General features: G+C 46.3%; 1 protein-coding gene and 1 pseudogene across 1 annotated transcript; both read left to right on the forward strand.

The window, feature by feature from the left end:
* Window positions 1-38,405: 38,405 nt before the first annotated feature.
* On the forward strand, window positions 38,406-118,909 carry THRB (thyroid hormone receptor beta; the record flags this gene model as incomplete). Its single annotated transcript, NM_001190391.1, is given in 7 exon segments — window positions 38,406-38,663; window positions 88,636-88,736; window positions 94,221-94,368; window positions 97,327-97,532; window positions 107,296-107,442; window positions 113,749-114,007; window positions 118,668-118,909. Coding segments are annotated over 7 exon segments (1,361 nt in total), but the record flags the coding sequence as incomplete, so codon positions are not given.
* Window positions 118,910-134,039: 15,130 nt separating this feature from the next.
* LOC101103293 (uracil-DNA glycosylase-like) lies at window positions 134,040-138,256 on the forward strand (annotated as a pseudogene).
* The last annotated feature ends 5,923 nt before the right edge of the window (window positions 138,257-144,179 follow it).

Here is a 144,179-nt window from a genome sequence, read left to right on the forward strand (position 1 = left end):
TCCCAACAGTATGACAGGTACCTCTTTTCTTTTCTTTTATTTGTGTGCTTCCATTTTGTTCCACCCGAAGAGACATATAGGCTTTCTGAAAGGCCAGCCTAAGTCTTAGCAATAATTATGTCCAAGTCAACAAATGTTATTAAATGCAAATATATCCATACTTGCCAGGGTCCAGCCCCGGTGGATCCAGGGTGATTCGAAGGGGAGACGGAGTAGGCGAGGAAAAAACTTATTTATTTAGAAATATAAAAAGAGATTAGGAAGAAATAGTATAGTAGGAAAATTTAGTGGAGAAAAGAGGCTGAATAACTTGGTTTACGTGGAAAGCCAGTAAAATTCCAGACAAGGAGCTTGCACCATCTACGTTAGGCCACTGGCGTCCTCTTGAATACTGGGGGGCCCCCACCTTGGGCTCCCTCTCTCGTGGATCTTAGAAGCTGGGGCAAGTAAGTAGAGATGGTGAGCCTCCACGCCCCAGATGGGAATTCAGCCAGAAAAGGAGTAAAGAGGAGACACAGGGAAACCAGTCCAGTGACTGGCCCCGCCTCTATTGTCCGGAAAGGCCTTATATACCTTTTGATTTCACATAGAGATCAATGGATAATACAAAATTATGCAGCATCAGCAGCCCTGACTCTTATCGAGACCAGGCTTTCTCTCTGCATACTTAGTTGTATACACAAGTCTTAGGTGATTTACATCATCTTCCGACCAAAGGGCCAATTAACATTTTACAGCCCTTTTCTGATGAGGGTTTGTCAACCAGAAGACTTATTTGTGGTGTTCTTCTTAAAGTCTGGTGCCACTCTCAGAAAGCACTAAATAAAGTTACATTCTTACACAGCAAAGATACAGCAAAGTATAACAAGTAAAAGGAGTACAGTGATTTATAACAAAAGAAAAGTAATTAACTCAAAAGTCTGGTGTTGCTAACATCAAAACTACTATATTCCTATTTCTGCATCCCGATTACATTGATTAACATCCTCCCAGGCGCCTAAAAGATAAAGAATATGGAGGCCTGGCAGCAATCATTGAGTCAACAGTGAATTCCGTCACCCATATGATTTTTAGCTCTTTAAAAAAGGCTCTGTATCTTTAAGGTGTTTTAAGCTTTGTGCCTCTCGCAGTTGGGGGGCTGTAAACAATTCACAAGTTGTAAAGTCCAGGCAGATAAGTGAGAAAGCCATCAAAGGCGTTAAGCGAGACCTTCTGTTTATATGCAGGAGACTGGTAACTGAGCCCTAAGTTAACTCTTTCCAGAGAAGAGGTGGTGATGTCGGAAGAGCATAGTGTAGCAGAGAGTAAACAGACAGGTTTTGGTTTCGGGACAGATGCTCAGACAGAGGACCCCTCTACACCTGACTCGCCTTGCCCGTCAGGACTCTCCGCACTACCTTGTCATGGGTGGGGTCTCCCGTGCTGGCTCCCGGCACAAACTCTAGTTTCTTTTGAGACTGTATAAATCTTTCACCTTATACTGAAGATTTTCATGAGCGGGGCGGGGGGGGGGGCGGGAGGGAAGAAAAACACCCAAATATATCCCGTGACTATGTCCCAACAAACGTACTTCTGGGTTTCTCAGAAGCTATGGGGTGCAGCGTCACCAGATACATGATGAGAGGAAGTGGTAATTCCCAGCGAAAACCTCGTTTTCCTCCTTCTCAGGGTCACCCTCTCATACCCACTATGTTTCCCTTCACATTATACAAGAAGTGGCTCTATGTACTCAGTGACCGGTGAGTTCAGGCCTCCTCCTAAATGGAAGACCCAGCAGCAGAATAAGGATGGAATATGTTCAGAGCACGCAAGGCAAAGTGAGCCAGAAACTCTTAGCAAGGGGCAGAGGAGAGAAAGAATGCCTCCCCAACCCTAGGAACAGAAGCTTGCAATAACACGGATTCTCTGTGCAACCCACAGAGCTGAGATTGCAAGCTCAGAGGCCCCAGCGGCCAGGCAGGAAACACCCAGGCCTGAAACAGCTGGGTGTCGGGAAAAGCAAACGCCCAGGACAGGAGAGCCAGGTTCTCTCCGAAGAGAAAACGCTCCTCCACCCCAGACCATCACCGACAGCAGGGAGGGTGCCCAGTGTGTCCAGAGATTTCAAATTTTCAAGGGAAGCTGAAAATCCAGATTTAGACTGAAATATCCCCATTTCTAAATATAAGCGGTTAACATATATAAAGAAAATCAAGGATCCACGGGCCAGTCAAAATACATCTGCTGACTGGACTCGGCCATGGGCTCCGTTTATAACACACCTTCCAGCCCCAACCCTCGGACGGTCGTTTGGTTTCCATGGCAGCGGGCAGGTCCCCACAGACCTCGTTCCTCTGCAAGCTTACACGCTCATGCCTGCAGCGTACGTCTCCAACAGCATTCCCCGCCTCTCTGCCCATCCATGCTCGAGTTCCTGGAGCAGCAAAAAGACAGAGCACCTGGGCACGCCAGGGCGACTCACACCTGTAGGAAGTGAGCACCTGGGAACCCATCTCATCTTCCCAGCTTAGTTCTCAGCCACAGGGACCAAAACACACCCAGCCCCATTTCTATGCCACTGGCAACTCTACCACCATAGCATGAAAAGCCATGGGCGGTATGTAAATAGGCTTGGCTGTGTCTCAATAAAACTTTATTTTCAAAACAGGCAGCAGGCTAGCGTTGGCCTGAGGACTATCATTTGCTGACGCCTGGTCTAGAAGTCAGGATAGTCTTATTGAGCAGAATCCCCAGGCCGAGCCAGCTCATCTCCAGGGCTGAGCTGGGAATCCGGGCTCAGCGTAGGATGGTTCTAGATTAAGCCAGCTTTCAGCCAATCTGTGGATACGGGATGCCGTCCCTGCAGGCTGGGCTGGAACCTGTTACCTCCCTGTGGAGGAGGAAGTTTTTGCTTCCCAGCATTTGCTTCCAGGCACAGAAACTAACGACAGTTCTATTTTCTAAAGAAATCAATCCACACACACATATGCTCAGTCTATGCTAATAGGCTCAGCAGAGAAAATCATTGCTTTAGATGCCCCGTTTGTGGATGAAATAAAAGTGTCCTTTTTCCTCTGTCTTTTCCTATGGTCTCGAGCTGTGTGTTTATTTTAAGAAATCTAAAAGGAGACCATAATAAACCTGTAAGTCATCAGAACTAAGTGCTGGCTTTAGAAGCATAACTTAAAGGGCAAATATGCATATTTTCTGTCTGAAACAAATAATGGGTAATATCGCTGTTATGCAATACAGGAAATCAATTAACCTTTATGAAAAGAAAACCAATTTTTAAATTGAACAGGAGTAAGAACATTGAATCTGTTTTGCCAAAACAGCAGACCAGCATTTCTAGACTGGGGGAAAAAAAGCATTCAGCCACAGCACTTATAAAATTTCTGTATTTTGCATTAACCCAAAAGAAGAATGGTTTATTTTCTGGAGCTACTTAATATCAGCTGCAGAGGAGTCATGTCTTGCTGCACTGTTCTCATTGCTCTGCCTTAACCTACTTAATATTAGGACCATATGAAATCTCCGAAAATACAGATTCTTAGAGGGGAGGAAGGAAGTGCCCTGATACCATATTTTCTTGCAACGGTTCCCAACCTTTTTGGCATCAGGGACTGGTTTCATGCAAGACAGTTTTTCCACAGACTAGGGTGGGAGAAGGATGGTTTCAGGATGGTTCAAGCACGGTAGCGCTCATGCTTTTACGATCCTGCATATGCTGCGTGCTAAATCACTTCTGTCGTGTCCAACTCTGCAACCCCATGGACTGTGGCCCGCCAGGCTCCTCTGCCCATGGGATGCTCCAGGCTAGAATACTGGAGTGGGTTGCCACGCCCTCCTCCAGGGGATCTTCCCGACCCAGGGATCAAACCCACATCTCTTAACATCCCCTGCACTGGCAGGTGGGTTCTTTCCATTCGGGCCACCTGGGAGGGCCTGTGAGCCTAAAGGAGATCATATATGATCCTGAGTCGGATCGTGCTGAGCTGACAGGAGGCAGACCTCGGGCGGTAACACAAGCAACGGGGGCAGCTGTGAATACAGACAAAGCTCTGCCCTCACCCCCGCTCGCCTCCTGGTGCCTAACAGGCCGTGGACCAGCACTGGCCTGTGGCCCTGGGGGTTGGGAACCCCCTATTACTGGTCTGGTATTAGGCACAGCTTCCTAGGCAATCTGAGGGGACTCTGCTAACGTTTATGTCATTGTAATGAGCTCCACTTTGCATAAAATCATGATTTGCGCCATAGGAGAGTTGGTTCTAAGATATGAATGTCTGTAATTTTAAATACCCAAGTGAGAGGCTTTGAGCCTTGATGAGAAGGGAACTAAGGACTGGGACTCCTGGAAACGTGCCTGGAGAGGCAGAAACGGGGCTGTTGCGTGTGCTCCGAGCTGGTTCAGGGAGTCAGGGTGGGACAGGAGGTCAGCCCGCGATGAAGCTGCCCCGTGAATCACAGGCCTCCCAGCGGAGGGACCCGTGCCTCTTCTGGGTGGCCCACTTGTGCGTCCAGCTGACCCGCAGCGACCTTGGCCCTCTCCTTTCTCTCACTCGAGGAATCCTGTTCCGTGTGTCCTGGGGCGAGGGGAGGAGGGCGGGATGGGACAGACCAGAGCCCCCAGTCATGGGCCCAGGGTGTTCACCGTGAGATCCTCAGAGCGTTTCCATGCTTGTGTTTGTGTGTGTTTGCTTTTTCAAAGAGGAGAACAAGCATATTTGTTGTTGGTGGCAGGAGGGCGTGAAGGGGAGGGTTCCCTGGCATCTTGTGTAGGGGGGAGGTTGGGGGCAACAGAAGAGGCAGTAGGTGGGGGCGCAAGCCCTGTTCTGCACTACGGAGAAGACTCTGATCTGATACCTTACATCACAGCCCCTTGTCCTCGGTCGTTAAATAGGATGAAAATTCACATTTCTTACTACTCCTGCGGTTGAACGCTTTTGCGTATCTGTTGGCCACTTGTGTGTCTTCATCCATAACTTGCTGGCCAGTATGCATTGTCTGGTTGCCCACTGCGGATTTTGTATTCTCATTACTTGAACAAGCATTTATTATATTCAAGATAATAACCAAGCAAGTCACCTAATCTCCCTAGAGCTTGAATTCCTTATCAATTAAATGAGAAAGTGAGACTGGTTCTAATTCTGCCTCCACTCTTAAGATTAGGTTGCACTTAGATTTGAACATCTATAAATCACATTTTTATAAAATCAGGCATGACTACATTGACGGTTGAGTGTAGAGAAAAAAGGTGCTCTGGAGAAAGGTATTTTGTGTTTTGTAATGGATAGGTTTTTATGAGTCAAACAATACATCTAAGTTGGGAAAGGTCAGTGTTTTATCATGAAAGAAAGTAAAGTGCTAGCACTCAGTCATGTCCGACTCTTTGTGACCCCATGGACTGTAGCCCGCCAGGCTCCTCTGTCTATGGAATTCTCCAGGCAAGAATACTGGGGTGGGTTGCCATTCCCTTCTCCAGGGGATCTTTCCGACCCAGGGATCGAACCTGGGTCTCCTGCATGGCAGGCAGACTCTCTACTGTCTAAGCCACTAGGGTTTTATTGTGAAGCCCATGTCATTTGCCAAGGTGGCCGTCTTAGTGTAGCGTCTCCCTGATGACCACTCCATCCCTTCAGAGATGGAGCCACAGCTGAGCTCCTGTCCTGTGCCCTCTGTGACCTCTGTAGATTACCCCCTCACAGGGCCAGAGGTTGTTCACAGCCAGATAAGGACACCACTCAGAGAGAGCAAATGCTAACAGCTTGCATGTTGTTAGCATTTCCCATCAATATAAATGCTCTTCTAAAATAAGATTCTGTTCACAGCTACTTAGTGACCCATCAAACGGTGATACAGACCCTGCATGTCTGGCTTTTAATATAATATTATTATAAATAATGTTATAATGAACCACAGTATAAATAATTTGACATCTCTCATTATTTTCACAGGATAGATTTGCCTAAGTCAAAAAGAAAAAAAAAAAAGAAAAAGAAAATTCTGGGTCAAAGGAAATGAACATCTTTAAAAACCTTTTCTATTGACAAATTGTAGCCAGGTTACTGGACCAAACAGCAGTGCAGTGTCCATTTAATCATATACCCTATAACTTTGGAGATTTTCAGTAGTTTACTTTTGAGAAAGGCAATTAATTAGGCAAAGTTTTATCATAGTTTGTATCAAAGTTTTTCAAAACTTTGTATGTTTGTTATTAATAATAGATTTGACTACACAGACACACACACACACAGTTGCCCACTTAAATGTCTTCTTTGGTAACTTACCTGTACAGTGACCTTTTCTATTGTACTATTAGTTTTTTTCTTATAATTTAATATTAAGGATTTAATTTATCATGTCATGAATGTTACAAAACTTTTTCCCATATCAGTATCCATCTCTCCTTTTTGTTTATGGGAATATTTGACCTTTTAAAAATGTGTCTTCTTCTGAAGTGATTTCATACTAACAGAAAGTTTGTGAGATGAGTTCAGAGAATACCCAAAGTCCTCAAATGTTAACCTTTTACCACGTTTGCTTAATTCTTTTCTCTCTCCTTCTTGATGTGTGCAATTTCTATTTTGTACCGTTTACAGGTGAGCTGTGACATTCCTGACAAACAGAAGTTCCCAGTTCAGACACAGGGAGCTCTAGAGAGGTGGCATTTTAGGACTTCCGTCTCTGTTCTCCAGCTAAGAAATCTCTTCTGGTGAATTCTGCAGGGCAGGACTCAGTGGGTCCCTGGGATGTGTTAGTACTTCTACGCCAACACACAGTTCTTCCCACTTAGACACGGGCATGACTGGTTAAGGGGGAAGGTTGTCTCAACAGGCACCCTTTATGCAGCAACCACACCCCCACGGTACCCTGGCCCTAGCCTCAGAGGGCAGGGCGGGGAAACCCAGCAGTGCTGGCCGTCCGTCTGTCCCTCCTGCCAAAGTCAGGATGGCCATGCCCAGGTCTGCACACTGGTCTCCCAGCAAGGGCCGTACACAGAGGCCAGACGTGGCTTCGCTTCCTTCCCCACATTGCTCCGTGAACCAGGACTTTGAATTGTCGGGTTAAGCACTCCTGGCGTAATTACTTGGAAGGGGCATCTGAAGCCTTAGTGTACTTTCTTCTGAATTCCTTTTTCCCCAGTCGTGGCCAAAAATAAAACGTGGCCTCGGATTTCAGAGAGCCAGCTACGCACATGACAATGTGGCCACAGATAGCTTTGGAGAAAGAAAAATACCAGTTTGCCGAGATAGCCAGCTCTGCTCTCGGAGGTGGTGGTTGTCTGTATGCGCTCAGTCGCGTCTGACTCTGTGACCCCACGGACTGCAGCCCACCACGCTCCTCTGTCCACGGGGTTCTCCAGGCAAGAATACTGGAGTGGGTTGCTGTTTCCTCCTCCAGGGGATCTTCCTGACCCAGGAATTGAACCCGTGTCTCTTATGTCTCCTGGTGCCAATCACAAATGGAAACCTGGCTTTTATTCTTGGGTATTTAGCCCAGGAAGCAATGGGGCCTCTTTGTCCCCTCCCCAGCATGGTGCTGATTGTTGCTGCTTTTGTTGTTCAGCCCCTAAGCCCTGTCTGACACGTCGCCACCCCATGGCCTGTGGCGTGCCAGGTTCCATGGGGTTCTCCAGGCAGGAATACGGGAGCGGGTTGCTATTTCTTTCTCCAGGGGGGATCTTTCCTACCCAGGGATCGAACGTGGGTCTCCTGCGTTAGCAGGTGGATTCTTTACCACTGATCACCAAGGAAGCATGGGTCCCCGCCTCAAAGCAACCAAAATCTCACCACAAGTCAGCAAGAAAGGAAACGCCAGGCTTCCCCAAAACGTTGAGGGCAAGGAGGAGGCTGCAGCAGACTAATCACACAGAGACCTTTTAAATTAAAACCCTCCCCGTCCATCTCTTCTCTTCACTCACGTAGCTGCGGAAGCCCCAAGGGAGTGGGGGCGCTACAGACCCAGCCCCAAGCCGGGAGCCACGCCCCAACGCTGGGAGCCCCGCCCCCAGCCAGGAGCCCCGCCCCCACACCGCCCCTTCTCCGCACTGTACACACACACACACACACAAACAGACACACACGCGCGCGCTTCTGGACCACTTTCCAAATTTGAGCTGCAGCCGGGCGGTAGTGGGGTGGGGGGGCGGGGTCAGAAAGGTGACATGTGGAAAAAAAAAGGCCTTTATAAAGTGAAAGGTGGGAACATGAGAATAAAGGAAAAATGTATTTCCTGTTCAGCAACGCTTGTACTTCCGCCCAGCCGCCCCCTTTACAATATTTGTCTTCTAGACACTCCAGCACTCTTGCCTGGAGAATCCCATGGGCGGAGGAGCCTGGTGGGCTGCAGTCCATGGGGTGGCTAAGAGTCGGGCACGACTGAGCAACTTCACTTTCATTTTTTACCTTCATGCACTGGAGAAGGAAATGGCAACCCACTCCAGTATTCTTGCCTGGAGAATCCCAGGGACAGAGGAGCCTAATGGGCTGCCAGGTATAGGGTCGCACAGAGTCAGACACGACTGAAACAACTTAGCAGCAGCAGCAGCAGACCTGGACACCTGGCCCTCTCTCCCCACCCCACCCCACTGTCGCCAGCATCACCATCTCCCCTCAGCATCCACCATCCTGACAAACTCATCTCTGCTCCCTCAAGCCCCCCGTAACCAGGAACTGCCCACAGCCCTCGACTCAGCTTCTGCTGATGGTCACAAATATCAACCCTAACCTGACAGTCCGGACGGATCTTCCTGCCTGTTCTCCCAAAGTCCTTCAAAGGACTGAAAGTCGTCTTTTCCCAGCAGTAATTTAGCCCGTAATGAACACATGGTGTATTTCTGTTTGAAATGAGCCGAGTCGCTCTTCTGGGCCGCCCCCAGCTGACAGCCCCAGGCTCGTGCTTTATCCCTCTCGGCTTTTAAGTCATGGCCATCTCGGCACTCTTGCTCTGGAATTCTCTGTGCTGCGGAGGGGAAGTTCGTGCGGCGGTCCAGCTCTCCAGCCTGCGGGATGCAGGCGCATCTGCCGCGGTGCATGTGCAGAGCTGAGAGCCACCCCTCCAGCCCTCACACTCCGTACCTCAGCAGGCAAGGGCGAGCGCGCTGAGGTCACCCGCTCAAGGTCACTACGGCAGACAGTTGAGTGTCTGGACACTGCTTCCAAATCGTGGTAAACTGTGGGTTAAATGACTTTAGTTATCAAGTCTCGTTTTGCTTTTTTTTTTCTTTTCAATTTATTTCCATTACATTTCCATCACCATTGCCTTCTTTCTTTCTTTCTTTTTACTTTTTGCCTGTGCCATGCCACATGTGGAATCTCAATTCCCTGACCAGGGATAGAACCTGACCACTCTGCAGTGCAAGCACAGAGTCTTTAAAAAAAAAATACATACATATATATATATATATATATTTTTAATTGGAGGCTAGTTACTTTACAGTATGTAGTGGTTTTGGCCACACATTGACATGAGTGAGCCATGGGTGTACATGTGTCCCCCCGTCCTGAACCCCCTCCCACCTCCCTCCCCACCCCATCCCTCTGGGTAGTCCCAGAGCACCGGCTTTGTGGGCCCTGCTTCGTGCCCTGAACTTGGACTGTAGTCTGTTTCACAGGTGCTAATATACATGTTTCAATGCTATTCTCTCCAACCATCCCACCCTCGCCTTCTCCCACAGAGTCCAAAAGGCTGTTCTTTACATCTGTGTCTCTTTTGTTGTCTTGCATATAGGGTCGTCATTACCATCTTTCTAAATTCCATAGATATGTGTTAATACACTGTATTGGTGGTTTTCTTTCTGACTTACTTCATGGCATATAATAGGCTCCAGTTTCATCCAAGTCATTCAGTTTAGTTCAGTCACTCAGTCGTGTTTGACTGTTTGCGACCCCATGAACCGCAGCACGCCAGGCCTCCCTGTCCATCACCAACTCCTGGAGTCCACCCAAACCCATGTGCACTGAGTCGGTGATGCCATCCAACCATCTCGTCCTCTGTCGTCCCCTTCTCCTCCTGCCCTCATTCTTTCCCAGCGTCAGGGTCTTTTCAGATGAGTCAGCTCTTCGCATGTGGTGGCCAAAGTATTGGAGTTTCAGCTTCAACATCAGTCCTTCCAATGATCTCCCTTAGGATGGACTGGTTGGATCTCCTTGCAGTCCAAGGGACTCTCAAGAGTCTTCTCCAACACTGAAGTTCAAAAGCATCAATTCTTCGGCGCTCAGCTTTCTTTTTAGTCCAACTCTCACATCCATACATGACCACAGGAAAAACCATAACCTTGAGTAGATGGAGTTGTTGGCAAAGTAATGTCTCTGCTTTTGAATATGCTGTCTAGGTTGGTCATAACTTTCTTCCAAGGAGTAAGCGTCTTTTAATTTCATGGCTGCAGTCACCATCTGCAGTGATTTTGGAGCCCCAAAATAAAGTCAGCCACTGTTTCCACTGTTTCCACATCTATTTGCCATGAAGTGATGGAACCGGATGCCATGATCTTCGTTTTCTGAATGTTGAACTTTAAGCCAACTTTTTCACTCCTCTTTCACCTTCATCAAGAGGCTTTTTAGTTCTTCTTCACTTTCTGCCATAAGGGTGGTGTCATTTGCATATGTGAGGTTATTGATATTTCTCCCAGCAATCCTGATTCCAGCCTGTGCTTCCTCCAGCCCAGCATTTCTCATGATGCACTCTGCATATAAGTTAAATAAGCAGGGTGACAACATACAGCCTTGATGTACTCCTTTTCGTATTTGAAACAAGTCTGTTGTTCCATGTCCATTTCTAACTGTTGCTTCCTGACCTGCATACAGATTTCTCAAGAGGCAGGTCAGGTGGTCTGATATGCCTATCTCTTTCAGAATTTTCCACAGCTTATTGTGATCCACAAAGTCAAAGGCTTTGGCATAGTCAATAAAGCAGAAATAGATGTTTTTCTGGAACTTTCTTGCTTTTTTGATGATCCAGCGGATGTTGGCAATTTGATCTCTGGTTCCTCTGCCTTTTCTAAAACCAGCTTAAACATCTGGAAGTTCACAGTTCACATATTGCTGAAGCCTGGCTTGGAGAATTTTAAGCATTACTTTACTAGCATGTGAGATGAGTGCAATTGTGTGGTAGTTTGAGATTCTTTGGCACTGCCTTTCTTTGGGATTGGAATGAAAACTGACCTTTTCCAGTCCTGTGGCCACTGCTGAGTTTTCCAAATTTGCTGGCATATTGAGTGCAGCACTTTCACAGCACCATCTTTCAGGATTTGAAATAGCTAAACTGGAATTCCATCACCTCTACAAGCTTTGTTTGTAGTGATGCTTTCTAAGGCCCACTTGACTTCACATTCCAGGATATCTGGCTCTAGGTGAGTGATCACACCATCATGATTATCCAGGTGGTGAAAAACTTTTTTGTACAGTTTTTCTGAGTATTGTTGCCACCTCTTATTAATATTTTCTGCTTCTGTTAGGTCCATACCATTTCTGTCCTTTATCGAGCCCATCTTTGCATGAAATGTTCCCTTGGTATCTCTAATTTTCTTGAAGAGATCTCTAGTCTTTCCCATTCTGTTGTTTTCCTCTATTTCTTTTCATTGATCGCTGAGGAAGGCTTTCTTATCTCTCCTTTCTATTCTTTGAAACTCTGCATTCAGATGCTTATATCTTTCCTTTTCTCCTTTGCTTTTCACTTCCCTTCTTTTCACAGCTATTTGTAAGGCCTCCTCAGACAGTCATTTTGCTTTTTTGCATTTCTTTTTCTTGGGGATGGTCTTGATTCCTGTCTCCTGTACAGTGTCACGAACCTCCATCCATAGTTCATCAGGCACTCTGTCCAACTCATTAGAATGGACTCAAATGGGTTCTTTTTATGGCTGAGTAATATTCCATTGTGTATATGTACCACAACTTCCTTATCCATTCGTCTGTCAATGGACATCTAGGTTGCTTCCGTGTGCTAGCTGTTGCAAACAGTGCTGGGATGAACACTGGAGTACGTGTGTCTCGAAACACAGTCTTAACCACTGGACTGCCTTGGAAGTCCCACCATTGCTTTCTAAGTATATCTTTAAAATGCTGCCATGCAGAGTTACTATAAAAGACATTTTTCTCACCATATAACCTTTTAGGAGTCCAATCTTACAGAGCTTTTGATTGCCCACTATTTTCTTTTTGGAATTAAAGACTATAATTAATTTGTGGAGAAACAAAAAAGAAGGTAATAGTGGGGTTTACATCACACTGGAGTGAAGCAAAAGTGTTAGTCGCTCAGTCGTGTCCAACTCTGTGAGCCCCCTGGACTGTAGCCCACCAGGCTCCTCTGTCCATGGGATTCTCCAGGCAAGAGTATTGGAGTGGGTTGCCATGCCCTCCTCCAGGAGATTTCCCGACCCGGGGATCGAACCTGGGTCTCCTGCACTGCAGGTGGATTCTTTGCCATCTGAACCCCCAGGGTTGCTGAGGTCTCATTTTCTTTTTCTTAACGGAAGTTCTTACTCTTTTTCATGCTAAGATGTGTGTATATAATGAGTTTCCATGGAAGCTGGATTAAGTAGTTTGCCCTCAGCTTATCGAAGCAGAGGCCCCTCTTTGGTGGAAGACAGACAGCCTTGTTATGCTCAGATCTGTACACACATTCCAGTCCCCCTAGGAGCTTTGTAAGATCTCGATGCTCATGGCACCCCCAGACCAAGCTGATCAGACTGTCTAGGTGTGGACCTGAGATCCAGTTTCTTTTAAAACTGTCTGGGTGCTTCTGAAGCATAACTCAGCCTGAGAACCTCGATCTGGACGCAGTGGCTCTCAGCCCAGGCTGCCCACCCAAGTCACCTGTTTGAAGATACCAATGCCCACACTCTGCCTGAGAGAGTCCAGCCCACTGGGTCTAGAGTGGAGCCTCTGGCATCTTTGTGTGTGTTTTTTTTTTAACTCCTCTAGTGATTCTAATGCACATCTAAGTGTTGAGAAAAGAACGGGTGTTCTCAAACTTGGTGGTGGGGTATCAGAATCATTAGAAATTTTGGTTATAAAAAAAGGCAAAACCAGCTCCATTCCTGCGGCTTAGGTAATGACAAGGACCTGGGCCTCTGGGTTCCTTACTGGCTCTTCAAGTGATTCTGATATACACAGAAGCTTAGCAACCACCCATCTAGCAGGGTGTGTTCTTTTTCCATATCAGATGTCTTTGGGGAAATGTTTTCTAACATTAATTCTAACATTTATAACATTCTGGCGTTTCCTCTGAGGACCTACAAAAGACATCTAAAATATCACCATTAATCTAGGGTTCCAGGCTTCCCAGGTGGCTCAGTGGTAAAGAATCCTCCTGTCAATGCAGGAGACACGAGTTGAGTCCCTGGGTCAGGAAGATACCCTGGAGAAGGAAGTGGCAACCCACTCCAGTATTCTGGCCTGGGAAATCCCACGGACAGAGGAGCCTGGTGGGCTATAGTCCGTGGGGTCACAAAAGAATCAGACACGACTTAGCAACTAAACAGCAACGTAGGGTGAACAGGGACAAACTGAGTCGTGATCAGTGGTGCTCTGCTTTCGTTGGTGACTCGTCACGCTCACCCAGGAACGACAGGCCCCTGCGTCTGCAGTCACATCTGACCGATGGACTGCAGCGTCTCATTCCCCTCAAAGGCCTATCGGGGCAGGAGCCCCTCCAGATCACATGGTCATCAAGTCCTTCAGGAATGGACTTCAAGGGCAGTGTTTTTCATTTCAGGAATGGAGCAGCCACAAGGAAACTTTCTCCTCTGTCCTACAAATTCTTGCAAATGATCGGCTCAAGCACTGAGCTCCGAAGGCCACCCCATGCTTCTTTAGTGAGTAGCTTGAGTTGTTTGAAACTTTTAGTTATGGAGTTTCCCAACCCCCCCCCAGGAGTTTTTTCATAGACTTTTTGCAACCCCCTGGACTGTTCCTCAGAACCTGCCAGGTTCCTCTGTCCATGGAATTCTCCAGAAACCAGAATACAGCAGTGGGGTGCCTTTCCCTTCTCCAGGATGTATAGTAAATGACTACCATGTTAGGCCTCAAGAGAATGTGGCTGTGTGGGGGCAGTCCCCACGGCAGTATGGCTCTGGACTGCACCTTGGACTCACTTGTTATTGTTGCTATTTAGTCTTTAAGTCGTGTCCAACTCTTCTGTGACCCCATGGACTGTAGTCCGCCAGGCTACAAGGATTTCCCAGGCAAGAATAATGGAGTGGGTTGCCATTTCCTTCCTTTCTGCCAAGACCCTCTTGTTAATCCTTAACCTTCTACCTTCCTTAAACCCTGTGCCTTTAAGCATTTTATCTGCCAAATGCATTTTCCTTTGATCTCAACCCAGGGATTGAACCTGGGTCTCCTCCACTGGTAGATGGATTCTTTACCACTCAGCCATTAGGGAGCCCTAAGGAGCTTTTAAAACTCCTGATGATTTTTCTAGTAGTCAAGTATGGATATAAGAGTTGGACTATAAAGAAAGCTGAGTGCTGAAGAGCTGATGTTTTTGAACTGTGGTGTCGGAGAAAACTCTTGAGAGTCCCTTGGACTGCAAGGAGATCCAACCAGTCTATCCTAAAGGAGATCAATCCTGAGTATTCATTGGAAGGATTGATGCTGAAGCTGAAACTCTAATACTTTGGCCACTGGATGTGAACTGACTCATTGGAAAAGACCCTGATGCTGGAAAGATTGAAGGTGGGAGGAGAAGGGGATGACAGAGGATGAGATGGTTGGATGGCATCACCGACGTGATGGACATGAGTTTGAGTAAGCTCCAGGAGTTGGTGAAGGATAGGGAGGCCTGGCGTGCTGCAGTCCATGGGGTCACAAATAGTTGGACACAACTGGGCAACTGAGCTGACAGCCTGATGCTGAAAATGCTGAACTTTTCTCACAAAAGGTGATGAGGATGGCAGATGGAGGTAAATCCTCTAACACAGGGTGAGGACCCTTGGGCTCAGCTGAGACTAGTCATCCTCAGGCTATACCTGGCCCAGGTAGGCTCTAGACATTAGAGACAGTCAGTTTAATGGTGAGAAGTGGCCCATAGAATTACTGCACCACAGTGGGACAAGACAGACGTAAATGAATGTTTGTAGGTTTTTAAATGCAGGTGAGCTTACATTTTCCCAGCTTTGCTTGGCTCAGTCCCATAATTCCTGCCTTCTCTTTAGGATCCCATTCAAATTCCACTTCCTGTTTAGGATTTCCTGAAGGAACTTTCTGTACCAAGTGAGAGCCAAGAAATACTTTGTTAGTCTTTATTATTTTATGGAAAGATATATTGAATGGAGGAGTCACCTAAACATAACATATGAAGCAAACAATTCATGCAAAAGGAAGTAGATAATTTTTAATACAATCTCTTCCTTTCTGCAATCCCTGATAAAAATAAGCATCTAAAAACACTGGTTGGCAGTATCAATATTTCATTTTCAATGGGCAGGAGTTCCTATGCCAGCAAGACAAAGGGTCTGTACCGCTCGCACGTCCCTGGACAGCTGCACTCCCTAGGAGATGGGACAGAGCAGGACGTAATCACACAGAGGGGCAGAAAATGGAAGGAGACGCACATCCCCCTACAGCAGCTGCTGCTGCTAAGTCGCTTCAGTCGTGTCCGACTCTGTGCGACCCCATAGACGGCAGCCCACCAGGGTCCCCCGCCCCTGGGATTCTCCAGGCAAGAACACTGGAGTGGGGTGCCATTTCCTTCTCCCATCCCCCTGCTGCTGCCAGTGAGTCTAACAATGCACTGGTTTCCCATTGTTAGATTGCATTCTGTCTGTGCAGTGTCAAATCGTGGTTCCCACCTTTCTGCCAAGACTCCCTTGTTAACCCTTAACCTTCTACCTCCCTTGAACTCTGTGCTTTAAAGCATTTTTATGCACCAAATTGCATTTTCTTTTTTGGGGGTGGGAGGGCAGGGAGGCAGCGAATGGGATAGTAGTTCCCTGACTGGGGATTGAACCCACAGCCCCTACATTGGGAACACGAAGTCTTAACCACTGAGCCCCCAGAGAAGTCCCGAACTGCACGTTCTAAGTAACAGGATCCATTGCCTATTTTTAGTCACTGAAAACATATATAATCCGATAATCTTGATGAGCAGGATGAAATGACCAACATTTCCATATAACATATAGAAAAAAATTTATTTTTCCAAAACCAGATGACTTAAGGGTTTTCATGAAAGTGGCATTAGCTTCCTCATATTATTCTATAGTTTCCCTTGGGCCTTATTCAAACTTTTTAAATTGCTCTTAGTTTGCCCAATACTACTTTTATGAACCTCAGGTTAAGGGCCATTCAGAATGATAAAATTCTGAATGCTCTGTACTCCCAATTTTCTCAACTCTAAGTAGGAATTATGGCTCTGTATTATTCAACTAAATAGAACTGTAAATGAAGCCATCAGAATACCAATTACTGCTGGCACCACCTTTAATCAAAAAAGTCTTTCAGCTTTATTATAAAATCATTCTTCAAAGATTACGTCTATACAAATGAATATAAAATAGCCTATCATACTCAGTAATGCACAATGAAAATATTCATGAGAATTTCAATCATTTGAGGCTGTGCTCCAAATTAGATCAAGAAATCATTGGCATAAATCAGAACATTCATAAATTCCTTGAGTTTTTTTCCAACAAAAAAATTCTAATTAAATTTAACCTTAGAGCATCTAAGAGATTAGATTCTAGGCATATAAATGTAACTAAGAAATAATCCGTACCTTTGAAGGGTTCACAGTATCAAGAGATAACTGTCTGAACACCTGTGCCAATACATATTTGTCAGCATCAAAAAAGGCTTACAGAGGTTTAGATTCAGAAGGAAGCTAGAGACCATCTGACGTAACACCCTGAAAGTACAGGTGCAGAAACTAAGCCCCTGAACCTAACCGGATGGGCTTCTGCCCAGGCAGCAAGGTACCCCTCAGATGCTTTGATGGTTCCCACACACGATTCTTCACAACTCTCTCTAAGCTTCCATTGACTTGTTGCATTTGTCAAGAACTGAATGATATCATAGGCCAGAAAGCTATTTACAATCCTAAAAGGCCTATTAGTAAAACAGGGCTCTCAACTGTAGCCGGGCGAACCGTAAAATCTCAGTGACTTCATACAAGAGAATTTCATACCTGACTCGTGTTAAATCCGGGGCCTCCCCAGGTGGTGCTAGTGGTAAAGAATGGGCCTGCCAATGCCAGCGATCCCTGGGTCAGGAGGATCCCCTGGAGGAGGGCCTGGCAGCCCACTCCAGTGTTCTTGCCTGGAGAATCCCGTGGACAGAGGAGCCTGGTGGGCTGCAGTCCCTGGGGCCACAGAGAGTCGGACACGCCTGAGCGACTAAGCACAGCACACATGCTTAACCTAGCGCCATGCGTTCTTGGCTGGCAGGTGATGTCGGTGTCGTCCTCTGGGGGACCCAGACGCCTTTCCTCCAGCCATGCTGCCCTCTAGGACGTCAGAATTTTCTCTTTTCAACTGGAGAAGGGAGAAAAGAAAGTGGAAAGGTACATGGAGTTGTTTCAAACGCCCAGCTGGGTGGCCAGTGTGTTCATTCATCCCATTGCCTAGAAAGCAGCCGCACGGAAGTGCAGTTCAGCTGTTCACCCAGGAAGCAGGGAGGCGCAGATTCGGATACGCATCTGTGTCGCAAAGGGCTGTGCACATGCGTGGAAATATTCTGAAAGTCAGGGAGGTCAGCAAGGACTTGGTCTTTATATGGAAGTCATCTTTTTCTTCAGCAGTGTGTTAGAGTCCTCTGCACTTAGCCTAGTAGTGTCAGCCTCTCCAGACAGGGCTAGGGTGATCTGTCTTGCCCACCTGTTCTAGTTACTTCTGGAGGTGGCATAGTATGGTGAAGAGAACATTGGAGTCATATGTCCTTGGGTCCAAATCCCCAGTTTGCCACTTACTGAAAGTGAAAGTCACTCAGTCATGTCTGACTCTTTACAACCCCATGGACTATATAGTCCATGGAATTCTCCAGGCCCGAATACTGGAGTGGGGAGCCTTTCCCTTCTCCCAGGGATCTTCTCAACCCAGGGATCGAACCCAGGTCACCGGCATTGCAGGTGGATTCTTTACCAGCTGAGTCACCAGGGAAGCCCATTGCCACTTATTGCCTGTGAATTTGAGCAAGCTGCTTAAGCTCTTGGAGTCTTGCTTTCCTTATTGTCAAATAGGGGCGGAAAGAACCTAGATAAATCAGCCAGCGTTAATGGAGGTGGTGCCCTGTGACAGGTTCTGTGGTCCATAGCAAAACAGCAGAGATCTAAAAAATAAAAACAAAGGAAGGCACGCAGCGATGTGCAGACAGCCACTGTCCTGGCGGCCACTCGGCACGCACGTTGACTGCCCTCCCTCACCACGCTCCACTGCACGCTCTACAGATTTGATATGACTTTTTATTTCCTTCTGTCCCTACGCATCTAAGCCAGGAAAACAGGTTTGTCCCTAGAAATTCCAGAATGAACAAGTCAGTGACTAACGATGCATCTGAGAGATGAAAAGGTCCCATGGAAGATGTTTTCCTGTGGTTTGGAACTGAATTGATGAGGTGACGATTCTAGGAGGCATGTTGAAGGTACAAGGGCTTAAAACAGAATGATTTGAGCTACCAAGTCCTTGTTCAAATGCAACAAGAGTAAACAAAACCAGGAAAGCAGCAAGCCCTCCTCAAGGCTAGCAGTCTTTGCTTCACATGGCATCCTTTACAAACCAGAGAAGGAGCGTCTTAGAGGCGGTGAGTGGGTCCCTCCTACTTGCTAACAGATCAGGAAGAGCATCAGAGACCCCCAGGCGCCCAAGAGGGGGGGTTGCAGCTCTTTTCTGAGACACGCCCGCCCCGGGGAACACTTGCTTCTGGTCCTCCTTGATCTCCTCTCTCTCGCTCCTGTCTTATCGCTTTCAATGATTTCTACAAAGGACAGAAGAGCTCTCTGTTGTTTGCTGGAAAACCTGCCTGATTTTTCACTCCCTCTCTTCATTCATGAATCTCTGTTTTGTTCCTCTTTGTTTGCTTTTATGTTTTTCTTTTAAATGCAGAAGAGGCTCAAAGGGAGGAAGGGGGCAGGTGAACAATGGAGACACTGTCTCCAGACCAAAAACGTCTATACCATTAACTCCAATTAGCTCTGCACCCCCCCTTCCTAATGCCCCAAACCACAGGGACACTGCTGACCCCATACAAGGCAGTGGGGGCATTGAGGGCACCTCTGGTTGTGGCCCTGGGGATCCAGTGTGGCTCTTCAGCTGTGACATTGAGCACGTGGCCTTCCCTTTCTTAATACTCACTTTCCTCATCTGTGAAATGGGCATGACTATTATTTATCTCAATACCAAGGTAAAGGTTGAAACAAACAGCGTGAAAGGTTGAAAAGGTTGAAGGAAACAGTCTTAGCATCAAGACTGGAGCACCGGAAGCACAAGCGCTAAACAATAAATGCCATCATCGGGACATCCCTGGTGGTCCAGGGGCCAAGACTCCGAGCTCCCAACGCAGGAGGCCCGAGTCCCACCCCTGGCCAGGGGATTGGATCCCACATGCCACAGCTAAGAGTCCGAATGCCACGATTAAAGAACCCGGATGTACAATGAAGATCGGAGGCCCCATGTGCTGCAGCTGAGACCCAGTTCAGCCAAGTAAATAAACAGATATTATTAAGATAAATGCCATCAGCACCACCGTCCCCCTCATATCTACAGTCCATGGGGTTTTAAAGAGCTGGACACGACTGAAGCTTTTTAGCATGCATGTATGCATGCCTCCATAACACACCCGACTCTTATGTTCCCTCTTCTCCAGACAAGGGTTTCTTACCCAGTTCTGTCTCTTGGAAGAACTCGTAGGAGGCTGCTTCATCGGGGTGAGGGCTCCCTGCCTTCACCCAGCTTCACCCTAGGTGGTCTTGGTGCTGCCTGTGTCTCGTGGGAGGCTGCAGGCAGAACTTGGTGTCGGAAGTCAGCACACTCGTGGAAGGGCAGGCTTGGCTGTGCTTGTCAATGTCCAGATGACCCTGATTGTGCGACTTCCCTGCTGGCCCAGTGGTTAGCATTCCATGCTTCCAATTCAGGGGCACAGGTTCAATCCTTGGTCATGGAACTAGGATCCCACATGCCCTGGTAGGGCAAAAAACAAAACAAAAAACTCTGATCCTGACCAACCTAGGCCACCTTCTCGGACTCCCATTTCCCTTTCTATATATGATGAGGTGTTTGAACTAGTGTGAGCCCAAAGGACACTTTACCCACCGCTGTTCCTTGAATTTTATTATTCAGAGCCCATAGCTGAGAACCAGTTGAGCTAATTTGCCTCTGAAATTCGGCATGGAATAGTGCTACCCACCAACCTACCGTATATGGCCCCTTGATGATGGTCAGAGGGACAAAGAATCCAGAGAGTAGAGTGGAATGACGAGGGAAGCCGCCCTCACAGAGGTTTGCCCAGGGAGAAGCGCTTCTGTCTGGCACCGTCACATGCTTTGCAGACAGAAGGGCAAAACTTTCCATTTCTGAGCCTCAAAATGAGAAGAGATGACTCTGAGACTCCTTCCCACTGCTAATTATTTTACTCAGGCTGCGTCTGCTTTGCTGGCTTTAAATAAAAACCCACACAGCCTGCTATCCAAATATAGACCCACGGTGTCTAGAGGAGACAGCGGGGGACTGATGGTAGCAAAGGCCCCTCAAATAACCAACAAATGGGCCTTAATCGTATCAAACCCGCAAGTCAACATTAGAAATAAAGAGAAAGCAAAGGAGTTTTGTTTGGGGCACAGGAAGGTTTTTAATAGGGTTTCTTCTCTTGATGAAAAGCAATTGTGATCAATACCAAGAACGAATAATTGCTTGTAATAAAAAGTACTCGGGGAATTCCCTGGCGGTCCAGTGGGTGGGACTTCACACCTCCTTTCACTGCCAGGGTCTTGCATTTGAACCCTGGTCAGAGAACTAAGATCCCACAAGCTGTGTGGCACGGCCAAAAAAAAAAAAAAAAGAGTATTCATGGCTATATCCCAGTGGAACCACATCACAGATTTGTTTATGACTTTAAAAGGTGAGCAGTGCTTTGTAAATTTCGTCATCTCACCCATCTACTAAAAATAAGTGCCTCCGTTATTAAGGCCTCCTGGCTAACATTGCCCAGACTGGAGCTGACTTTACACTAAATCCATGAGTCACTCAAAATACAGCTGTTCCTGCTCCTGCTGGCTCCATCAGTCACTCATACCTTAGTGCGGGTTAATCCTGTCGGACCCTTCCCCTGGGAGTCGCTCACACTGCCTGGGGGAGCAGACGGAAGGAGGGGTGGAGGAGAACTCCAGGGCCCTGCTCGGGCCAGAGGAAGAGCATTTTGAACCAGAGGCCGTGAGAGCCTCCTCACCTGACAGATTAGCAGGCAGGTCTCTCGATCTCGGCACCAGTAACTCGAGGGTATGGATGATCCTTTGCTGTGGAAGGCTAACCTGGGCACTGTAAAATGTTCAGCAGCATCCCTGGCCTGTCTCCAAACATTACCAGCTGTCTCCAGGGAGACAAAATCCCGGGTGCAGCCCGCCAGCCTAGGGGCAGCCCTGTAGGTGCTCACGGCCCCTTCAGTCCGTGTCTGTGTGTGAGTCAGTGTACGGATCCACTGAGTGACTCTCACGTGGAGGTACCTGCAGAACCGGATGTTTCCGCCGGAGCATCTTCCTCACTGGGGCGGTTTCTTCCTCCCCCGCTTTCCTTATCTTTCCAGGCAAATGGACCCCTAGAGGTGCGGCAGTTGTAGGCAAGGCAGCCCCAGGAAGTGAGCTGCCCCTCTGGCTTGGGGGAGCAAGTCTGGTCATTTTTGATACCTTCCACTTCACTTGCCATCTTGTCTCGAGTAAATCCACGAGAAGACTCGGGGGAGCACGCCCTCTGGTCGGAGAGCACGCCAGCTCAGCCATCTTGGTGACTCAGCTTCTGCGCAGAAGCTGTCAGCGGTGGACGTGTGCCCGACACACGCGGTGATTCCCAACAGCACAATGGTGCTTCTTTCGGTTACTATTCGGTCAGAAGATATCTCAGGCCAGACTTTCAGAGAGCCAGAAATGTTCGCATCTCAAATATTTATTATTCCATGGCCAAAATCGGACAAGTGTGTTCATTTGGACATCTTGTCCTTTCTACATTTCTAAAGAAATACCCTCTTGAATTCCATTTTTTAAACATTTTTGTTGGAGCCCCGTTGCTTTACCATGTTGGGTTAGTTTGTGCTGTACAGCAGAGGGAATCAGCCGTACGTATATGTACATCCCCTCTTTTCTTGGATTCCCTTCCCATTTAGGTCCCCACAGAGCATCGAGTAGAGGCCCCTTGCTGCATGGCCGGTCCTCACTAGTTGTGTGTCTTATAGATAGTATCTACGGTGTACCTGTGTCCATCCCAATAAGGAGAGACTCGGCTTCCTGAAGCCAGGTTTCCTGAGCAAATAGAGGAACCTCCCTCCAAGCACTGTTTCTGCTAAGAGATGGTCCACGGGCATTCCCTAGGACTTTTCCACTTGTCATCACCCCAAACTTGGCCCATCAGAGGAAGATTCCAGGCACAGCACTGCCCTTGAACTAGTTGTGTGACTGGGCAAATGTTTTTCTTCTCTACGCTACCATTTCATCACCTGCAGAAAGTAGCCTCGGTCATAGGGGAGATGAGAGGAGCTCCCCATTTACCGTCGGTGACTTTTGACAGTATCTTCAGTTCTCAGGGCCAGAGTTTCCTCACCTAGGAAATGGAGCAAATGACAGCCATCTCGTTCGTGGCATCGTTCTAATGAGCAATGCGAAATGCTCTAATGAGCATCTGGCAAAACACTAGATGTACCAGGCCTGGCATGCAAGAGACCTTCCATAAGGGCTACCGCTCAATATCCTAAACTCCAACTCAGTCATCCTGTGGCCAGTTCTAAACTATTAGGCGCCTTTGCGATGGCGGCTGGGATGAACGTCAGTGCTCCTCACCTCACTTGGCTGCTCTTGTCCTCCGCATTTTCTGGCCGCCCGGTACGAGCATAAGCGTCTGCCCTTTGAAAGCTCACTGGCAGTGGTGTGGGAGGTAGAATCAGTCCCTGCACAGCTGTGTCGTGTTTGGTAGCTTTACTGGAAGACGATAGTTTTAATTAGAGAAACTGCTGATTTTGAGGCATCGCCTGGAAATGTCAGAATTTGAAACAGTGTTTGACATTGAGCAACACGTCCTTGTTGTATACCACAATATGAATGTTTTCAATTTAGATCATGGGATGAAAAATCAGAAGACCCACCCCAGCACTTCCCTCGTCTGGGTGACGTTGAGCAGGGTCGTGACCTCTCTGCGCTTTAGTTTCTTTATTTCAAACCTATAATTTGGTATTTCAGTCCACAGAATTCCGTTCTCCAGCCTGAGGTGGTCACCTACGTCATTTGGTGGTGGTTTCCCGCAACAGGTAGAGGTGTGGCGGGGTCAGCTAGACCTCTCTGGGTTTCGTTCCTGACTCTGTTACTTATTCACTGTGACCTTGAGCTTGTTGCTAAACCGCTCTGTGCTCCTGTTCCCTCATCTGAAAACTGAGGGTAATATTTCTGCCTCATAGAATTATTGTGAAGATTAAATTTTACATTTAATCGCAGAATGGGTGCTTGGCATCTAGTAAGCCTACATTCAATGTTACCTATTGCTTTTATTATCTTGTTGGCTGTCTCTAGAGAGGAAGTCCTACAAAAGATGAAATTATAATCAGAAATCTTTGTGTTTGGATTTTTCCACCTCATGAACAAAACTGACCAACTCACCATTTAGGAAACAGAGACATTAAAGGTTTGTCCCTTTACTTTCCCTGACCTTCGGTTGCTGTTCAGTTGCTCAGTCGTGTCCAACTCTTTGCCACCCCACGGACTGCGGCACGCCAGGCCCCTCTGTCTTCCACTCTCTCCCAGAGTTTGCTCAAATTCATGTCCATTGAGTTGGTCATGCTATCTAACCATCTTATTCTCTGCTGCACCCTTCTCCTCCCGCCCCCAACCTCTCCCAGCATCAGGGTCTTTTCCAATGAGTCATCTCTTCACATCAGGTGGCCAAAGTATTGGAGCTTCAGCATCAGCCCTTCCAATGAATATTCAGGGTTGATTTCCTTTAGGATGGACTGGTTTGATCTCCTTGCAGTTCAAGGAACTCTCAAGAGTCTTCTCCAACACCACAATTCAAAAGTATCATTCTTTGGTGCTCAGTCTTACACACACACACACGCACGCACGCACACATGCACACAGGCACACACGCACGCACACATGCACACAGGCACACACGCACGCACACACACGCACACACACACACACGCACGCACACATGCACACAGGCACACACGCACACACACACGCACACACACACACGCACGCACACATGCACACAGGCACACACGCACGCACACACGCACGCACACACACGCACGCACGCACGCACACGCACGCTTCCCTGGTAGCTGAGTGCTAGAGAATCTACCTGCCAGTGCGGCAGATGCGGGAGACGCAGATTCCATCCCTGGGTCGGGAAGATCCCCTGGAGGATGTAATGACAACCCACTCCAGTATTCTTGCCTGGAAGATTCCATGGAGAGAGGAGCCTGGTGGGCTACAGTCCATGGGGTTTCAAAGAGTCAGACACCGCTGACTGTGCGGTGTGCGTGTGTGTATTCCTTGACCTGCAATTCATCAAATACTACTTTCCTCTCTGATTCCCAGATAGGAAAATCATCCCTCTCTGTAGTAAATATTAAATCCTACCCAGGTTTAAATGGGGTGACTACATATCTAACCAATCCTATCTGCTCTCCATGGAGACCATGCCCTCAAGCAGGCTGTCTCAAACCTCAGTGCGCGTGAATCACACGCGGATCTGGTTAAAATGCAGATTCTGCTTCTTCAGTTCTGAGGCCAGCATCCCATGTTTCTAACAAGCTCTGGGTGAGGCTGATACTGTGAGTCCTCAGACCAGGTGAGAGTAACAAGGGCTTAGATGTATGTTTACAAGCCATCTGTGGACGGAGGAGGCGGGGGACAGCCTGGCCCTGGCGAGGGGCACACAGGTTGGAGACCGGCAGACCTGCAGGGACCGATGGTCAGGCACCACCCCAGCCCCAGCTTTGCCAGCTCTGTTTCGGGTTTTGTTTGGCTCCCGGCTCTTAGCAGCAGTACACCGTAGCTTTCCTCGTGGTAGGCACACTCTCAGTTTAGTCCTGGATTCCGTCCCCCCATCAGGGCTTTAACCCGGCCCCCTGCGTAGGGCAGTGTAGAGTCTTAGCCCCGGGACCACCAGGGGGCCCCCTCGCCAGCTCTGTTTTGAGTAATTACAGGGAAAAGCCAGAAGGTATGAAAAAGACGGTAGAAATCACACCACCTCTTGATTTTCCTGAACTCTTGAAACACCGTAGAGCAGGCTGAACCAGATTGTCATCCAGAAGACAGGCAGGTCGAAAACAGTTTAATTCTCCCTCAATGTCTGCTGTTAGACCAGAGCTGAGAGCGGCTGACGCTAAGCCAGGTTCTCCAGAGGAGACATGAGAGGCCACCCGAGGCAATGTGGTTTTGATGTGGTTAGTGGTGTCCCCAGGGCCTGGAAACACCCCCAAGTGCCCGCCTTCTCCGCTTCCCTGAGGAAGCTTGCCTGCCGTCATAACCGAGGGTAAGGAAGATGTGGGGGACTTCCCAGCCCACTATTCCTGAACAAAAGGGAAAACCCAGCTTCTCCAGACTGAAACGTCTCCTCCGTCAATGAAGCGACTGTCCACACTGACCTTGATCCTCCTTACTTATGTGCACAGAGCAATATCTGGAAAATGGTTGTGAGATTCTATGAACACCCAGAGGAGGGGACCTCTGTCGGCCTGTATGACTGTGTTCCACCCATACCCAGGTATATATCTGTCCAGCTTGTTCATCTGAGTGTAATTCGTTAATAGAATGTATACGTCTTGCTGCCGTGTGATGGCTCCTTTGAAGTGTGATATATAAAGTTGTTCAGATTTACCCGAGTCTTATTTTGTCTTTTTACTTGGTAAATCTCAAAATGTCTTCTTTACCCACAAATCATGCCCCCGTCCTAATTTCCAAAGTTAGAAAAGGTGCGCATGCGTTTCCTCCTTTTGAAAGACGTATTTCAAGTTTGGGAACCAAAAAACGAGGCTGGAGTTACAAATGACCTAATGTTTTTTTCAAAACTGTGGGTTCAGACTGGCAACAAGGATCAACGTTATGATCTGAACTTTCACACAGGAGAAGCTTAATCCTGACAACAAACGCCTGTTTCCTTTTCTGTGCTTTTGTGGCTCTTTAATGGGAATGTTTCTGCCACAGCTGTAGCCTCTTTCATATCCTAAATGGAATCTCTGTGGGCTTTAAAATAATTACCTCAACGTCAGGAGTCATCTGACCTGAGGATTCTCTGATTAAATCCAGTATGAATTATGGAAAGCCAGTGACCCTTCCCAGGGAAAGATCCCATTGTGCTCTCTGGAAAGCCCTCTTCCAGCCTTTGGGGCCTGTGGTCTGTGCTCTAGTAATCGGCTTGCCCCCGCGTGGGTCATTCTTGGACGCAGCTCGTGATCCTGCTCACTGCCTCGTTTCCATGCAGCGACTCTCCAAGTGGAGTTTCCACCAGGCTCTTTGAACACACGTTATTTTGTTGTTTGGTCTTTAACTTTGTTTCAGGCTAAAACTTTAAAAGACATGAATGTGCATTTCGTTTAAATGTTCTAAATACACGCTTGCAGAAAACGTTAATGGTTTTAACTTACCAGGAGGTGAGCGCTGGAGTTCTGTTTCAGAATAATTATTGCGATCTCCACAGCTACGCTGGTTGTTTTCCATGGAGATAGTGACTTCCTAATGGAATAGGCAGGAAAAGTGGAGAAGTGAGACCAGCCAGGTGAGGAAAAGGTTTGTTTCTCTCTTAGCAGTTCCCAGCTCTCACTCCCTTAATGGACTGAGAACCGCTGCCAGAGAAACGAGAGAAAAACCTGAGATAGCAAACCTGAATTCACCTGCACGCGCGGGCAGAGAGGCTGGGCTCAACAAGAGGGAAAATTAATAGGGCGGGAAAAGGAGGCCAAAACCACAGCGATGGAAGGCAGCCTATCTGAACACGGAGGCTGATTTTGCAAGACTTGGCCCACAGGACAACATTTCTGAGGACGCGTTTCAAATAACTGGAGGATGGCCGAGCAGGGTCCTTCGGCGATCTTGTTTATAAAGTTCCCAGGAGTAAGCCCTAATGGGAAAGTTTGAGCACAATTTCCCCCATCTCAATATTTCATTCATTCATTCATTCTGTATGTATATCAATTCAATCTAAGAAAAGGTTTTCTCTCTAAATGTTCAAATAAAATGTTACTATTTGTTTCTCACACTGTGAGAGCCAGATGCTAGGGCCCTCCCAGTGCCCAGTTTCTTTGGAGACCTCTGCTCAGATCTTGAAATAACCATAGATACATGTTGTTGTTCAGTTGCTCAGTCATGTCCAACTCTTTGTGACCCCATGGACTGCAGCACACCAGGCCTCCCTGTCCATCACCAACTTCTGGGGCTTGCTCAAAGTCATGTCCATCGAGTCGGTGATGCCATCCAACCATCTCATCCTCTGTCGCCCCCTTCTCCGGTCTTCAATCTTTCCCAGCATCAGGGTCTTTTCCAATGAGTCACTTCTTCACATTAGGTGGCCAAAAGATTGGAGTTTCAGCTTCAGCATTAGTCCTTCCAATGAATATTCAGGGCTGATCTCCTTTAGGATGGACTGGTTGGATCTCCTTGCAGTCCAAGGGACTCTCAAGAGTCTTCTCCAGCACCCCAGTTCAAAGGGATCAATTCTTTGGTGCTCAGCCTTTTTTATTGTCCAGTTCTCAGAAACCATAGCTTTGTCTATACACATAGCACAGACACACCGCACTGGGAAAGAGAAGGAAGTACAGGAAGAAAAGTTCAGGGGAAAGAGCGTGGGGACCACAGGAAGGGATCCTGAGCTGCGCCGAGGGAAACCAAAACAAGGGCAAAGGGAAGAAAGATGTGCTTACTGGTCCCAGTTCCCACTGGGCTGTGCAGGGGAAATGGGGGGCGGGGGAGGGGGAAGAGCTGCCCTGCAGTGCAGTGGACCAGGCCCCACGCTGCATGCTGGGCATGCAGCTGAACAAGCCACGGTCCCAAAGGTTAAGGGACTCACAAATGTAAATGTTGAATGAATATTTACAGCACATTGTGAAAGTGAAAGTGTTAGCCATTCAGTCCTGTCTGACCACTGGTGACCCCGTGGACTGCAGCCCGCCAGGCTCCTCTGTCCATGGGATTCTCCAGGCAAGAATACTGCAGTGGGTTGCCATGCCTCCTCCAGGGGATCTTCCCCACCCAGGGATCGAACCCAGATCTCTTGAATTGCAGGCAGATTGTTTACCATCTGAGCCACCAGGGAAGCCCAAGAGCAGGTTGTAGCCCATTCTAAATAGAAACATAGGAGTGAGTTGACTTAACCCCCCCCCCCACCCTTATTTCCACATCAGTTAAAATGACAGAAACAACACCTACTTCTTGATTATTATTGTATGATGTAAATGAGATAATGTGTGGGAAACACTTAGGATGCTGCCTGGCACACAGTAGCTGCTCAGTTAATTGTAATTTATATTTGTGGTGCCCAGTCTGGCTTAGAGTAAGTCCTCAGTATATTTTTAGTGTTACTGAACTTAGGTCTGGCTGCTCACAGCTCAGAAACCAACATTTGAGAGGCAAGTGTTGGTAGAATCAAAAACATTGCCTTTAATCAGAAAGCCAGAAATCTGGGGAGAAGGTGGATTCATGTCCCAAGACCAACGCCAAAGATCCTTCTTGGCCGTGAAAGTGTTTTTAAAGAGAAAAGGGGAAGTAATCTCAGTCACTGAGATGAGGAGTCAGGCTGGTAGCCATCCCCAGCTGTGTGCAGGCTGGTAGATCCACCTAGACAGAAGCCTCCCCTCCCCGGGCACCAGGAGACAAGCCTGCACCCCCATCCCAGCTGCTGCCAGGCCGGGGCTGGGGACTGTGCCAGGCCAAGGGGCCCGAGAGGATGGCCCAGAGATGCCCCAGCCACACGATGGCACCTTCATGGAGCTCTGCCATTCACATCATCTGGGCGGCAAACTGGGCTGCACACCTGTGGCTTGGGCAGGAAAAAGGGAGCTCACCCAGCCGGGGACTGGGAGGAACAGTCCCTTTCTGCCCTTTCTGTCTTCTCTGAGCACAGAGCTCCCTTCAGCCTGCACCCCACATCTCTCCCTAGTGGGGTTACCCTTGCTACTGATGCTGAGCCGGCTAGCCAGCTTGTCTCACACAGAACACACTATTGCTCTGTAGGTCGAAAGTCCTGGATAGACGAGAGTCTATGTTCTGTTCAGCTTCAGGGGTAATTTGACCTGTCTAGATTACATTCAATTACTTCCAAATAATACTTATTGAGGTCCTGTCATGTTAAGACTGTGCTTAGAGCTGTGGGATGTGAGAGATGGATAAGTTGATCAGAGGCCAGTAAAGAAGGAAAACCTGGGGATACCACTGACTCACGAGGAGGCCGTGCTAAGTCCTTGCCTTACGGAAGAGACAGAGCAAGTAAGACAGATATTCCAGGGACAAATCCAATCTTCCCAGAGTCACACAGCTGATAAGTGGAAGAGGTAGAATTTGAACTTTTTTTTTCGTGTTTATTTTAGTTCATTTTTGGCTGTGCTAGGTCCTCGCTGCCTCGTGGGCTTTCTCTAGCTGCCGTGAGCAGGGGCTGCTCTCTAGCTGCCGTCCGCGGGCCGCTCACTGCACTGGCTTCGCTTGTTGCGAAGCGTAGACCGCAGGGCGCTCACTCTTCCGCAGCTGTGGGTTCTGGGCTCTAGGGCGCAGGTTCAGTAGCTTTGGCACTCAGGCTTTGTTGCCCCATGGTGTGTGGGATCTTCCCGGACCAGGGATTGAACCAGTGTCCCCTGCATTGGCAAGCAAATTCTTAACTGCTAAGCCCCCCATGGAAGCCCCAGAATTTGAACCTTGACTAGCTGAGCCCATAGTCTTATCCACTAACCTATCCCTGCCTCTAAAAAGCAGAACAGTGTTCATTTTCACCAGCAGTTTGGGGAAGATAATACTATTGGTGATAGAAAATCTGCATTGAATTGCTTTTAATAGAAATGAATCCACCTTGTGATCAACCAATGGCTTCTGGATAAGAAAATAGGCAGAGTCTGTGCTTAGGAAGCAGTTTTCTCTTTGCAAGTATCAGACTATTGGGGAACAAAGTATATTAATTGTTACAATTGAATTGTGCTAGGCAATGTAAATGTAACCAAAAAAAAGAAAATCATCCATGTAAGTAAATGATTGTATCATGAGGTAAGCAGTAGCATGCAGGGCAAGGGAGGTCCATTTTGGAACTATGGAAGTCTGAGGGTGGATGGATTGGTTCAGGAAAGTTTAAACAGTAAGCTAGGTCTTGAAAGTTGAATAGGGGTCAAAGCTGTGTCTTCACCATTGTGTTGTTTGACTGACCAAGCAAGCTAAGCAAGCTGGGTATGATGACAGGCCAGCCTTCACAGGAATGCCTGTTTCATCAAAATGTCTCTCCCATCCGCCTTGCACAACCATCAGGAATCCAACATTAGACATTCATTCCCGGGCTGTGGACTTACACTCCTCAACCATCCTCTTTAAATCACAACTTCAGCTGAGAGGGGTGACTGATCCCAGATTCTAAGCCGTTAACATAGTGGTGCGAAGTCCTTTGGGCTTCCCAGGTGGCGCTAGTGGTAAAGAGCCCACCTGCCAAACCCACCTGCCAGTGCAGGAGACATGAGAGATGAGGGTTCAATCCCTGGGTCAGGAAGATCCCCTGGAGGAGGGCATGACAGCCCACTCCAGTATTCTGGCCTGGAGAATCCCATGGACAGAGGAGCCTGGCGGGCTACAGTCCATAGGGTAGCAAAGAGTTAGATACGACTGAAGCAGCTACGCATGCCTGTGAAGTCATCTGTCAAACTTATTTTTCCTGGAGATGTTTTTGAAAATCTTGTTTAGAGAAGACTTGCGCTGGAGGGTGGGGCAAGGAAAAGAGATCGTTGAGCGCCTGAATGAAGAGCTAACACTTACTGAGTGTTTAAAGTGTGCCACGCACTGGTCCAAGACCTTTTTATGTACGAACGTATTTAACCATCACAGCGTTAGAATGTTCCCATCGTACGGACAAGGAAACTGAAGTGCAGAGCAGAGACGTGACTTGCCCAAGGTCACTAAGAGCTCTGTGAGTAGGTGACCTGCCCGCAGTGGGGACCGAGGACCCAGAGGACGCAGGAGGAGGGAGAGAGACGGCGAAAAGGCAGCCAGAAGTAGGGAGCCATCAAAAGCAGCCTCACCTGCACACACGTTCTGTTGAGGACGAGGGGTGACGGCAGGAGTGTCGATGGCGGCCGTGGTGTTGAGGATAAAAGGTGAGGTACCTGTGTCCACTGAACATAGTACAAGTAACATGAAAAGTGAGAATGAAAGTGTTAGTCACTCCGTCATGTCAGACTCCTTGCAACCCCATGGACTGTAACCCACCAGGCTCCTCCATCCATGGGATCCTCCAGGCAATAATACTGGAGTCAGTTGCTATTTCCTACTCCAAGGGATCTTCCTGACCCAAGGATTGAACCTGGGTCTCCTGCACTGCAGGCAGATTCTTTACTGTCTGAGCCACTGGATGCTCGAAAGAAACATATTATTTTATTAATAGTATTGTTCCCTTTCGAGAGAAGGCAATACATATGGTCAGGTACAAGACACACATTAGGTGGCTACACGCTGTGCTCACCTGAAGAGCACTTAGTTGCTAAATACATCCACATACATTATTTCATTTGAGTCTTAGAAAAATCCCATGAGCAGCATCTTGTTGCCCTTTTGCAAATGGCGAAACTAACGCGTAGAGTCAGGAAGCGATATTCCCAAGAGTAAGACCCTTCAGGCCTCTCAGAAGACTTGGGACTCCAGTCTTCCAACCTCATCCCATCTCCCTCCACCAAGGTGGACACCGGTCCAGCCCTTTTGGTTTCTCATTTCAGTTATCTTCTTGGAGAAATGCAACTCAATATGTTCTTCAAAGGGGGAAATCTAACCTTCCTATAAAAGGGAGAGGGAGGTGGATCCTGGCGGTTTTCTTGGGAAAACAGGAGGTGGTTGTATAAGGACTGGGGAAGGGCACCCCGGCCATAGGAAAGAGTCTCTGCAAAGATTCTGTGTTGGGAATGAGCTTCCCAGGTTTGATGTCCACGTGTCCAGAGGACAGAGAGCTGGAGGCGGAGGCACAGGATCAAGGCTCAGCGGACAGGCTGATAAACGCCGCAGAGCCTGCGAGCTGCGGCAAGACCTGAGCACGTCATTCCAGTACTGATGGGAGGTCACCGGAAGATTCTCAGCAGCAGGGAAATCTACTCTGATACACATTTTTCAGAGGTCACTCTGGCTGCTGCGTGGACCATGGACTGTAGATGGCAGAGAGGGAAAGGTGGGAGACGGATTGTGGACATCAACAAGTGACTGGGAGGACTGAACAAGACAGTAAACACAGTGTGTAAAGAACTTTCAAGGTCATCATCTAATGCTGGCTATTAATAGGTCAATGGCGACTCATCAAACGAAGGCAACGATGAGACCGTATCAGTTCACAGAACAAAAGATATGAAGCAGCAGATGAAGTGCTTCTCTGGATTTTAGTTTCCCCGTCAATCAGGAGGCAGAATGGTGTGTGCTTCTGGGATGTTCAGGAAGGTAAATCAAAGTGGCTAGTGCTATATACCTGGTCCATAGTCAACGCTCAGCCAAACATGAGTCTCCTATGTGACTCCACAAATAAAAGTCAGTGGATGTGAAGATAGTTGAGAATTCCATAAGGCTAAAACTTAGGGTTGGAATAAAAAATGTGAGCAGAAATCAGAGACCTCAGTGGCCTCATGCTTTACAGTGATAATTCTACACACTTGCTGGTGTGCAAAGCATATTATATATATACATCCCCTGAATACAGGATACGGTTGGGGGTCTCAGGGCCTTGTGTTGATGGCCTTTTAATGCAAACTCAACACTCATGATTGGTGCCATGAAACTCCAGCCTGCTCAGCAGCCCCTTCCTGAGCACTCTGGCATAATCCTGTTTCCCTTGCCTTAGCACTTTTCTGTGATATCAGCTTGCTTTTGTGTCCTGAAATACTTGCATATTTTCATGTAATTCTTTTTTTGGATGGACACATTTATTTTCTATTATCTTTAATGAAATTTCCAGAGATAGGATGTAGGTAGTTCTGTGGGATTTATGTTTTTTTTCTTTTGGGGAAAGAACCCTTTAAGGGCAGTTCTAGGTCATTTGAGCCCTTAGAATTATGGCCATCTAACACAAATGCAATCATTCAAATCTAAATGCCCTGAGACACACAGGTCAAGGTGTGTCTCGTTATTTTCGTAGCAGTTCACATGCCCCCTCTAGTTTTTTTTCTTTGATTCTACTTATTCATCAATTCGCCTCATAACTGCCCTATTAAATTAATTATCTTGATGCCTAGAGTATGAAATATTAAAAGCCAGATGTTAACTGAGATCCATTTAGGAGCTCATACTTTATTTTTTTTTTTTTAAATTTTAAAATCTTTAATTCTTACATGCATTCCCAAACATGAACCCCCCTCCCACCTCCCTCCCTATAACATCTTTCTGGGTCATCCCCATGCACCAGCCCCAAGCATGCTGCATCCTGCGTCAGACATAGACTGGCGATTCAATTCACATGATAGTATACATGTTAGAATGTCATTCTCCCAAATCATCCCACCCTCTCCCTCTCCCTCTGAGTCCAAAAGTCCGTTATACACATCTGTGTCTCTTTCCCTGTCTTGCATACAGGGTCGTCATTGCCATCTTCTTAAATTCCATATATATGTGTTAGTATACTGTATTGGTGTTTTTCTTTCTGGCTTACTTCACTCTGTATAATCGGCTCCAGTTTCATCCATCTCATCAGAACTGATTCAAATGAATTCTTTTTAATGGCTGAGTAATACTCCATTGTGTATATGTACCACAGCTTTCTTATCCATTCATCTGCTGATGGACATCTAGGTTGTTTCCATGTCCTGGCTATTATAAACAGTGCTGCGATGAACATTGGGGTACATGTGTCTCTTTCCATTCTGGTTTCCTCGGTGTGTATGCCCAGCAGTGGGATTGCTGGGTCATAGGTAGTTCTATTTGCAATTTTTTAAGGAATCTCCACACTGTTCTCCATAGTGGCTGTACTAGTTTGCATTCCCACCAGCAGTGTAGGAGGGTTCCCTTTTCTCCACACCCTCTCCAGCATTTATTGCTTGCAGTTTTTTGGATCGCAGCCATTCTGACTGGTGTGAAGTGGTACCTCATTGTGGTTTTGATTTGCATTTCTCTAATAATGAGTGATGTTGAGCATCTTTTCATGTGTTTGTTAGCCATCCGTATGTTTTCTTTGGAGAGATGTCTATTTAGTTCTTTGGCCCATTTTTGATTGGGTCGTTTATTTTTCTGGAGTTGAGCTGCATAAGTTGCTTGTATATTTTTGAGATTAGTTGTTTGTCAGTTGCTTCATTTGCTATTATTTTCTCCCATTCAGAAGGCTGTCTTTTCACCTTGCTTATATTTTCCTTTGTTGTGCAGAAGCTTTTAATTTTAATTAGATCCCATTTGTTTATTTTTGCTTTGATTTCCAGAATTCTGGGAGGTGGATCATAGAGGATCCTGCTGTGATTTATGTCTGAGAGTGTTTTGCCTATGTTCTAGGAGCTCATACTTTAGGAACTATAAGATATTATCATTGCCAGAGTCTCCCTTTTAGAAATGTATTTCCACTACTGCGCACATCTGTATCCCAGGTAATCCTCAGAAGGACAGGTTTTTGAGTGAATGTGCATTTACAGCCATTCCTGCAATCTACAAGACAACAGCCAGTTAACATCTGACTTTTAATGCTTCGAGCAGTAGATCCCAAAACAGTTGATGAGTATTTTAATACAAGTTTAGTCCAAGGCGTGTAAAACATTCGAATCTGAGAAGGAAACTGTACCTTTATCTGAAATCTGCCAATAATTTGTTTTCTTACCTTAGATTTTCTTAACCCCGTGGATCTCAAACTCTGCTGGGTATCAGAACCTTCTGCAGAACTTAGTAAATATCCAAATTCCCAGGCCCCATCCTATCTCAGTGAGCCTGGTCTCATTGGTTTGAGTTTAGGGGGAACCAAAGGATATGAGTTGGCACAGAAATAGCAGGAACCCTCATTGCTAAGCAAACATGGAGTAACGCAGGGCACAGCTCCCACAGTCAGCTGAAGTGAAGGGGCCTGGAGTGGTGTCTCATCCCTCCTTGGGAATGGAATAGGAATTATATTTGCCCTTTTCATCTTGGGAACTAAAATCCCACATGCTGCCTGGCACAGCCAAAAAATTCTGGGCTTCCCCGGTGGCGCAGTGGCAAAGAACCTGCCTGCCAGTGCAGGAGGCGTGAGAGACACAGATTAGATTCCTGGGTCAGGAGGATTTCCTGCAGGAAAGAATGGCAACCCTCTCCAGTATCCTTGCCTGGAGAATCCCAAGGACGAAGGAGCCTGGCGGACTACAGTCCATGGGGTTGCAAAGAGTCGGACACGACTGAGTGGCTAACACTTTCTGTTCATCTTGGGAAGGTAACCGAGATCCCTCCTTAAATAAATCCTTCTTGTGGGAGGGGTGTTCATGTTTGGGAACGCATGTAAGAATTAAAGATTTTAAATTTTAAAAAATAAAAAACTAAAAAATTAATTAATTAATTAATTAATTTAAATAAATAAATAAATAAATAAATCCTTCTTGAGCTTTTCTGAAGGACCTCTAGTCCCAGCAGTGCCCCAGCCAAAAAACCTGCCAACTGAGCAACGGAATATCACTATCACGAGTATAACTGCAGATCGGAATTACGAGCTTGGACATGGCTCCAGTGAATGGAACACTTTTCCCAGACCACCTTGGCTTCTTTTCATAGGAAAATGGAAGGCAATCTTATTCCTTGTCTCAGCCTCCAAGTAACATCTCTTGCTTGTAAGAAATCCCCACTCTTGCTGGCCCAGGGGATGTGCTGAGCAAGCTTTAATGGGCCATGCTATAAAGAAGAACATCCCCTTGGTGAGATCTCTTCCAGAGTCTCTCATCAACGCGTGTTGACTAGCTCCCTTCACTGGGGAGCACTCTCTACCCATTAGGCTGTATTTCTTAATTTCTGTGTGGTCAAGGGAATTAATACCACATTTTAAGAATTTCTGCAGAAAAATCAAATGTTGGAGGCTCTATAAAAACACTGTGACAACTTTAACATTACTTATAAAGGAACATTGCACAATGTAATTTACTGAGGATTTAGAGTCCATGACGATTGAGTAGACATCATAGAAACACGCATGGGTGAGAACGTGTCTCACATCAGTCGAAACAATGAAACAACTTTTGCAGAGTTAATCCTCACATTCAGTGACTTTATATTCAGCTCATGAAAATGTCACACCCTCATGGATACTAGGTCCTTGAAAGAATTCTGCAGAGCTATGTTTCATCTGAAATGCCATACAATCTCCCAAGATCCTAATCTTTTGTTTTCTTTTCATGGGAAGTGAGAATAAGTGCCCATAACTGCACCAGTAGCTGGCAGGGTGGGGTCCTGACCTTTAGGATTCACCATGCATTGAATAATGCCACCTAAACTAAGGAGAAAGACCCCCGGGCTATTTCACACCCCGCACACAATGCCAAGCACAGATCTGAGCACAGAGTGAATTTTCAGGGCTCTTCTCTGAATAAGATCAAACGTTACATCCCAAGCATTGTATGATTTTTTTCTTACGGGGATCATTTCTTACTGGCCAAGTGAGGGTATTTCAAGCTGCAGGATTTCCGCTTACTGTGACAGAGAAATTGAGTGTTGGCTATTACTGCCTTGCTGTGATTTTGTTCCAGTCTTCTCCTATACTAGAACTGAAGTGGACGGGAGTGAGGACTTCCACAAGGTAGTCCCAAGACCAGGAATGGTAAACGCAGCTTCCAAAGGGGGCTGGGAGCAGATGACGCCTTTAGACAAACCACCCTAACCAACGTCTCTGAAGACATCTAGCAGCTTGACAGAGGGGGCTGGTGAAAACCGAAAGCAGGTTTAACTCTTGCATTCAACAGTTTAAAATTTACCTTAAACGTCTGAAAAGCAGCTTTCAATTCCCAGTACTGCGCATAGATCAGGGTGGGCCTTGTCCGATATGCTATCTACAGTCCTTGGGTCATTTCAGCATAAAAGAAAATTCACCTGTCAGTTAATCTTTCCATCACTGTCTCTAATCACTTAAAAGTAGAATTCTATTTGTGTTTTTTTCCTATTTTGACAGACAGAATTTCTGGAAGTATGGGTGACCAGATGGATTATGCTTTTTAACGTGAATGCGTCTACAAATCATCTATATTAGCTTACTCTTTTCACTCTCTTCCTTGCATCCGTGTTCAGAAAAGATGTTCAAGGAGGTAAAATTTGCCCCCAGGGAAAGCTGGTGTGAGAACGTTTTCATTATCTTATCCAGTTGTTTCCCACTCTCTAGAGGGCAGACCTTCAAGCCCCTTGAGATTGAGTAGAGGAAAGAGCATCACACACAGAAAGCGTTAACTGCCTGTATCTCAGCGCAAGAGAGCGGGGCTTTTCCTTCTGTCCTAAGAGCTCTTAATTTGCCCCGCAACTAAAGCGCAGTCTGCTGACCTCCTCTCATCTCATCTCGCCTGTTCGGGAGGACATGGAAACCACTGACACAGTGTCCCTTGGAAGACCCAGCCCCTTATGCCAGCCTGTTGGGAGTGGAAGGTGCCAAAGGAGCCCGAGTTGTCACGCTCATGTAGCCACGTGGCACGGCCCTCTCAGGGAACAGGGTGCCCCTCAGGTCAGCCGGTGATAACACCCAAGTCAAACAAGGCCGCATCCCGGACGTTGTACGTCCCGAGGATCTGAAAAGTGTCCACGGCCAGCCCTGACCCTCGAGACCTCACATGGTCATCTAAGCAGTATCATAAATTGGTGCCCACTTGCTCCCGAGCCATTGCCATCGGGAGCGGGGCTGGCGAGAGGGTGGCCCTCCCGTGGAGGAGCCGATGTCTTCCTAGGAGCTAAAATCGGGGGAAACGCGCTAACTCCTCCGCAGGCAGCGCAGCGCCGGGGGACTCGGAGCCCGAGGCCGCTCCCCGAGCGTCTTATCGCCGCCGTGGGGTGGAAGGGCCCGGGAGCGCGGCCAGCCCCCACGAGCCCGGGAAGCGCTTGCCTCCCGGACCTCTTCCTCTCGGCCCCGTCTTGACCATGCCAACAGCCCCGTCATGTCGTGTTTTTCAACCCTCCAGAAAATGGCCTTCCAGCCTGGGACAAGCCGAAGCCTTGTCCCGACGGCGAGCCGGAGTGGAAGCTCGTGGGAATGTCTGAAGCCTGCCTGCATCGGAAGAGCCACCCGGAGCGGCGCGGGCCCCTGAAACATGAGCAGTCGCCCCTCATCCAGGCCTCCTGGACGAGCTCCATATTCCATCTGGACCACGACGACGTGAGCGATCAGAGCGCGCCCAGCGCCCAGGCCTTCCAGACGGAGGAGAAGAAGTGCAAAGGTAACCAGCTGTGTGTGCGAGCCGGGTGGCCGCAAGGAAAAGGACTCTGGGTGACCGTGTGCGGGGTCCCCCTTGAGCCCAGGTATGCTGTCCGCGTGGCTGTCCGGCAGCTCTCTTCCGAGCGCCTTTGCCCCCAGACCTTCTGTGGAGCGTGAAAGCAGTGGGTTTCTGAGAGCAGTTGATTTCAGCTTCCTGTTGGGGCCACTTGGGGAAGAAGACATTTTTCTTTCTCTAATGAGCAGGAGGGTTGTTAGTTTTGGCTTCGGTCCTGTTTTTGAGGCTGAGTAGAAACAGACACTGCTAGCATTACGTAACTACTTGCTTTGAAGTGTGTGTGCGTGTGTGCGTGCGTGTGTGTGTGCATGACTTTTCCCAGTTGTGCCAGTAGCTAATAGGATCTCCAAATCTACCTTTAACCTAAATAGACAATGCATGTTCAAAAGAGAGGTTTGAAGTTGTTTTCTTTGACTCATTAAGTCCTGTGTCATCAACCTGAAAGGCGAGATTATGGTGTTAGGGGGTTGTCACCTCATAAAAAATGTCAAACGGGCCTAAGTTTCTGATTGCATCAGATTTAACTGGCCTTGACCTCGGGTCGCCTCCGCCCTGGCAGATGTCTTTTGTGTTGATCGCTTTATGGTCTTAGGGCTTCCCAAAATCTTTGCTTCTTAAATCAGTTAGTGTCTTTAAATGTCCAAGTTCATGTTGACCCTCCACCCTTTCTCAAGTTAACATTTTTTAAAAATAAAGTCCTTTTCCATTTTCTTTGAGGGCTTTGATTCATGATCAAGTTTTTATGGGAGTGTATGTTGATTTACAATATTGTGTTAGCGTGATAAACTTTCAAATGGTGTGTTTGAAAATCTGCCAACCACATATCAAAATATATTAATGAAAGTTTGTAAAGAGACCTATATATGAGCCATATAGGACCTTTGCAAACTGTTCTAAATTGAGCATAAGCATGTGATTCTGACATCCTTCTCAAAAAACTGCTGATTTTAACTTTTTTGAAAACTTGAAAAGCTGCTTGGAAGCACCAGTTGACCTGGGAAGCTGGGTGTGCAGATTGCGTCAAATGAAAACAGGATTATCTAAACAAATTATAAAATAATGGTATAAGCTCTCATTCGAATGCAGTCAAAACCATCCATGTTCTCTTGGGGAGGATCTGTGTTTGAACTGTCTAGGAGACTGAGAAATTGAAAGGGATATTTAGAAAAAGAGCAAAGTAAGTTTTTCCAAAGGAGTTGGGATATAGAACAGGGATGTGTGTGTGTGCACATTTGTTTGAAATACAATCGAGAGTTAATCTTAAAATCCATAACCACATCGTAGCTTCAAATTTTAGGAGCTGGCATCAGAAACACATCAGGCCTTGGTTTACAGGGCACTGCAGTGTCCTCATGACCTAAGGACCCAAAACTAAACTTGATTTATTCCTGACTGGTACCTGTGTTCGTTCGTTCATGGATCCATCTCTGTCGTTTGTGGGAAAACTTGGCCTTGCATATCTAGAGTTTTTGACAACTGTACACTTTCCGGTTTGTTGGTAAACCTTGAAAGCAAAAGGAAAGAGTTTCTATTTGGTTTCCATGACCCTACTGCTTGTAACTACAGAGATTAAGGTCGCGGATTTTTGAGTCTACCATATTTGGGCTAGAATCTCACCCTTTCCACTATCCATCCTTGAGCAAAGCTATGTGATTGCTGACAGAATTGAATTAGATAATGTATCGCTATTGAAGCTCTTAGCACAACACCCCTCATCGTGGTCTCTGAACATCAGCGTCATCCTTGCTGTGATCATTCTTAGTGTCTCAGCATCATTAAATCACACAGATCCCCTGGGCCGCGCTCTGGTGAGGGAAGGAGGAGACCAGGACATTTGGGTGTGGTGTGGGGTGGGAAGTTTCAGGGAGGTTAGACTCGGGCTTGACTATCTGTTCTGGATTCATTCGGCTCTCTTTTGCTGCAAGGGAGAGAATTATTTCATAGAAAAATGTAATTAAACTCTTGAATGAAAGCCCTTCCTCCGGATTCTAGTTGTAAAAGGAACACAACAAAGGTAAATGTTCCTGCAGTTTCCAGAGCAACCGCCAGGATTCTCGTCGGCATGGACACGAGGCAGTGCCTTGGTTCAGCATGGAGAGTCTGGGGACGCCCACACGGTCATGGCTGAAACCTTGTAACTTCACTCCTTCCCAGTGGACACCCGTGTTTGATGAGGCGGTGGAGGGGCCGGGGAAACATCTGGATTAGATGCTTTTCTTTTCAGAGTTGGGTGCTCTTCGTGTACTCAGCTTGCCAGCTGCCTCTTCACAGGCGCTGTGAGAAGAGCTCTCTTACCCAGGCTGGGCCCTGATCTCCTAGCTCTCTCTGTATAGCCCGCAGGCGCGCTTGATATCTCTTTCCTGGGCTGCCATTCCATGCATCCCATCTGTGTTTATTAAGTGGCTACTAAGTGCAGGACATTGTCCTTCATAGCCTTGAAAAAAAATAGCAGCAGACCCCAAAATCCATCCAAGTTCCCCCATTTCCAGGACCCCAAGTGGAATTGAGGAGAACCAAGTTAACCCTTTGGCCACCTGATGTGAAGAGCCGACTCATTGGAAGAGACCCTGATGCTGGGAAAGATTGAAGGAGGAAGAGGAGGGGACGACAGAGGATGAGATGGTTGGATCGCATCACGGACTCGATGGAGATGAGTTTGACCAAACTCTGGGAGATGGTGTAGAACAGGGAAGCCTGGTGTGCTGCAGTCCATGGTATTGCAAAGAGTCAGGCATACCTGAATAACAATAACAACTAACCCTTAAAGGATACAAAATGTCAAGGGTCTGCAGTGGAGAAGCCAAAAGAACAAATAGACGGCTTCAAGTTGTACTAAAACTCTTCTCCCAAATCAGTGATCTAGCCAGTCTAGACAAGGCGCCTCTGAGTATCGTTCATGGTTGGATTGTTGTTTAGCTGCTAAATCGTGTCCAACTCTTTTTGACCCCAGGGACTGTAGCCCACAAGGCTCCTCTGTCCATGGGATTTCCCGCCAAAAATACTGGGATGGGTTGCCATTTCTTTCTCCAGGGGATCTTTCAACCCAGGGACGGAACTCATGTTTCCTACAGGCTAATTCTTTACCTCTGAGCCGCTGAGGGAGCCCTTGTGGTTGGGGGCCCTGCTACAAACTCTTACTTCCTGCCTGTCTCTGCTGATGCAAGTACAGAAACTGAGAGGAAGCTTTACAAACTGTCATTGTCAAAAAGCACTGCCACTGGCGTTCAGAGGTGTGCTCAGTGGATCCGTCTCACTGGACAGTGTAGACTCTAGCTGGATGTTCTCAAACTCACCAGTCAATCATGCAGTCCAGAGCCCACGTTTAAGTCTGCTGCAGCAGAACCAAGGATTGGGCCGTCTCGGACTGGCTGTTGTGTAAATTGTGTGAGATTTACTGATTTATGCTTTGCAGCGTTCTTAACGTTTTTCTTTAGGCTTATTTTTGGTAGGTACCAAATGTCTTCTTTGTCGGGTTGATCTCAATACTGTTTTTATTTCAGTCTAGGCGTATGTGTGCTCCTATGTGTTACAGTTATTCTAAGGAAACTAACTGGTAACATCTTTCAATAAAAAGAGCGCCCTGGAGCCCGGACATTCTGCTACCGATCCCACAGTTGAAATCTGCTCTAGTGCCAGAGACTCTTTCCAACCCGAAGCAAGCGTCCCCGTTCCCTCGCCCCAGCCACGCTCCACCTTCGCAGAGTTTTTTGCCACCTCCTCGTGCCCACCTACTCCCCTCCCAGAGTCTGAGATGGTGCAGCACCTGGACCTTCTTAGAAATGCATAATCTCAGGCCGCAGAGAACTGGACTGGAAGTTCTGGAAAGGGGCCCAGGAATCTGTATTTCAATCACTCATAAGAGATCCTTAAGGCGTGAGCATCAGGAGGTGCCTGCGATTACGCACAAGCTCTTAGCACCAGTAAAGGAAAGGGTCTGCCACCTAGTGGACACCGGGGAATGTGCCTCCACAGTCATGTACGGATGTGAGAGCTGGACCGTGAAGAGGGCTGAGAGCTGGATGAAGAATTGATGCTTTTGAACTGTGGTGTTGGAGAAGACTCTTGAGAGTCCCTTGGACTGCAAGGAGATCCAACCAGTCCATCCTAAAGGAAATCAGTCCTGAATATTCATTGGAAGGACTGATGCTGAAGCTGAAGCTCCAATACTTTGGCCACCTGATGCGAAGAGCTGACTCGTTGGAAGAGACCCTGATGTTAGGAAAGACTGAAAGCAAAAGGAGAAGAGGGCAGCAGAGGATGAGGTGGTTAGATAGCACCACTGACTAACAGACATGACTCTGGGCTAAATCTCGGAGACAGTGAAGGACAGGGGAGCCTGGTGTGCTGCAGTCCATGGGGCTGCAAAGAGTCGGACACGACTTAGCGACTGAACGACGATTCCCTTCCTTGAGTGCAGCGAGGGCGCCCCCGAGTCTCCTTCTTGGTCTGTCCTTCCCTTGGGCGTGGCTTAATTGCCAGCTGGGTGTGCTGCTTGCACACTCCGGCCAGTGACATCCTTCTGGGACGTGAGCCCTTCTTGAGAATCCCACTTTGTCTGACTGGAGCCCTGCTCCTCTTTAAGCTCTTGCAAGGCTTCTCCTTTCAACCCTCTATGCCCCTCCAGGGCTTCTCTTTGGGGACCACATTCCCACTAGCCCCACGGGGATGGGTCCTGGACAGGTGGAGGCACCCGTGGAGCTGGGTCTTGCCAGCCCTGTGGAAGCCAGCCAGCCAGCCCTCCATCCCTGGATATCTGGCCTTGGTTTCCGCCAGGGAACTTCCTGAAACTCTCGAACCTGGGAAAAAGCAGGCAGAGAATGACCCATTTTTTTCCTGGAATTAGGGAAAAAGCAGCAATCTGGGGAGCTCACTGCATTTTCTCTGTAGGTCTGTCTGCTCTGTGCTGGACAGCAAGAAAATCAAATCTCAGAGACCCGGGAAGCCAAGAAGAGAACAGTCAAAATAACCTTCCCGACAAGGTGCTTTCCAAAAGCCTCTCATGTACGAGGAGTGAAGATGTCCCGAAAGTTCCCCAGAAATGAGTTTTAAAAATCATTTGTAATTCCATCCTCAAAGGAGATGAAGAACTTGATTATATTTCAGTCTTTCTCCTGTGTGTATCTATTTTTTTACAAACTTGGAATCACTTTTAACCAACTGTTCAGGCTTAACTACCATCCACATGTTCCTTTGTCATTAAATATCCTTCTGAATCCTGACTTTTATTGGCTATAGATGATCCTTGCTCCTAGGTATCATTTGTTAAATGAGGTCCCAAGATTTAGACAAGTTAAAGTAATTTTCAAAACTATTTCTTATGTTCACAAAGGACAGACTATTAACTCATGCTCTTTAGAAGGAGGCGGGAGAGGGAAATGACTCAAACCAGTGACGACCATTTTAAATGATGTATAAGTCTCATCCACCAAAATAACAACGTGGCCTAAAACTAAGAGACGTGAAGTCAAGTGATTGCACTTAATAACCCTTCAAGTTAGACATTCGGCTTCTCAGCACATGACCGCTCTCTCTGTTCTTAAGTGAAATGCAAGGACATCTTCAGGTTGGCGAGTGTTTGAGAAGGTGGGGGATTAAAAGGCTTGAGCCCTTCCACCAGGAGACCATCTGCTCGCGCATCTCCGCTCTCCTCTCTGCCCTGGCTCCCCATCCATCAGGAGGCGCGGTTCCACAAGAGCACCAGGACTCATACGCCTCAAGGGCACCGGGGAGGCTCGGCCATCAGCAGCAGAGTAAGTGCTCTCCACCGGCTTCTGGCGCTCGGAGAGCTCTGAGATCCCATACTTCAAAGGCAGGGAAGCACACCCATCAGTGGCCCAGGGCAGGCAGAAATAGGAGGGCTAGTGGAGAAATAAAAGCCCTCAGCTCGATTGGAGGGGAGGGAAACGGAGAAGAGCAGTGGCAATGTCGACCGCAAGCAGACCTCAGAAATTCAAAGCTCTGGTCCACCCGGCCGCAGTTTCACCGAGATGCAGCCTCGGGCAGTGGGGGCACCGTGGGCTTTCTGAGGCCAGTGAAGCAGCATCTGCTGAGCTTCCCTGGTGGTTCAGACGGTAAAGAATCTGCCTGCAATGCAGATCGACCTGGGCTCAATCCCTGGGTCGGGGAGATCCTCTGAAGGAGGGCATGGCAACCCGATCCAGTATTCTTGCCTGGAGAATCCCCATGGACAGAGGAGCCTGACAGGCTACAGTCCACGGGGTTGCAAAGAGCTGGACACAGCCGAGTGACTAAGCACAGCACAGCAGCGTCTGTTACAACGTAAGATGCTGGTGTGCTTTGACCCTGCTGTCCCTCTCAATATAGTCTGTCCCATGGAAATACAGTACCCAAGGGCACAAAGTTCTGCGTTCCAAAGTTTTCTTTGCACCTTTGTTCTTATAACTGAGAAATTGGAAACAATCCACATGTCCACCCAGAGGGGAATGATCAAACAAATTATGGCGTATGTAAAGCATCCACTGGAAAACAGGTTTTTTTTAAATCGCAGTGTTAGGAAAACTTGGTGGAGAAGCAGCCATTCATGATCATGTAATCCCACGTCAAGTTTAAAAAGTCTGTAATTGTGTGAGCACAAATGCACAGAGGAAAATGTTCCCAGAGACACATCGCCCTGTGACAGCAGACAGCTGGAAAAGGAAAGCTCGGAATAGAGGGTATTATTAGCTCAGTATACAACAGCAGTTCACACTTCTTACAATTCCATTAATGGAGAACTGGTGTAGTTCTTTTTTTAATGTTAAGATCCCATGCTTCACAGTCAGACAGACTCAAGTTGACTGCTGACTCCTTCACTGAACCTCTCTGAGCTGAGTCCACTTAATTTTGAATGAGATAATAATACCCAACGGCTTCCCCAGTGGCTCGGCAGTAAAGAACCGGCCTGCCAAGGCAAGAGACACGGGCAGGAAAAGCAAGTTTGACCCGTGGGTCAGGAAGATCCCCTGTAGAAAGGAAATGGCAACCTAGTCCAGTGTTCTTGCCTGGAAAATTCCAACCCATGGGGTCACAAAAGAGTGGGCGCCTAGACAACAACCATAACAATAATACCAAGTTTTCAGATTTGTTGTAAAAATGAAAGCTACTGTGTGTAGAGCACTGTGCCTGCCACTTAGAGAGATGCTACTGCCGCTGCTAAGCCGCTTCAGTCGTGTCCAACTCTGTGCGACCCCATAGACGGAAGCCCACCAGGCTCCCCCGTCCCTGGGATTCTCCAGGCAAGAACACTGGAGTGGGGAGATGAGTGATGACTTATTCTGATAACTGTTCTGAAAACATCAATAATTTCTTGGCTTGGTACCTCCCTCCTCCTGCGGTTTTTATTACCCTTTTGGACCTTGAAATATGTTGATGAGCTTGTTGTTCAGTCGCTCAGTTGTATCCAACTCTTTGTGACCCCATGGACTGCAGCACGCCAGGCCTCTCTGTCCTTCACCAACTCCCAGAGCTTACTCAAACGCATGTCCATTGAGTCGGTGATGCCATCCAACCATCTCATCCTCTGTCGTCCCCTTCTCCTCCCACCTTCAATCTTTCCCAGCATCAGGGTCTTTTCTAATGAGTCGGCTCTTCTCATCAAGTGGCCAAAGTATTGGAGTTTCGGCTTCGGCATCGATCCTTCCAGTGAATACTCAGCATTGATTTCTTTAGGATTGACTGGTCTGATCTCCTTGCAGTCCAGTCGATGAGGTAGATACACATAAATGACGAGAAGCCGAACGAACCGTCACATATACAGCTGAAGACAGGCTTAAACGACCAAGGAAAGAATCCATAGCAACAACCGAGGTATTTTTTCAAACTCTTTAAATAGTTTTAAAAATTAAGTACAAAACCAAGAAAAGTATGAAAGAGCTGAAATGAAATTTGCACCAGGCAGTCTGCTTCAGCATCCAAGCTCTTTGCCACTATACTCTTGTAGCCGTTCATTCCCCTCTCCAGGGGATCTTCCTGACCCAGGGATCAAACCCAGGTCACCTGTATTATAAGCGGATTCTTTACAAACGGGCAAGAGGATCCAGGTGCCCTGAGGAAGAATCTGAAACTGTGGAGAAGATGCCGGCCTACCTGGAGGAGAAGCTGCAGGGCAGTGAGGCCTGCCAGGAGGGAGACGGGGCTCAGCCTGTGCCTAGGTTTACAGTCTGAGGTCACGTTCCGGCACTGCCGCTTATCAGCTGCTGAACCCTGAGTTAGTCGCTTAGCCTGCCTAAGCCTGTTTCCTCATCTATCAAATGGGGACCACCCCCCCCCCATCCAACTGTGGCAAGAAAGAAGCTCTTAGGTGATTGCACAGGACCACTGTGAGTGCCCAATAAATAGAAGTTACTTTCTCATCATGGAGCTTGGAAACAATGTGAGAAGCAGACAGGATATTAGGGCTGTAGAATGCCCATTTGAGAACAGCCGCTGAGTAGCCACTATCAGGATTGAAAGCTCTAAAGCCGAGGGTGTAATGGAAGCAGGGGGAACAGACACAGCAGCTGAGACGCACGATGCTCCCCACAGGTGGTTTCAGACAGAACGGGGACGACGTGGGTAATGAGCTTACTGACCTTGTATTGAAGCTGGAAAGGTATTGGGAGAGTCACTTGTACAAAGACACCACGGGTGGCCACTGGAATTCAGAGCCCTTTACTTCCCCCAGGCGTTGCCCTGAATGCCTGTAATTCCATCCTGGCCCTTTCTCTGCCTTTCAAAACGCAGACCTCCTGGTTGGATATCTTTATCAAGTCACTAGCATCTCCAAGTGGAGAACTGGATCAGATTTCTTTCCTCCTTGACAGGATCCAATAAAGACAGTGGAAGGAGGCCACAAAAAATGTGAGGATCCTAGGGAAATGGATGCGAAAGAGGAAACAAGGAGCAGGCCCCCCGGCAGCGCTGCACAGGGTTAGGGTTGTATACTGCACAATGGGAGCGCGTTCACCGCAGACCTGGTGCCCTGAGAACAAATGCCACCTGTTGAGGTCCTTTAATGGACCGGAACCTGGTGGTCAGGAGTCGACCGATAAGGAAGTAAAGGAGAGAGAAAGAGGCTGATAGTTCTCTTTTTACGCAGAAAGCCAATAAAGCCCCTTCATGGGGCTTGCTCTGTTCACGAAGGCCTCAGGCGCCCTCTCGATGGGGTGAAGGCGAAGAGCACCTTCTCGAGAGGGTCTTAGAAGCCCGGAAAGTGAAACCAGAGGACCTCTGCACTCCAAGAAAATAGCCTGATAGAGAGAAAGAGAGAGAAAGAAAGCAAGACAAGGGGACCAGAGCTCTGATGGAGCAAAGGTGTGGGCATATATACTGTAGTTATTCTCAGCAAAGATAAAGATTAAAATTCCAGACTTACAAAACACAGGCGATCCATATTAAAGAGAGAGAGTTGTAAACAGTCACTTTTACCATATGGTTCACAAGAAGGAAGAGGGTACTTATCACCATATTGAAAAATTAACAAAGGAAATGCCTGGATTCCTCAGCCCCCAGGAGAGGCTTGCCTCTTCTCTTAATTCCTGAATATAGGAATTAATAAGGGACAGAGAATTCCTGACAGGCCCAAAACAGCACACAGGAACCCTCCTGTTAAATGCTTACTGACAGGCACCCACCTCACTGCTGGCCAGGAGCTGACCCTGACACAGGATGAAAATACAGATATTCCAGTCACATTTAGACAGACGTGTGAATGGCATGTTGACCATTGGCTATCAATGTATTCCGAGACTAATAAAACTCTTTTGTATAATTTAAATTCGCTAAGGGAATTTCTTGGTGGCCCAATGGTTAGGACTCTGCGCTTACACTGCTGAGGGCCCAGCTTCAATCCCTGGTAGGGGAACTAAGATCTTGCAAGCCTCACAGTGTGACCAAAAATTTTAAAAAAAAATTGCTAAGAGAATAAAACATAAATGTCCATGCACACACACATAATTAACTAAATGGGAGGAATCCTTTCACAATGTATTAATATATCAAATGATCACATATGTTTCAAATATCTTGCAACTTTATTTGTCAATTATACCTAAATAAAGTTGGAAAAAAGACAGTCTGAGAACCCTCACATTACACAGCAGGCCTGCAGTATCAAGTTTGGGGGTGTTGCCCAGCCTGTAGTAGGCACGTAGGGAATGTTTAGACAGAAAACCATGATTTGGTTCTTGGCTCTGACACTTTCCAGCTATTTAACCTTGGACAAATCACTAATTCTCTCCAACAAACACCATAATCAGCGACCCCATGGACAGTAGCCTGCACCAAGCTCCTCCGTCCATGGGATTTTCAAGGCAAGAGTACTGGAGTGGGTTGCCATTTCCTTCTCCAGGGAATATTCCCGACCCAGGGATCAAACCCAGGTCTCCCACATTGTAAACAGACGCTTTGCCGTCTGAGCCACCAGGGAAGTCCAGTCAAAGATTAGTCAACCACAAAGAAGCAAGGACATCAACCTACCCTCCAACCTAGATGTCCATCGACAGAGGAGTAGATAAAGCTGTGGGACATGTGAACAATGGCGTCCAACTCAGCCACAACAAGGAATGAAATGGTGCCATTTGCGGCAACATGGATGGACCTAGAGACGATCTCACCAAGTGAAGTCAGACAGAGAAAGACACATATCATATGATGACACTTACTTGTGGAATCTAATTTTTGAAAAAATAAATGAACTCATTTACAAAGCAGAAGCAGACTCATAGCTTTTGATAACAGACTTACTGTTACCCAAGGGGAAAGATGAGGGGAGGGCGGGATGAATTAGGAGTTTGAGATTAATGTACACGCACTATGATATATGAAACAGATAACCCACAGGACCTGCTGTAGAGCGTGGGGAGCTCTACTCTGTATTCCCCATATGGGAAAGGAATCTGAAAGAGAATGAACATATGGGTATGTATAACTGATTCATTTTGTAGTACTCCTGAAACTAGCATGACACTGTAAATCAGCTACACGCCAATAAAATTTTTTGAATTAAAAATAAATTAAAATTTTAGAGAGTTCCCAGTGGTCTAGTGGTTAGGGTCCCAGGCTTTCCCTTCATGGCCCAGGTTCAATCCCTGGTCGAGGTTCTGAGATTCCACAAGCCATGCAGGGCAGCCAAAAAAAGAAAAAAAGATAAATAGAAACAAATATAAAATAATGACAAAAATAAAATACAGTAAAGCAAAGTAGCCCTCCAATAAAACAACCATATTTCCCCTTGTAGAGAAAATGGAGCAAAATACATTAAATCAGTGAAAGTGGAAAAAAGTGAAAGTTAGTCGCTCGGTCATGTCTGACTCTTTGCGACCCCATGGATGGTAGCCCACCAGGCTCCTCAGTCCATGGGATTCTCTAGGCAAGAATACTGGAGTGGGGTGCCCTTTCTTCCTTCAGGGGGACCTTCTGGAGGAATGGATGAAGAAGACATCGTACATATATATACAAGATAATACTACTCAGAGTCAGACCTGGGTCTCCTGCATGGCAGGCCGATTCTTTACCATCTGAGCCACCAGGGAAGCCCAGAAATGGCCCCCCACAACCTAAGCTGCTAGCATCATAAAAGCATAGCCCCACCCCCAGGACAGATTGGGAAGGGTCGGTCACCTTCCACTGCCTCGGTCAGCTTTCTTACTGAACTCTGGGCTGGCTTTCTCCAGGAATAGAGGAACCTCAAGCTCAGTTCTTGAGTAGGTCTGGGCCTCCTCCCGCTTCTGTTTCTGAAAACCTACTCCTGCCTATAATAAACTCCCTTAGAAGGTGTTGGGAACCGGTACTGCCCTCTCTCCTTCCCTCTTCAGGGCAGAGCCTCTGGGTTTTGAGAGCCCCAGAGAAGCAGAAACTCCATGCCAAGAGCATTACCTAGTAGCGGCGTTATAGACAAAGCGGGCAGGTCTCCTGGGGACCATTCCGCCTGCACTTGTTACCCTCATTGACACAAAAGTGGTTAGTCCTGTCTGTGAGTAATGCCTTTAGAAATTTGCCTTGGTTCTGGACCAGCTCAGCCTCTTTGACTTGAACTGTCTCTTGCAAAGATACCAGAAATCCAGAACCAGCCAGGGTTTTGGAAAGAGTGTCAGAAATCCTCCTCGGACGAAAGCCCTGCTCCACGGCATCGACTGAAACAGAACTGTTGCCTCTGGTGAATGGCTGTCCTCGTGACATTTGTCGATTTGGCTTAAACAAGAGACTTGACTTCATTCACATTTACTGCCTCTTAAAATATACAACTATATTGCCAATATGACTATTTAACTCAATTAGCCGTGCTGTGAAGTCATGCAGCCTGAGCTAGAATGCTGTCCGGGGACGGATGGTTTATCGTGAGTGGCAGGTTTTATCCCGACTCCCTGCTCATACTTGCCCCATAACGTGCAGCTGCAAAGGCCATACTATTGTAAGCCGAGCCTCAGAGCTAATGAAAAGATGCTCATATGGTGCTTTGTTTGCCTGGCTCTGGAAAGAACGTCTTATAATAAGCCTAAGATATAAAACTAAAGGTCAAAACTATGTAAGTAAAAGAAGCTTCTGCCCTTTACAGGGAAAAAAATACATGTTAATTTTTACGGGAGTTTCAGATGACTGTTTCCAAGGGAACAAGTATCTGAAATGGGTTCATCTCATTTAATATTCATGATTGGACATGGGGATAGTCCTTTCCTGTTATCCCTTTCTGGTTACACATGATATGCTTATTCTTAACTTGCTTTTGAAGTGATCATTCTATGTTTGAATCTCATTTCTTCCACAAAGGAAATAAATGTTCATTCTTATGTTTTAAAATATTTTGTAAAATTAAGAATATAAGCCTTTAAGAATGAAGACTATTATAAACAGTGGTGATCACTACAAAAGTAAGAGAATAACAGTAATCAACCCGACATTCTTTACTCAGACGAGTCAAAGGCTTTTGAACTTGGCTTCTTGTTTTCTTGCAGACTGGCTTACTTTTCAATTTTTTCTGCCACTTCTGCTAAGTCGCCTCAGTCGTGTCTGACTCTGTGCAAACCCTGGCAGCCCACCAGGCTCCCCCGTCCCCAGGATTCTCCAGGCAAGAACACTGGAGTGGGCTGCCATTGCCTTCTCCAATGCATGAAAGTGAAAAGTGAAAGGGAAGTCGCTCAGTCATGTCCGACTCTTAGCGACCCCATGGACTGCAGCCGACCAGGCTCCTCCATCCATGGGATTTTCCAGGCCAGAGCACTGGAGTGGGGGGCCATCGCCTTCTCCACTTCCACTTCTATTGAGATGTAATTGACATACAGCACTGCATAAGTTTAATGTGTACAGTGTGATTGGACTCGCCTAATGAAAGGATGACCGCAAGCTTAATAACCATCCCTCATCCCATACAGGGACAAAATTAAAGAAATAAAAACAAACATTTTTCCTTGTGAGGAGTATTCTTTGGATTTACTCTAACAACTTTCACTTATAACATACAATGATGTCAATCATGGGGCCCTAGTGGCTCAGATGGTAAAGAAACTCCCTGCAATGCAGGAGACCTGAGTCTGATCCCTGGGTTGGGAAGATCCTCTAGAGAAGGGAATGGCTATATTTGCCCTGCTGTACATAACATCCCTGATACTTATTTATCTTATTGCTGGAAATTTATACCTGTGGCCACCTTGATCCAACTCCTCCTTCCCCCCAACTGGCCCTACTGTCTCTGGCAATGGCATATCTGATCTCTTTTTCTGTGAGATTTTCGTTTGTTTTCGAATTGACCCAAAACACTCTGTCACTCCTGGTGCACAGCTTAGTGATTCAATACTTCTGTGCCTTTCAGATTGATCAGCACCAAATCTGCTTACTCTTGAGGTTGGTTTCTGTTTTTAAATGTTGAATTGGAAAAAGAACATTGGTGCCAGGAGACCACCATGGCTGAAGTTTGAATGAGTTGTGTGTTTTCTTAGAAAATCTGCTAAGGCAAAATCTCCATTTGATTTTAAAGTGATCTCTGCTGCTGCTACTGCTGCTAAGTCACTTCAGTCGTGTCCGACTCTGTGCGACCCCATAGACAGCAGCCCACCAGGCTCCCCCATCCCTGGGATTCTCCAGGCAAGAACACTGGAGCGAGTTGCCATTTCCTTCTCCAATGCATGAAAGTGAAAAGTCAAATTGAAGTCGCTCAGTCATGCCCAACCCTCAGCGACCCCATGGACTGCAGCCTACCAGGCTTCTCCGTCCATGGGATTTTCCAGGCAAGGGTACTGGAGTGGGGTGCCATTGCCAGAGTGGAAATGAATGGTGCAGAGAATGCCTATACACCCTTCACTTGGACTCACCGACTATGAACATGTTGCCACATCTGCTGTATCATTGTGTGTGTGTGAACTCTATGCGTTTGTGTATATACGTATTATTAGTTTTTAGAACCATTTGGGAGTAAGTTGCAGATAGCATGTCCCTTTAAATATTTCAGTATGTCTTCTGAAAGCAAAGAAATTCTCTTAGAAAACCATGGGACAATGATCAAGATGAGGAGATGTAATACTGATGTGTACTATTCTCTAACCTACAGACTTCATTCAGATTTCACAAATTATGTCTCCCCACTCCATCCTCATAGCTCAGTTGGTAAAGAATCCGCGTGCAGTGCAGGAGACCCCGGTTCAGTTCCTGGGTCGGGAGGATGCCCTGGAGAAGGGATAGGCTACCCACTGCAGCCTTCTTAGGCTGCCCTTGTGGCTCAGCTGGTAAAGAATCCGCCCTCAATGCGGGCGACCTGGGTTCGATCCCTGGTTTGGGAAGATCCCCCGGAGAAGGGAAAGGCTACTCACTCCAGTATTCTGGCCTGGAGAATTCTAAGGACTGTAGAGCCCACGGTGTCGCAAAGAGTGGGACACCACTGGGCGACTTTCACTTCACCCCTCCCTTCCCCCGGAGGAGAGGTCACGGCTGAGACCAGGAAGGGAAAGGACGTGTCTCCGGAATCGTAACTCCATCCCCCTCAGCCCTGCGCCCGGCCCCCGCCGCTCCTTAAACCAGCCTTGTTTTCCGGCCGGCCAGGCCGGAGTGCGCCTTTCCTTGTGTTTCCGTGTCTGCTGGCTGCTTTACTCTGTCCATAACCTTCCACGGTCTGCGCGGCGCTTGTCGTTTGTGGAGAATGCAGGCTGATCCTTTTGGAGAGTGTCCCTCCGTTTGGGTTTGACTGACGTTTCTTCATGATTAGGATAAGTGTGCATTTTGGGCCAAAATCTTTAAAAGCTGTATCACCTGATATTGTTCCGATAAACATTTGAACTTAAGTATGTGATTCGGGAAGTTTCGCTTCCTCCAAACCACCTGCTTCTTTCTGTCTCTCTCTCTTTTTTTTTTAATTCCCTTTCGGCTGCTCTGGGTCTTCATTGCTGCGCGTGGGCTTTCTCTAGTTGCGGGGCGCGGGGTTCCTGTTTGCAGAGCACTGCCTCTGGAGCACAGGCTCAGGGGTTGCGGTGCCACGGGCTCAGGCGCCCTGCGGCGCGTAGGATCTTCCGGGACCGAGGACGGAACCCACGTCCCCTGCGTTGGTGGGAGGGTTCTCAACCTCTGGGGCACCAGGGAAGTCTGACTTCTCTTTTTTTCTTTTTCTTTTCCATTAGGGTTTATCCCAGGATACTGAATAGCGTGCCCTATACCACACAGTAGGCTTGCTGTTTCTCCACTCTCTATAGGATAGTTTACATCCGCTAACCCCAGCCTCCACCCCACCCTGCTCCCACTCTCCCCAGCCCCCTTGGCAAGCACCGTCTGTTCCATGTCTGAGTCCTCTTGTGAAGCCTCCATTCCGTGTTCTGGGGGCGAATGTCTCAGGAATGAATGTTATTGGTTGTTCTGCCACCTGTGACCTTTTTAAGGTTGGAATGAGAGAAGGATGCTTGCCTGGCGGCGTCTCTGTTTGTAGCAGGCCAGAAAGCAGATTCTGTGCCATCCTGAGGATAGCAAGGGCAGATGGCCTCTTTGGGAGGCCATTCTTTCCCCCCCCCCAATTCAAACCATAGTAAATTACAAAAACAACCAAGATTGGGATATAGTTTAGGTTAATCTTGATACTTGTAGTATGTCTTTCGCAGCTATTTTGGCACTTGAAGTAGAATGAAGAATTTTGATTCACCAGTTCTAGATCTGGTTTGCAGTGCACCAGCATGAAGTAGGTTTTATTTTTGAAAATATTTACAAATCCTACTTTATTCCCCTCATCCTTCAAGGCTCAGTTTAAACATCACTTCCTCTGGGACTCTCCATGCCGGTCACGAGGATTCATGTCTTTCTCATGCTGTCATGAAACTTCGTTACAGTATTTTATGCTTCCTGGGCTCTGCCTTATCATATCATGGCTTGGCTCCTCAGTGACTGTGACTTTACCTCAATTTACATCAGCCGCATTTTCGTGTGTCCTCTATGCCCAGCACCAAACTCTGTGCTGACGGTAAGAAGCTGCTTCGTGCATGAGATTTCCAAATAGAAATGTTGGAAGAGCTTTGAGCTTAGGCTTGGAATTCGCAGCAGACCCACTGATGACCAAGCAGTGGTGGAAATGCTACTGGCTGGCCTTTATCTTGGAGAGACTAAAGAAGAGCCTAACCTATGTTGTTTCAGAAATAATAATCCCATCTCCCTCCATGTTTACCGTCTGCTTGTTGATGTTCTTTTAGTTGGGTTGCAAATTTCAAAGCAAAATCATGTCTTCCTCTTAGGGTGTATCCTACGTTAGATCAAGGAAACTTATGTAGTATTGATATATAAATGATTACCTCAAGCTGTTCACAACCTCACATGTCTTTAGGTAAAGCTTTGTTGGGACATAGTTCACCTATTGTGAAATCCCTCCAAGTGTACCACTCCATAACTGTTAGTCTGTTTACAGAGTTGTGTTAATACAGCCGTGACCACAGTCTTATTTTAGAATGTTTCCATCTCCCCCAGGGAAACTTTGAGCTGATTTGCAGTTATTTTTCATTCCTGGACCCAGCCCCTGGCGACAACTCGCCTACTTTCTGCCCACACTGATTCACTTTTACTGAACACTGCACGAAAATGGAATCCTACGATGAGACTGACCTACTGTTTTTGAGGTTCATCCATGTTGTTACATGTATCAGTACTTTGTCTGAACTTTTTACCTTTAATCATTCTTCATAATACTTTCAAGTAAAAGTGAAGAACTGGGGCCTTTAATGAACAAAGAATAAACCTTTTGAAATTGGCATCAATTGTGACACCATGTAGACTTTGTATTAGTTGTTCTTAAAGGTGAAAAAGCAAAGTAAATGCAAATGACTCAATCACTCATTCATTATTCCTATTATTAAGGAAATTTGTTACAAAATTAATCTCTGATATGTTATTCTAGAATAAAGCATACTATAGCTGTTAAATGTCAGAGTCATTCCACTCAAACAAGCACTCAGCTTTTCAAACTGAGTCCATCGGTGTGAATTACAATGAAATAATCATCTTAACACAGTAAATTAAGGGAAAATGGATCTACATGCTGCGGGTGATTAAAGCATACGTAAAGTGAGCCGCTATGTGATAGTCATGCAAAGCATAAATGATATTCATAAAAAACATAAAATGTTAATGAGCATTTTTTTCTTCTAAGGAAACATACTGATTAAAATAAATCTATGAAGTAGCATTAAATTAGGCACATCTTTGGGAAAACAGATAAATCATCACAGTGATCTTAGAATTTGCGTTGAAACACATACTTAGTTGCCCAAAACTTTCAAAACCTTAAAATAATTCTCTACTTAGAAAAGCAGTTGTGGGAAGTAAGACAGGCAGGTTCTACAATAGCAATTCAAGAGCTGAAATTTCAATACTAACATCTTCCCTTAGTGACTGCATCAGGGTGAAAAAGCCATCCACTCAGTTTCCTCTCTGTCAAATGAGTGGAAACACCTCCTGCCACCCTCGTGGCTCAGACAGATAAGAATCTGCCTGCAATGCAGGAGACCCGGGTGTGATCCCTGGGTCAAAGATCCCCTGGAGACAGGCATGGCTCCCTGCTCCAGCATTCTTGCCTGGAGAATTCCAGTGGCAGAGGAGCCTGGTGGACGACAGTCCATGGGGTCGCGAAGAGTCAGACACGACTGAGCGAACAGCACACGCAGCAGTCTTGCTGTTTAGTGATGAAAGTAACACTCGTCACCATTATATAGCCAGGGCTTTAATCAAAGTTACACCAAAACTGAAAGCTTACGGCATATTTTCTAGACTATGATGCCCAAGCTTCATCAGACTAGAGTCAGGAAAGATTTGCTTTCGAGTCCAGTGTTCATTCATGAAAAAGAACAGAGATCCCACTGTTAGCTAGAAAAGAGAGGAATTCAGTGCTGATAACAGTGGTCTAAGTAAGTTTTAAAAGCCTTACATTTTTCCCAGTCTCCAGCCTTCAGGGTGCTATTCGGCATTCACTTTTGTGTTACATGCGTTTCTCGTTTGGTTTGGACGCTGATCTCTCTCTGGATATTATCTTATGCCTTCAAAGCACAAGGAAGCTTCATGGTTTGTCTTTGGTCTTAGGAAATCCCAGTGAGAATCAAACACTAGATCTTCATCCTGAGAACTCTTAGATGCCAGCCACTGTGCTGTAATGGCCATCGTTCATCGTCACGCTCTCATTCACTGGAAATGCTCTGGGAGAGAGGCTTTGACCTGGCACAGATATCTCTGGGAATTTTGAGCGCTTATACCCACCACTTTAAATGGGGGCAGTTTCTACTTGAATAGATCTGGGTTTGAATCTTGACTCTTCAAAGGGCCAGCTGTGCTTCTCAGAAAAATGGGTTTTTTATCTACTAAAAAAAAAGATGTGGGTAGCCATGGCTGTCCTGAAGTACCATGATAAGGATTCAATAAGGCGATGTTTATGAACACCGGGCCCAAACTCTCAGAGAAGTTCAATCTTGGTGCATGGAGTACCATGGAGACATCACGGAGAGGAGATGGGTAGGTGGCTGAAAGTGCAGGTCTTGGGGCCACTGTGAAGCACCACCAGTGTACAGGACGATGGTCAGAGATTCAGACTCTGCTAGGTCACCTAGCGAGAACACACCCAGTTAGAAGGGTTGGGATAAACCAAAGGGAAAGCCAATTTTAAAGGCAGACAGAGGAGCGATCTCTTGAAGAAGGCTGGGAAGAATCAGCCAGAGGGGGAGGAGGTAGATGAGAAAGGTATCGTGTCGTAGAAGTTTCTGGAACACTATCAGCAAGCGTGGCTGTGGGGGCGGGTGAGAGCAGGTACAACAGTAGTGTGTCCAGAGGCCCAGAGATACTGGAAGTCATGCTGCTTAGGAGAGTCCAGAGGGGCAATGATAAAGTCCTGTTATGCTAGCAGTGACTGGCCACCCAAACCCAAAGTGGAGGCTGGGAAAGTGGAGTGTGGCTGGCCGCACAGAGCACACTGTTTCTCCTGGGTTAATTAGACCTGAAAAGGTTTCAGATTAAGGACAAAGCCAAGACACCAGCCAGGGCATCAGGAAGCAGAAACAAAGAAAAGGCGCTCCGAAAAGCTGGGGCTGCAGGAGACAGCCGGTGAGCCTGGAAGTCGGCGGAGACCAAGCTGATGGACGACTCGAGCCTTTCTGGAGGGCAGTGGCTCTCAGCCTTTAGCCAGGATCGGAATCCCCAGGAGGGCTTGTCTACACCCCCACTGCTGGCTTCGACCCGAGTTTCTCTTAATGCTTCTGGGGTGGTCTGGCAAAGTCGCATTTCTGAGAGGTTCCAGGGGATGCAATGCAGCTGGTTCAGGATCCATATTTTAAGAAACACTGACTTAAGCATTTTGGAGTCTATTTTTTCATTTTTGTGGAACTTCAAAGGACTGTTTTCTTTGACTTGTTCATCCTATAAATCGACCTATTTCATCTAGGTAAAAAAACTGCTATAACCGAGTTGGTGGTATCTTTGGCATGACTGTGCTGGGCAACCATTCCATCTTCATGAAATAAAACTTGCAGCCTTCAAACCATAGATCTGGAAAAACTGGCCAAATAAGGAGGCCACCAGGAATGTCTTAATGAGAGCCTCCTCCTTGGAAATCCTACAGTTCAAGTATTAGGCTGCCTCCGTCAGCTTGGATCCCGAGTCCTGGGCCCCTACTGCGGTGTTCTCAGAGAGTCGTCTCTTTACCGTTGCACCAGGTCAGAATCCATTCCGTTTGTGCTAGGAAGCCACATTGCCAGTTTTTCAAGCACATTTTTGTAAAACCAAATTCTGCTTGGTGATGGATTGTGCCCCAAAGCCCCCACTTCCCTCAAGTATCATTCAGTAGAGCCATCACGGGCTAGAAGTATCAAAAAGTTTTCATTAATCATTAAAGGAGAAAAATTAGAAAGGAATTCAGAATACAAGAAGTTTTAAAAAGAAGGACTTTGAGTTTCTTATTCCTCAAAAATATCAAAACAGACCCAATCCCAGAGCCCCAAGGCTTGTGTGGCCCCTGGGGATCTGCACTTCCTGGGTCCAGCCTGCTCTATCTGGCCAGGAGTTTTCTTCTTTGGTAAAAATAAGAGAAAAGGACGCTCACCTTTGGAGCTTCCCAGGCTCCTCCTCTCTGTCTTTGGTCTGTAATCTGCGAGAAAAAAAAAATCCACTCTTCCCAGTGATAAATCCTGCAAACAGCCTTACCACTTGCATATCTTCAACAGAACAGACTTCTGTATATCTCAACATATATTCATGGAACACTTGGAACCAACTTTACAAGATATATAGTGGGGACTTTCCTGGCGGTCCGGTGGTTGAGAATCTGCCTTCCAATGCAAGAGACGCAGGTTCAATCCCTGGTTGCGGAACTAAGATCCCACATGCCTGGGGACAGCTAAGCCCACACCCGAAGAGAATTCCACACATCTCAACGAAAGATCCTGTATGCTGCAGCTAAGACCTACCTGATGCAGCCAAATAAATAAAAATAAGATGCACTGGGGTTTATGACCAGGTGTGTTCAGAGAATGCTGAGTTACACAAAGTTCAACAATTAACTTGGGTGAATCTTCAAGAGAAGGATATACAGTTTCCCAAACTCACCTTGACCATAGAGCCTGTTTTTATTGCTTTTTCTTCAAAGCATCTCTGGAGATTGATTTTTGGACCACTTTGGGAACCATCTGAATACTGTTCCAGCAGCCATGGTGTTCGTTTAATAAGGATCCCAGACATACAGTCGCCCAGGGGAGAGTGCTTCACGCCAGTGAACACGTCTAGGATGAGGAAGTAAGCGTTTCCAACATGGTTAGCTTGACATGGTCCTACAAGGTTTCAGACCATTTAGTAGAAGTAGGAAGGAGAGAGAGTCCATCCCAGGCTTGGGATGAATCTCCCTAATTCCTTCCTTCTCTTTCAGTTCAGTTCAGTTCAGTTCAGTCGCTGAGTCGTGTCTGACTCTTTGCGACCCCATGAATCGCAGCACACCAGGCCTCCCTGTCCATCACCAACTTCCGGAGTTCACTCAGACTCACGTCCATCGAGTCCATGATGCCATCCAGCCATCTCATCCTCTGTCGTCCCCTTTTCCTCCTGCCCCCAATCCCTCCCAGCATCAGAGTCTTTTCCAATGAGTCAACTCTTTGCATGAGGTGGCCAAAGTACTGGAGCTTCAGCTTTAGCATCATTCCTTCCAAAGAAATCCCAGGGTTGATCTCCTTTAGAATGGACTGGTTGGATCTCCTTGCAGTCCAAGGGACTCTCAAGAGTCTTCTCCAACACCACAGTTCAAAAGCATCAATTCTTCGGCGCTCAGCCTTCTTCACAGTCCAACTCTCACATCCATACATGACCACTGGAAAAACCATAGCCTTGACTAGATGGACCTTTGTTGGCAAAGTAACGTCTCTGCTTTCGAATATGCTATCTAGGTTGGTCATTACTTTCCTTCCAAGGAGTAAGTGTCTTTTAATTTCATGGCTGCAATCACCATCTGCAATGATTTTGAAGCCCAAAAAAATAAAGTCTGACACTGTTTCCACTGTTTCCGCATCTGTTTCCCATGAAGTGATGGGACCAGATGCCTTTCCTTTAGGGCAGGTTTTTTTGTTTGTTTGTTTGTTTTGAGCCTAAAGCACTATTGGAGAAGGAAATGGCAACCCACTCCAGTATTCTTGCCTGGAGAATCCCACGGACAGCCAGACTACAGGCCTTGCTGTCACAAAGAGTCAGACACAGCTAAGCAACTAACACACACAAAGCACTATCGTCAGTTGGGGAAATAAAGGTGCCCCCTGGCATAGGAGGCCTAATGTGCATAGAGCAGGGGTGGGTTCTGGTCCCCAGGACTACCACCTGCTATGTGACAGAAGTCAGTTTATCCTCTGGATCTGCTCCCTCATGAGTCAAATAAGACACACATGGAATGCGAAGCTCAGAAGTTCTAGTTGTCATTTCCTTGGATCCTGGGGAAGCCTCCATCATTTCCCAGCTGTCAGCAGGAGGGAAAGCACTTGACGATAGAGTGATCCTGGGCTTCCCTGGTGGCTCAGTGGTAGAGAATCCACCTGCCAAGGCAGGAGACGGGTTCGACCCCTGATCCAGGAAGATCCCACGTGCCATGGAGCAATGAAGCGCATGCACCTCAAGTATTGAGCCTGTGCGCTAGAGCCTGGGAACTGCAGCCACTGAGCCCACATGGTGCAACCACCGAACCTCATGCACCCTAGAGCCTGTGCACTGCAAGAGAAGCCGCTGCAGTGAGAAGCCCGCACACCACCACAGAGAGTAGCCTCCACTCACCTCAACTAAAGAAAGCCCAAGCAGCAATGAAGACTCAGTGCAGCCAAAATTAAAATAAAGAAAAAATTACAAAAAAAAAAAAAAATTGTCCCAACGTGCCCAGAGCTTGCCTTGCTCTCATCTCTGGAATGGAACTAATTTGGAATCTTTTTCAAAGAGGAATTCCTTGGCAGTGCAGTAGTTCGGACGCAGCGCTTCCACTGCCTGCAGCCCAGGGTTCAATCCCTCCTCTGGGAACTAAAATCCCACAAGCCACATGGTATGCCCCAAAACAAACAAAGTAAAAAAAATTAGTAAAAATTGGGGGGGGGGGGAATGGTATCTCATTTGTTTAAAAAAAGAGAAGAACAAGTCAGAATATCCCACACATCAAAAGATGAATGAAGCATGCTCAAAAAAATTGTTGCCGTCCCTTTTATTTCCCCCTAAATATGTCCCCTAACTCTTCACTACACTCAGCACTTGGATAGTGAGATCTGAATGCCCACTCCCTTATATCTACAAAGGGATCTTTCCTCAATTTGGGTGGCTCCTTCAGAGGGCAAGCGATGTCCCTACCCTTGTTACAGCCTCTCTTGGAGCAGAGATGTTTGGGAGTGATGACACCCATTTATGATTCCGAACCTCCAAAGAGGTAGTTTTCACATACAGGTCAACCTCTAACAGCAAAATATAAGAGAGTAAACTGACTCAACTTGAGACGGACGGGGGTCTCACTGGAACTTCCAAGCCCAGGAGAGTCCATTTATGGCGCCAGGTAAATTTCCGCCTTGCTTTTGAAAATGCAGAGAGTTTTGGGTGCACTGAGTCTCCTCCAGCTTTCTTCTAAGAGGTTGGACAACTGCGGTCACATAGGCGATGAGTGTGAAGAGCCTTCAGCCTGTGATGGAATCAAGAGGTCCCTGATATGTAGAGAAAGTGACGTGAAAGCAAAGTCCCAAGGCTGAGAAGGGCCCCACCCTGGGGAGAGACAGAGGAAGGAGGGCTTTTCAGACAGAGAGGAGCACCCCAGTGCCCCTGAGTCATGCAGGTGCAGGAGAGCATCTGGGTTGGAGTCGATGCAGGAGAGGGTGAGACGGAGCCAGGGTGGAGAGGGGTTGACAGGAGGTGGGACATCTTCTGGTGGAGAGTTTTAATTTTATTCTGGATGCAATGAAAGGCCGCTGAAGACCTTAAGCGCGGAAGCGACGTGGTCAGGCGTGCCGTTTTTCGGACGTGACTCGTTGCTGTAGCAAGAAAGAGTTGCTGCTACAGGGCAAGGCCAGTTAGGAGGCCACCTGGAGAATCCGGTGACAAGGCGGGGACAGAGGAGCGGCTGGATTAAAACGATGTTTTGGAGGAAGAACGGATGAGCTTGCTGCTGGACTGGCTGCAGGTAGTGAGGGAAAGTGAGGGTCCCGGAGGGCTGCAGGGCTCTGGCTGAAGCTCCCAGGTGGCGGTGGAGTGGAGATGTGAGGACTGCAGGAGGCAAGGGTGTTAGAAAGGACAGAGTTGGAGATGCCCACTTTTGCACAGCGGAGCATCAGCGGACAGCAGGACATAGATCCTAGAGGTGACACCCGGGCTACCGTTACACGCTGGAATCTTCCGCATTTAATTGTTATTCAAAACTACGAGAAAATAGACTCACAGAGAAAACACAGCTTTGGTTACCAGATGGGGAGAGGGGTAAATTAGGAGTTTCAGATAAACAGACACTCGACTGATGTATATAAAATACATAATCAACAAGGATCTACTGTATAGTGCAGGGAACTGTATTCAATATCTCATCATAACCTATAATGGAAAAGAATCTGAAAAAGGATACTTGCATATGTGTAACTGAATCACTTTGCTGTATACTTGAAACTAATAGAACATTGTCAATCAACTATATGTCAATAAAAATTTTAATAAGTAAACTTTTTAAAAATAAAGTTATGAGACAGGATGAGATCACCTAATGCAGAGATGGCAAACTTCGAGAGTGCCACATACTGAATACTTTCAGCAAGCCACACGGCCTCTGTCATGACTCCACTCTGCCATTGTAGCACAGAGTAGATTCAGAGCCAGACAATACGTAAGCAAATGAGCAAGGCTGGGTTCCAATAAACCTTTATTACAAAACACATACGGGGCCATACTTGGTGTGCAGACCAAAGCTCTGACCAGAGCTCACTGACTCTTGACCTAGTGAAAATGTAGGCTGAGAAGAGAAAATATTCCAAGACAGAGATAAGGCATTTCAATAATTACTATGGAGAAGGGCATGGCAACCCACTCCAGTATCCTTGCCTGAAGAATCCCATGGAAAGAGGAGCCTGAGGCAGGCTACAGTCCATGGGGTCACCAGGAGTGAGACACAACTGAAGTGACTTAGCACACACATATATAATTATATTCACTTACTATACCTGTCAATCTTTTAAGTGCTTTACTTATATTTAACTCACTTAATCTTTACAATAACCAGTGATGTGAGTACTGTTATTTCTGTTTTACAAGTGAAAAAACTATACCCTAAATAAAAAGTTGATTTCTCCTTCCCAAGGGAAAAAAAAAAAAAAAAAACCCAGAGGTTGGCAGTCTAGGCTAGTATGACAATCCTCACCAATCTAAACTACTTCCAGTTCATTCCTTCACCAGCCCCAGAGTATGACTCTCATCCTCATGGACCAAAATGGTGGCTAGGGTTCCAGACATCACATATACATTGCAGTCAGCAGGAAGAAGGAGCAAAGGAGAAGAAGGAAAATGCATGCACCAGTTGTTATTTTAAGTTGTCTTTTATGTTCCCTAGAATCTGCCTTACAGTATTTGTTCTGTTACATCTCATTGGCCAGAAGTTAAGCACACAGATGCCTGCACACGCAAGAGAGACCGAGGAACAAAGACCATGTGCCCAACTAAAATTCAGAGGCTCTGTCACCAAAGCAGAAGAAGAGCAACCACTAGAGTCGAGGCTCGAAGTCTCTCGTACCTCTGCGTCCATTGTCGGAGTTCCACGTGCTTCCCGAACGCCAGCTCGCAGGTCATCTCTTCTGCAAGCCATGCACCGCCCCCGAGCAGACACTTCCTGTGTTCCCTGTCACCACACTTCCTTAGATTTACTTTGTCCTGGTGTATCTCCTTGACTCATTTCCTCTACTTGACCAAATGACTCAAGGGCAGTGAGGCCAGCTTGAGATAGGGAAGTAAACTTTGAAAAACAAAAGGAAATACACAGTGAAGCTGCCAATGAAGAAAAAGAATGAGTCTTCAGGATACCCTGGTCCCTATTGAGGAGCTGGGCTCAGACACCCAGTAGAACAGACAGCTCTCCAAGTTCACTGCACGCGTGCCCAGTCACTTTAGCCATTTTCACCATTTTGGTCCATGAGGATGAGAGTCATACTCTGGGGCTGGTGAAGGAATGAACTGGAAGTAGTTTAGGTTGGTGAGGATTGTCATACTAGCCTAGACTGCCCCCACTGGGATCCTCTGTCCGTGGGATTCTCCAGGCAAGAATACTGGAGTGGGTTTTCATGCCCTCCTCCAGGGAATCTTTCCAATCTGGGAATCGAACTCGTGTCTGCCTGCGTCTCCTGCATTGCAGGCAGATTCTTTACCCACTGAGCTGCCTGGGAAGCCTGACTCCACTGCCTGTGAATTAATCTGGGAAAACTTGAAAAAGTCATCACAATCAGGTTCTACCCCATATTGATTAAATCACAATTTCTGAGGATGACACTTGAGCACTGGTGTTTTTAACGTTTGTGGGTGGTTCCAATGTGCAGCCTTATTTGAGAGTCAACACAGCTGAAGGCAGAAGAAAAGAAAGACCCAAAGAGAGAAACAAGGCTCCTCCTTCAGAGTCCTTGAGGGTTTGCTGTTTACCTACCAGTTTCGCCAGCAAGATCATTAGTCTTGTCCTTTAAGGTTATTTCCTAAAGGACAAACGTGTACTTAGATAATAAATTATTATTGATTGAAACACTTCTAATAAGAATTATGAAAGCCCTCCTGAGTTTATTTCAGGCCGTTTGATGCTCTATAAGTCAAATAACTCGTAAGCTTCTCTCTCAGTAACTAAATTAGACTCGTCAGCCAGGGAAGTAAGAGAGCAGACTCACTAAAGTTCACCTCGTTTGTGACATATAATATGTTTAAATTGCTTTGTTGACTTCACAAAAAGACAGGCTGGATCGATCACGAGTGGCAGCGCCAAGACTGCCTCTGTCAGGGATGAGGGACCATATTTCAACTTGAATCCATTTCCAGCTCCCAGTCATTAGTTTTACACATTTACTCGAAGAGTAACCCCACTTGGTGCAAGAAGAAGGCAGCATTTCAGAAAAGTTTGGTTCTATATTTTCCAAAAGATAAGAGGAAGTGAAGAACCCGTTTAAACATGTCTAGAAACTTTTTTTCTGTTCAAAGATTTCTGGGAGAATTCAGGATTGTTTTAACTCCATCAAAATGCTGTTGAGAATTTAGAGGTGGGGGAAAGTTGTTCAGGAATTGTTCTGTCTTTCTTTGCTGCAGGATGTAGATCAGTTCTGAGGCAGAAGAAAACTCTGATTTTTCAAGCACATTTAGAGATCTTGGAAAAATGTTTAGAAGTGTTCCTTTGTAATGAAATTTGAGATTCTGGCTTGAGTTGGTAATGTTACTGGTGAAAAGCAAGAAATGGCTTGGACTTGTGCCTCCAATGAACTAGAAAGGGAGCCAGGAAATGCGCTGGGCAAAACTGCAAAACTGGATGGTTTTGACATGCAGCTTCTAACCAGAAAAGGAGGCCTTGGAACATATGTGTTTGCCAGGAAAGAAAACTGCTTTATTGAAAGGTTAATTTTCAGATTAGTTTTGGGAAATTTGAGATAAATACATGAGATCAGACAAAGAAACATAAGGCCTGGATCCTTTTTCCTGGGGTTTTCAGAAAATAGTCATTGCTTCCAGTGAAATGTTTTGACATTTTCAGTAGGGAGAAAATGTTAATTGTAATGTTGTATGTATGTGTTCTTAAAAACACTTGCAAATAAATCCTTTATTTGTTTGAAGAGCAATCAGAGAGTAAAAACACTGTTAAGATATTAGCTGCATTCCTTATTCCTTATGGTAACTTCTGTGCTCTCTAGGATGTTGGAATTCATTGTCTGGGTTCAAATGTAACAATTTGAAGAACATTCCTGTCCTTATTCAGTTGCAATTTTTTGAGCAGTCCTATTACTAAACATCCACCCAGGAGTCTGTCTGCCTGGGTTTCTTCCCTCATCTTGTCTCATCTGTTGCTTGTTTTCTAATTCTTAATTTTCTTCCCTGAATCGATGCAATTCATGCATAAAATCATCAGCTCTTACAGACTCTTGACAGTGGTCCGCTTGACTCTGTGTGAAAACACCTGCTATTAAGCTACTTGGTGACGGGGCCCATGACTGACTTCCCAAATCAACACCTCTGCTCCCATCTGCTCCTTGCTTTGTACAGAACAGATAACCTATAGATGTTTGTTGAATGACTGTAGTATCCTCCTTTCTCTGGTCCTATGTCCCTGCCCAAAATTCCACATTGCATTAGGTCCAAAGTGGAAGCGTTACAATGGAACACTGCAACATCACATTGCCTGTGGTCCCTTGGGAGGGAAATACCAAGAGGTCACCTATTCAGGGACTAACAGGATCCCAAGTGTACACATTACCTCCTGGGGCCAGCCCTCCCAACTAAGTCTTCCCAAGAAAAAGAACCTCCAACTGCAAAGATAGCAGCTTGCACCCTTCCTGAATCGTGATCTAGAATACAGGTGCTCACTGCCATCCACATGGAGAAAACACCATCGGTCATCATCTAGTAGGCTTTTATCTCTAACTTGGTGTTTGTTTGTGTCTTAAATGGCAGTTCTCCTAGAAAATGCCTCTCCCTTTTGGATCACTATCTTTAAATGTCAAGCGTATGACTACTACTTAAATCACAGTTAAGCTCGAAGATCATCTCAAAAGCAGAACTGAATGAGAATGAAATGATAGTTGTACAGTCTGAAAAAGAATGGATGTGTGTATCTGTGCAACTGAACCACTTTGCCGCACTCCTGAAACTAACACTGCAGTATAAATCAACAACACTCCAATATGAAATAAAAATTGAACTAAAAAAAAGAAAAACTGGTAGCATACTATAAAAAGCATCCCCCCAGGATCAGAAGGGGGACACTGCTCTCCCAGAGGGGTGCTCTGCACACCGGGTGTGACACACACCCCTGGTGCGCTTACCAACACAACCAAGGCAAAATGAGCAAAGTGAAGTTCAGCTCCAGGCCGCATGTCGATTAGGCTAATGATGTAGAAAATCACCAGGGGCAAGGAGCAGAACAGAGCTCACAAACGCCAGCGGTGTTCTCAGATGTGCCTCGCATGGTGTCTTTTAAAGACCCGTGGGCCCCATGTGTCCTTCTTCCTGCCTTAGAAGCCCGTGGGTGACGTTCAACAACAGATGTAACCTCTAACGTTTGTGTGACTAGATTAATGTTCCAGAGTCATCAGGCTCGTTACGGCTGGATTTTCTCTGGTCCCTGCTAATAAACTAGATTATTGATTTTCGGATTTTCTGTGTATCCAAGGATAGACTCTAAGATGTCTTTATAATGTTTCATGCTTAAGTTGTCAACCAAAATGACATAACAATGAGTAATCATTTTCTAATCATGTGGAAAGGAGTTAAAAACAGCATATAAAATGGATCTTCCCAGCGTCAGAGCCACAGACGCGTCCTGTCAGTCCTCCAGCCGGGCAGAGGTCATGCCTACCTGCCTGCCATCTGTCGGTCCTCCAGCCGGGCAGAGGTCATGCCTACCTGCCTGCCATCTTTTCCAGGAATTAGGTGCGTTCAGAGCTTAAGACCTTGATAGTCAGAAATCTGCTTTCCAACATGTTTGAATGGCAGCAGAGCTCCAAAGACACCTCCACCTAAATAGGATTTTAGCACATCAGGTGCCGTGGCAAAGTACAGCAGGCTGGGTTGCCGTGTGGCTGGTGTTTATTCATCTCTGCTTCTCCCTTCATGTGTATGTATGTACGCTTCTCGCGGTATATGCCCGGCACGCAGGGCGTATGGGCTGGGGACTGCATCCATAGAGTGTGTGTATATGTAAAGTAGGAACAGAGCCCGGGCACCAAAATGAACTTCTGTGTGCAAGAACTCTACGAAGCACACCCAGCTGCCGGCAGCAACTGCTACTTGCAGGCCACTGATTATTACGCGTATTTCGAAGATAGTCCAGGTTACAGTGGTTGCAACGCTCAGGCTGTGCCCAGTAACAACATATATATGGAACAGGCCTGGGCAGTGAATCAGCCTTATACCTGTAGTTACCCTGGAAACATGCTGAAAAGCAGGGACTCGGACTTGGACATGGCCCTGAATCAATACAGCCAACCTGAATATTTCACTGAAGAAAAGCCTACTTTTTCTCAAGTGCAGTCGCCATCGTACTCTCAGAAAAAAGGTAGGGACCATTTTCCTTCCGTTTGATCCAAGTTTCCGTGTTTGTCTCTGGGGTGTTTTAAAGGGACCCTTTGCATCCGCTTTGTCAAATCTTTGACTTTGAACGCTGAACGTTTGAAATTAAAAATAGCAGGAAAGAGAGGTTGCTAAGTGATTGAAAGGGGTCCTTGAACGACAAAGATTTCCAAGCACTTTTTTCTTCCAGTATGCAAGCTGCATGGAGTTGGTTTGTTAGGCTGTGATTTTATTATCTATATAGTGTGTGTGCACGCGTGTGGATACACACTGCCCACAGGGAATACTGTCAGCTTCTTTGCTAAAGAAAATACGTTAAGGCTTCCCCCTTGGTGGACTGGCACTGTTGCATTTGAAACGGGATCATTTTCCTCGGCTCTGGTTCACATTAAAAACTCATTTGACTTTTTCTTGGCACTTTATATTGAAAGTTTATTTTAGGTAAGTAGTAAAATATTTTCACGATTTTTTGACCATATTATAACTTTGAGATGTTGGGATTTGTAAATGTTCTTTTTAATATATTTACTTATCCATGTAAACTGTAAAGAATCTACTTGTAATCATAACTAACTGTAAGAATATAAAACTCATTAAGAAACTGATACACTTTACCTTGCCATCATGTGCCTAAAGGTGGATGTGTTTGCCATCATGTCAAACTCTGCACAAAAGAGAATGAAATAGCCTTCAAAATATCCAATATTCAAACAAGTGCAATATCCATTTAACAGACGCTGCAGCTTTCCGATACTGTTTAATTTTCTATCGGTAGAACCTATCTCGTATTACCAAAAGCTAAAATAAAAGAGGCAAACTGGTAGTACTCAAGAAATTTAAAAGCAGTTGCCAGATAGAAATGCTTTTGAAAATAGCTTAAATTCTAGCGCAAATATGCCAGAAACTCTTTTTTTTTTTCCTGTGTACAATCCACAGGATATTTCAGTGGAAACCAAATTTATAGGTCTTCATAATTTGCAAGAATACAATGCCCTCTGATCTTCAAAGATGAATTTCTCCATGAAGTTATCTTAAAACATAAGATAATTTGATTGTGGATCCTATAAAAATTTTATTTGCATTCCTTAATATGTGTCCACAATTAAAAGTATCCGTTTAAACAAAATTTTAAAAAACAAAACCCCATTTAGTCTTTACCATATGCTGTGTTTTTATTCTGTGTTATCCTGTAATTTCCAGATACGAAGGAAACTGAAGCATAAAACATTTTCAGAGTCATTCATCTGCATTTTCATTTAGTTTCACATTTCTCTTGAAAGGCATCAGAAATTCTCACTTATTACAAGGGACACTGCATGTAAGTCCCCTAATGGGAACTTTGAGATAGACTGCATGGTATTTCACTTAATATTATATTTATAAGTAATTTATCTTTGAAAAGCAGTTAACATTGTTTCATTAGGCATGCCTGGAGATATGCTTTTCTCATGCTGTAGGACCTCAAGACAATATTGGTTTGTCTCTATATTTGGGCATTCCACTATTATTAAAAACTCTTGCAAAACTTTGCAGACTTTTACTCCTTTTTATCTTTTCACTGTATTTTCTTCCACCAGTGCTGGAGAATATTTGCTTATAAAATGCTAAACCAGTGATTCTTTACTAATTAGCTTGACGCATGAACTAGAGGCTAAGACATCATATGCATATATTGATGTAATTTCTCAAAGCCATATGCCATTGAAAGGCCACTGCCACCTGCCAAACTCACTAAATCAAAGCAGGCAAATATTCTTAAATGCACCATTATTTACTGTTACAAGTCTTTAAGTAAATCCCAGTAAAACTAAACCCAGCTGTTAACTGTCTCTTAGGACAAAAGGTCAGACCCAACACGTTTATCCATATTGATCCATTATTGATTTTTGTTGTTGTTGGAGAACATCAGTCGTATCTCCTTAAGGCAAAATTAAGACTATAAACAGGTGTTCAGTGGGGCAGGCCTCATTATTCCAATTGGATTTTTATCTATTTTCATGAAATTCATAATTGCTTCATCTGTGCTTATTGCTGTCACAACAGCTTTATAAACTCTTCAATAATGCAGTTGTCTTAACTTTTTCACAATTTGTTTTAAGGATGACTTATTCTCTAGCCTTTAATTGGAGTTTTCTAGTGTGTAGAAAATGATCGTAGTCTTGTAAAAAAAAAAAAAAGTGTGTTATAAGTACACATAGATGAAATTAAGAAAGGCTGCAGAACCCAGTGACAAGACTGATTATTTCAATAATAGACTTTAGAATGACTTAGTTCCCTTTGCATTGCTTTTCTCTGTCTTTATGTGTATAAAATAGCCAAGGGGGAAAAATGTTATCAAGCTCCTGAATCACTGAGAACGTGAATTAACAAGGAGTTAGAATACAGTTCACTGAATGAAATTTAAAATAAAACTTTATGAAGGGGAGTAAGTAGTTTCCACACTGCGAGGGGCTGAGACCCACAGTATGCATTTACTTTTAGCTAGATGAATCTACTTTTCATATAGTAGATGAAAACACGTTTTCAATTTTTGAAAGTTAGGGACAAGTCAAAAGAAATTTAGCAATCACTAAAAAGATACAGCTCCCTACTTCTTATCTTTCAAGGAGCCTACCCATGGTTTGTTATGTCAACATCAGCCAACAGCGCCGGTTCTGCCCCACACTTTCTTCCTAGTCCCAACTCAGAAGAAATAGGAGGAACACATTTAGAAACCAGACAAAGGGAAGGGAAATTGGCAGGCAGGATGCTGTATCTTCTCCTTTGTGGCCGAGGTTTCAGCAGAGCTAAAAGTCAATTTTTTTTTTTTTTTTGGCAAGGGGTGCTGGCTGTTTCCACCAGAAATTCCAGTTACATTCCAGAGTCCCCAAAGAGCTTGAGTCTGGCCGCTCTGCGGGCAGCTTGGCCAGGCCGCCTCTGGGTCTGCTTCAACAGACTCCTTCCCTGCACTGTGTGTGTCCTGGGCAACTCACCTCCCCTGGGCTCCCTGCTTGACATCCTCCGTACCATCTTGGTAAGATTTGCACGTCCAAAACGCAGCTAGTGTGTGTGCATCCAAGTTGGTTATCATGTCCAAGAGAGTAAGAATTTCCTGGTTTGGAGCCGGGATCAAGGAGATGTGTGTATTTGTCCTATTTCATTTGGGGGTTGGATTGCATGTGTACTTGTTCAACAGCCGCCTTCTTACTATCACAGAAAGACTTCATACCTGAAGCAACACCTTCACATAGAGCCATCATTTCTGAATGTTTCCATTGCCACTCTGCCTCTAGTCAGGAATCTAACTTTTTTTTTTCCATGTTCTGTAGCTCTGTTGACTGTGAGTAATCGTGTAGATATTAGAAATGGAAATGAAATGGTAGGTGGAGGATGTTTGAAATGGTCCACATCAAAGAACACTGGATTAAAAACAAGAGTTAAGCCCTAAAGAAATCCTAATTAGAATTTCCTTGTTGTTGTTTAGTTGCTAAGTCGACTAAACATGGACTGTAGTCCGCCAGGCTCCTCTGTCCATGGGATTTCCCAGGCAAGAATATTGGAGTGGGGTGCCATTTCCTCCTCCAGGGGGGTCTTTCTGACCCAGGGATGGGACTCACATCTCCTGAGTTGGCAGCAAATTCTTAACCACAGAGCCCCCTAGGAAGCCACAATTAGAATTTCCTTAGCGTCTGTTAAGGTTGAAGAAGGATTGCTGTGCAGTAGAGTTGAGGATATTTAGGCTCCAGAGTCCGCCCGGGAAAAAAAAAAAAATGTTCCATGAGAAACAAGTACCCTTAAACCCCAGAATCGCACCCAGTCCAGGGAGAGGAGGGCACAAAAGGAAACAAAGAAAGGGAAGATTTATGGTCAGTCCACCCAATGAACCAAGTGCTGCAGGCATCATGTCTTTACAGTGGAATCCTTAAGAGGTCAGTGCAACCGCAGATCTTTCTGCAGTGCTTATATAATTGTAAGGATGCTGGTACCAGTCAGGATTTCCACTTGGGTACCGCTACCCACGTGCTGCGAAGAGTCGACCCCACTCCAGAAAATAATAGGAATTTTCTTCTTTTTTATTACAAAACACCTTTGCTGTTCAACAGGTTAAATGAAAGTGCCTCTCAGTACCCAGAAATGCAAGCGAAGGAAGGAACAATAGTCGCTTCCAAAGCAAGCCCAAGTGCCGAGGAAAGCTCGAGCCTGCCGTTCTGTCTTCTCTTTCCTGAGAATCAGGGGTCTGTCTCGTCAGAGGCATGTCCTTCAGGGATTTCACTGGGTGCCCTCAGGCATCCACTGCCTCTGCTCGAGGTGACAGTCATACCAGAAGTCCAAGGTCTTATGAGACACTGAAGTCAGGGCTGGCAGGCTGGGGAAGGAGTGTTGGAGCCATGTACTTGCTGCGCGCGGGCTTCGCGACCACCGCCTCTCATCCCTTCGTGAAATCCTTCCGGTAGACTGTTTTTTCTCAGCTCCCGGCATTGAGGGGCTTTCAGCCTGAGGCCCAGTGGCCTCCCACTCTGCCGTCTGCTCTGGGCCAGCTTTTAGGGCCCGTCTCCTCCTGCTAAAGCACCGGGGACCCGCCTTCCCCCGTGTCCACGCCCTGGTGGCCGCGGCCCGCCCTCGGTCCCAGGCTCCTCTCAGGCCCGAGAGGACTTCTCGGCCCCACGCTCCCGGGGCGGTCCTTCCGCCCAGCCGCGCGCAGACACTTCCGGCCGCGCTGCCCCCTCTCCGCGTGGCCCCCCTTCTCCCCAAAGCCTCTCTTCCGGTGCGCCCCCCCCCCCCGCCCTCTCCACCCTCCACAGGCCCCTCCTCAAGCGGTGAGAGCCTCCCCGTGACCTGCCGGACCAGACACCCGCTCCGCCGACTCTCCCCTGCCCTGAGGAGCTCCCTCGGGATTCTGGCCTCTGTGCCTCCTCCCACACCCGCTGTTCCAGAAAGCTCGGCCCGTTTCCTCACGCCCCTCACCCCTGAACCGAAGATACTTTTCTCTCAGCAGCCCGCTGCCAGCCACACCCCGGCTTCACCCTGCGCGCCTCCGCCGCCTCCCCTCAGGTCAGGACCCACCTCACAGCGCGGCAGCCTTTGCGGCTTAACCAGCCCCGCGTTCTCTCCCAAAGGCCCGCTCCCCGCCGGCCCTGACTCCCCAGACGGGCATCCCTTGCTTAGTACAATAGTGCTGAATCATTTGCATAAGTCACCTTTTTAGGAAAGAAAATCAGTGATACATAATGAGTACCATCTTTCTAAATTTCATATATATGCGTTAGTATACTGTATTGGTGTTTTTCTTTCTGGCTTACTTCACTCTGTATGATCGGCTCCAGTTTCATCCACCTCATTAAAACTGATTCAAATGTATTCTTTTTAATGGCTGCATAATACTCCATTGTGTATATGTACCACAGCTTTCTTATCCATTCCTCTGCTGATGAACATCGAGGTTGCTTCCATGTCCTGGCTATTATAAACAGTGCTGCGATGAACATTGGGGTACACATGTCTCTTTCAGTTCTGGTTTCCTGGATAACCCTGTATGCGAGAGACAGCAAAAGAGAGACAGATGTATAGAACAGTCTTTTGGACTCTGTGGGAGAGAGGGTGGGATGATTTGTGAAAATGGCATTGAAACAGGTATAATATCATATATGAAATGAACCGCCAGTCCAGGTTTGATGCATGATACAGGATGCTTGGGGCTGGAGCACTGGGATGACCCAGAGGGATGGTATGGGGAGGGAGGTGGGAGGGGGGTTCAGGATGGGGAACACGTGTACACCCGTGGTGGATTCATGCTGATGTATGGCAAAACCAATACAATATTGTAAAGTAAGTAGCCTCCAATTAAAATAAATAAATTTATATATATATATAAAACATAATGAGTATCAGACCAGAGTTTCCCATCTTGGCATGTGCAGATGACTTTTGAGGCTGGTTCCTCTGTCGTGCGGCTGTCCTGCGCCTTGTGGAACCTTTAGCAGCGTCCCTGGCCTCCAGGCACCAGATGCCAATAGCCCAGTTGCGACAACAGCAGTGTCTCCAGATAGTGCCAGGTGTCCCCTTGGGGGTGAAACCGCCCCAGTTGAGAACCACTCTCTTGAAAGAACTGAATATTTAGAAAACATCTGAAAGAAAGGGTATATTGTAAAGGTGCTTTTTTTGTCATGTGAAATAGGAAAAGCCTCCTGGGCTTTCAAATGGAAAAGTTTAGATTTTTGTGTATTGAATCGATTCAAAATGGAGTACACTTGAACATCCATATACATGTATACCTGCAACATGCTGCTTACACATGTGTGTGAGAGACAGTCCGCGTGGTCTGGACTGTTCCTTCCATCAGGTAGGCTTGTTTAGGTCAGCTCTGTGTAGACATGAGCACCCCCTCTCCTTTCCACTCCATGACTACAGGGGTGACCTCAGGGAGACCAGTTCAGCTTAGAACAAGGATGCCATCCTGATGCCAAACCCAGCTGCCCCTTCCTTCATGAGACATCAGACTAAAGAGCTGCTAGCCCACATTCTTAGATCTAGACCTTGACTCTCATTCTGAAGGGTATTCAGATAAAGAAAAGGCACCCATTTTCCTCAGACCGGCAGGGCATGAAATAACTATGGTTGCTTCTGTGGAAGCCTGTTACCATAAACTGACTCTCAGAGCAAAACCAGAGATCAGAGGCACCCACTCTGCCCATTTCTGATGACCTTTTCTGCTGCCTCCTTTCCCTGTTCTCTTAAAACACTTTGCCTTCCTGCTTTCTAACCAATTGCCTCTTTAAAAAGAGGAAATGGTTGGGGATTCCCTGGCAGTCCAGTGGTGAGGACGCGGTGCTTTCGCTGCTGTGACCCGGGTTCAATCCCTGCTCCGGGCTAGGGTCAGGATTAGGGTTAAGGTCTCACAAGCCATGAGGCACAGCCAAAAATAAAATATTAAAAAATCTAAAATAAAATAGGAAGTGATCTCATTAGTACCAGAGTTCTGAAACGCCAATGCCCATAAGAACGAAAGAGCTGACGTAACTGAGAGACGCAGTTGTTCCATAAGGCCAACCCAGTTTAAATTTTTCAACCATCACACACATTGTTTACATGTCGCTGGATCAGAATGTTCAGTTCCATAAAGAAATGCATCATTTCACTTTTCTTGATTTACTTGTGTCTTCCCACTTTGGGCACAGATAAAAACCTGTGAAATATTTCTTTACTCATCAAAAGACTGTGCGAGACTAGACCTAAGCGGCTGCTGACATTGGCCTCCCTCAGGGAGGGGTGCTGACTGCAGAGAGCCAGGGGTCTCTCTGTTAGGAGGGGGACTGCCTGATTGGTGCTCTGGGAGGATTTGGGCTCAGTACGCCAGATCTTCCCATTTTTCACACGAAGCTACATTTTATGTGAAATCCTGGTTTTGAAAATTGGCTGAGATTTTTAAACACTCTGAAAGCCAAACCGTGCAGACTGCTAGCGTGTGTATCCTTTTGATTAACATTTTGACTGACTCATTATACCGGTCTTTTCCCTTTCTTTGTGACTTGCATCTTCAAGTGGTTTAGCTCTAATTGTAGATTGAAAGGTTAGGTCAGCTCCTGAGGGTTGGAGTCCATGGGGACTGAGAGAAGAAAGGTTAGTTAGCGACTTCTTGTGTGTAAAACTGTATTATGCCCCTTGCATGAGTCCTGTCTGACTCTTTTGCGACCCTGTGGGCAGTAGCCCTCCAGGCTTCTCTGTCCATGGGATTTCTCAGGCAAGGATACTGAAGTGGGTTGCCATGCCCTTCTCCAGGGGATCTTCCCAACTCAGGAACTGAACCTGCATCTCCTGCATTGCAGGCAGATTCTTTTACCACAGAGCCATCTGGGAGATCTGTATCATGCCCTAGCCTCATCCTAAAAATGATTTATTTTAGTTTCAAGAACTCTTTGAGTGAGAAGAAACCATCTAAACCTTGTTTTGGCCCCTTTTCTGCCTTAAGATTCCAGATAAAGGAAATCCAGAGACCCTTCTGCTCATGTCCTCTCCCATTTCTGGACTGACACCTCTGACCTGGCCTCCTTTCTGCTCCCCTGCCCTCCCTCCTGAGCTCTAGAGTTTGAAGACGTGCACCTCTTGTATCTTCACCCCAGCCAGTCGGAGGGCAGGGTGCAAAGAAAAGACATGTTGTTCTAAGGAAAGATTCCTTGAATGGGAGCATCTGGGCAGCTCTGTTGGGAAACTGCAGACCTTGAAAGTCAACACTGCTTCAAGTTTGAACCCCATTCCTTACACACTGGAGCATACATGTTTGTTAAGTAAATGGATGGATGGATGAATGAATATAGTGTTTATCAAAGGGTTAAATACTAACATGATGCAAAACTTGGTATCTATACCAAGAATTAAACATAACATAAGTCAGGATTATTATGTTGGGAAAAAGCTAAGCGATGGCGTGTTCAAGATTTTTTTAAATATATAAAGAAATAACATGACATTGAAGGTCCTGTGGGGGAAAAGCTTCAATCAGAAGGACCTAACTGTGGGGTAATTTAAGGGAGTTCCAGGTAAAATCGGAAGGGTGACTGAACACGCTGACAGTTTAGCTTCCTTCAGTTCAGTTCAGTCGCTCAGTCGTGTCCAACTCTTTGCGACCCCATGAATCGCAGCACGCCAGGCCTCCCTGTCCATCACCATCTCCCAGAGTTCACTCAGACTCACATCCATCAAGTCAGTAATGCCATCCAGCCATCTCACCTCGGTCATCCCCTTCTCCTCCTGCCCACAATCCCTCCCAGCATCAGTCTCTTCCAATGAGTCAACTCTTTGCATGAGGTGGCCAAAGTACTGAAGTTTCAGCTTTAGCATCATTCCTTTCAAAGAAATCCCAGGGTTGATCTCCTTCAGAATGGACTGGTTGGATCTCCTTGCAGTCCAAGGGACCCTCAAGAGTCTTCTCCAACACCACAGTTCAAAAGCATCAATTCTTTGGCGCTCAGCCTTCTTCACAGTCCAACTCTCACATCCATCCATGACCAAAGGAAAACCATAGCCTTGACTAGACGGACCTTATTCGGCAAAGTAATGTCTCTGCTTTTGAATATACTCTCTAGGTTCCTTGGGGGTATAAAAATATATTTTTATCCAATAGCCTCACCCTAACCACTCAGGGTCTGTAGCCTTAACCTCACCATGAACCAGCACCTTTCTGAACGACCCATCGCCAGTGATAACCACTGCTCCTTTCAGACGCCAGGACGGCTGTGCCAGGCAAGAGATCTTACCCAGAAGGGAAGATGAGCAGATGGGAAACAGCCTCTGGTCTTGGCTCCCCTCTTCTTCTCCTGGGTCGACCCTCCGAGGCAGCTTCTTCTCCTTTCCACCTACCAGCAAAGTCTGCCTTACGTTCTGTTCCTAAGGACTGTGTGTCCACGGAGGTGATGAGGGGTTTCCTTCTACTAGGGCCTGAGATGCTGTTATAATTCACTCAAAAAAGTTAGACTAGCCAGCCCTCTGATCTTACTCACTCATTAATTAGAAACCAAGTGAATCCCACTCAATGCAAACCAAGAAGCCAGGCTTGCTACCGGTCGCATGATTTCTGACACAAATGCACACAGCTTTCCCTTTCACATACTAAGTCCCTCTGAAAACCAAATTTTTAAAAATTAAAATCAAACTTTTAAAAACAACAGGGATAAACTTTGAAAATATTGTGCTCAGTGAAAACCAGTCATCAAAGAATACTTGTGGTACAATTCCATTTATACACTATGTCGAGAATAGGCAAATAGGTAGAAACAGAAAATAGCTTAGTGGTTGCTTGGAGCAGAGCAGATGGGGAGTTGAGAGGGATAGGAAGTGATTTCTAAAGGTACAGACTTTCTTAGGATGAGGATGAAAATGCTCTAAAACTGATGACAGTGTGATTTTACAACTCCATGAATATATTAAAAGCCGTTGAATTGTATGGTATGTGAATTAGGTCTTAAAGTTCTTAGCCAAAAAAGTTAAAAAAAAATGTTAGTAATATTTTAGCATGTCGATCTATTTTAGTGCAGAGTAATGCTTGGCAATTAGTGAGACTAATGCTTGGCAAGTGTTCACTTAAAAAAGACTCTCCCAGTCCTTTGTTGAACAAACAGACGGAGTTTGCTTTCGTAATAATATCCTTGATAAAGTGGCGGCACAGTTGACTAGTCTGAGACACAGGGTGTCTGAGAATACAGAAGCTAGGCAAGATGCGACATCCTTGGACCGTCACATGCAGACACGGGTCTTACTTAACCATTCTTCTTTAGCGGTCAGTCCCTTGGGACAATTCACAGAAGCAGTTCTCAGGTGAACAGCAAGGCCTCCAGGCCCTCCAGTTTCTCATATTTGTTTCCAGGCAGAACTCAGGACTGACACCCAGTGAGCGTGCACTCCCGGGAGCATGTATTTCCTCAGCTGGGTGTATTTACCAGCCAGCATGTGACTGTTTGGCGTGTGTGAGGAAGGAAAAGGATGGAGACCCCGAGAGGGGAGAGGAGGCAGTGGTTCCGTCCTCTAGGAGAACTGGTTACCGTGTGATGTATCAAGCATATTCAGAAACCTAAAGAGACTCCCCACCCACCTATCCACTTGTGCAGGATCTCACTCCTGGTGACAGTTATTTAATGATAAATGATGGGCCTAGGCATAATGACTGATGTATTTTTTTTGGGTAAATAAGATGGTTCTGAGTTAATATTTTGGAGAAAAGAAAGACACGGGTGGGGTGCACTCGTGTGCAACTGCTGCCACTTAAGTAGATGTTTCTGTAGATGTTTTGATGTTTTAACTACAGACATAATCACCTACTCACCCACCCTCCAAGAAGATAATCTGGGAGAAATGCAAGAGCAAAGCGAACCACTCTTCAGACTCACAGTCAGAACACAGAAGGCGTCCATTCCACCCGCACATTGACTTATCACAAGACTCCAGGGTTCCCAAGAACTTTAAAGGCCAGACAGTTCAACCTTCCACATCAACTGTTGAGCTACAGACAGGAAGAAATCTTCAGTGCCCTACTGCCAACGGCAAAGAGTAAAGCAGAAAGGTCGTGACGAGGTTGGGGGAGAGGGTCCCACATCTTTCTAGTTCTGACGGGTGGTCTCCAGCCCTCCCAAGGCGTGTCCCTCAAGCCACAGTGTCCAGTTGCACTGTGATTGGTTCCCAAAGATGAGAAGGAAAAGACCTGTAGCTCTCTCTCCTTTATCTCTGCCATCTGCACTTGATACCAAGTATCTGACAAAATGCACATCACCTCTGGGTGTAAGAAGTCAAGATGTAGCTTCCCTGTGCAGATGGAGAGCATGTGAAAAGATGCTGCACACAACTAATCACCAGGGAAGTGCAAATCAGAGTCACAGGATCACCTCACACCTGTCAGAATGACTGTCATCAAAGAGAACACAAACAACAAATGTTGGCAGGATATAGAGAAAAGGGGATCAATCCCTTACACTGTTGAAGGGAATGTAAATTAGTGCAGCCACTATGGAGAATAGTATGGAGCTTTCTCCAAAAAAACTGAAAACAGAACTACTATGTGTATCAGTCGCTCAGTTGTGTCCAGCTCTTTGCGACCCCATGGACTCAAGCCCAGCAGGCTCCTCTCTCCATGAGATTCACCAGGCAAGAATACTGGAGTGGGTTGCCATTCCCTTCTCCAGGAAATCTTCCTGACCCAGGGGTTGAACCTGGGTCCTCTGCATTGCAGGCAGATTCTTTACCACCTGAGCCAGCAGGGAAGCCCTAGTGTTTAGTAGTAGAACTACTATATGACCTAGAAATTCCACTCCCAGATAAATACCGTAAAAAAAGCAAAAACACTGGGGCTCTCCTGGTGGTCCAGTGGTTAAGAATCCGCTTCCCAGTGCAGGGGACACAGGTTTAATCTCCGGTCTGGGAACTAAGGTCCCACATGCCGGGGCAAATAAGCCCACGTGCTACAACTTCTGAGCCACAAAGAGAGAAGCCTGAGCGCTGCCACCAAATTCCCCAGAAGCTCTGATTTTAAAGCGCACATGCCCCTCAGTGCTCTGAGCAGCGTAATTCGCAATAGCCGCGATATGGAAGCAGCCTCCGCGTCTATAAACAGATGAATGGATACAGAAGATGTGGTCTGTGTGCACAAGGAAATATTACTCAGCCATAAAAAGGGTGAGATTTTGCCATTGGCAACAACATGGAAGGACAGCATCACGCTGAGTGAAATAAGTCAGGCAGGGAAAGACAAAACTTGTATGAGATCACTCATATGTAGCATCTAAACAATGCAACACACTAGTGAATATAATAAAAAAACAGACTCATAGTGAACAAACTAGCGGGGAGGGGAGGAGGGACAAAATAGGGTGGGGGGGTACAAATTATTAGGTATAAGATAAGCTACAAGGACATAGTAACAACACATTGAAATAGCCAGTATTTTATAATAACTTTAAATGAAGTATGACCTTTAAAAGTTGTGACTCACTATATTGGACACCTGTAATTTATAGAATATTGTACAGCAACTGTGATTCAATAAGAAAATTTAACTTTAAAAATAAGGTGTAGCTTTCCTGACAACATGGATATGTATATTCCCTCTGACTTTACCAGGAAGATGCATTTTTTAAATAATTGGGCTGCTTTGCGTTTTGTGAGTATGTGTTTCAGCGCACACAGGCGCATATGTGCACATACAGTCAAACATCCTAATTTAAGATGTAGAAACACCAAAATGCTACAGTACTTATCTCTGTGGTAGAAAGTTGATAGGTAAGTTTGTTTTTTGCTAATTTATGTCTTTCGATTTTTCTACAATAAATTGTATTATTTGTGTAATTGTTATTTTAAAAAAGCTGGACTTTATAAGAAGCTAATGTACACAGTTTTTAGCTCGCTTACATCGCAGTCATTTTGTTTCTTTGTTTAATTATGTATTTGTCTACCTTTGGCTGCGAGGGGTCTCTGTTGCTCCGCGAAGGCTTTCTCGGGTTGCGGCGGGGCTGCTCTCCAGCGGCGGTTCGAGGACTCCTCACGGCAGCGGCTTCTCTTGGTGCGGTGCGCAGGCTCCAGGCGTGAGGGCTTCCGTACTTGCGGCACATGGGCCCGCTGGTCGTGTGCCGGCCTCTAGTGTCCAGCCTCAGTGGTCGTGGCACTCAGGCTTAGTTGCTCTGTGTCATGCGGGATCTTCCCAGACCAGGGATCAGCATTGGCAGGTGGATTCTTTCCCACTGTGCCACCAGGGACGTCCCTGTACATGTTGGTCTTCATCCCTAGAGACTGATCACTGTGATGTTACATATCTCCAGAGTATGTCTGACCGTATTCACTGACTTTATCCCCAGTCCTACACACTTGATCACTAGTTGGTTCTCTGGACACAGATCCCTGTTGGAGCTATTATGTTTCTTTTTCCTAAGAATGAACTCCACCCCCCAAAAAACTGTATTTAGAGTAAATCAACACCTTGTGAATTTTCCTGTAGATTTTGTTAGTATTTCTCCTTAGATTTGAGTTGCCTAGCAGACGGTGGCATCGGAGAAGGCGATGGCACCCCACTCCAGTACTCTTGTCTGGAAAATCCGATGGATAGAGGAGCCAGGTGGGCTGCAGTCCATGGGGTCATGAAGAGTTGGACATGACCGAAGCGACTTAGCAGCAGCAGCAGCAGCAGACAGTGGCATACTACTTTGGGGTTTGGGGTTTACGATCATGTAAAGGAGAGACCTAACCAGCCAGCAATGCCTCTCTTTGAGTGTGATGAATAGTGGATTTTTAATGCATGGGAAGTTGCGGTATCTATCTTATTGATCTGCTTTACGTTTCAGCTCCTCTGGGTCTTTGTTGCTGCGTGGGGGCCTCCTCTAGTTCCTGCAGGCAGGGCTGCTCTCCAGCTGCAGGGCACCTGCTCCTCTTGCTGTGGAGCGCAGGCTCTGGGGCACATGGGCTTGCGTAGCTGCAGCACCCAAGCTCAGTAGCCACAGCTCCCAGGCTCTAGAGCACTAGCTCAACGGGCTTAGTTGTTCTGAGGCATGTGGGATCTTCCCAGACCTGCGATCGAACCCGTGTCCCCTGCATGGGCAAGCAGACTCTTACCCACTGTACCCCCTGGGATGTCCCAACAGTGGTTTTCACAGCCCAAAGGAGACAGTTGAGCAAGATGTATAAAACTCAGACTTCAAATCTCCATATTCGGTGATGGTGTCTCAACCGAACTGGCCTGGACATAGTGACTTTCATTTCTCCGTTGTGGGAACACGTATGGCCCTTCAGCTCTCCTTAGCCCTGTGTCCTAGCCCTAGTAAACCCAGTGATGAGAGCTATCAAAGCAAGCAGGAATCTAGTTGATCAGTGAGCATGCGTGCCCCCAGATCACCACGTCTTAGATGAGCTTGAATCTGGACGTCTTCATCTGAGTGGAATATGGGGGTTTTAACCATAGTTCAAACATCCTAATGCAGTTTTCATGAAACTGGAAGCCGGGCCCTGCGTCTGCATTATCAGCTCTTCCAGAAGCCCTTGTGGAGACCCTCAGCCTCTTGGGCACCGCTCCAGACTGCCACCCTGCCTGTCTGCACGTGCCAGATACAGACCTCCTCCCTGTGTTCTCCCCTCTAGAGGGCTGGGAGCAGTGATCTGGAGAAACTGAGATGCTGTCCATCAGAGGAACCAGGGGCAGACACCAGGGCTTCAGCCTGGACGCATGATCCCTGCCCCCTCACTGGAACCGTAACACTGGAAGTAAACCAGAGACCACGTCTAAGGAAGGAAAAAGCTCACGCCTGTTATGTCGCAGGTGCTGCGGGCTGCCACTGACAAGCACGGGGAGGGTTGTGAGTGCCCATCCTGGACTCGGGCTGCAGGTGGGCAAGAGGGCAACTTGGAGACTTACCCCAGCCCCGACCACATCATTGGCAGATGAGCTATGATTGTCTATTTCCCCTCAAAACACTGAAAACTGCCCCAAGAATTAAGACTGTTCAGCTCCTTGGCATGTTGCCTGGCAATGGAATCCCCTCATATATATGTTTGTTGAATGGAACCTCTTTTCTCTCCTGGTTTCTTTGCTTTCTACTAGGGGCTTTATTGAGACATGTTCACATACTATAAAATTCACAGATTTATGCAAAATATGTCCATACAAAACAATGGTTTTCTTTTTTAATTCCATTTATTTTTATTTTTTTGATGTTGTTGCACCATGCAGCACGTGAGATCTTAGTTTGTCACCAGGGGCTGAGCCGCAGTCCCCTGCAGTGGGAGCGCAGAGTCCTAACCAGGGAAGTCCCCTGGTTTCACTCAGTGGTTTTTAGTATATTCACAGAGTTGTGCAGCCATCAACACTACACAATTCCAGAACATTTTCACTTCCTTGAAAAGAAACTTTGTATCCTTCAGTGGTCATCGCCCATTCTCCCCTCCCTCCAGACCTTGGCAACCTCTAATCTCATTTCTGTCTTTATGAATTTGCCTGACCTGCTATTTCACAGAAATAGAGGTATATGATACATGGCATTTCATATCTGGCTTCTTTCGCGGCGTGCTTTCCAGGTTCTTCCATGTTGCAGCGTGTAACAGTACTTACTTCCTTTTCGTGACTGAATAATATTCCATTGTACAAATATGCTCTATTTTGTCTATTTTGTTCATCATCTGATGGACATTTGGGTGGTTTCTACCTTCTGAATATTGTGTACGGTGCTGCTTTGTACAAGTTTCTGTACAGACACATGTTTTCAGTTCTCTTGAGTGTGTATTTCAGAGTAGAATTGCTGGGTCATATATGTCACTCTGTGTTTAACCTTTTGAGGAACTGCCAAAGTGCTTTTCCAAAGCACATTTCACATTCCTACCAGCAATATGCGAGTGCTCTGATTTCTCCATAGCCTCACCAACATGCGTTATTATCTGCCATTTTATCGCAACCAACCTAGAGGATGTTAAGTAGAACCTCGGTGTGATCCTGATTTGCATTCCGCATCTTTTCATGGCTTTTCCTTCGTTTTCAGCTGTCTCTCTCTCATTGAGAAATAACCAGGACTGGGAATACAGAACTCAGTTGCTTACACACGCGCTTCCTCAAGGATGAAACCGTGTCTTGCTTGTTCTTATATTACAAGCTCTAAGCACAGTGTTAGTGGCTCAGTCATGCCCAACTCTTTGCGACCCTGTGGACTGTATGTAGCCCGCCAAGCTCCTCTGTCCATGGGACACTTCAGCAAAGGATGCTGGAGTGGATGGCCATTCCCTTCTCAGAGGATCTTCCCAACCCAGGGGTCAAACCCAGGTCTCCTGCATTGCAGGTGGGATTCTTTACCGTCTGAGCCACCAGGGAAGCCCGAGCACAGTGGCAGATGCTAAAATAAATGTTTTCTAAATTCATGAATAGACGACTGATTGGATGAACACACAGATCTCTCCAGTTCCCTTTTTTCTCTGCCCAGATCCCTTCCAGAATTCTCTCTTTTTTTAAATGTCTGATGAGAATTTTGAAACATTTGAAGTGAACTCAACAGATGATTCATGTTTGCTTGATGCTAAAGTAAACTAAGAAAAGCTGTGATATTTAAAAAGATAATCCTTGTGCATTACCAAATCTTGCTTTGAACTCATTTCTCTCCTTCCCAAAAGGGAGATTCTTCTAAAATAAAGTCTGAGCACAGTCATTATGAAAAGGGTCCATTTTTTTCTGTTTTCTCAATGGCTTTTTTTCTGAAAAGTAAGCCCTCAGTGACCCAGTTTAATGAAAGACTGATGAAAATGTCATGATAAAGCATATAGTAAGTCATCTATCATTTCAACCTGGCTGATCTTTTTTGGACCCAGTAAGGGTTTCCTGAGTCAAAGAAGTTCGTTAAGACCGTGATCAAGAGAAAGAATGATTTTGTTTTCTTAGCCTCTCCACATCCCAACAAATCAAGTCTTTTTGGTTTTCTCTGAAGCTCTGTGCTTCTATGATAAACCTCTGGTACCTATGAAACTGGATTTGCCCTCTGAAGCATTTCTTATGTTTAGAATTGCATACAGGAAAGGAAAGAGGCAGACATGGGTGGGAAGTACATAGCTTCTGTTCGTGTCTTTAATTTCCTGGGTCATGGAATTTAATAAGCTCAGAGTGCAGTAATGAAAAGAGTTATCACAGTTAGATTTGTTTCTTAATAAGCAGAGCCACTATTTACTGCAGACATGAAATTAAAAGATGCTTCATCCTTGGAAGAAGAGCTGTGAGAAACGTAGACAGTGTATTAAAAAGCAGAGACGTCACTTTGCCAACAAAGTTCCATCTAGTCAAAGCTATGGTTTTTCCAGTAGTCAGTTACGGATGTGAGAGTTGAACCATAAAGAAGGCTGAGCCCCGAAGAACTGATGCTTTTGAACTGTGGTGTTGGAGAGGACTCTTGAGAGTCCCTTGGACAGCAACAAGATCCAACCAGTCCATCCTAAAGGAGATCAGTCCTGAATATTCACTGGAGAGACTGATACTGAAGCTGAAACTCCAATATTTTGGCCACCTGATGCAAAGAACTGACTCACTGGAAGAGACCCTGATGCTGGGAAAGATTAAAGCCAGGAAGAGATGAAAATGACAGAGGATGAGATGGTTGGATGCCATCACCAGCTCAAAGGACATGAGTTTGAGTAAGCTCCGGGAGATGGTGATGGACAGGGAGGCCTGGGGTGCTGCATTCCATATAATCTCAAAGAGTCGGACACGACTGAGCGACAGAACAACCACCACCACCCAGTTGTTGAGCTATGTAATCACATCACAAGTTTGCAGAACCTTTTTTTAACGTTTGTTTATTCGCTTTCATTTTTGGCTGTGCTGGGTGTTTTGTTGCAGTGCAGGCTTTCTGCAGTTGCGGTGAGTGGGGGCTACTCTCTAGTTACGATGTGCGGGCTTATCTTCGTGGTGGCTTCTCTTGTTGCAGAACACACACTCTAGGGTACACACGCTCAGTAGTTGTAGTTCATGAACTTAGCTACTCTTCAGCATGTGGGGTCATCCCGAGCCAGGGATCCAGCAGGTGTCTCCTACGTTGGCAATTGTGTCCAATTCTTTACCACTGAGTCACCAGGGAAGCCCTGCAGAACCTTTTTTTGTTTTTTTAGATGCCCTTATTCATTCTACTTTTGAAGTTATTTTTAGAGAAAAACCAACACCAACACTTTCAGAGAGCCGGAAGTCAAGATCTGGGCTTTCGTCTCTGCTGTTAATTTCTGATTTGAGCCTGAGGAAGGCCAAACTGATGAAGACCTGTTCATCTCAAAATTACTTGCTCTCCCAGGGCCTTTCCAGCTATAAAGTTTTCTGAATTTATTGCATGGTACCGAGATTGCAAAGGGATCAAGTCCCCTAAGCACAGGTTCAAAAATAAGCCTTTGATGCTAAAGCTGAAACTCCAGTCCTTTGGCCACCTCACGCGAAGAGCTGACTCATTGGAAAAGACTCTGATGCTGGGAGGGATTGGGGGCAGGAGGAGAAGGGGACAACCCAGGATGAGATGGCTGGATGGCATCACGGACTCGATGGACGTGAGTCTAAGTGAACTCCGGGAGTTGGTGATGGACAGGGAGGCCTGGCGTGCTGCGATTCATGGGGTCGCAAAGAGTCGGACACGACTGAGCGACTGAACTGAACTGAACTGAAAGAGACTGTGATCCACAGCACCCCAGGTGTCTCACATCCTGGCCTCTCTGGATCCCTCCGTATAAACCCAGCCCAGGGAGTCTCAATTCTAGATGTACGTTAAGAATCACCCAGAGAACGTTTAGGAAATTCGGTGCCTATGTTTCTACACCCTAAGACCACTGAAATAAGATTCTCAGGGGGCTGGTCTCAGATTCAGTATTTTTAAATGGGTGATTCCAAGATTCAGTTTTCTTTTTTAACTGTACCATGTGGTATGTGGGGTCTTAGTTCCCTGACCAGGGATTGAACCTGGGCCCTCACCAGTGAAAGTGCAGAGTCCTAACCACTGGACAACCATGGAATTCCCCATAAGATTCAATGCTTTTAAGCAGAATGATTCTAAGGTCTAATCAGAGTGGAAAATCCACGGTTTACCCAAGTAGTTTTGTATGGATAGAGAAAGCTGGGCGTTGAAGAACTGATGCTTTTGAACTGTGGTGTTGAAGCAGACTCTTGAAAGTCCCTTGGACTGCAAGATCAAACCAGTCCATCCTAAAGGAAATCAGTCCTGAATAGTCATTGGAAGGACTGATGCTGAAGCTGAAACTCCAGTACTTTGGAGTTGGACAGACTGGGCCACTGAACTGATTTCATATGTCCACGCCCTCTTGAGCCTCCCTCCCACCTCCCACGCCATCCCACCCTTCTAGGTTGTCCCAGAGCCCCGGTTTGAACTCCCTGGGTCATGCAGCAAATCCCCACTGGCTTCTGTTTTACCGATGGTATTTCATATGTTTCCATGGTGCTTTCTCCATTGGTCCCACCCTCTCCTTCCCACAGACATGGAGAGCAGACTTATGGACATGGACGGGGGCGGGGAGCGGTGTGGGAAGGAGAGAGTGGGAAAGACTTTTAAAATGTTTTCTTGTTCAGAGTTTTACTTTCTATATTGAAAACTAAATGATGTAAATGTGTAAACCATAAAGCAAAAGTTGTATTAAAAAGCATAAAACAATTCGGTCGTGCCCCTCATCCACCCCTTCCGTCCTCCCCTGTGCTCCTCCTGGCTGTGGCGTCTTTGACTTGAACGTGATGTCTTTCTCACCTCCTCTTCTGTCCTCCCCACAGGCTACATCCCCAGTTACTTAGACAAGGACGAGCTGTGCGTCGTGTGCGGTGATAAAGCCACGGGCTACCACTACCGCTGCATCACGTGCGAAGGCTGCAAGGTAACGCGCGCCGGCCCCTCCCCAGAGCCTCCAGAACGCGAGTTCGCACCAAACCCCGACATTCATGGGCTGTGATCATCCGGGTGTCTGGTGGACCTCTTCATTTTGGGAGGGGGTCGGGCGCATATTCAAGACAGAATTTTTTTTTCAAAGCGGAAATAACTAGATGAAGTTTTGCGAGAGTGTGAGATCCGGGGGCGTGGTTATTCAGTCGCTCAGTGGTGTCCGGCCATTTGCGACCCCGCGGACTGCAGCACGCCAGGCTGCGGCAGGCACGCTGTCCACTGTCTCTCAGCGTTTGCTCAGACTCACGTCCATTGTGTCTATGATGCCATCCAACAGGTAGAAAAATTGATTAAATGAAAAGAAATCGATAAAGGCCTCCTTTTCAGTTTAAAAACGCATTGATATTTTATAACGTGTTACCCTCCCAAGAAATGACCATTCTCCTCCTGCTTTATCTCGAGTGTTTCAGGGGACAGAGTTGGCCTCAACCCCAAGCTGTTTGCCAGTGTGAACCTGACTGAATACGCTCACTTTTCAGGGTTCCATTAGGGACTATCTTTGAGGCTACTTAGGTTCAATTCTATGCTGAAATTGTCCAATCCGGCTGTTGGCACAGGCCGCAGTCCCTGGGTAAATTCTGGTTGTGCTTCAGCAATCACATCCTCTCCAGACCCACCGGCAGGAGACACTGGACGAGAATACACCACCAAACAACAGTCAGAGCACTTTAGGAAAATGAACCTGAATTTGCAAACTTACATCTTCATTATCAAAATGACGTTGAGTTTCTGGCAAACACGTTTTGGTCCAACAACCTAACCTAGAAGATAAAGTTCACTGTAAAGGTAAACAAAGCTTAACCCAGGGCATTCAGCTGATGTTTTATAAAAGAGGTAGTAAGTCAGAGAAGCGGAGAAGGCAATGGCACCCCAGTCCAGTACTCTTGCCTGGAGGATCCCATGGATGGAGGAGCCTGGTGGGCTGCAGTCCATGGGGTTGCTAAGAGTTGGACACGACTGAGCGACTTCACTTTCACTTTTCACTTTCATGCATTGGAGAAGGAAATGGCAACCCACTCCAGTGTTCTTGCCTGGAGAATCTCAAGGACAGTGGCTGCCGTCTATGGGGTCGCACAGAGTCGGACACGACTGAAGCGACTTAGCAGCAGCAGCAGCAAGTCAGAGAAAAACTTTAATTTTCTTGTTGAATGTTTTATTTACCTTATTTTACACAAAATGATCACAAACTTTAGAGCAAAAATCATATTAAAATTCATAAAACAAATCAGTCTTCCTCATTCATCACCTACCTCACCACCTCTCCTCTCTTTTCCTTCCTCCAACTACCCCCTTTTCTCCTAACCTTTGACCCTAGACCCCCAAATTCAACATGTTAGCTCGCTTTCATACTGATGGGTGTCATTTCCCTCGTGGAGGATTTTCCACGCAAACTCCCTTCTTTCTGTGCATAAAATTAGGAAACATGTAGCCTACTAAAGTGTTAAGATGATATACCCAGTGAAAAGAGGTCATTTTTGAGGTCATTTTTAAGGTCTCAAGGCAAGACTCTTTTTTTGGAATGTGATATAATATTGCTCTCATTCATCCAGACTCCTTTGATCTAGAATTTGTAACCTTTTAACAAAGATTGGGCTAAAGGTTGCTATTACATCTATGAAAACAATATCATAAGGAGTTTGATGGCATTATTTACAAATAAGTTGCGGCTGTTTATTAATTGGGAAACTTGCAGACTGTCTCTTGAAAGGCCAATTTTATGGGCTTTGTTTGAAACTGATAAAACCATTTCTATAGATGCTTTCCCTCATTCCAAAAGCTCAGCGATTCGAATGGGTCTTTTTTCTAAATTAGCCCCAGTTAAGAAGGGTTTTACCTACCTGATTATGCAGTGTTGGGATTCTCTCAAATCAGTTTTTAATGACAAATTTTGAATTCTAGGAGCAACTCTAATGAAAATTCCATTTAACATTCAGCTCCCAAAGTGACTCTAAAAACCAAGTGTACCTTACAGAGGACTTAATGCTCCCTGCTGCTGTTTGCTGTTAGTCGCTCAGTTGTGTCTGACTCTTTGTGACCCCATGGGCTGCAGCCAGCCAGGCTCTGCTGTCCATGGAATTTTCCAGGCAAGAATTCTGGAGTGGGTTGTCATGCCCTTCTCCAGGGGATCTTCCCTGACCCAGGGTTTGAACCCATGTCTCTTCTGTCACCTGGGAAACCCAAGGGCAGCTACACAGATCATTTAATATAAGGACAGAGCATCTTGGAAAAAAAGCAAAAGAGATGTTCAAATGAAACAGGGCTTTTAAAAGCGGCCAAAAATGAAAAAAGTTGCACTTCACATCTTGTTTATTCAAACCTGTAATTTACAAGTATTTCTACCCACTACTCACCGTGTGCAGAGGGACTCTTTTCTTCCTGTTTTTGCCCAGAAGACAGTGGAAATCTTCCAGATCAGATGTTTCGTCTGTTGGGATAGGCCAGTTTTCATGCATCTTTTGTAGAAAGAAAGTTTATGCTCCTACAATAAATCACTTTTTAGCGCTGATTACGGCATCATCTGGACCACTAAGAAATGGATTCAGTTCTTCTCAAAATGCAGAGAAACGTGTCTAATGTCAATTTATAAAAGCAAAACCTCTGCTCCGCAGCAACTCATCAGTGAAAGATAAGTCCTTACTCTGTCCCTGAGACATCTCTTTTGTCTCAAAAAGATTTTTTTAAAGTAAATATTTTCTATCCAAGTTCACTCACAAAAGTTGATGTTTCTCCCTTTTTAAAATTAAGGAACCTGCCATCTTCGACATTTACTCAAATGAAGTGTTCCTTCATCATGTGTCAAAATTTGCTTCTATCATGCCTCAGGGGAAGCCTGAGCCTTAAAAAGGATCTGGTCCATGAAGTGCCCAAGAAGAGGCAGCGAGATGAGCCACAGAAAAGATGGCACTAAGAATGGCACAGCCTGCTGCCTCAACTTATTTTTCTTTTTTTCAAAATAAGCCACGCATCAGTTATTTCATTCATTCCTTCTAAAGGTTCCCAGAGAAGCCTTTTTGGAAAAATGCTCGTTACGTCTGCTTCCGGTTCATCACCTTGTCCCCTCCATGCTCTTGTCTGACTCCTCGGTGGGCCAACCCCCCGCCCCTGGACACGAGCCAGTGTGAGCAGACAAGGGAGGAAAGGTCTCCTGACTTCAGGGAACAGTCTTCCAACTTCAGAGCAGCGGTCAGTGTGCTCATGGAGGCCCTGGACTTCGGTGTTTCCACCTCCAGGGAAACCAAAAGGAGGATGCCAGCTGGTGGCCCTCCTCCCTGCCTGTGACATCTGTCTTCTTGCTAGAATTTCTGTTTCCTCTGCCTTTCAAGCGAGTGCAACCCTCGAAGTGTGGGGGGCAAGGAAGAGGACAGGGTGGAGGGGACCGGTGGGGAAGTTTGTTTCCACTCTGCAGGCCCTGACATCCGAGCCTGGCAGGACAGCCCACCTTGGACACCCAGGAAACACATGTCAGCTGCTGCCCCGTGTGTGCTTTAGGGAGTCTTATGACAGTTCGTCAACGTCATTCAAACTAATGGGCTCAGTGTTTAAGGATCCAGAGCCAAATATAATATGACAGCTCTTCTGTTAGGACTTGAGTAATAGAAGTGACCGGGGATGAGCACGTGCGCCCTGACACCATGTCCCTGAGCCTCAGCCCGTCATTCCTCCTTGTTATTCTGCTTTGCCCAAAGTAAAATCCTCCCTCAGACCTTTTCCTTGTAAAGAAGAGTTCCTGAGTCTGAGTGAGGAATATGCAAATGGTATATGTACATAATCAAAGCTGCCAGGGCCGGTTAAATGGGATAATTACAATTTGGGCTTAATCCTGGTGGATCAGCTGGTGAAGAATCTGCCTGCAATGCGGGAGACCTGGGTTCGATCCCTGGGTTGAGAAGATCCCCTGGAGAAGGGAATGGCTACCCACTCCAGTATTCTGGCTTGGAGAATTCCATGCATTGGATACATGCAATTACTTTGCATGGGGTCGCAAAGAGTCAGACATGACTGAGCCACTTTCACTAGATCAGCTGGCATCTAAGTCCAGTTTATGCAACCAAGTTGGAGGTTCCTTTAAGCTTTAACAGACAAGTCCTTTAAAACCTGTTGTGCCTTGCTAATGTATACTAAAACATAAAATGATGTGGTTTTTTGAGAGTGGGTAAGAAGGGACTGTTTATAATATGTTCATCTAAAACATTTAAATAATACAGTAAAACTGGACTAAGTTTATATCATATAAGCAGTTAAATAAGTAACACTTGCAGTCCAATTCCCAGGTTCCAGTTCCAGCGTGTACTTGCCATGTGATTTGGGGCAAGTGATTTAACCTGTCTGAGGCTTAGTTTTTTAATCCCCGCGGTGGAGATATTAAGAGTACCGACCTCAGAAGGTTGTGGGAGAGACAGAGGCATGGCGCCTGTCTGCAGCACTCTGCACTGCGCCACTCACAAGGAGTGGTGTCTGCCGTTATGACTTGAGTACCATGTCCAGAAAGGATTCTCATGTGACACGGCCCTGAGGGGGTTACATAAGTCACCTAGGCCTGGAACCCCCTTCTATCCTCAGGTGGCCCTCTCCTGTGCCTTGAGAGAGGGAGAAACACTGAACTTTAGGGCAAGTGTCTACAGACTCTGGAGAAACAGGGTGCTAGGAAAGGAAAACTCCAATGCCACGAGCTCTGGGGAAAACTTGGTGAAGAATTTGGAATTTTCTCCTCCCCAGTGACTGTTGTTTTAAGGGCTATCTGCGCTGGTCACGGCCATCTCAAGAGTCGAAAACCAGAATTAAACTAAATCTCTAAAGGCAGTTAATGCATGCATTTAAATACTAGATGATTACATTACTAATTCACAGAGCAGCACAAGTATCTAGCTTTTTTATTCTCCAGTATAAAGAGCAAACCTCTTCAAAGCTTGGCTCAGATGGTAAAGAATGCCTACAAGGCAGAAGACCCAAGTTCAGTCCCTGGGTAGGGAAGATCCCCTGCGGGAGGGCATGGCAACCCACTCCAGTATTCTTGCCTGGAGAATCCCAGGGACAGAGGAGCCTGGCGGGCTACAGTCCCTGTGGTGGCAAAGAGACATGATTGAGAGGCCTTCACATTGTGGCATTCTATAAAGTGAAATTATTTATATGACTCACTGTTTGGAAAACATAAGCGTGAATACCAATTTTCCCGTTAGCTTTGAGTAAATGCCAAAAAGATGATGACTCCACAGCTTCTGACCTCTCCCTCTCCTCAGACTGAGAACTCCTTAGATTCACTTTGGGTCAGCTACCCTATAGTGGAATGGGTAGAGCTACAGGCCTGTACACAGGTGAGGTCCAAAACCAGCCACCGTGGTTAGGAAGATGCGAAATGCCGGAGGTCCTTTATTTCTAGACAATCTGAAACGGCTGTCTTGGGTCTTTCTCTTTCATGTAGGGTTTCTTTAGAAGAACCATTCAGAAAAATCTCCATCCATCCTATTCCTGTAAATATGAAGGAAAGTGTGTCATAGACAAAGTCACAAGAAATCAGTGCCAGGAATGTCGCTTTAAAAAATGCATCTACGTTGGCATGGCAACAGATTGTAAGTAACAATTGCTTCCTTTACTTCATATTCAGGGAGTGGTGACCGGGGAAAGGGTGGCTCAAGGACAACAACCAGGCAGGAAAGAAAGCAGGAATGCTTGTGGACGGGGGCAAGCACCCAGCCCTTTCAGGGACCCTCACTCCCATCCATGGCTGGTCGGTTTCCATCCGACCTTCCCCATCAGCTCCTGACTCCAGAGGCATCCAGATGATGGCTGAGGGACAGAGGTCAAACTGTCCCCGTCATGCCTGCAGGACAGGCAGCCATACTCCGTTTGCACAGAGGTTACAGACGAGGGGTCTTGTCCACCCACCTTGATGAGGTGTTATTTTCCACACAGCGTTCATGTGGTCAGAACCGCATGGACTAATTCTCTCCTTTTTTTTTTTCCAAAAGCAGAGACAGGAATTTATTTTGTGGGCATTTTTGGAGTCGGGGCACTGGCAGAAAACATCGTGTTCAGAAATTTCTGAAGAATGTGAACTTGAGTCCTATTGCATGACTCATCCTGCAGTTGGTTTTTTGTTGTTGTTATATTTTTAGCCCATAAAAACATTCCAAGCTGAAGTCATCTTCCCCAGTTTTCAAAGTGCCACAGCATATGGCAGTGAGATTAGCCGTCGGGGTCTCTTCCCCACACTGTGCAAGGGATTTACACCAGTCACTTTAATTAATCTAATCATGAAATAAGAATCGTGCCATTCAGAATGTGTGCCCTCCCTTTTGCTAGGTATCTGGGTTACTAGTTTCTTCTGGCATAAATTTTTTGCACATTGGTGAAGGGTTTCAACTTTTAGTTTAAAGAAAAGAGGAAGGAAGAAAGAATGCGTGAGGACCTCGGGAAGAGGGAAGAGTCACAGCCACATTTATGTGATAAACAGAGTTCTCTAAGAACAGCAGCAAAAATCTCTGGAACGTCCTTGGTTTGCCCATTAAAGAAGACAGAAGGGGAATCTTTTATATAGAAAAAAAGGAGAAGGGTTGTGTCAGGGCGTGAGGCTGGAAACCATGGGTTAATCCCCACCTCTGGTGGAGTTCTTTGTCTCCGAAAGGCTTTTACTGGTTGCCAACAAAATGCCTGCTAAGGTTTTGTGGAGAGAAGGGACCTGCTGAATGTCCACTGCACCGTTTTACTGAAAGTTAAAGATGCAAAAGTTGATGAGCTTGAAAAACTCAGTGTTAATCCACACTAGGTGGAAATTCATTTTAAGTGCAACTTGCTTGCATGTGAGTCATTCATTATAAGAGCTCAGGTTTTATTATCAGAAAAACTGCTGGAGTCCTGGGTCTGCCACTTACTCGCTGTGTGCCCACTGGACTTAATTTCAGGTTTCCCTTGTGTGAAGTTATTGCTGATCTTAGGATTCAGTTAGAATAATACACGTCCAATTTGCCACGATCCCTGACACCAGGGAAGCATTTGGGGAGTGGGGCAATGAGCACAGCCCTCTCCTTGCCTCCTTTTGATGGGTGAACCATGCTGAGTTCACGGGGCTCACCCAGCCTGCCCACATTTCTAAGTGCCCCCCTCACTTTAAAGATCCAACCCCATCTCCATGATCAGGGTCTCATTCTCTGTTTATGGGTTCACCAGGCACTTTTGGTTCTCTTCCTCTGCTATGCCTGCTTTTTAAAAAAAATTTCCTTTCCCTAGCAGTCACACCTTCCTCAGGAAAGGGCCCTAGGACGATGACGTTCTAGGTGTGCAGTCAGGGGTCCTGGGTCTTACCTTGGCCCGGCCATGAACTTGCTGTGTGACTTTCGGGAAGTTATGATCGTCTTCTTCCTTCTCTGTGAAAGAGGGAGTTGGGCTAGATCAGAGCTGAGATCCAGCAGTGGTAAAACACACTCTGTAGTATGAACCCAGAGCCTTTCCGTGCCACTGCAAGCTACTAAGAGTCTGGTGAAATAGTCTCCTTTTGGAGATTAACCACAGAGGTATAGGTTGCTCTTACCTGCACTTCTGATTTCCCTTTTGCTTATCAGGGGTCCTCAACCTCTGGCCCTTGAACTGGTACCACCTGTCAGATCAGCAGTAGCATTAGGTTAGAAATGACATGTACAATAAATGCAATGTGTGGGAATCATCCCCAGATCATCCCCCAACCTGCAATCCATGGGAAAAAAAAAGAAAGTCTCTTCCACAAAATAAGTCCCTGGTGCCAAAAAGGTAGGGACCACAGATAAATGATACAATTCATGGCTCTATTTACTGAGCATGTGTCCTGCATCATCATACTGATACCCTGCGAAGTAGGTCTTACTGATCCCATTTTATACTGGAAGAAACAGAAGCTCAGAGAGCCTCAGTAAGCTGCTGGAGGTCACACAGCTAGAATGTGGTAGTCTCAGGATTCAAGCCCCAGTCTTTCTAGATTCCAAAGCCTGGGCTCTTTAATCACTTTGAGGGTTGACCAGGTATACCACAATGCAAAGAAAGTATCTGTGAGGGCGGAGCTTGGCAAGCTCCTAGCCACTTTAATCAGCCTTGAGTAAACAAATGAAGAGCAAGACTCCTTTTCCCTCTGAGAAAGGGATACCAGCCTCTGTTTACTGCTCCAGAATTTTTTTAACCTGAAGTCCTTACTAAGAGCCGTTTGGGGAGGAACAGACACCTTAAGAGTGAATTCAGATGACTGGCTAGACAGACCGACCTATGACCCTCTAGGTGGGATGGGCTTTACCTGGCTCTGCTTCGTTCTTATTTAGGGTCACCCTCTGTGGAGCTAAGATGCCCGGTGTCCGAGTGTGTCTCCCCTACCCCCCTTCGTTTTGGAAAGTTGGCTAGGCTTTGGGAAATTGATGCTGGGGCTTGTGGTGGACAATGGCTAGTCGGTGGCAGTTTGCCGCCTAAGGAGGAACGGACTCGAGGTGACCCCCTCTGAGCCGCCCAAGCCCCTGCAGGTCTGCCAGCTGTATGGAGAATGTCTGTTCTGTGTCCCTCTCCCCCGGCAGTGGTCCTAGACGACAGCAAGCGTCTGGCCAAGAGGAAGCTCATTGAGGAGAACCGGGAGAAGAGGCGGCGGGAGGAGCTGCAGAGATCCATGGGGCACAAGCCAGAGCCCACTGACCAGGAATGGGAGCTCATCAAGACCGTCACCGAGGCCCACGTGGCCACCAACGCCCAGGGCAGCCACTGGAAGCAGAAGCGGAAGTTCCTGGTAAGACCCCGCCCCTTCCATTTCCGCTTCTGCTTCCACTCCCGCTTCGCCTCCGTGCCGTGGGTGCTCAGAACCCGGGATGCTGGTGTTCACCTGCTTGTTCCTGGTGGGAGTGCAGGGGCAATCTTCTGCCTGTGAGTCACTGAGTTCTAACGCAGTTAGCGCTTTACTTCTACTGTGAGGTACGTCGGCCCTGGGTCAACTGATTAGCAAAATTCTTTACCTGCCAGCTCCCCTTTTTATACTCAGGTCTTCCCTCAGATGCCCATTTATATACATACTTCATCCCCTAAACTCACTCCAAAATATCCCGTTTAGAATCACCCCTAGAAAGAAGTGACCCATATACCGAATGTATTTTTACATCAGTGGAAGTCAAAATGTTGAGTTTAAAATAAATGCTGTCAGGTCCAGGGGGAAGATGGGAATCTGGAGTAGGGATGGGGGAGTGGAGTGTTAAAAAAAAAAACAGGCCTTCCAAACCCTTGGAATATCCATGTTTGACGTGTTTATAAAACTAGCCGTTTTACGGTGGTCCAGGGGTTAGGACTTGGGCTTTCAATGCAGGGGGTGCAGTTCAGTCCCTGGTCAGGGAGCTGGGATCCCACATGCCTTGTGGCCAGAACATCAAAACATAAAATGGAAGGAAAAATGTAACAAATTCAATAAAGACTTTAAAAATGGTCCATGTCAAAAAACGAACGAAAACTAACCATTGTGAAAGGCCTTCCTAGCCATTGCTTCTTTGGACCTCACGACACTTTGGGTTAGGTAGGCTGGAATCACCATCCTCGTTTCACAGGTATGCAAACCAAGCCCCAAGCCTTTCCAGTGTCTCACCTGAGGTTTGCCCACCATAAAGTGGCCAAAGGGCCAACTTGGTTTTTTGGCCAAGTCTTCAGAGCCAAGATAGCATGATTTTTAGTTATTAAAACAGCCACATCCGTACCTTTAACTCAAAGGTTTGTAATGCTTTTCTCGATCATCTGTAGAAAGAACCAGGAAAGGAACTGCACAGAATGATTTGCCAGTAGAATTTCTTTGGGGCTGCAAGCTTACCTAGGCACAAGGTTTTGTTCAGGAAGTTGATGTTTACAGAGCCACTGCTTTACCCACCTGTCTCCCCACCCATCATGGAGCTGACGTGAAGTGTATATTTTTTAGATCCTTAATATGTTCAAGAAACTGTCCCTCTTGGTCCAAATGCAAAGAACTGTTTTTTCTCCAGGATATTTTTTCCTAGAGGGATGCTGGAGGAGACAGAACGCCTCCATCATCCCGTCTGTCTCTACAGTGAGCTTTGTTTCCATCAGCCAGTTCCCTTCTGTGCCTGGGCCACCCCATATCTCCTTGGGGGAAGGACAGAGTTCCATTCAGCTCTGTCACCTTCAGTGTCTGTCACGTGTGTAGTTGAAGCTGATGGTAGCTTTTCCCTAAGGTGACTGCCAATCAAGACTTTCCTCCCTTTCTTCACCAGGGAGTGGTAGAACCTAGTCCTCTCTCTCCCCTTGAATCTGGGCTGGGCTGTGATGCCTTGAAGCGATGGATTTGGGCAGAGTGACTCCTAAGGCTGGGTCATAAGAAGCCTTGCAGTTTCCAGTTGGTTATTTTGGAGAGGGATGCCACGTGGTCTCTGAGGGAAGCCAACTGCCCTAACAAACTAAAAGAGTGAGAGTCCCGCTACCTTGAGAGCGCCACGCTGGGAGAAGGCCCCAGGCAGCCATGTGGAGAGACTTCCCACCGCCCAGGCACCAGCAGTGTGCCTGCAGTCACCTGCAGATGGCACCAGTCTCTGCTGCGATTTCATGAGGGACCCCTGGAGAACCACCCAGAACTCTGAGAGACAGTGAAAATGTATTGTTTTAAATGAAAAAGTGTTGTTTCAGGTTTGGGGGGAGTTTGTTATGCAGCAGTAGATAACCAGAACTGAGCGCAATAAATATCTGTGAAATGGACCATCGAGTTCCATGGATCCACCCTCAGAGACAGCACAGCTAAGCCCGCCGTCTCAGCCGCCGGACACACACGTGCTCCCTGCAGCTGGGTGGTTGTGATTGAGTATTTATGCTCAGGATTAAAAGTGACTCTTGAGGGTTGCGAATTATTCCTGCAAGGCCGTTAAAAATCCTTCATTAAAGACAGCTTTGTTTCATAAGTATCCATGTACAGAACTGGCTTCTGTACGTGAGGACTTGCATCTCCTGTGTGGCCAATACCACTTTTTTTGCTTACAACACCACTACATATATTATTTCATTTATTTTTATGTGATGATGGCCCATCTTTTCTGGAAAAATATTTGAGGAGGCCTATTATTGTTAATAATAGTGTAGCAAAGTCATCAGTTCAGTTCAGTCGCTCAGTTGTGTCCAACTCTGCGACCCCATGAATTGCAGCACACCAGGCCTCCCTGTCCATCACCAACTCCTGGAGTTCACTCAAACTCACGTCCATCGAGTTGGTGATGCCATCCAGCCATCTCGTCCTCTGCCATCCCCTTCTCCTCCTGCCCCCAATCCCTCCCAGCATCAGAGTCTTTTCCAATGAGTCAACTCTTCGCATGAGGTGGCCAAAGTACTGGCGTTTCAGCTTTAGCATCATTCCTTCCAAAGAACACCCAGGACTGATCTCCTTTAGAATGGACTGGTTGGATCTCCTTGCAGTCTAAGGGACTCTCAAGAGTCTTCTCCAACAAAGGGATTACAAATTATATGTTGTCATGAAAGCTGGAAGTATCCATTTATCTGGAATGGGCAAGTAGCTTACTCCCCGAAAGGAGTTTCTTCATCATTTTTTAACCTTAATACCAGGACTCAAGTCATAAACAGAGATTGGTGGTTTGACCTGGGGTTCAAATCAGCATGTCTGTGTCTTTGGCAAGTAAAGGAACTTTTGCAAAAGCCTTGCAGATTTTCAGTGGTTTTAAAACCACTCTTTACAACTATTTCCAAAAGCATTTAAGTCATTCTCCAATCCCCTCAAATCTCTGGAGGTACAGAGTGCCAGTCCCTGTGTGATGACAGTGATGAGGACAAGCAGATGTGGGCTGAGACAGGGGCAAGAAGCTCATGCCAGGCAAGGGAGAGCAAGGTCTCCACCAAGACGCTCACATCCGCACCTGCCCAGCATGGGCGACACTGGCTCGAAGTAGACCCCTACCAGCAACAGTATTGTCTGCTGATACTGTGTTATTATTATTTTTTTAACCAGGGTTTCTGGTCTCCCTCAATCAATAGAAATTGATCAGGGGCCAGACAAGCAGTTCGGGCGAGGCTTTATCTGGGCTCCTGCAGCTGCAGTGGGACAGTCTCTCCTGCTTGCTCACTGCTAAAGGGAAGCGGAGCGAGCTGGTTTCTTGTACGGGGTGAGAGGAGGGGTGAGTCCAGGGGTCGGACTGCAGGGTGTCATAGGTGGTCTGCCAGCCCCTTTGCTGGTGTTGAGTGCAGGGGGCATGCGCAGTATCCTGCCTTTGCTCCCGGCTCTTCAGAAGTGGTTTTTTGGTCTTTGTGTATCTTGTTGTCCAGAATTTGCCCCAACTGTGCATATGCTCACAGTTTTTTTAGTCCCTGATGGTTTCTTTTTTATTTCGTTGCTGGAGGAGAGGTGTGTCCAGGTGCAAGCACCGCAGCCAAGGGTCCCAGGCCCCAGCCTGTCTCATTATTTCTCTGCTCCTTTCATGCACATGTGAAGGTATGCCTTTGGGTGGATTTTCCACCCAGTGTAAAATGTGACCATCAGAACCAGGGCGGGCCTGCCCTGCTTTTCCCCTGGCAGAGCTACTGTCTGACATCACACATTCTCCTTGGGAATCATCTCAGAAAGGATGAGGCAGGATGGGTGGTTTGGCCACGTGTGGTCTGAGTAGACAGGTCACAAGACAAATGCAGCAAGCCAGGAAGGCTACTGCCACTCAAAATGATTATTACACTGCATCAGATGAAGGCAGTGTTGTTATGTTTGGTTATGTGTGTAGAGATTGGAGCCAGGCAGCCTGAATTCACTGCTTGCTCTGTTGCTCTTCAATTATGTGACTTTGGGTAAGTTACTTCCTGTCTGAGGCTCGGCTGCTTTGGTGCTGTTATCAGTGATATAAAAGTAATCGGCACGAGATCTTGGCATGTCATTAACAACCCCCTACGGGGTTACTCAGCGCATCATCCACACACCACCATTCTCACCATCCTGTCCCCTGCTCATCCCAGGAGAAGGGAGCAGTTGGGTAGTAATGTCCCAAGGCCCAGAGACCTTTAATCGCCATTTGTCCCCTACCCACCACCACAGAAGACTCTGATGCTGGGAAAGATTGAAGGCAAAAGGAGAAGGGGATGACAGAGGATGAGATGGTTGGATGGCATCACCAACTCGATGGACTTGAGTTTGAGCAAGCTCCTGGAGATGGTGAAGAACAGGGGAGCCTGGCGTGCTGCAGTCCATGGGGTTGCAAAGAGTCGGACATGACTTAGGGACTGAACAACAACCCCACCACAAAGGTGAGGGGAGACGCCCTGTGGTCACTCAGAAGGACAGAAGAGTCCCATCTGGCCCCATCCCCTCTGCTTGTGCCAGAGACCCAAGCCAGGAAGCCCTCAGCTTCAAGAGAGCCACTTGCAAAGAGGTTAACCAGAGTACTTCCTACTCCCCTTGAACAATTCCGATGCCAAAGCAGAAAACCTCGGTCTGTCTCAGTTTATGTCATACCAGCCTCCTCTAGTGCTGAGCTGGGGTCAAAGCCATGTCCACACACACCCCTGAATTTCTCGTTCTGTGCACCTCCACCCCCACTGCCCAGAGGACAGCTGCTGGGCCCCTCATCGCCCTTCACCCCCTGGCCCCCTAGACGGGTCTCCAGGTCTCCCCTTTCTCCGTCTCCGCTGCCACCCGCTTCCCCTCTTGCCCAAACCACCGCTGCTGTTCTCCCGTCTCTTCCTTTGGCTCCTGCATCCCTTCTCCATGTAGCGACTGTACATCTCGTCATGGCTGCTCTCCTGTTTCAAGCTCTTCAGCGGTGCTCCATTGCATTTAAAGTTCGCCCATCTCCTCTCCATGGCCCCTGAGGACCCATCATGGTGGCACCCTTGCATGCCTCCCATCCTGTATTGCATTGCGCCTACCACATGGGCCTCCTCTCAGACCTTGGGACTATGCCGTGGGTTTGCCCTCTGCCTTAAATGTCCTCTGTGTCTGTGGAAGGCTGCCCTCTTGACGTTCTTCAAGATAAAGCTCACACCTGACATCTCAAAGGGGCCTGGCTGGTCGCCTGACCTCCCGAGCCGCATGTATTATTAGGTCAGTTCAGTTCAGTTCAGTCACTCAGTCATGTCCAACTCTGCGACCCCATGAATTGCAGCACGCCAGGCTTCCCTGTCCATCACCAACTCCCGGAGTTCACTCAGACTCATGTCCATTGAGCCGGTGATGCCATCCAGCCATCTCATCCCCTTTTCCTCCTGCCCTCAATCCCTCCCAGCATCAGAGTCTTTTCCAATGAGTCAACTCTTCGCATGAGGTGGCCAAAGTACTGGAATTTCAGCTTTAACATCATTCCTTCCAAAGAACACCCAGGACTGATCTCCTTTAGAATGGACTGGTTGGATCTCCTTGCAGTCCAAGGGACTCTCAGGAGTCTTCTCCAACACCACAGTTCAAAAGCATCAATTCTTTGGTGCTCAGCTTTCTTCACAGTCCAACTCTCACATCCATACATGACACCTCCAGTCTTATCACAAATTAACATTCTTTCTTTCAGTGTGTAGGACAAAGCCCGACCCCATAGCAGCTGCACAACGAATACTGTAGGACACGTAGGACGTGTAGAGACATCCACCCCTGTGTTCACTCCACCAGCCCTCACTGCTTGGCCCAGTGCCCTCTACACAGCAGACAAAGATCCTCAAGGCATATTCCCCTGTCTTGAAAAGGGATGTATACCTATGTAACTACAATTCCCTGGAGAAAGCAATGGCAACCCACTCCAGTATTCCTGCCTGGAATTCCGTGGACAGAGGAGCCTGGCAGGCTACAGTCCATGGGGCTGCAGAGTCAGACATGACTGAGAGACTGACACTTTCACTTTTCATACCTACAATAAAAGTAACAATGCCTCGATGCCCGATGAGGGGTTACCTGGGCCACCTTGTGTATTCAAATAAGGTGGACGCCGTCTCCCACCAAGGCCATCTGGGAGGGCTTCAGAGAGAAGTTAGAGTTGGAATTGGCAGAGATGAGACTGAAGTGAAGAGTTTTTAAAAAGCAGAAGTCTGGGGGAGGCTAGGAGGCAGCCCCAGAAGGAAAAGCAAAGTAAAGTGAAAGTCACTCAGTTGTGTCTGACTCTTTGCAACCCCATGGACTATACAGTTTATGGGATTCTCCAGGCCAGAATACTGGGGTGGGCACTTTGATCCACAGACACAAAAGGCCGGCTCCCCAAGTCTCCACTGCTGAGTCTGCATGCCGGGGACCTATCCTTAGTCTCTGAGTTTGATCTCATGTGCAAAAACACGCACGTGTATATGAGCAAATGTGTTCACTGAGTAGACTACAGGCTACTTGCTGGAAGAAGATACCAGTAGATTCAAGTGTGCCAAATGTTTGTATTATATTTTTAACATCTTCCAAATATTTTAGCAAATAATATGTTGTTTTTATGGGTAAAAAATCTTCAGGGAAGTCACAAACAAGGTTGCATTGTCAACTTTTAACTTCTTATACGTGATGCTTTAACTCAGGTCAATTCATATATTCTTTTTTCTAGTATCCAAGATCTATTTTGGATATAAAGCTTAATGATATATTAGAAGGCTTTTACTTTGCATATGGTTTTACTTCTAGCAATTGTATTTTCCAGTAAATATCCAAAAGCTTAAAAATAAAATTTTTTTCCTACGCTCCTGTTTGTCAACAGAAAAGCTCATAAGGTTGTTATATTTGGGCATTTAATTTTAGTTAAAATTATCAGATTTCCTTATATAATTTCCCTCCTATTTTTCAAACCTTTAGAGGTATCACAGATGGTAATTCAAATACCCCACAGACTCACAGATTAAATGGAAATCATTAACATCAGTATTTAGCCACTGACATTTCAAAAGACACTGAAGACAGTTCAATACAATTAGATTAGATGTATCAATGTTCAGTGAGAAGATGTCTGGAGTCAACCAGGCCAAAACTATGTTATTAAAATAATATTTTTATTTTTTAAAAAGATCACCTTATGTGTGTGTGTATACAACTCTCTACCTTTTTACTGTGTTCCTTTGACTAGTTGATCTTTGTGAGAGAGTTATAAAGCAGACACGCAGGTGAGCCGGGCCGCATTTCGGAGTGGCAGGGATCAGAGAGACCAGCAAAGAGGCCTGCGGGGTGCCAGGCTGCTGTGTGCATCGGAATAATCACCCCCAGACTTCCTGATGTACCTTTTCCCTTGTTGTTGTTCAGTCACCCAGTTGTGTCCGACTCTTGGCGACCCGATGGATTGCAGCACGCCAGGCTTCCCTGTCCATCCCTCTCTCCCAGTTTCCTCAGACTCATCTCCATTGAGTCAGTGATGCCATCCAACCATCTCATCCTCTGTCGTCCCTTTCTCCTCCTGCCTTCAATCTTTCCCAGCATCAGGGTCTTTTCAGATGAGTCAATTCTTTGCATCAGATGACCGAAGTATTGGAGCTTCAGCTTCAGCATCAGTCCTTCCAATGAATATTCAGGGCTGATTTCCTTTAGGATGGACTGGTTTGAGCTTCTTGCCATCCAGGGGACTCTCTACCCCTGGAAGAGAGTCTTCTCTAGTACCACAATTTAAAAACATCAGTTCTACAGCACTCAGCCTTCTTTATGGCCCAACTCTCACATCCATACATGACTACTGGAAACACCACAGCTTTGACTGTATGGACCTTTGTCAGCAAAGTGATGTCTCTGATTTTTAATGCACAGCCTAGGTTTGTTGTAGCTTTTCTTCCCAGGAGGAAGCGTCTTTGAATTTCATGGCTACAGTCACCGTCCACAGTATTTCTGGAGCCCAAGAAAATAAAGTCTGTAACTCTTTCCATTCTTTCCCCATCTCTTTGCCATAAAGTTATGGGACCGGATGCCATGATATTCGTCTTCTGAATGTTGAGTTTTAAGTCAGCTTTTTCACTTTCCTTTTTCACCCTCATAAAAAGATTCTTTAGTCCCTCTTTGCTTTCTGCCATCAAGGAAGTCCTTGTCCCTTAACTCAGTATATGAGAAAGACAGAGACAGGAGAGAGAGACGCCGTACCTGTGATTATCCCGTCAATTCCATCTGCATCCGGAGAACCATCAGCCTTCCGTGGGCTTGCTGTGCTAACAGTTGCCCCAAAACATAGTCACTGATATGAAACAAGACAGAAACCAGCTTTCTTTCCCATACACTTGCTGTCCCCCCAAAAGTAGAAAACACAAAAGAACCTCCTGGAGAATCCAAAATAGGTCAATGCTGTCATACTTTGCTATGTAGTAGATTGAAAAATCCCCCCGCCCTCGACCCCAGTCTGTACATCTCCAATCACACCTTTGGACGGCCTGGGCCAGCCCTCCGACCTGGTGCCCTGGCGGTAGGAGAGTGAAGGAACCATCCTTGCTTGTCTTTGTGCTAAAAAGGAGGCGAGAGCAGCAGCGGGGGCGATGGGGGAAGCCACGCAGGAAGCGGGTCCCCCCGGGCTGGGCATGGTCGCTGCTCCCCCAGTGCCACTCGGCGCGCAGGCTCGGGCCGGCGGCACCCATGCCCTGGGGAGCTGGTGCAAATGCAGATTCTCTAACAGGGACCTACTGAGTCGGCAGTTCTAGGGGTCACTCAGAGGCACAGTCAAGTCTGGGGCCTGCGGAGGCAGACGCAGTCCGTCCCCAGCGGTGGCCTCAGCAGCCACTCTGCGGTGAGGGCTCGGACTTGCTGGACCGGCTCCTGAAGCCCATACGTCCTGCCGTGTCTGCCCTCTTCCCACCTCCCAGCCTGGCCGCCTGGCCCCTGCCTGTCCACCGTGATTCTGGGCAAAGGGCGCCGCCGTCAGCCAGTGTCGGCTCCTCTGACCCCAGGCACGGCCTCCCGGAAGAGCAGGGACCAGTCCTGGCCTCAGGACCGTCCTGAATCTCCATGGGCACTCCTTCGCTCACCTGTCCATCAGGGATTGGGTGAGGACCACCCAAGGCAGTCACTACCATGGCAAGGACCAGAAAGGGCAGCGGGGAGGACTGTTGCTGGCAGGGAGCACCACTGAGCACAGGAGATACAAGGAGAGGCCACAGTCTGTTGCGGTCCCAGCTGAGGAGCTAGCCTCGGGCTGGCCTCTGGAGGGCAGACTGGGACCCAAGCTAAAGGCATCGCAAGCAAGAGCAAATGCCTGGGTCCTGTGTGCGGGCCTCCCCCTTCCTGCCCACCGCCCACAGGAGGACACCCACAGAGTGTGCCCTGCTCTGAACACGGCACCCAGAGCCCCGGACGTAGGTCCCCTTCGTGCACGCAGAAACAGTCAGATTCTTGTTTCTTCTCCCTCCCTCTTTCTCTCACGGTGTCTTTCCACAGCAACAGCCCTGTGACCATGATCACTGGGGGCCTTTGAAAGCGATGACCAAGAACATATATCTTTGCTCAGAGAACTCGAGGTCTTGGAAACTGAACAGTCTCTCAGGGAACGACGTGGAAACCGTAATATGTCAGTTCAGGAGACATCTCCTGCTGCGCGAGAACCGTGATCAGTGACCCGTTCGGTGTCTTCATTTAAATCCTCCTTGTCTCTCCTCCTCAGCCCGAAGACATTGGACAGGCGCCGATAGTGAACGCCCCGGAAGGTGGAAAGGTCGACCTGGAAGCCTTCAGCCATTTCACAAAAATCATCACACCAGCGATTACCAGAGTGGTGGATTTTGCCAAAAAGTTGCCTATGTTTTGTGAGGTGAGGAGATTGCTTTTCCTTTGTTCGTATTCATGATTAGTTCCATTGAGTTCCTGAGTATTACATGTAATTTAATACTAATCGGTTGGGACTTACAAAAAGTCATATGAAAACCACGGCAGCACGAAATGACAAGGCACTGTCCGCGTGTTTCTCCGCCTCCTCTGTTGGTCACAATCCATCACGTGAGGCTGATGAGGGGCCTCTCCACTGCCTGACTCCAGGCCCAGGAGAATCAGACAGTCTCACCTCCTCTAGGTCGGCATTGTGATGTCCTGGATGCCGTGTTCAAGCATGCCTCATGAAATCCAGTCTCTAATAGATCAGCAGGATAGCTTTTGTTAAGCCCACTTTACAGATGGGGAAAATTAAGATCAAAGAGATGAACTCTACCCATTTGGCATGGGGCCACTGCTCTTTGAGTCTCTGTCTATATTATTTCCACTTCGTATCCCAGCAGGCTGGCTTTGTGGTGGTTTCTTCATCCTCAAGAATAAGTGAAATGGGGTGGGGTGGGGTGGGGTAGAGGGTGTCCCTAGCAGTCCAGTGGTGAGATTCAGCCCGTCCCCTGCAGGGGGCATAGGTTTGAGCCCTGGTCAGGGAACTAAGATACCACCTGGGATTCTCCAGGCAAGAATACTGCAGTGGGTTGCCATTTCCTCCTCCAGGGGATCTTCCAGACCCAGAGATTAAACCCGTGTCTCTTGCATCTCCTGCATTGGCAGGTGGGTTCTTTACCACTGAGCTACCTGGGAAGGCCCATTCTAAAGAACAGATCTCCCATAATTTAGGTTATCTGCTTTTATGGGATATCCAGTTTTTCAATAATGTAAGTATTCTTCAACGAGCATTCTGGTGCCTAAGCCCTGTTCACAGAACAGCCTGTTTCCTGGGGCAAATCCCACAAGTGGAATTTAAGTACCTAGGCTGCTCCTCTGAGGACTTACCACACATTGCCAAATTGCCCTCTAGAAAGTGTCCGTCCCGTCTGTGCCCAGGACGCCTTTCCTCTCACTCCCGGTGTCAGCTCTTGTTTTTGGGTGCTGGGTTGAATCTGTTTTCCCGAACCTCTCTTAGCCCTCTGTCTCTGGGCTGTGTCCTCTTTTCTCAGTCCTTGGTGTCTGAGAAAATACTGGAGTTGGCTACTCCTACAAGGCGAGCTAGCCTATAAGTCCTGTGTTCCCCTTGGAATACCCACCAGGAAAAGTTTTCCAGAAAATGTAAAGCGTAAGGCCACCAGCCACTGAGAGCTGTGTAGTGAATGAAGGAAAACAAGCTGTTGCCACCACCAGTAACAAACACACCATGCTCTGTGTCCTTGGCAAGGATGAGAGCTCAGCCCGGAACTTTCCAGGCCCGAGTGTGGCAAGCCTCTCCCTTCAAGCTTCCCTTGGGAGTTTAAGCCTGCTTCAAAGTTGTGGTTCCACCTCTCTTTCAACCTTGATATTTTCTAGTCTCCAAATTGAAAAAAAGTGAGGGGAGACCATTTTGACAGCAGCGATACATATGTTTCCGGTGCTTGGGGCCTCCTGAGGGCCTTTACCCTTTGACACTATCTTTTTTTTTTTTTTTTTAATCTTTTGGTGGCACTGCGTGGCATGTGGGATCTTAGTTCCCCACCAGGGATCAAACCTGAGCCCTCTGTATTGGAAGTACAGAGTCTTAACCACTGAACCACCAGTGAAGTCCCTTTTGACACTCTGGAACCCCAAAGACGGCCATGAACGGCGCAGGCCGTGAGCTACCTGTGGAGTGGGCTCCAGATCCCATGTGGGCTCCAGAACCGGAAGTTTCTGCCAGCAGCAGTTGGATCCACCTGCTGTTCAAATCACACTCAAGATAACTTTCTCCTGAGGCCCATGCCAGCCCACCAACCAAGGGCTTCGAAAGCTCTGAAATGGCTGCTGGCAGAGCTGCCAAGAGCACACGTCAGAACCGTTCTTGAGTGCAGGGCACACACACTCCTGCCAGCCGACCAACCACTGCACTCCTGGGGCAGGCGGGTCTGTGGGTACCCCCGCCTCTCCGCCGGGCAGGCCCCCCGGGGCCTCCCCACAATGGAGGGTTCTTAGGTGACTTAGAGACTGTCTGCCCACATGTGGAAACAAACCTCACCCTAAATGCCTCTTTGAAGAACAGGCATCTGGCCTAGTTTTTAAACCGCTGGAGACCCTTGACAAATCTTTACTCTGCTTTTATTTACATGTGAACTCACAAATAGGAAGTTTTCAAAAGAAAACTACTTCATCTGTCATCAGACTTGGCTGTAAAGATGGGGCCTGCCCAAGTCTATATACTCTAAAAACAACTAAAATCAATGGTTTTATCAGACTAGTCATTTCTCTTTGCCACTCTATGTCCATGGTTCTCAAGAGCGGGTCCCTGAACCAGGTGTGTGGGCATCACCTGGGAACTTGGGCACATGCAGACCCTCAGAGGCGGGGCCTGCAATGCGTGTTTATCAAGCCCTAGGTGTTGGTGAGCAGGCTGCAGACAGGACCTCTGCCCTAGGCAGTGAAGCCAGCAATCACCCACTCCAGCCAGCTGTCCAATTGCCTGTGGAGGCGCTAGCCAAGTTCCCGTCTCCTGTTCCCGACCAGGCCCTAAGCCCAGGAATCCAAGATGTAATTGAGGAGTACAAATCAGAAACTAAATAAAAGCAAATCATAGTCATTTTGCTTAATGAGTAGAGGGGAGAATTCACATGAATGGATTCCAGAACCAAACACAAAATGCATTTTATTCTAGAGAAAAAGCAGAGCAATTTGAAATTAAACAGTAAGGCAAGTAGGCTGAGTTAGTTAAAAAAAAAAAAAATATATATATATATATATAATACCCTGTATTTTAAAGGTAATTCCATAGTACTGCTTTGTCATATGTAGTCACCTGAATTGAAGTAGTTGTGTTGCCAAGATCATTTCTCAAAAAAGAATTGGAACCTGCTTTAATGAAGAGAGAAACTATGTGTCATTTCATATTCATTCTTTACAGAAACTTACACCCAAATCCCTTCAGAGAGGGAGATTTCCTTTTCCCTTGACCTTCGATTCTGACAGAGCTGGCTTCCAACTCTCACCTCACCCACTCAGGGACCCCCTAGCATGTCTCTCAACCTCTCAGAGCCTGGATTTTCACACCTGTCAATAACATTGGAATTAGAATATTTACCTCACTACATCATTGCAAATGTTAAACAAGGCGATGCATGTCAATCTTAGCCCAATTCATCAAAACCACCCATTAACTAATAGTGTTTCAACCTACTTTGATAATGGCATTTAATTAAACATTCTCCCCCTCCAAAGAATCAAACTCTAATTTTTTGTTATTTCTCTTCACACAGTTTGTTTTTAAATTTATTATTAATGTTATCAGTTCAGTTTAGTCCATCAGTCGTATCCGACTCTTTGCGACCCCATTAATCACAGCATGCCAGGCCTCCCTGTCCATCACCAACTCCCAGAGTTCACTCAGACTCACATCCATCAAATCAGTGATACCATCCAGCCATCTCATCCTCTGTCATCCCCTTCTCCTCCTGCCCCCAATCCCTCCCAGCATCAGAGTCTTTTCCAATGAGTCAGCTCTTCACATCAGGTGGCCAAAGTACTGGAGTTTCAGCTTTAGCATCATTCCTTCCAAAGAACATCCAGGGTTGATCTCCTTCAGAATGGACTGGTTGGATCTCCTTGCAGTCCAAGAGACTCTCAAGAGTCTTCTCCAACACCACAGTTCAAAAGCATCAATTCTTCGGCACTCAGCTTTCTTCACAGTCCAACTCTCACATCCATACATGACCACAGGAAAAACCATAGCCTTGACTAGACGGACCCTTGTTGGAGAAGTAATGTCTCTGCTTTTCAATATGCTATCCAGGTTGGATAACTTTTCTTCCAAGGAGTAAGCGCCTTTTAATTTCATGGCTTCAGTCACCATCTGCTGTGATTTTGGAGCCCCCCAAAATAAAGTCTGACACTGTTTCCACTGTTTCCCCATCTGTTTCCCATGAAGTGATGGGACCGGATGCCATGATCTTTGTTTTCTGAATGTTGAGCTTTAAGCCAACTTTTTCACTCTCCTCTTTCACTTTCATCAAGAGGCTCTTTAGTTCCTCTTCACTTTCTGCCATAAGGGTGGTGTCATCTGCACATCTGAGGTTATTGATATTTCTCCCAGCAATCTTGATTCCAGCTTGTGCTTCTTCCAGACCAGCGTTTCTCATGATGTACTCTGCATAGAAGTTAAATAAGCAGAGTGACAATATAGAGCCTCGACGTACTCCTTTTCCTATTTAGAACCAGTCTGTTGTTCCATGTCCAGTTCTAACTGTTGCTTCCTGACCTGCATACAAATTTCTCAGAGGCAGTTCAGGTGGTCTGGTATTCTCATCTCTATCAGAATTTTCCACAGTTTATTGTGATCCACACAGTCAAAGGCTTTGGCATAGTCAGTAAAGCTCAGTCATGTCCAAATCTTTGTGACCCCATGGACTGCAGAATGCCAGGCTTCCCTGTCCATCACCAACTCCGGGAGCTTGCTCAAACTCATGTCCATCAAGTCTGTGATGCCATCCAACCATCTCTTCCTCTACCATCCCCTTCTCTCCTGCCTTCAATCTTTCCCAGCATCAGGGTCTTTTCAAATGAGTTAGTTTTTCACATCAGGTGGCCAAAGTATTGGAGTTTCAGCTTCAGCATCAGTCCTTCCAATGAATATTCAGGACTGATTTCCTTTAGGATTGACTGGTTTGATCTCCTTGAAGTTCAGGGACTCGCAAGAGTCTTCTCCAACACCACAGTCCAAAAGCATCAATTCTTCGGTGCTCAGCTTTCTTTATGGTCCAACTCTCACATCCATACATGACTACTGAGGAAAAAAATAGCTTTGACTATATGGCCCTTTGTCGAGAAGGTAATGTCTTTGCCTTTTAATATAATATCTAGGTTGCTTATAGCTTTTCTTTCAAGGAGCAAGCATCTTTTAATTTCATGGCTGCAGTCACCATCTGCAGTGATTTTGGAGCCAAAAAAAGTAGTCTGTCACTGTTTCCATTGTTTCCCCATCTATTTGCCATGAAGTGATGGGGCAGGATGCTGTGATCTTAGTTTTCTGAAAGTTGAGTTTTAAGCCAACTTTTTCACTCTCTTCTTTCACTTTCATCAAGAGGGTCTTTAGTTCTTCTTTGCTTTCTGCCATGAGGGTGGTGTCATCTGCATATCTGAGGTTATTTATATTTCTCCCGGCAATCTTGATTCCAGCTTGTGCTTCATCCAGCCCGGCATTTCGCATGATGTACTCTGCATCTAAGTTAAATAAGCAGGGTGACAATAATGTTATCACATTATCACAAATCTTAACAGGATACCCAAATGAGTTTAAAATGAGATCACAACACTGACAAAGAGATCGAGTGTGTGCAGTAATTCTGATGCCAGAGACTCTGAGAACATAATAACTCTAGGAGCCAGGAGGTCCAGATTCTGGGCTCACCTCTGCCTCTGATCAATTGGGTGACTCTGAGCAAAGTTGTGACATCTCTGGGCCTCAGAGGTCACATGTGTCTGTTAAGAGACCTTCTAGTCCTCTGGCTTTTAAGAGATTCAAGGAGCAAACTTGCTTCAAAAAACAGAGCAGCACAGTTGTCAGCTAAACAGTGGGGTCAGCTCTTAGAGCTACCAGACCAAAACGGTGGTACATTTAGGAAGGTCTCAGCTGGTGGCTACTCCAGTATTCTTGGGCTTCCCTGGTGGCTCAGACAGTAAAGGCATCTACCTGCAGTGTGGGAGACCTGGGTTCTGAGTTGGTTGCACTTTCAATGCAGGGGGTGCCAGTTCAATCCCGGGTCAGGGACCTAAGATCCCACATGCTATGCAGTGCAGCAAAAAAAAAAAAAAAAAAAAAAAACACCTGGTGAAGATGATGAATGAACAGTGTGGGTGCTCAGTCGCTCCAGTTGTGTCCGACTCTGCGCCAACTCTCTGTGACCCCATAGACTGTATCCCGCCGGGCTCCTCTGTCCACAGGGATTCTCCAGGCAAGAATACTGGACTGGGTTGCCATGCCCTCTTCTGAGCGATCTTCCTGACCCAGGGATCGAACCCAGATCTCCTGTGTTGGCAGGCAGACTTTTTACCACGAATGCCCTGGGAAGCCCAGGCTTGGAGTATGGGGAGTGGTTGTGGGAGTCTGCAGCCGCGAGCAGACAGGGCAGGGGCTGCTCCCGTTGCCCCTGGGGCCCCACGGGCAGGTCCTTGCTCCGTGCTGTGCCCTCGCTCCGTGCTGATGTGGGCTGCTTCTTTCCAGCTGCCATGTGAAGACCAGATCATCCTCCTTAAAGGCTGCTGCATGGAGATCATGTCCCTCCGCGCAGCTGTGCGCTACGACCCGGAGAGTGAGACTTTGACCCTGAACGGGGAGATGGCGGTGACGCGCGGCCAGCTGAAAAACGGGGGCCTCGGGGTGGTGTCTGACGCCATCTTCGACCTGGGGATGTCGCTGTCCTCTTTTAACCTGGACGACACTGAGGTCGCTCTCCTTCAGGCCGTCCTGCTGATGTCTTCAGGTGAGTGTGCCCGGACCGGGCCCTGCGCGCCTTCAGAGCGCTTCAGGAGCTTCCGGTCGCCGGAGCTTCCGGTCCCCGGCACTTCCGGTCCCCGGTACTTCCGGTCCGCTTCCCGCGGCCCCCCAGCGGCTGGTGGTAGGTTTCTAGAAGGTCCCTGCCGGATCGTGTCCCCGCATCCTCCAGTGGCGGATGGGGCTTTGCGGACTGCCGGGGAGCTAAGAGGAGGTGTCTGCCGGCTCCTCAGGTCGTGACAGGAGCCCCTGGAGCTCCTCTTCCAAGGCTCAGTGAAGCGGCTCCCTTCCACAGACGCTCCTGACTCGCCTCGGGGCGGTTGGCTCCCTTCTGGGTCCGCACGCTCTGCACTGCACCCACAGCGGTGGGGTCCCCCAGACCCGCCTGCAGTGTGATGGGCAGGCTTTGTCTGGCGCAGCCTTCCCCGTCCTGCCCTCCCGATGCCTACGACGTGTGCAGTCCCCTCCTGTCGGGAGCCCATAGCTGCCCTGGTAGGGTCCTGAGAATTCCGCTTCCACCCCGTGACTGCCTTGTGTTCTGTGATACTCCAGCTCCTCTTGGGAGCAGACTTGCTCACAGGATAGGAAGCCGCTTCTACGAAGCAGGAAGTGAGGCAGCCTCCAGCAGACAGGTCAAGGTCTGCCAGTAGATTTCAGTGTCAGTTCAGTCACTTGGTCGTCTCCGACTCTTTGCGACCCCATGGACTGCAGTACACCAGGCCTCCCTGTCTGTCGCCAACTCCTGGAGCTTGCTCAAACTCACGTCCATCGAGTTGGTGACACCATCCAACTGTCACTCGATTGTATGTTCCTCGATTCTTTGTCTCATAACAACAAAGATTTGGAGTGACAGACATTAAAGCCCCCTCGGCATGTCACAGCTCTCAGGTCTTGGATAGACCATGTTATAGCTCTCAGGTCTCAAATGGACCGTGTTATAGCTCTTAGACAAATCAGTGTTACAGCTCAGTGTTACAGCTCTATTTTATTTAGAAGATAGCAGGAAAATCCATCTTTGAGGCGTGAGGGCATGTCGATCTAAACACAGGAGGAGAAGAGCCCCCCAGCGCGTGGGGGAGAGAGAGAGAGAGCGAGCTAGCTTTGGCTCTTCTATTTATATGTTTATCTCTCCCTGGGCCTGTCCTATATAAATTGGGCCAGCCAGGAGTGTTGTTTGTTTTACCTGAGGTCATCACTCCGGTCCTCGGACCTTCTTTTGTTTAATTTTCACGGGCTTTTCCCTTCCTTGTGTTGTAGCCACCACCATTTTGGACTCCTTTTCCCTATTCTACCTACCTAACACAACCATCTCATCCTCTGTTCTCCCCTTCTTATCCTGCCTTCAGTCTTTCCCAGCATCAGGGTCTTTTCCAGTGAGTTAGTTCTTCGCATCAGGTGGCCAAAGTATTGGAGTTTCAGCTTCAGCATCAGTCGTTCCAATAAATATTCAGGACTGATTTCCTTTAGGATTGACTGGTTTCATCTTCTTGCCGTCCAAGGGACTCTCAAGGCAAGCAAGCAAGCAATCACTCAGTCATGTCCGACTCTTTGCAACTCCATGGACTGTAGTCTACCAGGCCCCTCTGTCCATGGGATTTTCCAAGCAAGAGTACTGGAGTGGGTTGCCATTTCCTTCTCCAGGGAATCTTCCTGACCCAGGGATCGAACCCAGGTCTCCTGCATTGCAGGCAGATGCTTTACCCTCTGAGCCACCAGGGAAGCCCAAGTATCTAATAATAATAAAACATGTAATTTATCTAAGGACTCCCTGTGTGACCCTGAGCAAAGCTTCTAGTGTCTCTGGTCTTCATTGTCCTGTAAAATAAAGAAACTGAGTAAGTGTAGAGTAATACCATGTTGACTTTCTGTTTGGATCAAAAGTTAAACGATCCTGTGGAGAATTAATCTGGCACATTCAGAGAGAGAGAGAGAAGATGGGGCGAGCCACAGAGCAGCAACATCACCTATAAAGGAAATCACAAAATTAAAATGCAAACATTGCAATCTGAGCTGGATGGGGGATGCCAAAAGCCAGGATATTTTGTCTAAGCTCAGAAGGGTGGGCTGAGACATTAACCCTGATTCTTTCTTTCAAATTAAGCAGAACTCTATTTAGAGTTTTACTGATACAGATATTTCAATAACTAGACACTTAAAGCATGAATGTATTTATTTGATCAAAGCCACAAACAGAAGAACTGGGCAGGGAGGTGGTAGGGCTCCCCAGAGTTGTATGAGGAATTCATTCAGGTTTAGAAATTTCGTGGGTTTTTTGTTTGTTTGTTTTTAGGTATAACTTATATAACATTGTATTAATTTCAGGTGCACAACATAATGACTGGATATGTGTATATTATTTTGAAATGATCAGTATTAACATACCTCCTCATATATAGCTGCACAATTTTGTCTTGTGATTAGAACTTTTAAGATTTACTGTCTTAGCAACTTTCAAATATGTAATACAGTATTATTAGCTAGTCATTATGCTGTTCATTACATCTGCACGACTTACTTGTTTTATAACTGGAAATCTGTACCCTTTGGCCCCCTTCACCCACTTCACCCACCTAGACTCGCATCCTCTGACAACCACCAATCTGCTATGCATATGAGCTTGCTGGGATTTTGTTTGTTTTTGTTTTTGAGATTCTACCTATAAGTGAGATCATATAGTATTCATCTTTCTCTGACTTATTCACTTAGCACAATGCCCTCAAGGTCCATCCATGTTGTTGCAAATAGCAAGATTTCATTCTTTATAACTAAATAGCATGCCAGAAATTGTGTGTGGGGGGGGGTGTGGGGTGACAGCTTCTTTATCTATTCATCCATCAGTGGACACTTAGCTTGTTTCCATACCTTAACTATTATAATAATGCTGCAGAGAACAGGGGGGTGAAGATATGTTTTTGATGTAGTGGTTTCACTTTCTTCAGATAAATACCCAGAAGTGGGCTTGTTGGGTCATGTGGTAGTTCTATTTTAATTCTTTAAGTAATCTCCATACTGTTTTCCACAGTGGCTGTACCAACTTACATTCCCAAAAATAGTGCTCAAGGGTTCTCTTGTTACTTCTTTTCTTTTTGATGATAGCCATTCTGACAGGTGTGAGGTGATATCTAATTGTGGTTTTGATTTGCATTTCCGTTCATCTATGTATCTGTTTTTATGCCAATACAATACTGTTTTGGTTGCTGTAACTTTATAATATAGTTTTAAATCAGAGAATGTGATGCCTCCAGCTCTGTTTTCTTTTCTCAAGATTCCTTTGGCTATTCGGGGTTTTTTATGGCTGAAAATACAAACTTTAGCATTGTCTATTCTAGTTCTGTGAAAAACGCCATTGAAACTTTGATAGGGATTGCACTGAATCCACAGATGGCTTTGAGTAGAATGAACATTGTAACAATATTAATTCTTCTAATCCATGAGCATGGGAAATCTTTCCACTTACTGTGTTTTCTTCAGTTTCCTTCATCAATGTCTTATTTTTCAGTGTATAATTCTTTCACATCTTTAGTTGAATTAGTCCCTAGGTATTTTATTCTTTTTGATGCAATTGGGAATGTTATCAGCAAATAGTAACAGGTTTTACTTTTCCCTTACCAACTTGGATGCCTTTTCTTTTTTTTTCTTGCCTAACCGCTCTGCATAGGACTTATAATGCTATGCTGAGTAAAAGCCACAAGAGGAGGCATCCTTTCTTGTTCTCTGTCTTAAAAAAAGTTTTCAGCTTTTCACCGTTTAGTATGCTCTTAGCTGTGGACTTGTCATATATAGCTTTTATCATGTTGAGATACATTCCCTCTGTATCCACTTTTGCAACCCAGGTCCTTGCAGCCTAGATATTCCCCAATCATCCAGCCTTCTCTTGACATCCTTTTATCATTTTTTTTTAAACTGCCTTGAGTCTTCTATGTATTGTGGGAAGACCAGTGGTTTTCCAAGACTTGGGAAGATTTTTCTGGCCTGTACATGATCATGATCTTCTCCAGCTCCATCTTCCCACTGTGACTCTTGTCTTCTCTTCTCTACACAGGATGATGTTAGTGTCGTTCACATCCCCTTTCATTATAACTTCCCAAGACACCACCACCACAGGGCTGCGACAGAAGCAATCAGAGCTATAAGGGAGGGAAGGCGTGGTTCACTGAAGCCAAACAAACAACTAGAATTGGCTATTGTGCCGCTTTGTCTTCACCGGAGTCTCTTTGCATCGGACATCCCTCCTTTGCATCCAGGCTGCCTGATTTCCTCCCAATCTCTTTTCACACCTCTCTCTCTTCTCTCTAAGTCCCATGCTTGCCAGAATCCCTCCTCATTATGCAGAGTATTTCAGTTCTCTAGGTGAGGTTTCTCCTTCTGTACCCTAGGAGGGAGGCATCACCCTTCACACCCAAGGAGGTGATTTGTGTGAGCCGGAGACATTTATCTAAACAAAGCCTTGACACCCTTCATGTAAGTTACTCCACTCCCTGGCATCTTGGTCCCTGATGCCCCAGAGTTCATACTGCATCCATGCCCATTCCTAGGAGTCAAAAGTCCCCAGACTGGCCCACTTCACACTAAAGGACTTGAAGTGGACCAGGCAAGTGGACCTTCTCATTTCTGCCTCCAAATTAACATCCTTCTTTCTTCTCCTTCAGATCGCCCAGGGCTTGCCTGTGTTGAGAGAATAGAAAAATACCAAGATAGTTTCCTGCTGGCCTTTGAACACTATATCAATTACCGAAAACACCACGTGACTCACTTTTGGCCAAAACTCCTGATGAAGGTGACAGACCTGCGGATGATCGGAGCCTGCCATGCCAGCCGCTTCCTGCACATGAAGGTGGAATGCCCCACGGAACTCTTTCCCCCGTTGTTCTTGGAAGTGTTTGAGGATTAGACCGACTGACTCATTCTCATAATTCCAACAGCACTACTGGGTGTCATTTCATTCCATTGCCTAGCTCTTTTTTGTTTGTTCCTTTATTTCTTTGTGTTGGGAAGGATTGTTTTGGGGTACAGGGAGGTAGTCCTTGGCATAGACATGGATGAAATTGCCCCTTGAATGCGGGTACTTGCTAACTATTGCATTTTGTTCTCCAGTCCTTTGATGTGAATATGCTTTGGAGGTTTTACAGTTGTGGAGGTGGGGTGGGGACAATCATTAATTCACCAGCATCAAGCCGTCACCAGCTCCCATCTGTCCCTGGTCAGTGACTCGAGCAAGCAAAATGGCACAGCAGGAAACTAAAGAAGACTTAAAACCAAGACAACATAGTCATCTTGATCCAATCCTGGTTTTTGCAGGGCTCGAATTAGCACAGCACAGACAGCCTCTGATGAGATGTGGCTTTCAGCTTCCTAGGGAAAGTTCTGAACACGTTATCTCTTCAAGAACATGCTGTTTTCAGCACTCTGTTCTCTCCTAGCAGCCTAACCTGGAATATATAAGGATATTTGTTTCCCCCAAATTAGCTGTCCTTTCACTGTAAATTTCATAATCCTGTGATTTAATTCGAGTTATACAAGGGTGTGACTCAAAGATGTGCAGGTGTTTGACTGATTGAGGCCAACAAGGAAAACAATTTCCTTAAGTGAGCCCAAAGAAATTCAAAATCTTCACAGATATCAGTGACTCAGTGGTTTCCAAAAATTTACATAGTGTCACTTTATAGTAGGAAGGCTTCTTACTGCTCAGAGGACACTGCCACAAAAATCAAACCTACTTACAGAGTGATGTCACTGTTCAGTGACATCTGACCCTTCATCTCTCAAAGTCCTCAAGTCATTCAACCTGATTGCATCTCTGCTGAGCCGACAACAGATTTCCCTGTGGATTGACCTTCCAGTCAAGGAGCGGTAACAAGCCGAAATGTTTCAGTCTTGTTCTGGGGAGAGACTAGTGACGTCACGTTCTATGTTGAAGAAAATGCAGGGCCTCAGAGCCTCCTCACGCCCTGATGCCGAGGTTCCCCCCTTCTGCTCTTGGATCCTCGGGCTCTTTGCTCTACTCACAAGTGTTTCCTAATCTCCTTTCCCTCTGGCTCTGAGGCTTGACTACCACCAAACAAAGCCTGCTCCAGCCACTGACTCTCTCTGTCCTTCTGATAGCATTGCCCAGACAGATACTCAGCAGAAAACAGCTGCAGACCACGCACACAAACCCTCACTCACCTTCCCCGCCCAGCCCACCTCCCCAGTGACTGCCACTGGAGCACTGTGTGCCCAGAAAGCATATGATGCCCCTGGGTGCTTCAGTGTCAGAAGATGGGCACAGAATATACCCATGAAACTGAATGTATCTCCCTCCTCACTGTCATGGTAGACGTAAACTATTACTCCGCCTGCCTTGTACTGCCTTATCCTGGAAGTGTTTGGGAAAATAAGCCATATCAGTGAAACTTGCCTAAAAACCATGTGGATTCATTCTTTTTTAACTGGCCCAGAAGTTGGGGTGCCTGAGTTCTAGTTTGTGCTCTCAAGTGGTAGATTTGTGACCTTGAGTCATGAACTCAAAAATCCTTCCTGTCCTTAACACTGTACTAATTTTAGGGGGTGAGAGAATCAAGTTCTTTTGATGGTTTCTTTCACATTCTAATTTCTAACTTTATTAGAAATGATGACTCTCCTGACAGCTAAGGAAAATAGATTTGGTGTTGATTCAAAATAGGTGGTTGATATATGACATATCAGTTATTTAGAGAAAGGCAGGGTAGATTTGGGAGGAGGAGAGGAGTGGCATTAAAAATCCTGAGAGTGACCAGAAATAATCCGGGAGGAAAATTATGTGTTTGATGTGCTAAAGCAATTACACAGGCTTCCAGGGAAAGAAACCAAGAGCGGTGCACTGGAACTTACTACCCAGAGAAAGGAAATAGGTGAAGAGAATAAAATTATCAACATGAAGTTCATGGGCAGATTGCCTGCTTTGCCTTCCCTCAGTTCAGTCGCTCAGTCCTGTCTGACTCTTTACGACCCCCGTGGACTGCAGTACGCCAGGCGTCCCTGTCCTACGGGCAGATTTTTTGGTTCTGTTTTCTCCAGGTAGCCTCTAGCCAGTCCCCTCTGGTCCTCACTTTGTTGCCGTCTCAGCTTCCTCTGTTGACTCTCTTTGGATAACTGCTCTTTGAAACAAAAGCGTTTAACCACCTCTGCTCCAGGATAACTCCCAGAAGCTTTTCCGGGTGGGGCAGGTTTTCCTTTGGAAGGGAAGGCGAGCAGGCAGGTTCTGGAAGCGCACAGACTCCTCAGGCAGTAGGCTCCCCAGGAAAGTCTCCTCAACGTGTTGAGATTCCCCAGGGCATCAGACAGCCCCAGATTCAGTCCAAGTGCAGAGCCTGATCTAAAGCCGCATCGGAATGCCTTAGGGATTAACATGATTGGCCACTGGCCAAATGGTTCAGCAGGTCTATAGCAACCCAGCCAGCCCCGACTAAATGTGTGTTTGATCCTTGGCCTCTTACATGGTAGCCTTAAGCAGGCAAACTGCTGATCTCAAAATGTTGTCGAAGGCTGAATCCTTCCTGCTGAGTAGACTAAGCTTCGAGGACTTCCGGTTGAAGGAAAGGCTGTCAAGACTGAAAGACTCACAACCCCGATGGTCAAGATGACTCCTTCTGTAACTGACTGCGGTACTTACTGCATCTCAAGATTCCATCCTCTAGAACTCGATTAGGAGGGACTTGCTCTGGATTTTTTTTTTTCTTTTTAACATTTTTTCTTACGTCGTCCAGACTTTCAAATCAAATGTGGACTGACTGAAACCTTGCTCAGTGGGGAGACATCCCAGAAGAGGAGAACACAGCCCACAACTGGGATCTCTATTTATAAATCACTTAAATTTGGGGGGGGGGGCGGTGAGTGGTGTCCAGTGTGTGTGTGTGTGTGTGTGCGTGTGCGTGCGTGTGTGTGTAGCCCTCAAGTGTACTTCACTCTTCAATTAGATGTGCCGTGTTGGTAGAAATAGTGAAAAAAGTAAAGATCTTTTCTTCTTTATGATTCTGCTCAAAACACCACGTGCCGCCTCCGAGCTTTCCTCGTCCCGTGCGCCTCGGTCCGCAAGGATACCCGCGCCGCGTTGCTGCCTCAGCCCGGGAGCCGCCCCTTCCGCCCACAGCACGGCCGGCGCGGCCCGCCCCGCGCCTCCGCGCCCGGCCCCGGCGGACACAGCCTCCGTGAACTGCAGACGCCCTCGAAGCATGTCACTGTCCGTGATACATTTTTATTCTATGGAACTCTAACCCATTCGTGTCATGTTGACCTTTGGCTGCATGAGTCATAAAATATGAAACTGGTCTTATGGTTTTTGAAACGTAGCCAGCATTTGTAAGGCTAAACCTTTTTCACAAACTGAGTTGAATCACCACCAGGCGACCATTCCTCTTCAGAAGGAGAGTGCTTAACAGACGTTTGAATCTCTTTGCCCTTTCCGATGGTTACCGCGTCAGGTTCCAAAATAAGCTCATTTTTCCTGTTATTTTAATAATAAGGAAATATTAGCATAGTGTTTCTTTTGATAGCGATAGGTTATAATCCATATTTAAATTTTATAGAGGAGAAATTTTATTGTACTGTGATGTAGATATTTATTATCCAGGTAAGGATTTGCCCGGTGTGTATTTTTTACAATTGAAACACTTAACTTTAATCTTAAAAAAAAAAAAAAAAAAAACAACTTTGAAAACACTCACACAGAGACACAAAAACAGACTAGGGGAAAAAAGGTTTGGCCTTATCACAGAATTTTTACTGTGCTGTACAAATGTTTGCAAATGCAAAATGTGTGCATTTCTAGTGTTTCTACATTCATTAACGCCGCCTTCAGGAGCAATATCGTGCAGGTAAAATGCTGTTTGTGGCTTTCTGTTGCACAGTTAAAGCTGACCCACCTTATGCACAAGACAATCAGATATAAATCTGTCCTCCTCAGGATGCAGATAGGACGTTCCAGAGCACAACGTACGACAGAGGAAGACCCTTAGGTGACAGGCAACTTGCTGACACAGACGCTAGCAGGGCATGAACGAGCTGACATTATGCCACTCCCCTTTTTTGGTTCTTCCTAATTGACATTTTTCATTTGATTATCGAGCCAAATTAGTTATGAAGGCTTTCTTTGGAGAAAACACCTTTATTCCCCCATGATGTTTTCATGCCCTGAGAATCAGAAAAAGACAACAGAACAGGGAAAGATTTACAGTCATCAGAAGATTTGTGTTTTGCAAATGGTGTTAACTGATATTGCTAGATTGGTAATATTTTTTTTCAGCCTAAAATTCTATTGAAATCTGTGATCAAAATGTTTTAAACTATCCAAAAAGAAAATTTGTATATTTGGGAAAAATGGATTTTTACATAGCTTTTGTATGCAGATATTAAATTGTAATTATGACTATAGCAGGCATAGATAAACTGATAAGCTACAATTCTAAAAAAGAAACAAAAAAGAAAAGCTTATAACAGATATACTTTTCTGCCTCTTTCTTTAAATATTATTATCTTCTACATAGGCACAGGGTTACCTGCTCGTCTCATCTTGCTGCTTCCAAAAGAAGGAAAACAGAGATGTAACAACATTTGTTTCATAAACATCTACTAGAATAAGCAAGGTTTCTTGAGAGGAGGGCATGAAGGGATAGGGAGATACTTGCTTTGGAAGGGGCCACAGAGATGTAGTGAGGAGGGAAGAGGGAAGTTTTTGAAGCTAAGAGACTGCATTCATCTTTTTATCTCAAAATGTCCAAGAACATTATTAATACTAATGAAATTATACTGATAGCAGCTATCAATATATAGCTCACATGTTAGGACTCATGCTGTGATGGGTAACAAAAAAAAAAAAAAAAAAAGAAGCCTAATGGGAATTTATTGTCCATAATATCTGAAAAATCCAAGAGTGCCATGGCTTCAGGTGTGGCTGGATCTGGGTACTCAGTACCTCAGGATGTGCCTCTTTTCATCTCCCTGGGCAGATTTCTGTCCATACAAATTCCCTTCACATGGACTTCATGCTCACATAGTCTTTTGTCCGATGATGGCCACCAGTAGCTCCAGGATGAGCCTTCTAGCTCCAGATCAGTGGGAAGAGAGTTTCTTTTCCCCAACAGTTCCAGTAAAAATCCTGAACCTACTCCTCATTGGTCCAAATGGAGTCACGTGCCCATTCCTGAGCCAGTCATGTGGCTGAGGAGCACAGATATGCTAATTAGCTGAGTCCTCTGAAATCCTGGAACTGGATAGAGGAAAAGAAGGACAACCAGCCCCATCTAAACTAGACAGAGAGTTGAGTCAGGAATGGTTCCCCGAAGAAAAGTCTGTCTTGCTGCTATAAGAAATGGGAGGAACAGTGAGCAAGTAAAAAAAGAGAAAGAAATGTCCACACCAATCATTAAGTCTGAAAGCACATCCATTTTTGGTACAGCAACAAGTCTCCTGAACAGAGAGGAAGCTCGACACCATTCGGCCAGGACATGAGCCAGATAAACACTCCAATGAAAGTGTTTGATTATATCCTTCCTACCTAGCTCATGAAAGAGGTCAAGATGGGGCAAGCATTTATCATTTCCCCAGATTAGATCAGTTCAGAGTACCATTTTGAGAGTCTCCCCACTCTCTGTTCAAAGGACTGTATAAATTTTATATCTGTCTATTTTCTACATTACATACCTTCTCAACTCTACCCTAATGAACATATGTCCTCCCCCCAATAAATTACTTTATTCATTCTCTTTCGGAGAGTTGTTTACACATATATTCCAGCTGGGTACTGTTCTTAAGTCCATTGCACAGGCAAAGCTGACACAAAACTGATGTAGTAGCTAACAGCTTGACCTGAGTAATGGAGCTGCCGTCATGGCACAAGCCTGCACAGTTCTCTTGATAATAATCTAGAATGAAGAGAAGCCAAAGGCCAAAGCTGGTTTGCTTTCCCTTCCTGAGATGACAGTTCACCCTGGTTTCCTATTTAGGTACTCAGGCATGGTAGCTCTGTAAATAAGTGGAATTGTCATTAAGTTCATGTACACAAATTCTGACACATTGCATGTTGTTCAAACTGAAGCAAAACTCAGTAGAACTACTGAAATGGAGAGTTTTCCAGATATCTAAGGATCTGTGAGTGATATGTGTTTCACGTTATACTCTTGAAAGACAGAATCCATTTATATAGTATAAAGTGAAGTCAGAAATGAAGTCTCTATCGGTAAAATGGTATTGCCTGAATGCTATCTCAAAATGAGAAGAAAGTTGTCTTAGCCTTGGTTCCCCAGAAAGCAGAGTTTATTTGCTACAGTTTCATTAGAGATAATAGCTCCAAAGGAAGCAGTAATGGAGGGGAAATTAGACAAGGAAGGAAAGAGAGTAAACACAAGAGCTGGCCACCCTGAGTACAACTGACTACTCAATCATGCAAGACCATCTTCTAAGGGGCCAGACAGACCACTGCAGCCCTGGATGGCTGACATGGGACTGAGGGAATCAATTACCTGCCTGCTGTCATCTCCCACTCTCTGTTCAAAGGACTGAACTCCCCTCTGCTAGGCTGGACATGCCTGGCCACGGAGCAGCTCCAGTGGTGCCTCATGCTCCAGGAGCAAAAGCAACCTGCCAAGTGGAGAAAGTTCTCTCCACTCCCACAGCTGGCCACAGTCCATCTAGTCTGGGAGACAGACCAGGTGGCAAGTGAGGTGAAACAAATGGCCCTGGGCCCTGGGCATGTAAACAGGCCTTCAAGGGTCTGCAATGATCTGATACAGGGGATCCTCCAGCCAACAAGTTCCACTGATTGTCTTTCCAAGTTCCAAAGAGAATCACAAAGTTCCACAAACAAACCAACCTGTGTTTCACTGTACCGTGAATTTGAATGTGCTGTTGTATAGTCACTAACTTGTGTCCAACTCTTTTGGGACCCCATGGACTGTAGCTCACCAGACTCCTCTGTCCATGGGATTTCCCAGGCAAGAATACTGGAGCGGCGGCGGGGGGGGGGGGGTTGCCATTTCCTTCTCCAGGGGATCTTCCCAACTCAGAGACCAAACCCGTGTCTTCTGCACTGGCAAGCAGATTCTTTAACACTGCGCCACCTGAGAAGCCCTTTGGATGTGTTCAGTTCAGTTCAGTTGCTCAGTCGTGTCTGACTCTTTGTGACCCCATGAATCACAGCACACCAGGCCTCCCTGTCCATCACCATCTCCCAGAGTTCACTCAGACTCACGTCCATCGAGTCCGTGATGCCATCCAGCCATCTCATCCTCGGTCGTCCCCTTCTCCTGCCCACAATCTCTCCCAGCATCAGAGTCTTTTCCAATGAGTCAACTCTTCGCATGAGGTGGCCAAAGTACTGGAGTTTCAGCTTCAGCATCATTCCTTCCAAAGAAATCCCAGGGTTGATCTCCTTCAGAATAGACTGGTTGGATCTCCTTGCAGTCCAAGGGACCCTCAAGAGTCTTCTCCAATACCACAGTTCAAACGCATCAGTTCTTCGGCACTCAGCCTTCTTCACAGTCCAACTCTCACATCCATACATGACCACAGGAAAAAACCATAGCCTTGACTAGTTGTAAAGGTTCTTAATTTCATATAAACTTGTCGTGCAAATTGCCCACTTATCTACATTTCCCTAGCATAGCTGAAAAAAACTAAGCAGACTATTGACTTAATTATACAATATTAGCTTTTCTTACAGTGACTCATTTCAAGGCCAAATTTTTTTCCATATAAATATCTGGCTAAAAATTTTGTAGAAGTCAATAGAAATTTGGTATTTTTTTCTGTACAAAACTTCACTTTGGTGCAAACATTTTTAGAATCAATACATATGAAAAGTGGAGTCAGATGATTTGCAAATAACACTCTTCTTTTTTAGGATAATCATCTTTGACTTTTTTTTGTACTAATTGCAACAAGAGAGGGAGATGAATACAGAATAGAGCATCTTCAAGTTAGCAAATTTGAAAATTCTTATGCCCTTAAATCCCAACAGATATATAGACATTTAAAACACCCCTCAATTTTACTATGAACCCTAGAAAGATGCTTTAGTCTTTTTGTTGTAGATGTGAATGTTTATTTGGATTTTAAGGATTTTAGAATTTTCTGTAGGGGCATCTTTAGCCTTTAAGAGAGCTTTTAGGATTTCTTTCCATTATTCAAAGTCAAAGCCAAATAAAATCTTTGTAACAATGAATTATTTCAAAAGATGAAGAACCCCAAACCAAGGATCATTCATTCATACATGAGCTGCTAATGAGAATCCAATTGCACATTTCAGGAAATTCATCTTCATTTTCTCCAGCACTGACAGAAATAGCACTCGTCATTTACTCTCCACTCCAGAAGCCCAGCAGTAATCCCAGAGGGTAGTCTGGGTATTGGTGCTGCCTTCCAGAGTCTTCCACTGCTGCATGGAGTATACAGCAACAGCCCACCAGGTAGGGAAGAAACCTAATCAAAAGCAAGAATCGTACCAGACCCTCTAAATTACTGTTAATCCTCCAAATAAACCCTAAAGGTAGGTGTTCACACCCTTATCTGACAACAGGGAAATGGAGGCTCAGTGTGACTAAGCAACTCATCCAACATCCAGCAGTTGACAAATGTCAGAGCACATAGGGCCCCAAGATCCATGTCATTCTTACTACTTGCCCTGATAAGACCATCATGGACTTAGCTAATGACAAAAAAGCAAAGGAAACTCTGCTCTGGAAATGTTTTCCATTCCCCTTCCCAAGAGGCTCCTCTGCTCTAACCCAAAAACACATGTGCCCTCTGAAGACCGGCCACTGTCTCATTAGGTTGTGTCTACTGCAAAATCATCACTGGTGTTCCAACACTGAAGAGTAATTTCTTTTCAGTTCACTTCAGTTACTCAGCTGTGTCCAACTCTTTGTGAACCCATGGACTGCAGTACCTCCAGCTTCCCTGTCCTTCACCAATTCCCAGAGCTTGCTCAAACTCATGTCGATTGAGCTGGTGATGCCATCGAACCATCTCATCCTCTGTCATCCCCTTCTCCTCCTGCCTTCAATCTTTCCCAGCATCAGGATCTTTTCAAATGAATCAGTTCTTCACACAGGTGGCCAAAGTATTGGAGTTTCAGCTTCAACATCAGTCCTTCCAATGAGTATTTGGGACAGATTTCCTTCAGGATTGACTGATTTGATCTCCTTGCAATCCAAGGACTCTCAACAGTCTTCTCCAACACCACAGTCCAAAACCATCAGTTCTTTGGCGCTCAGCTTTCTTTATGGTCCAACTCGCATCCATACATGACTGCTGGAAACACCATAGCTTTGACTAGCGGACCTTTGTTGGCAAAATAATGTCTCTGCTTTTTAATATGCTATCTAGGTTGGTCATAGCTTTTCTTCCAAGGAGCAAGCATCTTTTAATTTCATGGCTGCAGTCACCATCCGCAGTGATTTTGGAGCCCCCAAAAATAAAGTCTGTCACTGTTTCCATTGTTTCGCCATCTATTTGCCATGAAGTGATGAAACTGGATGCCATGATCTTAGTTTTTTTAATACTGAGTTTTAAGTCAGCTTTTTCACTCTCCTCTTTCACCTTCATCAAGAGGGTCTTCAGTTCCTCTTCGTTTTCTGCCATAAGGGTGGTGTCGTCTGCATATCTGAGCTTATTGTATTTCTCCCTGCAATACTGATTCCAGCTTGTGCTTCCATCCAGCCCGGCATTTCTCATGATGTACTCTGCATATAAGTTCAATAGGCAGGGTGACAGTATACAGCCTTGATGTACTCGTTTCCCAATTTGGAACCAGTCTGTTGTTTCATGTCCAGTTCTAACTGTTGCTTCTTGATCTGCATACAGGTTTCACAGGAAGCAGGTAAGGTGGTCTGGTATTCCCATCTCTCTCAGAATTTTCCACAGTTTGTTGTGATCCACAAAGTCAAAGGCTTTATTTAATCAATGAAGCAGATGTTTTTCTAGACCTCTCTTTCTTTTTCTGTGATCCAATAGATGCTGGCAATTCGATCCGTAGTTCTTCTGCCTTTTCCAAATCCGAACATCTGGAAGTTCACAGTTCACGTATTGCTGAAGCCTGGCTTGGAGAATTTTGAGCATTACTTTACTAGCATGAGAGATGAGTGCAGTTGTGTGGTAGTTTGAGCATTCTTTGGCATTGCCTTTCTTTGGGATTGGAATGAAAACTGATCTTTTCCAGTCCTGTGGCCACTGCTGAGTTTTCCAACTTTGGTGGCATGTTGAGTGCAGCACTTTAACAGCACCATCTTTTAGGACTTGAACTAGCTCAGCTGGAATTCCATCACCTCCACTAGCTTTGTTTGTAGTGATACTTCCTAAGGCCACTTGACTTCACATTCCAGGATGTCTGGCTCTAGCTGAGCGATCACACCATCGTGATAATCTGGGTCGTGAAAAACTTTTTTGTACAGTTCGTCTGTGTATTCTTGCCACCTCTTCTTGCCATATCTTCTGCTTCTGTTAGGTCCATACCATTTCTGTCCTTTGTCGAGCCCATCTTTGCATGAAATGTTCCCTTGGTATCTCTAATTTTCTTGAAGAGATCTTCAGTCTTTCCCATTCTATTGTTTTCCTCAATTTCTTTGCATTCACCACTGAAGAAGGCTTTTTTATCTCTCCTAGCTATTCTTTGGAACTCTGTATTCAGATGGATATATCTTTTCTTTTCTCCTTTGCCTTTCACTTCTTTTCTTTTCTCAGCTATTTGTAAGGCCTCCTCAGACAACTATTTTGCCTTTTTGCATTTCTTTTTCTTGGGGACGGTCTTGATCACTGCCTCCTGTACAATGTCATGAACCTCCATCCATAGTTCTTCAGGTACTCTCTGTATCAGATCTAATCCCTTGAGTCTGTTTGTCTTGGCGGGACCTATTTATAACTCAGCTGACTTCTAGAGGTGTCAATCTAAAAAAGGACATTTTGTTTTGCTAAGCATTTGGGGATCTGAGTGAGTTGTTAAATTTGGAGAGAGCCAAAGTGCTATGCAAAATGAGAGGAGAATTTTCAGCAGTGGACGCAGAGAGGCTACAGAGAGGACACAGAGAAACACTTCAGTTTCACGATGTCATCATATGACAACTCCCTGGACTTCAGATAGAACTTCAGATGATCATGTGGCAAATAATTAGATAAAATCGGCAGATGCGTGGCACAAGTGAATGCCTTACAGAAACAAATAAAAAGGGTCTTCAGTTACCATCTTGATATGGAAGAACAGAAGCCCAGGGCAAAGGGCTTCATGATAAAACATTATCCCAGAATTCATGGGAGCTCCTTTAGCTGGTTTCAAACATTTGAAAGAAGAATTTTCGATGCAGTTTCACCTAGCTCTGAAGACAGGCCTCTACCTGACATCTGGAAAATACAGTTAGTTAAAACTGCACATAGACATGAGGATAAGTTACTAAACTGAAGGCCCTTGTGGAATTTTCCACAGGAAAGCAATAAGAGCCTCTTCTATCCAACTTTCACTCTCACCTGCAATTAAAGGAAGACAACAGAAGCCTTCAACCGAATAGTAGCTAGCAAACCCAGATAACATTAGAGAGAACATTTTTACAATATTGGCAATGTCTGAAATGTCATGGGATTAGTATCAAGGATAAACATGCGGGTTTTCCAAATCAATAAGAAAAAAAAAAAGAAAAGAAACATGAAATACAATAGAGAAATAGAACATTTATAGAAAGAGAAGCCTAAATGGTTAACAAGTACATAGAGATCCCCTAACTTACTAGCAATCAGAAATAGGAAAATCAACACCACTTTACACCCGCTAATTAGGTAAATAGAAATACCAGGTGTTAGTAAGAATATTAAAAGATGAGGGTTCATCTCCCGCTGAGAGTGTCAATTGGTCCATTCCATTCTTCCTATAGCCAATAACTCTACACATAATTCCATCCCTGGGAACACACCCTAAACTCTCACATGGATCTAGAGGTATGGTCATCTGAGCATCCCAGACTCTGCAGTTCAGGCTAGGGAAGACGAGAAGAATACTGCGTGGAGAGCTTCCTGCCAAAGAAATCACCGAAGCATCAGAAACACTGAGCCAAACCTGCATACAGAGACACGCATGAGATGAGACAGCACCAGAGCACGGATATGAACTACAAACACATGCAAGGGAACGCCATATTTACTTACATCAGGAACATTAGGCTGAGTGTCCACGTGGAAGGGATGAAGAGAGACAAAGCGAGAAAGCAGGAGAAGGGTCATGGCAGAGTGATGATTTTCACCATCATGAAACAAAGAGGATGCTAGTCTCAAGCCCTCCACCTGAGGGACCCCTCCCCCCATCCCAAAGCGGCCAGGTTTCAATCCTCTCTTTCCTGAGTCACTCCTGTTACGGTATTTCCCATGTGAGGATGGGCATCAAATGATGAATCTTGGTGAGGCACACCGCTTAGAGCTTCAGAAGCCAGAAGTGAAAGCAGAGATAGTCTAGAGATGACTAGGGAAAGAAAAGAGAGAAGGGGTCAAGTCCTTGGTGTTAAATCACCTTCCAGCTGCCAAGACTATTTTCCAATGAACAACATCTGATGTGAAACTCAAAAAAAAAAAAGAGAGAGAGAGAGAGAAATGAGAGACAAGGCTCTGGTTAAATAGGTCTGTCCATTCAGCCACCCCAAATCCCCAAAGCAAATCTGTCTCTAAGGAGTCCCTAAATCTCCATCCAAGCTCTGGAAACCTCTGATCTAGAAACCCGTGCATTCATAAGCCAAGCTGGAGGGATGAATGGGAGCGGCAACTCCTCAACAGGAGGCAGCGGTCTTCAGAGAGATGGGCCTGGCCTGCGGGGAGCCTCCTGGGATGGGAACGGGAAGCCTGAGAGGAGTCCGCTGAGCCCACTGCCCCGGCTCTCTCCTTTAAAACCAGGCTCACGCACCTCTCTCATTCTTATGAGTCTGGAATTGAATATTCTATTTGTTGTGCTACATAAGGAGATTAAGAAAATTTGCACCAAATGACTTCCATCTCTTTTGAGTTCCTCTGATTTGGAGGGCTCGTGAACCAGGAACCAATCCATTTCAAATGGGGAATGACCCAAGGAAGCAGAAACATTTACCCTGCAGAAGGCCTGAGACTCATATCCGAGACATCTTCGGTGAAACAGAAAACCAGTTGGTTCCGTGTTGCTGCCGAAGAGCGCATCCGGAATGAATGGATGGAAATCATTCGGAAGTTCATATCAGCCCAGAAGAAGATAGGATGATGTCACAGTTGAACTGTCTAAAGTGGAAGTAGAGAAGATTCCATCACTCGAGGAGTTCAAGCCAAAACTACACTCTCATCTGAAAGTGAGGCAGCACAGACACCAGAGGTCCAAGCCAGTGACCCCTCAGACCTTGGCTTCAGCCCCAGGCCACATCGTGACCATGTCCTAGGGGCCGGCTCCCTGCACTTGCTGAGGTTTAGCTGTCCCTAAAGCCATATTTTAGGTTCTCCGAAAGGAAACACGTGAGATGAGCCTCAGTTAGATGTGACTTCTGGTGCCACTTACTTTGAATATATAATCATCCCCTGCAAAAGCAGACGAGCCAGTAAAACAAAGTCTACCATCTGTCTCTCCACGTTTTCTTTTTCAACAATTATCTGACTAGCTCCGGAGAAAACCTCCTCAGGCTGAAACCATCAGCAGAGGGAATCATGTGCTAGAACCATAGAGCAAGTCTAAAGTGAGAAGAAAGACAGCAAATAAATCCTAGGATCGCCTTGCACACCAGGAACATGGTGTTGCCGGTGGCTCATCAGGACGCGCCAAGTGCCACAGTAGTTATTAAGCGTCTCCATGAGTCTTGATTTAATTGGCTCTGGCTGGGACTCTGCACACTGGTTGTCTGCCCAGGTACGAATGTATTTTGATCAAAATTAGTCTTAATCAGCTTGGCTTGAGTAACAACGTGGCCGAAAATCACGGCCAGCAGACAGCTTGAAAGGCTTCTCTGGCAATTCAGAGACTAGAGAAGAACAGAACTTTGAAAAAACACTTTGCAAGGAGTTGATCCCTCTCCTACTTCTCAGAAAACCATTCTTACTCCAATCAGTGTTAGCAAAAGCCATGGTTGTCCCCTGCAGAAAGTACCCAGGGAATGAAAGAAGCGTGATGGACAGTCAGGAGGGAGGTCTGGACTGTCCTGAAGTCCTGTGGTTGGCGCCAGGCTTCTTCTGCCTGCTGCCTTGGGAGATTCAGAGCTAGGAAGATGCTTTACTCTGAATGTCTGTCAAAAGCAGGCAAGACTAGACTCTGAGCACTCCAAATCACTGTGGGTTACAAGCAAGACTAAAAATGTGCTGGCATGACATTTTTCCTCCAAATGGAGATCACGAGTCACATGTTTATAAAGATGGGTGACAACGAGTTTGTCACTAAAACGTTTCCATTGCAATCAGGTTCATCTTTCCCAGGAATTCCTTCATTTCACATCCAAGTGCCGGCTTTTTTCTCTCCAGAAATAAGACCACACTCTCTCCCTGAAAGCACGCACAAATACATCTCACATGGACAGGGGAACTAGGGCGGGAGGCAGGGGCAAGCAGCACCATGATCCCAGCATGATCCCAAGCCTGGTATCTACGGCACAGCAGTGTAAGTCCACTGGCCACTGACTCTGTGGACATGAGTCTGAGCAAGCTCCGGGAGACAGTGAAGGACAGGGGAGCCTGGCGGGCTACAGCCCATGGTGTCGCAAAGAGTCAGACACAGCTGAGCAACTGAACAACAATGACCCCAGACATTCAAAGAAAGTTTATTCTCAACTTGAACCCAAGCATCCCTGGGGCAGCTAAGGACATAGTCTCAGAAGTAGACAAAATTTTTATTTAAAGAAAGTTTTAATTTCTGGTTTCAATCCATAAGTAATTTTAAAATTCCCCCTAAAGCTAGTCTGGATCATCCAGATCAGCTCAAAACCAAATACTAGGTTTCAGTATTCATTTGCCCTCGTATTTGTAACATCTCTGATGTCAGATAATAATAACTTTAGTTGTGGCAACATAATTAGGACCAAAAAGGCAGCCGTACTATGGGAATGATGCAGTCACCACCAGACCCACAGCATCACGGCTCACTGGCCTATGAAGGGCTTGGCAGTGGTCAAGGACACCAATGCGGTAGGTGACCTGAGTCACCACAATCGAGGACAGAGTCCAGGCTTCCCAGATTCGGGGCATTGGAGAAGCATTAGAGAGGCATCTGGCACATAAACAGGTAAAGTTCTTAAAAGGAGATGCATCATAGTCAGAGTTCTATTTTTCCATTAATTATTAAAAGCAACGTGGTTGCTTTGTCAGCAAAGGGAGTGAAGATACTATTTGCAAGCTTCCCTCGAGGTGTCTTTACTCTACCCTGATGATGGTGCTGTAAGTGAGGTGTATCTAAAACTGGGCAGGCTTTCTTGCCTGAGCCTAAAACACATTCCCTTAATTGCTGAGTGAAGACATGACGTGAAATGTATTCAGACTCTGATGGGTCCTGAGAAACCCTGCACTTGTCCCACTGAGGAGTCCAAAGCAAGAACAAAATCTGCAGTTAAGTTTGGGGCAATCAGAGCAGAGAGGACTTGGCCTCCCATTCTTGAACGAAGACAGTGAAGTCATCAAGACCCATAAAAGAAATGGACACATGTGGACGAGTTCCCCAAGCCTCAAAGTAGCAAAGATGTGACAGGATAATTCTGTGAGGCTGAGAGAGGCCAGCCACAAAGTAGCTCAAGTTTAGATAATGCCACCAGAAAATTTGCCATAACCTGATGAAATAGAATCATCATGGACAGAGTGCATCTAAGGACCACACAGAACTCAGCTGAGAGAGAGACACAGATTGACTGGAAAGAGCTTGCAGTGTGGAATGAGGACCCTGCTGGACCTGTGTGGACCAACAAAGGGGCACTGGAGGCCTCAGTTGCCCCCTTGTGGACTGAGGGCAGTGCAGACCAGCTGCCCTCCCCCAACTCCCCAGGACATGACACCATGATGGAGTTATTCTCCAGTATCAGCAGGGTTGGAATTACCCAGAGTGCCTGCTAATGTACAGATTTATGGAGCCCTCCCCTGGGGTTCCTGATTCTGCAGGTCTGAGATGGGTAGTGAGATCCTGCATTTCTGACAGCTCCTCAGGTCATGCTGATGTAGTCTGGGGACCACACTTAGAAAGTCACTGCTGGGATGTAGCCAAGCCCCCTAAGCTACATGACACCCAGATCTAAGCGGAACTGCCCGCAGAAGAGAGCTCACGTAGGCATATACTTGTGGGAGGAAACTGACATTGCTCACACACCTGCACACGGGAACTAAGACCTGGGTCGATCAAGGAGACACGGGCCAATAGCTTTCTACGTCTCCACTGGGTTGTTTCCGCCTCCAGAAGGCATCACTTCCTGTTCTATTGGGGCACTGAATAGAATTCTTAAATATACTCAGTAATAACATGTTAGTGACTGATCTCTTCAACCCATAATGAAATCAAGGTCATCCGTGTTGGAACCCATGTCCAGAGTATTATAGACAGGATAGCAATGATTCTTTTAAAATACATTATATCAAGTCACCTTCCTGCTCAAAATCCCTGTGGCCCCCAGTGGCTCCCGGGTCACTCAAATACAGGCTACCTCTCCGTGGCCTTCAAGGCTCTCCAGGGCTCGGCCACCCAGCCCCGCTCCTCGTGCTCTCGGCCGGCGCCCCAGCTCATCCCCGCTGCACGGATGCACCGAGCAGCTCCTGTTTCTGGCAAGGCTGGGGGCCACCCGCAGCTCCGGACCTGCGTGCACGTCCTCACCCACGCCCCGCCACTCCCTCCGGTCTCCGCTCAGACCTCACCTTCTCAGAGACGCATTCCTCTTCCCGGGTCCGATCCCTAGTCGGAGAAGATCCCACATGCCATGGGACAGCTAAGCCCGCGGGCCACAAGAGAAGCCACTTCAGCGAGAAGCTCGAGCACGCCAGCTCGAGAGCAGCGCCCGCTTGCGGCAATAAGAGGAAGCCCACACCATCAGTGAAGACCCAGGGCAGCCAAAAATACATAAGTAAATGAAAATATATAGAGAGAGAAAATAGCACTTTGTTTTTATGAAGTAAATGTGGTTTTGATCATAAAACCTAAAGGCACCATGACAAAAATTAAATGCTAGCTCAATCTTTTGAATTTAAATACAAAAATCCAGAATAAAATCTCAGACACTGGACGTGAGCTTAGGGGACCAACCCTACCATGGGGACTGGGTCCAGTCAGGAGGCCAAGGCACCCCCAGAGGGTAGAGCCAACAAGACGTTACAACAGGGACAGCACAGGCCCTCCCCAAATCCAGAGGCTCGGTGCAGACCCCAGGCACCATGCAGGGCTGGGGTCACAGGGTCACAGGGTCCCCGCACCATGCGGCCTGCCTGCTGCTGGGCCAGAGTCCTTCCAGGAGCCTTCTCTATCTTTCCACTGGTGTGCGTGCTGAGTTGCTTCAGTCACGTCCAACTGTTTGTGGACTGCAGCCCACCAGGCTCCTCTGTCCATGGGATTCTCCAAGCAAGAATACTGGAGTGGGGTGCCATGCCCTTCCCCAGGGGATCTTCCTGACCCAGGGATCGAACCTGCGTCTCTTATGTCTCCTTGCATTGGCAGGCAGATTCTTTACCACTAGCACCACCTGGGAAGCCCTTTCTATTGATAGTTCTATATATTTAAGGCAGTGATACTTTGTTTTGTTTACAAATAGATTATCTGTCAAGAATGCTATCTTGTTATTACCCTTTGTCAATCTTCTTGTCTATTTTGCTTGCTTGTTCTTTCCGTTGAAATTATGTCAAATATCAATTATGGTAATAAAACAGGTGTTATTTCCCTATATCGTCTTTTCACCAATAACATGGCATATTTTTAATTTTACTTAATTTTTTATTTAGTACCAATATATAGACTCTTTGCCTTCCTGTCAACTGCATTTACTTTTAATTTTATTGCACTGGGCAGAATTCCTAAATAATGATATGTAAATGTACCTTTTTGTTCTTGGTTTTAATGAGAAATGCTTTACCATCAGGAGTAATAAGTATATTGCTTTAAAGAATAAAATGAGGAGATAGCCATTTATTAAGAAAACAACTCAGGTACCAAACTCGAAAACGGGGGCCGCGGCCTGCTAGTGCCTGACCGGGATCAGCCCTGGGTCCCCGGGGCTATAAACCCCCACGCATGGGGGTCCTCTGACCCGGGGCCGTTGGGTTGGGCACGGAAGCCGCGGGTGCCCGGGAGAGGCCCGCGGCAGCTGCTGAGCCTCCTCTGCGGGGACTACCTCCAGGCCAGCCCCGCCAAGAAGCCCCGGGCCGGGCCGGAGGAGCCCGGCTCGCCGCCCTCGTCGCCGCTGAGCCCGGAGCAGGTGATCCGCATCCCGAGGAGCAAGGCGGCCGCGCTGCTCAGATTCGGGGCGCATAACGCGCCGGTGGGTTTTGGTGAGAGTTGGAAGAAGCACCTCAGCGGGGAGTTCGGGAAGCCGTACTTCATAAAGCTGATGGGATTTGTTGCAGAAGAAAGAAAACATTACCCTGTTTACCCTCCCCCTCACCGTCTTCACGTGGAGCCAGATGCGTGACGCAAGAGATGTGAAGGTCGTCATCTTGGGACAGGATCCGTATCACGGACCCGATCAAGCTCATGGGCCCCGCTTCAGTGTTCAGAGGCCCGTGCCGCCCCCGCCCAGTTGGGAAAACATTTACAGAGAGCTGTCTACAGACACAGATGGCTTTGCTCACTCTGGTCGTGGAGATTTATCCGGATGGGCCAAACAAGGTGTTCTGCGGCTCAACGCTGTCCTCACGGTCCGGGCGCATCAGGCCAATTCTCGTAAAGAGAGAGGTTGGGAGCAGTTCACCGATGCCGCTGTGTTGTGGCTCAATCAGAACGCCCAGGGCCTTGTCTTCTTGCTCTGGGGCTCTTATGCTCAGAAGAAGGGCAGTGCCGTTGATAGGAAGACCACACGCCCCTCACCGCTGTCGTGAACAGGGGCTTCTTCGGATGCAGGCATTTCTCTAAAACCAACGAGCTGCTGCGGAAGTCCGGCAAAGAGCCCATCAACTGGAAGGACCTCTGACCTTGTGACCTGGATCCTGGGGGTGACATTGACCCTGGGGATTGAGCAGTTTTCTAGAAGCTGTGAAATAGAAGTATTGGTCGTTTATGAAGTCAAAGTAAGAAGAAAATCTCCCTCGTGATTCTCAAGCACCCTGCACAAGGGAACATGTTTCAGGCGGAGCAGCCATGAGCCAGGCTGCCTGGGAGGGGCGGCTTTATTCAGCTAGAGATAACTGGACCACACCAGCTGTGGCTCAGGCTTCCCGGAAGGGACCTGAGGTCCAGTGCTGACTCTTCCCCTTGGTTAGCACCTTCATGGTTAGAGCAGGGAGAGAAGCCCCTTCTGTTACAGCCAGCTGCTGCCTGTTTCTACTGATAGGTTAGACTTTAGATTTGGGGATGCTGACTGTGTTTATTTGGGAAGGGCCCCTTTGCCTACCCTAGCATTTCAGCCTGATCTGTGGTCTTTCATGGAGCCCTCAGGAAGACTGAGGATGGTTTGCCAGTTCCCAGAAATTAGGAGTTGATTTCCTGCCTGTAGTAGAGGTGAAAATTGCCAAGGAACCATCCTTGGTATGAACTTTCAGTGAATAGAAGCTGGGAAAAGCAAATTTGGTCTTATTTATACAGTAATTCTGGAGAAGGCAATGGCACCCCACTCCAGTACTCTTGCCTGGAAAATCCCATGGATGAAGGAGCCTGGTAGGCTGCAGTCCATGGGGTCGCTAAGAGTCAGACACGACTGAGCGACTTCACTTACACTTTTCACTTTCATGCATTGGAGAAGGAAATGGCAGCTCACTCCAGTGTTCTTGGCTGGAGAATCTCAGGGATGGGGGAGCCTGGTGGGCTGCCGTCTATGGGGTCACACAGAGTCGGACACGCCTGAAGCGACTTAGCAGCAGCAGCAGCAGCATACAGTAATTTCTTCAGGTGTTTCTAAGGAGTAAGCTATGGAGGTTGAACGTGAAGCAGATAAGCGTTAAGAGGAAAGGAATGCTTTCTTCCTGGGAGTTTTTGAGCCACCAGAGACTGCCAATGCTGTTTCTTCATTTAGAGGGGCGGGGGTTGGACTGAAATCACTTTAGGATTTTTCTTTTCTGCGACACTGGTGAATTTCGCTTTTTAAAAAAGATACGCAGATATGTATATATATTTTTAATCCTCTTTTTTTTAAGAGACAGCCTTTATTAGGTGTGCACCTCCATCCCCAGATGGCACGGTTTTGCTGTAAGCTGGGTTTAAAGGGTTAACGCAGCTAGGTTTAAAGCTGCCTGAGTTTGATAATAAAAGACTGTTGAAGTTAAAAAAAAAAAAAAGAAACACAACTCAAATATTGGAAATAAGGCATAAAGATGACTGCATGTCTTTTCAAAGCCACGTGGAAGCTTCACCACCACCCCAGGGGTCACCTCATTCTCCAGCAGCACGTACTTTGATTTTGTTTACTATTTAGCACTGATAAAGCCAAGACCCTGTGAGGTTATATAGTAACTTGTAGGCTTAGATCTACTGGAGAGGCGAATGATTTTTGTCTAAAACATAACCCCACAGGTCTCAGTGTTACTGCCTGGCAGGCATTAACCTCTTTTCCCTGGGAGGCAGCAAACTGGCTTCAGCAGCCCTTACCTGGCTGACACACACTCTGTGAACAGCCCCATCCTGCTTCTAGTCTCCTGACTTAGACAAATCGTTGACACAGACTCACTAAACATTTAGAGGAAAGTCATGTTTCTAACTTCTTAAAAAATTACACTGTTTACATATTTATAAATAATGACATATATCATATCCAATTACAATTGTGGTAAGGGTTATGAAAGAAATGGAGGTAGGGGAACTTATCTTGGACTGAGAGTTTCTGGAGGAAATGCTGTTTTAACCATGCCCTGGAGGCTGGCTGCACTTCTAGGAGACACGGGGGTGGGAAAGAGAGGCCACCAGCTGGTTCTTCCTAGGGTGATCTTCTGACTACATCCAAAGGTTCCCACAGTCACAGAGGAAGGTGACCAAAAATTACTCTCTACACTTGCTAGGCAGCTGCTGCTGCTGCTAAGTCTCTTCAGTCATGTCTGACTCTGTGCAACCCCATGGACAGCAGCCCACCAGGCTCCCCCATCCCTAGGATTCTCCAGGCAAGAACACTGGAGTGGGTTGCCATTTCCTTCTTCAATGCATGAAAGTGAAAAGTGAAAGTGAAGTCGCTCAGTCGTGTCCGACTCTTAGCGACCCCATGGACCACAGCCCACCAGGCTCCTCTGTCCATGGGATTTTCCAGGCAAGAATACTGGAGTGGGTTGTTGCCAGGCAGAGCTACCTCGTATTTCCACACCAATACAATTTTCAAAATAAATATAATAAACAATAGTGGTAATTATATCTAATGCTGACTCAGAATGTATCACAGTGCTCCAAGTCTGGTATTAAACACTTGAAGTGTGTTATCTTCAGTCCTCAGGACAATCCCACAAGGTGGTTACTATTATTATCTCCACTGTACAGATGAGCAAACTGAGTCCCCGAGAGGTGAAGTTATACGCCCAGGATACACACGAAGCCTGTCTGACATCAGACCTGAGCAGCTTTGCTGTCCCACCTCTCCCAAGGATATATCCCTTCAAGCTTGTGCTCCTTTATAGTGGGGAAGGAGTACGTGATTCTCATGTTCTAGCACCATGGCAAGGAAGGAACAGGCAGGTGAAGCATATGAAGGGCCCTGGAACTCAGTGTTTTCTTTGCTGGCCCAGCTCATTTCTGAAGCTTCCTGCTGCACTGATCTGGGAGTAAAAAGCAGGGTTTGCTAAGAGTGGCTTTTCAACAAGCAGAGCGTCTTGTTGAAAACCTGTTTACCCTATGCCTCTGCTTTTATTCCCCAACACAGCCCCCACTGCTGTTTCTCTTGTCTATAAGCCCTGAGCTCTTGTCCAGAAGCTTTTAGCCCAACTGGGTAGGCAAAAAGCCTCCTCCGCCATTCACCTGACAACCGGCTTTGAGTTTCTGTTAAGTGTTTGCCTGACTGCTTAGTCAAGGATTGAGAGTCCATTGTGAACCGAGTCCATCTGCCTTGATCGCGCGTAAGCTTTCCAGAGTTTGCCGCTTGGTTTTTGTTCCTTTTCTTTCTCCATTGGTTCTTTCTGCTTTTAAGCTGAGAATTATATAAAAATGTAATTTTCCTGTCATCTTCCTTTATCTTATATTCAAGGAGAATACATGTGTCTTTTGTGTATATTTTCCAAGGGACCCAGAGGTATATTAAATGCTGTCCTGGGTCCCTGCGGCTTGGAATCTAATACCAGTCATGGCCCTTAGTGACTTCTAAAAAATCTTGAATAGCCCACAACAAAATCACAAAATCTCAGAACTAAAGGCCCCTTAGAGATCATCTAGCCCCATGTCTATATTTTGTGCAGTGGAAAAGAAAGACTGGTAAGGTTCCTGTGGCAAGACCTCCCCTGCGTACATAATATTTACTCTGGATTATATGTTTTGCCTTCCCAAGTGTACACTCTTTGAGAACAAAGACCTCTGAAAAACATTTTTCATATATCATCTGTAACACGTGATATATTGATCCTGATAGAAGAGAGTAGCATTCTCTCCACTTCAAAGATGAACAAATTGAGGTCCAGAGAGAATACCTTTTCCAAGATCACATTTCCAGCTAGGAAATGGCATATGTGAAATTCAGACCAACCCATTCTGAATCAAAGCCCTTCTCTTACCCCATGATAATGTCCCAAACCCTGGTGACTCAGACAGTAAAGAATCTTCCTGCAATGCATGAGAGCCAGGTTCAATCCCTGGTTTGAGACGATCCCCTGAAGAAGGAAATGACACACCACACCAGTATTCTTGCCTGTAGAATCCCATGGACAGAGGAGCCTGGCAGGCTACAGTTCATGGGGTCACAAAAGAGTTGGACGTGACTGAATGACTTAGAGGATGCATATTACCTTGCATTAATGATGAAAAATAAATGAGATAAAATCAACAATATTTTTAAAATATTGAGTACCTCATAGATGCCAGGCACCATTCAAAACATTGAGGCTAAAGCCAGGAACAAAACAAAGATCTCTGTTCTTATTCCTAAAGGCAAAAATAGTCAATGAGAGGATAAATGGGTGAAATACGCAGTATGTCAAATAAAGGAGAGCACTAGGAAGAAAATGAGCTCGGGAAATGGGAAGGGCTGTGCCCAGGGTTAGAGGACAGAGCATGGCTTTAGATATGATGACCTGGGTCAGCTTCATCAAGAAACTGACCCTTGAGCGAAGATCTGAGAGGTGAGAGAAGAAGGTGGATGAACATCTAGGGAGAGCCATCCAGAAAACAGAAATGGGAAGTGGAAAGGCCCTAAAGTGAGAGCATGCTGAAAGGTCCAAAGAACAAGAAGACCAGTGAGGTGGACGCAGAGTGAGCCGGGAGAGGGGATGATGCCACGAGGGCGCAGAAGTCACAGGAGAGCACGGTGGCCGGCCGGTGCAGAGCAGGCGGCGCTTCCACAGGACGCGTGCTGCTGGAGGGCTTTGTGCAGAGGGATGTTGTGGTTTGACTTATGTTTTTGTTTTAAATTCTATTTTATTTATTTGGCTATGTTGGGTCTTAGTTGTAGCATGTGGGGTTGAAGTCACTGACCAGGGATGGAACCCGAGCCCTCTGCACTGGGAATATAGAGTTTTAGCCACTGGACCACCAGGGAAGTCCTTATGTGTTAAAGGCTCGCTCTGGTTGCTGTTCTGAGATGAGACTACAGGGAGGAAAGGGAAGAAGCAGGGCAATGTGTCAGGAGACTATTATGAGAGAGAGAGGCTGGTGGCTTGCGCCAGGATAATAGCAGGGCATGGAAGGGAGAAAGTGGCCAAATTTTAGATAGATCCTATTTTATTATGAAAATTTTCGAACACTGTGAAAGCAGGGAGAGTGATACAGAAAACTCCCATAAATCCATCACTCAGATTCAGCAACTTTCTAGATTTTGCCACCTTTTCTTCAGAGAAGGCAATGTTAACCCACTCCACTACTCTTGCCTGGAGAATCCCAGGAACAGCAGAGCCTGGTGGGCTGCCATCTCTGGGGTCACACAGAGTCGGACACGACTGAAGCGACTTAGCAGCATCAGCAGCAACATCATACTCAACAGTGAAAAGCTGAAAGCAAGATCAGGAAAAAGACAAGGCTGCCCATTCTCACGGTTTTACTCAACAGCCCAGTCTCACCACTTTAATTCAACAGAGTACTGGAAATCCAAGCCGCAGCAATCAGACAAGAAGAGGCAGTAAAACAAATTCAAACTGCAGAGGAAGTAAAAATGTCACTGTTAGGAGATGATTTGATAGTATACATAGAAAATCCAGAATATTCTAGTAAAAAAACTACTAGAACTCATCAATAACTTTGGTAAAATTGCAAGATACAAAATTAATGTACAAAATTTGTTGCGCTTCTATACGCTAACAATGAACTATCAGAAAGAGAGAGAAAGGAAATAATCTTATTCACAATAATATCAAAAAGAACAAAATAAGATAAATCTAACCAAGGAGGTAACAATCTGTTCCTAGAAAACTAAAAGATACTAATGAAAGAAACTGAAGATGACACAAACAGCCAGTAAGATATAGCATGTTCATGGATTGGAGGATATTATTATGATAACTATACTAGTCAAGGAAATCTACAGATTCAATGCAATTCCTATCAAAATACCCATGGCATTCTTCACAGAACCAGAACAAACAATTCTAAAATTTGTACGGAAAACTAAAAGACCCCAAATAATCAAAACAATTTTGAGAAAGAACAGAGCTGGAGGTATCATGCTCCCTGATTTCAGGCTATACTACAAAGCTATAGCAATCAAAACAGTACATTACTGGCACAAAAAGGGATGCAGAGATCATTGAATAGACAGCCCAGAAATAAACGCATGTGCTTATGGACAACTAATCTATGACAAAGGAGGAAGAATATACAGTGGGAACAGACAGCCTCTTCAATAAGTGGTGTTGGGAAAACTGGGCAGCTACATACAAAAGAAAAAACTAGACTACTCTCTCACACTACGCATGAAAATAAACTCAGATGGATTAAAAACTTAAACATAAGA

The sequence above is a fragment of the Ovis aries genome, chromosome 26, assembly GCF_016772045.2.
Source record: "Ovis aries strain OAR_USU_Benz2616 breed Rambouillet chromosome 26, ARS-UI_Ramb_v3.0, whole genome shotgun sequence".
In the NCBI taxonomy this organism is placed as follows: Eukaryota; Metazoa; Chordata; class Mammalia; order Artiodactyla; family Bovidae; genus Ovis; species Ovis aries.